The 141,153-nt window shown below is 46.1% G+C and overlaps 5 protein-coding genes and 1 long non-coding RNA gene across 20 annotated transcripts; 3 read left to right on the top strand and 3 right to left on the bottom strand.

Annotated features, from left to right (window-relative positions):
* Positions 1-8,312: 8,312 nt before the first annotated feature.
* EMP1 (epithelial membrane protein 1) lies at positions 8,313-23,023 on the bottom strand. The gene is made up of 5 exons (XM_062013889.1): positions 22,845-23,023; positions 11,797-11,914; positions 10,876-10,993; positions 10,628-10,768; positions 8,313-10,029 (listed from the first exon to the last, which is right to left on the bottom strand). Exons 2-5 carry the CDS (start codon positions 11,872-11,874, stop codon positions 9,866-9,868), a joined length of 501 nt encoding a protein of 166 aa, XP_061869873.1. The 5' UTR covers positions 11,875-11,914; positions 22,845-23,023; the 3' UTR covers positions 8,313-9,865.
* Positions 23,024-48,273: 25,250 nt separating this feature from the next.
* Positions 48,274-63,443, top strand: GSG1 (germ cell associated 1). 5 transcript variants are annotated; one of them, XM_062013926.1, is made up of 8 exons: positions 48,274-48,944; positions 49,669-49,836; positions 49,943-50,047; positions 55,221-55,541; positions 58,072-58,119; positions 60,761-60,934; positions 61,053-61,164; positions 62,240-63,443. In XM_062013926.1, the coding sequence occupies exons 4-8, from the start codon at positions 55,223-55,225 to the stop codon at positions 62,553-62,555; spliced, it is 969 nt and encodes a 322-aa protein (XP_061869910.1). In that variant the 5' UTR covers positions 48,274-48,944; positions 49,669-49,836; positions 49,943-50,047; positions 55,221-55,222; the 3' UTR covers positions 62,556-63,443. The 5 variants fall into 5 exon arrangements, with proteins under 5 accessions (XP_061869910.1, XP_061869920.1, XP_061869935.1 ...); XM_062013936.1 differs by having other exon boundaries at positions 49,739-49,836; positions 49,943-50,048; positions 55,223-55,541; XM_062013951.1 differs by having other exon boundaries at positions 49,747-49,836; positions 49,943-50,048; positions 55,223-55,541.
* FAM234B (family with sequence similarity 234 member B) lies at positions 63,383-87,647 on the bottom strand. Of its 3 annotated transcripts, none has more exons than XM_062013914.1 (13): positions 87,611-87,647; positions 80,997-81,389; positions 79,944-80,042; positions 77,765-77,953; positions 76,176-76,306; positions 75,351-75,498; positions 74,869-75,010; positions 74,067-74,210; positions 70,640-70,721; positions 70,260-70,415; positions 69,520-69,637; positions 68,179-68,405; positions 63,383-65,425 (listed from the first exon to the last, which is right to left on the bottom strand). In XM_062013914.1, exons 1-13 carry the CDS (start codon positions 87,645-87,647, stop codon positions 65,420-65,422), a joined length of 1,872 nt encoding a protein of 623 aa, XP_061869898.1. In that variant the 3' UTR covers positions 63,383-65,419. The 3 variants fall into 3 exon arrangements, with proteins under 3 accessions (XP_061869898.1, XP_061869892.1, XP_061869885.1); XM_062013908.1 differs by lacking the exon at positions 63,383-65,425 and adding an exon at positions 66,637-66,906 and having other exon boundaries at positions 69,520-69,634; XM_062013901.1 differs by lacking the exon at positions 63,383-65,425 and adding an exon at positions 66,637-66,906.
* Positions 87,648-93,499: 5,852 nt separating this feature from the next.
* LOC133627626 (uncharacterized) lies at positions 93,500-104,818 on the top strand. Its single transcript, XR_009820320.1, has 4 exons — positions 93,500-93,679; positions 98,458-98,595; positions 98,992-99,121; positions 100,776-104,818. It is a non-coding gene; the product is annotated as an uncharacterized LOC133627626 (long non-coding RNA).
* A 524-nt stretch (positions 104,819-105,342) lies between these two features.
* HEBP1 (heme binding protein 1) lies at positions 105,343-118,328 on the top strand. Of its 9 annotated transcripts, none has more exons than XM_062013970.1 (6): positions 105,343-105,476; positions 105,638-105,776; positions 107,289-107,469; positions 108,746-108,896; positions 117,043-117,130; positions 118,079-118,328. In XM_062013970.1, exons 1-6 carry the CDS (start codon positions 105,399-105,401, stop codon positions 118,123-118,125), a joined length of 684 nt encoding a protein of 227 aa, XP_061869954.1. In that variant the 5' UTR covers positions 105,343-105,398; the 3' UTR covers positions 118,126-118,328. The 9 variants fall into 9 exon arrangements, 8 of the variants coding, with proteins under 8 accessions (XP_061869954.1, XP_061869962.1, XP_061869970.1 ...); XM_062013978.1 differs by having other exon boundaries at positions 117,046-117,130; XR_009820318.1 differs by lacking the exon at positions 117,043-117,130 and adding an exon at positions 117,181-117,378 and having other exon boundaries at positions 105,344-105,476.
* A 15,520-nt stretch (positions 118,329-133,848) lies between these two features.
* On the bottom strand, positions 133,849-140,307 carry LOC104556473 (retinoic acid-induced protein 3). The gene is made up of 4 exons (XM_062014055.1): positions 140,181-140,307; positions 136,869-137,839; positions 135,812-135,864; positions 133,849-135,125 (listed from the first exon to the last, which is right to left on the bottom strand). Exons 2-4 carry the CDS (start codon positions 137,791-137,793, stop codon positions 135,033-135,035), a joined length of 1,071 nt encoding a protein of 356 aa, XP_061870039.1. The 5' UTR covers positions 137,794-137,839; positions 140,181-140,307; the 3' UTR covers positions 133,849-135,032.
* Positions 140,308-141,153: the final 846 nt, after the last annotated feature.

Here is a 141,153-nt window from a genome sequence, read left to right on the forward strand (position 1 = left end):
TTGGAAGCTTTCAGGGCTGGCGGGAACCAGGGATGCACGTGTGATAGAGTGGAAAATGTGATGCAAGATAATTGCTTACAGCTTTGAGGATTAAAGCAGAGATGTTTGCCCTTTGAGTACCTGTGGGGGCTCTGGAAGGTGGCAGCACTGGGAAGCAAGAGGAAGGCAGTCCCCATGGAAGCAGCCTGGTGCAGTGTGACACAGCATATGTTAAACAGCCCACCTCTGAAAGCCTATCCCTGGGGATCAAGTTGGTGCTTTTGGTTAAATAGTGACAAGTGATGTCTACACTGTGCCTGTTAATCTGGCCGTCTAGAAGGTGGGAATGAAGGCAGTGGCTTTGTTTTGCATATCAGGAACAGTCAAGTGTAAGCTTTTGGTAGACCTACAAGGAAGAGATAGCATAATTTCTCCCTCTCATACTAGAAATCTGCCTTCCCAGACCTGCTGAAGGTGATACTGCAACCACGCTCTCAACCTTTGCAAAGTAGGTAACGTGAAACTATGACAGTTGAGATGAATCCATGCATATGAAGAATACTGGTATAAACAGAGCAATTCCAGAGAGTAGAAGAGGTTAAAGGCAAGAACTCGGGTCCTGTGGCTTCCCATCCATTGCACCTTCTCATAGAGAGAGTACTCTGATGAAATAAGAGCTCCATTCTGCTTGGATTCCATTAATATCAGCGATGCTGAGGAAAAGAGTAAGGTTACAGCATAGGGATGTCCACCTGATGTCGCACATGCATGGCTGTGCAGCGTTTTCCACATGAATTGCATCTAGATCTGACTCCACTATGGCACAAAAGCTTTGCTGATATTTGGAGACATGTGCAACACAGCTAGAACGGCCAGAAAGTTAGGAATTAACTTTTCTAATCGTGGCTTCTCTGAGCAAGTTGTGCTTTTATCTATAGCATATGTGTTGGCCTAAGTTATTCTCCCAGGCAATAAAGGGCTCCTGCATGACTCCCAGCTTGCTACTCTGCCAAATTTCGCATCCATCTCCACAGTAGTAGAAGTCATCTAGGGAAAGATGAAAGGAAACAGTCGTGGTAGAAAGCATCTGCTTTTCAGTAATCTTTGCCTTAGAAGCAGGCAGTGCAAAAATCTGCTTTTTCCCTGTGAGTGGAAAAGGAAAATGGGACGAGAGACTCAGCATGGGAGAAGTTCAGTGCAGGTGCTTAGTACGTGTTAAAGACATAGTTATCTGAATGTGCCCAGTCATGACTCTGTTGGGACTACAGGTCAGCCTCTCACTCCCTGTGCTTCACTGGTTCTACCTCGAAGCGCACTGGATCTGGATGTGACCATGTTTGAGTCTTCATGACCAAAATCTACCTGAGGGTTTGTAAATCCTGACCCAAATACCCTTCTTTGCTGATCACATTGTGAAAGTATTACAGAAAAGTTCTCTCTGTCTCCTTTCACCACTCCTCAGGCATGAGTGAAGCGAGCAGCTGACCACCAGCTCTACCTGTGTGGGGAGCAGCATATCCCTTCCTTGCCCTCTAATCTCTCTGTGCAGGGAAGGGGCACAGTTGAAAGCTACATGGTAGCTTGATCAGTCCTGCCCCTAAGGTCTCTGTTGACCTGCTTGTTATGTCTACAGTCCTTGTTCCGAGTGCAGTGCATCACAGAAAGAGCCTGGCAGGTCCCCTCTGATTTCTCGCTCCTGCGGAGGCAGTGGGGGAGATGACAGCTGAGGGAGCTGTGTGTCAAAGGTCCAAATGGCTGGAGGGAAAGGGAGGCGTCCTCTCCAACACCTGAGAGGTTAGGCTGAGGGGACAGAAGGCAGCACTTGCCCAAAGTGCAACAGAAACTCTCAGAACTCTCTTAAGCCATGGCCTTTTCGTGGACCTCTCTCACCTCTCCCAGAGTTTTGACAACTGGATCAAACAAATGCTTTATAACTTGCAGAATCGTCTAAATTTCAATTGAAAATCTCACCTCCTCTGCTCAGCTTCTCTTATCTCCTGTTTCTTGTGCTCTGCCGCCCCATGATTCTCTCTTCCTTAGCAAAAGGTTATTGGAAATATTCTGGTAGGCACATAGCAAAATAAGCAATGACTTCTATGGTCTCTTTGTCTCCCTGTGGTGGCATTTCAAGGTCTCTACTTGGGTGTCTGTGTTCAGTTTTTCTGTCTTGGGTGTTTGAAATTTGATACTTAAAATGATGGACCTTGCTGGACCTCTGCAGCTTGGACAGATTTTGCTGGTAACTCATCAGTGTTCAAACTACATCCCTGAAAGCTGGTTTCTTATTACAAATTTAGCTCGTGGTCTGATGCAATCAGTCTTTAGAAACTTTAGGGCTCACTCTTTGTGAAACTGAGAAAGATCCTATTTTGTTTAGATCTATGGGAAGTGGAGTTAGGTGGAAAGAATCCCCCTTGAATCAGGAACTGTGGAGGTCCTAAAGGACTGTAGTCTTTCCATCTTCAGGCCACTCCAACAACTCCTGCATTCTCTGCTTCCAGCCAGTTTGCCCCAGCTTGGTGCTATATCTTTGCCTCAGTTTCTTCTGACAGTATACAGCAGAGAGGATGACATTAGCCGCAGGAGTGAGAGGCAAACACACTTTTCTCCTTGAGCCCAAAACAGCTCTCAGTGGCTGAAGGGAATTGAAACACAGTCATTTGTTGAGGCCTGATGGCTAGAATGTTTTTTGCTCACTCCCCTGTAGAGTTTCTTCTTCCATTTCCATTTGCCCTGTAGGTTTCTCATTGATGAAAAGCACTCCCACGATGTTACCTTTTATGAGGGACAAGATGCCCCTGACATGCTTCTTTTTTTCTTCCACATAATGTGACACAGGCCAGCATGGAGCCCAGCTGAGGGCTGCTGGATGAGGCTGAGGCATGCTCCCATTTCTGAATTATATTAATATAAAGTATCACTAACTCTGGCTGGCGATGCCCATGCCTCACACCATAGGATCATAAAATAGATTCAGCAGAGGCATTTTCTGAGCTTGCACTGACCTCTAGTGACAACACAGGGGACATGGATCCTTGGTGCTGGGTGGTTTACAATGTTCACCCTAGTTTTTGGCAGGGTTATGCACGTGAGCCTCTGGTACTGCCATGGGGAAGCAAGCCTACTGCCAGATCAGTGACCATCTGCTTGATAGATGACTGCAGTAGTCTCAAACTCCATACATCTCCACAATAAAACACTCATCCAATCCCAACCCACCAGTGCTGTGATGGTCTTCAGTTCTTCTGCAGTGTTTGTTCCTCCTGCCCATCCCATTCTCCCACCTACCTATAAATCTGATCCACTATTTCTTTCTGCTGCCCCATTCCTGAATGGCATCTAATCACTGGCAGTCCACCCTCCTGGCTCTCTGATTCTAGGATGATCCTGAGCCTCTCACCTCTGCCTCACCCTTCCCATACTCTGGTGCTCTTGCAGAGACTGCAGGCCCTTTCCAGAGCTGGGACACAAAGTGCAGGGGTTCTGGTTTCTCCACAAAACTGCTTGCAGTGTTGCATGGTTGATCATACTCTATGTGATGCACATGAAGTATCTCTTGCTTCAGAATGCCATTTAGAAACAGAACCCCTTAAAAAAAAAAACAAACCCACATTTGGGATATGCTGAGGCTATCTTTTTCCTCCCTGAGTTTTTAAACAAAAATGATGAGGGCTTTATGCCCAGTCCTGGGAGCTGTTAAATGTGCCCCTAAAATGCTAGTCAGCTTCAGCTTTTAGGGACATCAGTAAGCCTCATGAGGTGTCGGCAGCTCTCAGGGAATTCTGCATTGCCCCAGGAGCATGAGGGAGACCTGCCATGGCTGCAGTGTGAGGAGCATGCAGAAGCCTCTTTCCCAGTCCCCCACTCCCTGTCTCTGCATGCTGACACCTCTTCTCACAGGCCATGCCTACAGCACCAGCCTTTCCTAGCTCAACTAAGCTGCCTTGGTGTGTGCATGTGTGGTTTATGGGCTCTGATAACAACTTTGCACCTCATTCAGTTGATATTCCCCTATATCTCAGAGATACACATTCTCTACCCTCAGAAAGCCCTTGAAAGTGCTTTTACTCACTGAATTGCAGCTCAGCCCCCTCAGTGCCCTTTTATCATGAGAGCAAGTCCCCAAAAGCTCTACAGCGAATGTGTTAATGAAATGAACCTTTTATTCTGGGAGCTGCCTCCAGAAGCAGGAGTAATCTATGATGCCCCACAAAACTCAGGAAAAAAAGTCACTTCCCTCTGTGAATGCCAAAAGTGTCTACTTGCAAGTTTATCTGGAAGGTGGAGAGAGGCAGGAGCACCCCCAGCATCCCTTCCTTTAGCACCACTGACTTCGTTATGCTCTCCAATATGAGGGTGACCGTACCCAGAGGGCAGAGCTCCACATCACTGCCTCTTCTCCTAGACCTCACTGTAGAGAGATCCAGCTTTGTTGCCCAAATCCTAACACTGGGATTAGCTTAAGAGATCAGATGAAACACCTTGGCTTCTCATAAATCTCTGCTGAGGAGCATGCCTCTATAATTGTCTCTAGGCTTCTTCTGGCTGGAGGCAAATCACTCTATGGATTGGCCCCTCTGGTCCATGGCTACCCTGGTCGATGTGAGAAGCCTGAGAGACAGTGGAAGGGAGGAAGGCTGCCAGCTACAGTCTTCCACGCTAGGTTGAGCAGAAAGGCAATCAAGTTTCCTAAGAACTGTAACAGATGACAAGGTGTATATTTATACCAGATACCCACATACTTTGAGTGAATTGTGCAACATGAGATTTGTCATCCTGCATCAGATCACCGTGTATCTAATCTGATACCATGGCTCTGACAACGTCGGGAGAGCTGAGCTGCCTGCAGTGATGCACCTCGCCAACTGTGCATTGCGGGAACAGAGGGTCTGAGATTAAAATTCCTCCCCAGTTCCTCCAGCAATCAACTGGTACCCTGACTGCTCTTATTATCTGAGCAGGCAGAACTGCAAATATAAATAATCAAAAGATTGGGCAGCCTTCTAAAGGCAACTAATACAATGACAGTATACATTTCTGGGCTGGATATGCTCCCTGGGCTGGATATATTTTGAGTTGGATAATATTTCATGTTGATTTTGCCTTACTTTCCCCTGTTGAATGATTCTTTAACTAACTGCACCTGGATGTCAGCACTGGAGTTGCTCCAGTGCTGGAAGTAACCTATAATCTTTTATACCACCCCTACCGTCATACCTCCCATGATCTCCTCATTCCTTGCATGCTTGTTTGTTCGGGGTTTTTTTTGTGTTGATGTTGTTTTGGTTTTGCACTGTCATCTTTGCTGCGAGGGAATCAAGCATTTCTGGCATGTTGGGTGTGCTGGCAGGCAGCTACATTTTGTAATGGTGCTGCTGTCTTTGTCTTTGTGGTGCTGTCATCACCCCTTCATCGGCCCAGGAGTCAGTTACTTTGCTTGGACAGTCTTGGCTTCTGCCATTCACAGAGCAGAACTCTCCCCTGAGCTGTCCGCAGCAGCTTTTGCAACACTCCCGTGAACAAGTACGGATAATTTCAAAGCCGTTATTGTGAGCACTTATTCGATTGCTTCTTCGCAGACTGCATAGCTTGACTCTCTGGTCAGACCGTCTCTTGTTCCTGCCCTCTTGGCTGTCCATCGTTTTTAGTGCTTCCTGGAGAAGATTGACTGTAGTCATATACCCTGAACTAGCCAATTGTTTATCAATGAAAAATCACTTCCTTCTTGCATTGTTGACCTGAAGAAAAAAAGAATCCTTCCTTTGCTCTGCAGGGACATCTTAGTCATGGGAATTGTTTTGCTTCTCTGCTTCTCTCTTCCAAAGGCTCCTCTTCCTAGTGCAAGGACTCTGACATTGAGCAACTGAATCATTTGGGGTCCTGATCGTTGTGAGGCTTGATCCCTGAAATCCCTGTAGGATACCTGTAGACATTCCTGCAGGAGTGCCATGTCTTTGTGTCTCAGTCTGTGGCACTGGGTCAGTGTTGCTGCAGGCTATATTGAAGATGAGTTTTGAGCAAACATCCATAGAATCAAAGAATCACATAATCATTGCAGCTGGAAAAGATCTTTAAGATCATCAAGTCCAACCACTAACCTCACACTGCCAAGCCCACCACTAAACCATATCCCTCAGCACCTCATCTATGCATCTTTTACATATCTCCAGTGATGATGACTCCACCATCTCCCTGGGCAGCCTGTTCCAGTGTTTAACAACCCTCTTGATGAACAGGTTCTTCCTAATATCCTAAACTTCCCCTGGCACAATTTGAGGCTATTTTCTCTTGCCTTATCATTCATTACCGGAGAGAAGAGACCAAATCTTACCTTGCCACAATCTCCTTTCGGGTAGTTGTAGAGAGTCATCATGTCTCCCCTTAGCTTTCTCTTCTCCAGGATGAAAAACTCCAGTTCCCTCAGATGTTCCTTCTAGGATTTGTTCTCCAGACCCTTCACCATCTTCCTAGCCCATCACTGGACCTCAGTGTCTTGTAGTGAGGGGCCCAAAACTGAACACAGTATTCCAGGTGCGGCCTCACCAGAGCCAAGTACAGGGGGACAATCACTTCCTTGGCCCTGTTGACCACACTATTTCTGACAGAAACCAGGATGCCATTGGTCTTCTTGGGCACACTGCTGGCTCGTATTCATCACCTGTCAATCAGCACCCCCAGGTCATTTTCCTCCAGACAGCTCTTCAGCCACTCTGCCCCAAGCTTGTTACCTGGGGTTGCTGTGGCCCAAGTGCGGGACCTGGCACTTGGCCTTGTTAAACCTCATACAATTGGCCTCGACCTATTGATCCAGCCCATTGAACCATCATATGACACAACTAATATTGCCATTTGCTCCTATCTTTTTCTGCTTCCTTCTCTTTTCTAATTGATTCACCGTTGTTGGCGTCTGCTTTTCTGTTTTGTATGTTCTGTTCTGCTGGTGCATAATGTAAATCTTTGCCTGCCAGCTCCTAATGTAACACAGATCAGAAGATGGTGGTGGGACCTAGCAGATGTGAAGCAAAGACAGTCTGATTTGGAATGGGTTACACTTCAGGGATTAGATCAACTAGGTTTGACAGATGCCAGAGGACCCAGTGATTTTTTTCCAACTGTAGATTAGGGCAATGATCCTTTAACAGCCCAAGCGTTTTTTCAGGCAAATCCAGCTGCATTCTTATCCTTCATATCCTTTCTGAGCTGTCAATGGCAACAAGTTTATGGTGAAGCAAAGGTTGTTGAAGACTAATGTTCAAAAAATTGAGAACATTGCCTGTGACCCATCCTGGGCATCCCGACAAAGTTGGGATTGCTTTGTCATTCTGTTGTATCCTATTGTTAGGTGTGACCTGTGCTCTGCTAGGAAGAGGGCAGGGAAACCAGACCAGTGGGTGTACTCCTGCAAAGCTTTCTAGCTTGCATTCCCCAGTGTTCCCACCTCAGCCAATGGCTCATGTGTAACCTGCTAGTGGTAGCCTGCAGACAGAGAAACCTTGTCCCCAGTGTCTGACTGGTCTTTGGTTACCTTGCACTTACAGGAGTGCCAGAAGGATGAGGCACAGCAAGACTCCTGCAGCCTCCTGAGACCAAGTGTCCACCCACCGAACACTGTGAACCTTCTCACACTCTACTGTGTATGAGGTCCTTCTCTTGTGAATCTTCGTCTCACAAAGATTCATATTTCCGTTCTGTCCTGAGTTACCATGTGTCTTACCTCTCCCTAAGGTAGATTGATAAACTTCCTAACCAGTTGATCTCTGCTAGGCCTCACCTCACAGCTCACAGGATTGTGCCCCAAGTTTGCTGAGGTCTGCCCCCGTCCTGGGTTTTGGACTCCCCACTCAGGCTCTGGAGCTGATGAGCTGGGTTCAGCCAGACAACTCTAAGGAGGCAACAGATGCACCAACTCACGTGGCTCAGGCAAACACCCCAGTGATTTTGTTTTGGGGCTCACTTGTGCTGAGGATTGGTCTAAGACATGATAAATCCTGCAGCATCTTAGCCACCAGCCTCCACAGACATGAGATTCTACCACAGTGGGAAAGTACATTTCCAGCTCTCCCGAGTGTGAAGCAAAACCTGGCTTTGGAACTGAGTGTTACCATTGCTCACACTATCTGCCTGAACTTGCGGTGAGCCTAAAACAGGAGCTGTGAGAGTTGTTTTGCCTCCTCCTTCCCTTCAGAACAGGAAATCTCATATAATGTCAAGCAAGATAACATGATAGTTCTGCATCATCTTAACAGGGTGAGATCTGATTCAGTGAGAATAGCAAATGCTTCTGTTGACAAATATCTGAAACACTAATGAAAAAAAAAAACAGAGCAAAACTGTTTCTAATAAAGGGAATCAGATTTTATTTTTATACCCTCCAAGTTAAAAATATGCATTTCAAAATATTTACAATGACTATATATGAAATAACCTTTGTTAATGAAACAGCAACATACAGTACTAGAATATATCCACCAAATTGATAAAGTCTATGTAAGAGGAACACATAACAGAAAGAGAGAGAGAGAGGTAAATAGCATCCATGCACAATCTTCACATGCATTTTTTTTTTTATACCCTCTGCCTTTTAGTTGTGGATGGAGTCATGGGAAATTTTGAATCCTTATCCTTTACAAATGCTACTTGTGTCTGAGATTCTTTGAACTGACAGAAATTTGTGGGTTGCAGCAGTATCAATGGCTTATTTTCCCATGCCAGCCTTCCACATGGAGTCTTGTATTACAGAGTGGACCCAAAATGTCTCAGCAACCCTGGGAGGTAGGTATAGTTTTTGGAAAGAGTTAGGCAGATGGAAAAGCACCAGGTTAAGCAGCTGGCCTAAGGCTGTGCAGCAATGAGCTGAACTCACAAGCCTTGCCTCCTCTCTCCTAATCTGTCATTAGGAAATACATATCCTCTGCTAACCAGTATCATCTGCCTTTGAGATGAGCTGTGTAGCAAGGTGAGGATCTCAATTAATACCATGTATTGGGTGACAGTGTGGAAAAAACATGCTGTCTGACAGTTAAAGACTTGTCTCAGTAAATATCTGCGATGTCACAGCACTGTTACCATGTTCTGGAGCTGAACAGAAGACTTTAGTGTAGACACACACTCAGATGATTCCCTCCACGCATGTGCATCATTGAGCAACTGCACCCTCTGTAATTAGGAACCCCTATGTATCTTCGTCCCTATGGTTTCTCTCTCTCTCTCTCCATCATCCACATCTGGATATTTGCCCTTCCTACCTGTATCTGGTTCAACCATGGGAATGTCAAATAGTAAACAGAACAGCAAAGAGAAATTGCTGCCTTATTTCTGTAGATACTTTATTACAATTTTAATCTGATTTTTGTTGGATTTCTTCTCAATTTAGTGTCTCTTAGCTGTCACATATGTGCATATTATATATATATATATATATATAAAAATGTAACAAAAGGCCCATCCCATTTGTTTCAAAGGATTAAAAAAAAGGGTCAAAAGCCTCACTGCCCAACCCACAAGGCACATTGAAAGGTATGTGAGAAGGGCTCTAGGAAGGGAAAAAGATGTAACCTTTGATTTTGTGGTGCCCGTCAATCATCACTGCTGAGCTTGAAGCTTTATGAAGGTATGACATGACTTTGTAGAAAAGGAGAAGAGCTGTCTGGGTCACTTTCAGATTTCTGGTGCAAAAGGCCCAGGAGTGCTAGATCAGTTGGAGCTGTTTCTCCCTCTCTTTGATGAAGGAGTTTCTGAGGATTCTAGCTTCATCAGTGATTTTTCTGTGGTGGTGGCAGTGGTGATGATGATGGCTGTTTCTGTCTATTGGCCCAACAGTTCTCTCAGCAGAGCAATTCTTCCCTATTCCCAGTAGCCAACCCTCTCCCCTGGACTCCCATCAGCCTTATTTTTTCCTAAGAACAAGGTAGAGGATGCTGATGACAAAACTGAAGCAAAAGCAGATCCAAGCCAATATGAAGCAGTAGCCATGGTGAGAACTTGTGGTCCCGGGCAACCTGCCTGTGAATCGAGCTGTGTAAATGGAGACTCCAACCAGAATGCACAGCCCTGTGGGAGGAAGGGGGAAAAGAAATAGGGTTATAGAACACGCAGAAACCAGCATTGCTGCAGGACTTCTCAAGTGTCGTGATCCCCTGAGATTGTAATGCGTGTCTTGTCCCATATGAGAGAAAGAGAGGCTGCTGCCCATCAGGCTTATTTATGGAAGATTTCTCTTGCTGACGTGATGACATAAGACACTTGGGGCTTGTTCAGTGTGTGCCATGGGGAATAAACCTTTGCTAGGAGGAAATCAGTAATAAGATCTACAGACAATTTGGTGCTATGTGTTGAATCCCATGAGCAGTAGCTGTCTAACTGTTTATTCCCCTGCCCCTCAAAATACTTGAATCCTTTTTTTTGTTGTCTTTCAAAGCTATTTTGCAAAACCCACTGGGCTTTCCTAAAAAAATCTGGAAATGTTTTCCTTATATACAGGGAAAAAAAAACCTTTCCAATTCCTCCATGCTTTGTTTTATCCAAAAAATGGTTCGCTAGAAACATTTAGCTGTCTGACAACCTCCCCTGATGGCCGTGCATGGCAGACACTCGTGCTTGCTGTGGCAGTGGGACGTGTGCAGAGTCACTGCAAGGAGTGCATACTCACAGCAAACCAGCATGATGGCTCCAGTCATGTAGAAACGTTTGCCTTTCTCCAGGGTGAAGAGCTGGACAATGAACATGACAAGCCCAATGACGGAGAAGATGATTGAGAGGATCATAAAGGCTTGCACGGCTTTGAGGGAAGCTGTGAACACACAGGGAGTAGATTTGAGAAGGTCAGGACTCAGCCTCAGTATTGTGCATCGAGGTCCTGCAATTTACCACCACAATGAAAATGCAGATGTAACTCACCCTCATCACCACTGCTGACTGACAGCTGCTCGCAGGTCCTGTTGCAAAATAGCCAGAGCCCTGATGAGGCCTGTCCATAGTGGTAAGAACTATTCCATGAAGAACCCACCATCCAAACCTGAAACAGGATGAAATAGTTGTGTCAAGGGTGGGGGGCCCTTCTTGTTCTTCTGGCCAGTTGTCAGAGTAAACTATAAGGAGAGCCAGAGTAGCTCAAGTGCCATGAGACAGAGAGCTGAAAAGACCAGCCTGTGTCGGCAGGAGATGTACAGCCAAAGCAGATGAGAGAGGACACAGGAGGCATTTGGTCCTGGCAAAACACTAGGGAAGTCTGTTCCCATGACTGAGGGGACATCGCTCAGATCATCCTCCCCCTCTCCCCTTGTAAGATGGCATAAGGGCACGGTGGAGTGAGCAAGCTGCCAAGGCTGGTGTGAGAGTTCCTGAAATCCACCCCAATGGGTTTCCCAGGGCTAGGGGGTCCTGGCTTCCCCCCACTGCTTGGGCTTTTCATCAGGAGTGACACTGGGTGCCACTCAGCAGCAGGCTACTGACATCAAAGCAGACAGTGATAGGGGACTGCTCAGCTGTGCAACAGCCCAGCTGCCAGATGAGGTGAAAAATGCCACTCCAGAGCCGTCATCTGCTGATCTCCCTTGCACTATCTTGGGTGAAGAATATTGAGACGCTGATGGCTCTGGGATTTGAGAGTGGGGCCAGGAGGCGGAGGCTGCCCCTCCTGTACCATCTTGGCTCCCTTTCTGCTCCCTGGACACATCAATCACTGCTTCATATTTACTCATGGCCCTGAGTGGGTGTCCCTCACCTTTAGACCTGAGCAACCACCCACCTGTCCCCTGCAAGCTGGCTACTGCTGTGGAAGGCAACAGCCATGTCTCATCCAGGCTGTCCCCTACTTACGTTGGCAATGGTGGAGACAAAGAGCATGATGACGGTGGCAATGTGAACCACAAAGATACCAGCCAGTAGCACCAACATCTTGGGTCACTTCTAGGCGGGGTCAACAATGCAGAGAGCTCTGGAGGAGAACAAGAAGAGAGGGAGCAGGTGAAGGGAAGGGCTGAATCAAAGAACAGTATTGCTATAAGCTTTATTTACATGAAAGAAAACAGGTCATTCTTAAATCTATTCTGGAAGCATGTAGTCACAAAAAAAAAATCATTAAAACCTTTGTCAAAATCTGCAAGGGCGTTGCTTAAGAGGTTAAAGAAAGCCTGGAGGTAAAGGAACCAGTTTGGGAGGAGAGGTAGAGCAGGGGTAGCTAGCTTAGGGACATTTTAAAAATAGCCTGAGTATATACACAGGTTGCTTAAATTGGTGTGTGGTTATGTAAAGTAAAAATTACATACTCCAGGCCTACACTCCAGGAAGAGGAGTTTTTGCCCACGGGATTCACAGAGGTCAGGAAAGATCTTTTCTTCCTGTTCTTCCTTTCCCTCTCATGACACAGCCTCCTCCGGCTGGTCTGGGACATGAACAAGTGGTGTGGGGTGGAGGACTGTGTGTTCCTGGGTGCATCAGGTGTTGAGTAGCAATGAAGAGTGACCTGGGTGGCTACTCCTACTCAATGGCCCACTCCATTATGTGGAGAGGAGAACCACCAGAACAGAAACACTACTGAGTTGTTCTGGGTCTTAGGTTTGCAATGGAAACTGGCCGTTTCCCTTTTAAAATTTGAGGCATGCAGGTCACTTTTATTTCTGCAGTAAGATTCTCTTGTAATATAATTTCCTCTTTGGTTTGTTTTGGTTGTGGTTTTGGGTTTTTTTCTTCTGTACCCAGCAAGCTTTTACTTTTTGTAAGATTCCCTGTCAGTGAAGAGCATGTGATTGGAAAGGGAGGGGAATCAGCTTTAGATAGCTCTCATGACACTGTCAGGGCTGCTGACTTCTCCCCCTGGAAATGTGAAATACATGGAACAAATCTAAACTGTGAGAGTGAGTACAGGCAATTCACTAAGTACATTTCCCCTTCTTCCAGGCTTTTATTAGTAATCATGCAATATAGTCGCAGAAATCAGGCAGAAGAGTTTTCTGGGTTTTCTCTGTGGCCAGTGAAAGGCTACTTCCTAGAAAGTTTCACAGGGCTTTGTTGCTCTTTTTCTTGGTAGTGCTGGTACTGAAGAGCAGTATCAAGTATGTGATTAATGTTGGCTGTCAAGTTATTTTGATTCAAATGACTCAGGTAAGGTTTGGTGCTGTTACCGTCTGTACAGGGTGTGGTAACATTTTCGTGGAACAACACAATCATACTTCATGATTCTTTCATGCAAACTGTAGCGAAAGGCGTTGTAAAGTCCTATAAATGGAGGCATGGTTACCCAATGACCCCATCCTCTCCACTCCTCTCTTTCCTCTCATTGTGGCCATGTGTAGGAGTATATTTCTATAAAGTGCTGCAATTATTCCTCTCACTGCTTTGGATACAGTTTCCCAAACCACAGATGGTAGACAGTCTTCTCCACCCGTGGCTCTTTGTCCAGCTCAGCATTAGCTGATGACCAGGAGGAACTCTTTGAGTTCAAGGTCTCTAAGAACCAGTTCTATTAGGTCACTCCTCTCTAATCGCCTCAGCAGGAACTTGTCTGCTGTAAAGTTTTCTTCATGTGGGACAGCTCTTTGGAGGTGTTCAGCCCTGGCTTGCTGAACATGGGTCAGGCTTGCTTGTCTGCTTTGGGGTGTCCTAGCATACTCCTCATGCTCCAGGACTTGATTTGCCTGGATAGCCTGATCACTGTGCTCTCTCTCGGCACAGTACCTCCCTTAGTGATGATTTTGGAGAAAGCACAGCCTTCTTAGGAGTTCCTCTCTGACTGTGGTGACAGTCATCCAGCATTGCTAAAATCCAGGTTCTCAATACTAAATGCAGGCTACCACATGAACACACTTGGCCTGAGCCTTAAACCTCTACTGTTCATTGACTGCAAAAGAAACAAGAGTTTCACAATGCTGAATGGAAACTGCTATGGATATTGACACTGTGCCTTGAGCTGAGAAACTATTGTTGTATTGCCATTTGCCAACTCAAACCGTGACAAGTGTTGCTGCTACCGTAGTGGATTGGTGTGCATACTCCAAAATGTGGCAAATTTGTCTGCTCTGAAAGTTGTCTTTACTGAACAGTGACTAAGCGTTCTTCTTTCCTGGGTGGATATATTTTTCCATAGCCTCTTTAAAAACTAATTAAGCTTTTTTTTTTGGTAGATTATTTTGAGGCTCTTCAACACAGCTCTGTACTTGAAAGACTAAAAACCTTCTTTAATGACACCCTAAAGGACTAGAACAGTCCTTTCAAATGCATCTTCTATTTGCATTTAAAAATGAAAATGGGAGAAATGTCACTTTTTCATGTTAAAACAACCCAAAAAAACCAAAAAAACCCCTATCTCCACACCCAGAATTTTGACTAATATATTAAACAACAAAAGAAAATCCTTTATTCCCTCTACTTTTTTGCCCTGTTCTCACATTTCTTGGGAGCATTGTTAGTTCAGGTGCTTTCAGTGCACCCACTTCCAGAGAACGTCAGCACCTCTCCCCCTGAATACACACACTATCAAATGCAAACTCCCCTGGGGATATGTGCTCACAGCTTCGTTTTGATTCTTTGTGAGTTAAAGCACGAGCCTCCCTCTCTATTCACTCGCTTTCCCGTTCTCTCTTCTCTGCCTGCCTTTTACATAAAACACCAGAGAACAATCCCAAAGGAACAGTGGATAAAGGAATGGCATTAAAATAGTCCTCTGTCTCTGATGGTGGGACACGGGACTTTTCCTCCGTGAGATGGAGATGCTGGCAAAGCAGCAGTGGCTGACAGGATACTCTTTCCATTTGTTAAGCGTGAGGCATCTTCCTCTGCTACAGGGTGGGGTCACATTGCTGGAGAAATACGACACAATTGCATGCAAAGGCCTTTTCTTCCATTTCCCTACCTAAACTGCAGCTGCATTTGGAGCTTCTCAGGCTCTATGAGTCAGTCTTAGCCTTCCTAGATCTGCCAGTTTTTTCCACTGACTCACCCCAAAGCTCACAAAACCACAATTATTTAACTCTGCGGAGTGTTCAGGACACTCTTGACAGTTTTAGGACTGCTTCTCAAGAGACAGTCAAGCAATCAGGTTGCTAATCCTGCATTGAGCCTCCTGGCGTGTCTTCCAGGGGAGAGACCCCAGCTAAGCCAAGAAAAACAGACCTGAGACGTGAGAGTAGAATGACTACTGAAGTAGGACAGGCTTGTGAGGAAGAACTAAAGGTCATGCACCTGCTGAACAGCCTGCATGAGTCAAGAGGAGACCTTGCACTGATGACAGCGAACTGTTTCCTTTTCCTAGGGTGATAGATGAGGAGAAATAACAAGCCACACCAACCGTAACCAAGAATAACAAACACCATTGCAGTCTTCAGAACAAAATGAAGCCTACAGATAAGCATGACAGACTGCTTCTCTGACCATGCAGGACTACACATGCTGGGTAACAACACATAGCTCTGCTGCACCCTGGCTCAAGTGCAAACCGGCAAGCACTAACCGTTAAATACAACACTTCCTCATCCAAGCAAAATGTAGACACTCATATCACCCCTCTGTCCACTGAAGTGTTTTGGATCCTTCTATCTGGAGGGCAATCTGGAGAAGTGGGCCGTTGGTTTGCTGCTTAGGAAAGCATCAAGGTGGAATGCAAAGTGCCACTTGGAGATATGACAAAGGCCAACAGCATCATTCCTCAAATACAAGGAGTGAGTTACTCAAGAAGGTAAGCCAGATTAGGCAGTGGTCCTTTGCTTCTGGCAGAAAGTGGCACTGTAGTGAAAGGAGGAGCAGGGAGCGTACAGGATGTTTCTGCAGGAGGGATTGGGTTGTTTGAGGTGAAAAATAAGAGTACTCTCAACTAAATCTGAAATATTTCAGATCTTAAGCGTTCACAAGGGATGTAGCTCATCTGACTTTCATTCTCCTCTCTGAACTGAGGTTCCTGCTTGGGACTGCCTCTCCCAGGGTGAGTTGGTGAAGTGTACTGTGAGACATGCTGGCTAAGGAGAGAAAGCCAATAGCCTATAGTGGCCTTTAGTGTCTGAGGGGCAGCAGACATACAAATTGTACCACCTGTGAGCACTGTGGTCACTGTGGTGGCCTCTGACTCCTCCAAAACTCAGTCATTCGGCTAAAGTCCCTTGAGTATATTCAGTTTCTCAACAAGAGAAAGATGACATTTTGTGAAAAATTTGGCCAGAATGTTAACAAAAATCTCCATAGACTGAAAGCAACTGAAATGAAAGAAATTGTGCCTTCTCAACCATCACCAGAGAATATAAGAATGTAGTAGTAAGTCAGACCAGTGGCCTGTCTAACCCAATAGGCTGTCTCTGGTGGTAGTAGGAGGTCCAATATTTAAAGAAAGCATGAGAACCTGGCTACTGTCCGAGGTGGCACAGAGACACTCTAGGAACACTGGTGATTTGAATCAGTGCCAAGGCCATTTGGAAAGGAAGGAGAAAACTGGAGAGGATGGGAAAGAAAAAGAATCAAACCCAACCCTTATTTTATATTGTTTGAGACAGCCACAGACTGCCACCTCTGTCACTGTTGCATTCTTCAGTGCAAAGCCAACCTATAAATAGCACCGCTGCCATGATGCTACCAATAAGAGAAAGGTCAGGGTGGGATAAATCCTTCTTTGTATATCTGCCTTTTGTCTGATCAGAGGCCCTGACTGCATCTCAGCCCTGCTACAGCTGAACACCTTGCCATATGAGCACAAGTCCTCATCATGCCCAGGGTCATTTGGCAGATGCAAAAATGTGACGATATCTGTGATATTATGGTGGCATGGTGACTTTGGACCCATCATACTGTTAGTAGAAAACTCATGACAACTTTAAATAACCACAGGGAAGGATCTTTTTTGCTTTCTCCCTTTTGCTCTGTTTCTTGCTTCAGTTGCAGCTGAATCCAGAGTCCTTTCTGGCTCTAGACTTTCACAAACCACTGTATGACAGCCCTGCTGTTGACAACCTGGTTTTGACAGACTGACCTAACTCAATTTACAAGTCAGATGCCTTTTATAGACATGTGGATGAGTAGGCTGGTGCCTCTGGAAAGAGATTCCACCTGTGTGGGAAAAGGGGTGGGCAGGAGGTGTGTGTGGGCACATGGAGACCTTTGCAGCCTCTGGTTTATGGCAGTGAGAAGATTTTGTGCATGCATGGGTGGTGGCTCTGGTGAAGACATAGCGTACAATTGTAAAAGCAGCAGATGAATATCAGCCAAAAATAAAGTGTAGTGCAGCCTGAAGAGCTACAACTGAAAATGGAAGATTTTTGTCTGGTTCTTGGGAAGTGTTTCCTGCTGGTATGGTCTCCAGGGGATTGTGGAAATTGCCTTCTCAGGGGAGTGAGAAAGCCCCAAAATGTGAATCACTTCTTGTGGGACCAGACAAAGTTGTCAAGAATCCACCCTTGGTAACGAACCTCCACTCACTGAGAGATGCAAGGGGGAGTCACAAAAGATGACACACAAGGGTTTTCCAGTTCTCATGCTTGTGATTCATAGGATAGTGGGGAAATATCAGAGCTCCTAGGGCAGACAGTGAGAAATTGGCATTTTCTACAGAAGAAACCACCCTCGAGCGCTCAGCCATGTGACAACGCCAACTGAAACTCCAAAGCTTACTTGGTAGTAAGAAGGGGAAGAGACATCTGCCTGGGGCCTGGCAGGCAGCCAGCAGCCACTGCTGGAGGAAAACCCTGTCACTCCTCACACGAGACATGCCAGTGAAGGGCTGGGACTCATGGGCAGCTAGTAAAAGGGAGGGGTGGGGAAGGAGACCTCAGCTAATGGAAGCCCAGAAGTGTTCCTCTGCACCTTTGGAGATGCTATAGGGAGCATCCTCACCCCTTAGCATGTTGGATGGTCGCTGAGTGGGTTAATTAGACACAGGAGTTGCTGGGACTTGCAGGGGTTCACACAAGATGCTGAGCTATGCAAGAAACGATTGTGGGAGGACTGATGGTCTGGGCAATGAGGTGGTGTGCATCAGGTTGTGCATCTGCAGCTCTGCCTGTCTCTCTCTACAAATGGGAGTGTACATCTGTGGCTTCCCTGTGAGCAGAGCCGAACCACGTGTGTGTCTGCCTGTCTGCGTGCTCACCCATGGCTTCCTTATGGGCGCGTGCATCTACCTGCGCCACTTCAACACTGACAGGACCCACGTGGGAGAAACCACCTGACAGCTATGACAGGAAAGTTCAGATTACAGCCTGGAGTAGGCAAAAGAGCACAGATCATTTCTGGTGGGTCTTCCTGCTTTTGCTCCTTGCAATAAGCATTTAGATGGAAGTTCTGTGGGGCCCACATCAAGTGTGCTTCTGGCTGTGGTTTTTAAACTGAAACTGCAATTCTCTGTTTTACTCAGATAGTTTTGTAAAGGTCTTCCTATTTTATTATTTTTTTTTCCAAGGAAGGGGGATGATTCTGAAAAAGAAGTTGCTCCTTGTCAGATAGTTTCCCTCCCTCTCAAGATCACAAAACCTCTGAACATGGCAGTACACCCTGTGAGGTTGATGCAATTTTGGCACCTAAAAAGTCTGAGCTTTTGGGTCAGTCTGTCTCCAGAGTGTCCTTGTTCCTGCAAGCCAGCTTGGAAAAGATTGTGCAGGATTACATTACAAAATTATGTGACAGCTCCTTCTTTGAACTCACACTGCATGACTGGAGACAGAGTAAGTATAAGGCAGAAACAAGAAGATGCTGTGCAGCTTGGAGCTGGTCAGTGCAGGGTGGGGTAAAGGTGATTGTGAGCTAAAATATCCTAACTGGCCTCAAGAGGTCTTCTTACACCTGTGATTAGTACAGGCTGGCAGATATTACAAGGATCATTCTAGCTCATGTTACACGTGGAAAAGGCTTTCCATGAGACATCAAGAACTCTCCGTTATCAGCAGTGGTCCACGTTCCCAGAGCTGGCTTTCAGCAACCCCTTGACCAGCCTGCTCCCAGCTATAAGCATTTTGCAGCTCTCCTCTCTTGCTCCCATGGCCCTCACTGCCCTTTCCAGAGGCTTGTTGGGGTCTGGAGGAGAGATGTTTCTCCAGAATGAGAAGAATGTGAATGCTGGACCCAGTCGTGGCAGCTGCTTTCACAACTCCTCTCCTTGAGCAGACTGCCCTGTGAGTGCAAAAGGACTGCACAGGTCCTCACCCAGGATTTCCATTAATACCAACCTATTGCCAAGCAGCCCTAGATGGCCCCACAAGAGATAAGCCTTTGGCATGAGTCACTGCTCACCTACTGTCAGACACTCCAGTGCTCATAGTTCACGACATTTCTCTGCACAGTTAGGGATGGCCTAGCCCAGGAGCTCTGCCTGGGGTCTCATTGTGGCTGCCTCCCTGTGCCCATGGTAAGTACTAGTTTTCACAGGGGAAAGGTAGTAGATCTTAATTACAAGCTTGGCAGACTGGTCACTCCCTTGGGAAACGTGGGTGCTGAGTTGTCCTAACCTGTCCCTGCCTACCATGACAAGGCATGGGCTACGTTTTGCTCATCCATGTATTCTCTACCCTGCTGCAAACAGTTCGGGAAGAGCAGAAGGGTATACGGAGCTGCAAATTTGGCCAGGGTTTCCTTTGTTCATTGTCCAACTGTTCTAACTAAGGAGGTACTTTCCAAAACTCTCTCAGTGGGGTTTGAAGAAGTCTTGCTCCAGATGGCAGCGCCCAGATGTGCTGCTTTGCTTGCTTTTGCAGCGAGCAGTTTAAGAAAGGAGGCATTCTAGATTTCCCTCTGGGCAATTTATATGGGGTCCTGCTACTAGACCCCATGTCATGCTGGGTGTGGACTAGCTCTGACAGAGGATCTGTATATTCACAGTTGAGCTGGTGCTTTGGCATGTTTATTCAGGGACAGTATTACAGCACTGTGGCTACCAGTTAGTTACCAGCCCTAGCAGGGGCTGACCAAAAAGCAAGGTCATGGAGAAGAGCTTCTTTTTCTGTGCATGCTGCTTTACCTCATCAGAAAAGACCCATGGAGTACTAAGCATCCATCTTCAGATGGGAAATTAGGAAATCCTCTTCCTTGCTCTCCCTTTTGGAGGTGCAAAAGCGCACCTCTGAGTCTCTGAATTCTCCCTGTCTTAAAGGAAAGCTAAAGACATCTCAGCTTTTCATCCCTTTTCATTACTTTTGTTTGCAGGAGAACAGGAGGAAGGAGAAAAAAATAGGAGTGGCACACCCTGCAGCTTGCCCTGTGCTGTGTTGGGTGACAGTGCTGTCACCTCCCTGTCGAAGGGTACAGGGGTTTTGAGGAGCCCATTGAGATCAAAGGCATCTAGTAGCGCTATTTCTTGCATTGTGGGGTTCTTGAGTATCTGAGGGCAAATCCCAGTCTGGCATCCCGCTTTGCCATTGAGTGTAGCACCCCATGAAGAGAGCACCCATCCAGCAGCCAAAGGGAACTGGGGAAACATACTGCGAAAGGGGTGTTGTGGCTGCCCTATGGGGTTGATGGGGCCTGTGAAACCCTGTGGGAGTGGGCAGGGTTAGGGAAGCCGGCTATACCCCATTACCCCTCCTGCTTCTGCTCTGAGGCCACTCAAATAGGCACAGACTGATTGCCATGTGCCAGCCGTGCAGCTGGGAGGAGGATGAATAGAGAGAATGATCTGTGCTTGCAGCAAATCTCTGCCATCTCATTATAAACAAGGCCCTGAGGTGGTTCTTTCACCAGAATAAATAAAAAAACCCCTCTGGCTACTATCAGTAGATCTCCCAGAAACATTTCAAAGCATAACCTCTGGTCCACCCCAGGCCACCAAACAGGAATTCCTGCATGCATTTGCTCACACACTGCAAAATTCAGAGACCACCAGCTAGCAGGGCCGGTTTTCCAAGCCCTGGGCTCTCCATCCTCAGCAGGGTACTGGGGAACACTATCAACCCTGCAGCTGTCAGGCACCCACTCCAAAGCTGGGTGTTTCTCCACAGGATCCCAAGTCCCTCCTCTATGAATGCATACTTGGGCGCGGCCCGACTCCATCTCTCTCAGATGTCTTCCAGGGGAAGGCACGTGCCCAGTGGAGATGCCCAGCTCTCCCACGAGGGTAGCCTGGATGAGTGGCTGTGTGCCACGTGTTTGAGTGGTTAGTCACGGCTGGGGGGAGCTTCCGCGGGAGCCTGCTGGGAGGAACTCCTTAGGTGGGTGTGCAGAGCCTCGCAGGAAGCAGCTGCATTTCAGGCACTGCAGTCTCAGTAAGATACCTCTATTTTGATCATTTTCCTATGTTGATTCCCAATGAGGCAAATAAGGTGCCTTTAAGCTCACACTCTCCGCAGCACACACAGTCCCCAGGTCTGGAAGCTGTGTGAGGTGAGCTGAGGTGGGTGGAGGCATTTGACTGACTTAGACCCCAGTTATCATAGGAACAATAGCTAAGAGGCTCCAAGTTTTCACACTCTTCGTGTGCCCAGCTCTCTTTTGTGTGTTTGCTTAGAAAAGAATCCCACTCCATCCAGAAATATCAAGTGGGCAGTTCCTGGGCAAGTTGCTCTAAGAGGTGCCTTGAAGAATTCTGACCTTTTGAGTGAAAGTTGCTCTGTGGCCAGAGCTTTTTTTTTTTTTTTTCAAAACTGATTTTGTTGTTAATTGTGGTAAACAACAGCTTCTGAAAGCTCTTTCTACCAGGACCGATTGTTGGCTGCCCTGGAAACACTCACTGCTTCAGTCAGCTTCCCTACCCCTCAAACACATCTATTTCTCAGGCAGGAGGCACCCATGCATGACCAAATCACAAGCAATAAGGCCAGAGAGGACCTTGAAACTCACAAAACTCATCCTTAAGGTGAGCACAGCTTCTTGGCCATCCTCATAGATTTATTGTCTACAGCACCAACCTGAGCCCCAGTCATTCCCAGCCAGACTGGGCTAATTCCTGTTTCGGTCTCTTTCAGACCTGCGAAACTGTGCAGGGGCGGGCTGGGTTCCTGCAACAGGAACCAAAGCCTGGTGCCAACAAACTGGCTTTGCTGCACTCCCTTTCTCAAACTGCAAAAATAGTTCAGATTTGACCACAAGATGCAAACCATAGCAGACAGATGAAGTGAGAGAACTAGTGAGGAAGAAGAGTGAAGGAGGGGGTGGAAAAAAGCAAGTGAAAATGGAAAATTGCCAGTCTTGACAATCCTATACTTCTCATCAGCAGCGCCCCCCTTCCCCCCCCCCCCCCCCCCCCCACCCCAGCACACCACACCACACCCTACTGTGCAGCCTGTGGGGTTCTTAGCAATTCCACCCTCTCCCTCACCTCATCTCTCAGTGATCCTTGCTGCAGGGTCTGTGCTGCCAAGGCAGGCAGAGCAAGCATTTCTAGCCATTGCACAGCTCTGCTTAAGAACTAGGGTTTGGCTTCAGCCTCAGGAGACAGGACCCCCACACAAAAAGAGAGGTCCTCTCCATTGTACCCCGAAGTCTGCACTTTCGGAGCCTCTCAGGCTTCATTTCGAATGACCATTGTAGTTTTAAGTTAAAGCTTGGCAGACCACCAACGGAGGGGTGAGAGATAAGCAGAAAAATGTGAGGCAGAAATGCTGAACCAGCAGCCCTAATTTCAAGCAGGCATTTTTCCACATTTGTAAACAATGGTACTCCAAAGGCGCGGGAAAACGACAGCTCCTGCACCGGGGCTGGCCCAGCCTGGGCACTCTGTGCCTGCACATGCCCTGGAGGCAAAAATAACATTGCTGCAGCCAGCACTCTGAGCTTGCAACTGGGGCACCTCGCAGCGTTGCTTTGCCCCATAACGCAGCTGGATTTCAAAGCAAAAGCTGAAAGGTTAAGGTGCTCACGTGCCAAGAAGAAGAGAAGTGGCGGAGCAGAGGGGAAAAGCAGGCTGGAGCTGCTGGGTGAGGGGAGCAGCCGTCAGCTGAAGGAGGATTTTTGAGAGTGGGTCTTACCGCGTGTGCTGGGGCTGGTGCTGGCACCTGTGAGAGCTGGAGCGTGCGGGGCTGAGGTGCTGGTGTCCCGGAGCGTGAAGCTGTAGTGAAGGGGAGTGACCTGGGGATGGTTTAAGTTTCCTCTGCTGGTGTGGGAGGGTGGTGTCTTTCCACTCTGTTTTAAAGGAGTTACTATGAATCAGTCTGCCTTTAAAGAGAGGGAGAAGGAGAAGAAAAAAAAAATTAATGAGCTACGCCCTGCTTTGTTGGCTGGGAGTCAAGAGTCACTGGGAGGAAACCAGCGATTCAAAGAAATCTGTGCAGGGCTGCCTCTGACTCAGTGTGCAGCACAGAGACCGCAGCCTGGAAAAACGACTGACGCTGATCCAGCTGAGTAATACAGGCCCACAACAGCATCTGTTTATAAAACTGAACTTATGGTTGTCATACTAAAAACAAACAAACAAAAAAAAGGATAGTTACAAATGTGGCAACGGGACTTCCACAATACAATCGGCCAAACAAACAAACAAAGAGGCCGTTGGCAGGGGGCACGATGAGGCGGGATGAGTTACCATGTCCCCTCCCGTACTGCTCAGAGAGAAGTCGTCGAGGTTGGCAGTGTGAAGCAATCTAGATGGACCTGCTTCTCCAGGGGGATTGGACTAGATGATCTCTAAAGGTCCATTCCAACCCCTACCATTCTATGATTCTATGAAATCAGACCTGTGAGGTTGGCATAGGCAAGCCTTTTTGGAATACACCAAGGAGTAAGAGATGCTAAAAATGCAGCCTGGCCTGGTGATGACTTTGGAGCAAGTGAGCAGATGGTGGTGGTTTGCTTCCACAGAGAGAAAGCAGTCGAGGAAGATGGAATGAGGATTTTGTGATTCACAGTTTTCTGAGGTCAACATTTCTTGCCATCTTAAAGACCTCTAAAAATAGATCCTTTGCATTTGCAGAGAATTGACCAGTGCAGTTTTCTCATGGATATTACAGAGAAGATTGAATGGGGATATGCCTGAGGTGTCGGTGAAAGCGGAAGAAGTTTGTCAGAAAGTATGTGGATTAAAACGTGGTCCATATTATGATAGAGCTGGTGATCTGCCACTGCAAGGAAGCCTGCCCTTGCAGAGGCCCAGAAAGAGATAAGCAGAGACTAGTAAAACACCTGGCAAAGGCCGTTCCCATTTTATTGAAGAGAACACTGGATTGCTTTTTGAAAGACAATGTTGGTGCTCTTTGAAGTCTACACAGATTAAAAGACTTTGCTATTTTTTAAATTATTCCCTCTCTCTGCTGTTACTGATGTGTCTCATCTAATTTTAGACTATACCAACCTGCTTAAAAACAGAGCTATGGCTAAAACAGCTGCAAATATGACACATGTGGTGGGCAAAGGTATCCTGCACAGACGATTCCATGGGAATTTTGCCACCGATGGAAAATAAAGACAGATTTTTGTTCCGCAAGAGCAGAATAAGACTAACTGTGTTTAATACCCATGGGTTTATGGGTTGCGCTTCTTGGTGAATGCAATATCACAGAATCATAGAATGGCAGGGTTTGGAAGGGACCTTTACAGGTCATCCAGTCCAACTGTGCTCAAGCACTTTCCCCTAGATCAAGTCACACGGGAACTCATCCAGACGGTTCTTAAAAATTTCCAGAGCAGGAGACTCCACACCCTCCCTGGACAGCCTGTGCCAGGGCTCCCTCACCTGAGCAGTGAAATAATTTTTTCCTTGTAATACAATCATAGAATGGTAGGGGTTGGAAGGGACCTTTAGAGATCGTCTAGTTCAACCCCCCTGCTAAAGCAGGTTCACCTAGATCAGGTCACACAGGAACACGTCCAGGTGGGTTTTGAAGACCTCCAGAGCAGGAGACTCCACACCCTGCATGGGCAGCCTGTGCCAGGGCTCCCTCACCTGAACAGTAAAATAGTTTTTTCTGTGTTTAAATGGAACTTTTTGTGTTCCAGCTTCTTTCCATTACCCCTTGTCCTGTCAGTAGATACAGCAGAAAAAAAGTGATGCCCCAACCTCCTGTCATCAGAGAAAGGAAAATGTATTTTCTTACCATGCAGAAGGATCTGGCACTTGCATTGAGCTGCTTTATCCATTTGCCCTTCCCTGTTACCCCGGAAGAGTTTAATGGAGTGAGGGATGCTCAGCTCCACCAGGCAAATTCCTGGAGTGCATCGTTCTAAAGCGGACTCTGTGGACCAGAGGTCATCAGTGGTGGAGCATCCGCTGCATCAGACCTGTTCACAAGTGGCTGCCAGAAGGCAGCTGCCTGCGCCCTCACGGAACTGCTGTTCTGAGACCCAGCAGCCAAAGCACCTGCATCTACAACACACAAGAGGTAACAGCAGGAGAGTCCCCTAAGAAGTTGGATATGAAGTGACCTGTGACTGTCAAAGCATTGTTTGTCCAGAGAGAGCAAACTTGTTTCATACCAATCGCTGTCTAGCCTGGGAGGTCACGTCAGGCAGTGGCCAACATTAGATGCTTTGCAGGGAGGCAGCAGTGTTCTGCAGCGTCAGCGGCAGCTTGCCCACAGGAGTGTGGCTTCCTGGTTCCCCATCTGGAAATATTGATGCCCAGCCAACAGCATAAAGAAAAGTAGCCAGACAGGCCATGTAAGCCGTGACTGTGGCCCTGGAAGAGCATTGGTACCCTGCCAGCAACTGGTTTCATCCCTGTTGCTATACCTGTCAGGCCAGGTATGAGAATGGGTAACAGCAGGTGTCAAGTGAACAAAGGCACAGATAGCTGCTCCCGTTTGGGAATAATGCTGCAGGTGAGCAAGCTGATGGTTTAAGCAAGTGAGAGTACTCCCCTAATGTCAAGGTATGATGAGGTCAGGGGAGAGCTCAGCTTCCGCTGAGCAGATGGGTAGCTCTTTGGGATATTTGCACCTTGTGTTTGGATAGGGAGACAGGGTAGAAGTGAGACAACTTCCCACAAATACATAAAGGTAGGAGAACATTTGAGTTGAGAAGAATTGTCATGTTTTGTGCTACTGTTGTCTGTGTATGAACTTACTAGCTCAATAAACCTTTCTATATCAGTGACAGAGAACCAACTGTATCCACCCATCTAGAGGAGAGGCTGGTCTTCCTGTGTGCCTCCGGCAACTTCCCCCTTTAGGGTGTGTGGTTTTCACAGGATGGGTTGCCATAGAAAACCCATGACATGAAAAGTCTCATCATGGGATCAAAAATCTAAAGCATGCTGCCAGTTTGACATGTTAAGGTCGAATTGCCCAAGATCCCCCTTGCCATAATCCATCTTGTCCCTTGCCGTAAGCATTGCTCATTTCACAGGGTTTTCTGAATGCCTACACCAACTAAGAGGAGGTAGTCAGGTCACAGCCATGAAAACTCAAACTATAGGAATCTGGATTGGCATTTCCACAGGCAATGAAGGGCTGAAGCTTTCCCAAGCGTGCCATGCCTTTGCTGAAGCAAACAAACAGCTTGCAGCTGCTGGATGTCTGTTTGTTTTGCCATGCCCTATACATTTGCAGACATCACTACTGTGTGTGAACAGTAGCCCTTGGTATAACAAGATGAACACTCAAAGTGACAAAAGACAAACATTAAGCTTTCACCAGCCCAGATCAAAGGAGGAATGGACAATAAGGAGTGGGAGATGGGATGTGGACTTAGGGAGAGGCATGGTCATGCTCAGCTGGAAACATCCAAAACAGTTTGTTTGCAGAGACGGGGATGAGCCATGATCTCTGTGCATTTTCTTCAGATGTCAGAATCTGTGATTGGAAGAGGTCTGTAGCGAGTTCCCGTGCTTTCTGGGATACTTTAAAGTACAAATTCAACAGGAATTCTACGTATGCTATTTGGATCTGCTTTTCTGGATAACTATCTGTAAACACACATCACATATTAAGGCCCACTCCCCAGTATAAACAACATGTCTTTCCACCTGAGGTACTTAAAACCTTTCCTCCCTCTTACATGTGCTATTTACTCAGTGCGACTGAGTGCTGGCTGGTTGCAGGACAAGTAGAAGTGATAAGCTCCACGGTGTTTGCAACTTCTCCACTTGTCATGACATGGAGAAGGCAGGGTTGAGCCTGAAATAGCGTGTGGTTTAGAAAAATAGAAACCAACGAGTTTCGTACTGCTCTGTGGTGGTATAACTGATGTGTTTGTGTGTGTATCCTGGGGTTATCCACGTGACACGGTAATTTGCAGAGACGTACGATACATCTCAGAGCCATGTGATAAACTGCATTTGTCATTCATAACCCTGCAGGGCTTCGTCCTCTGGAGAGGAAAGGGTGGTGGCTCCCTTATTTATAGCTTCACTCAGTTTTGAGGAAGTAGATATTGGAAGTCACACCTTTGTGCTTTTGGCTATTTCGCTGATGTGTTTTGTTATGTTCCTGTCCCCCCAAAGACTGCTGGACTTTCAGTAAGTTGACTTTACAAGCTCACTCGTACAAGAAAGGAGTGGATTGCAATAAATACTGATAACTCTTCCTGTACCTAGTCTGGTTTAGGGAGTTTTGTTTGTGTTTGAGTTTGAGGTTTGATTTGTTTTTTTTTTTTTTTGTGGTGGGGATGATCCCTGGCCCAAGTACTTTCGTAAACTGCATGAAGAACAAAACCTACAGAAACCTCTATATTTGATTTTTCAAAAATCACTGACACTGCCAGACTGGTTGATCTTTTGAAAGTGTCTGATAGGTATAGAGTTGAAAGTGCCCTGGGTTTGTAGTATTTGTGTAGCAAGGGTTTGTCACAAAGCTTTAGCAGGCAAGAGCTGCAATAGTTCCCCTCAAGTCTTGAGCATTAGGAGTGGGATCTGCATCAGAACACATTCCCCATATCCCACCTACCATACCTGAGAAGCCCCAAATCACTCCTTGTTCCTTAATAGGAATAGAAAATGAATATGCATATGAGACAAGAAGATCATTCCCACCATAATTTGCACAGTTATTAGAATTTAGTTTTGTTCTACCATGTGAAAAGGACTGTACACTTTGTTTTTATGTTGGAAAAGGAGATGAGGATGGATTCATGATTCCCTTGGGCAGTGAGTGAACTGGTATCTCACACTGTCTTAGAGTACTGGCATTCACACTGTGATCTCTGCAGCAGATTTGGAGATTCTGACAGACTGAGTAAACAGCAATCGATTCATAACTGGTTGAGGGGTTTGGACTAGTTCTTAGGGGATCAACTAGCCCAGAAGTGCCATACCTTCCTAAATGCTCCTGAGTGGGTAGAATGTGATGCGCAGGCTGAGATTCTGAACACCTGGAGGAGGCAGCGTGAGCTGACTGGGGCTGGGAGATCTGAGCTGAACATAAGTTTCGTCCATGCTCTGGTGAAAAAAAAGAGATGTGGCGAGACAAGAGTCATCTGAAATGAGGCAATGTCCCCCTGCTATTTCAAGAGTGATGGAACTGCACTCCCTGTCTCATTTTCCTTTACTTTGTCCTCTACTCTAATCTCTTCCTTTTTTTTTCCCATTAAAAACCAGCCCAGGTGAAGAAATTCACTTGTAATGTGCAAATGGTACCCCTGCCCTGGGAGAACCATCTGACCTGTCACTTTCCCCAAGAACCTCTCCCATCCCACATCAAAGAGGTAGTGGCTAGTGGTATGCTCCACCTGCACATGAAGGCCTTTCTCATCTATTCTGGCAACCAATAAGATTTTCGTTATTGTTTTTTCCTGCTCCTGGCACGTTTCTACCTCTGCCTTCTGTGGCTGCTGTGTTGTGCAGTACACGCTACTGATCGCTTTGACAACAGGTTTCACCATGTTAGTGAAGAAAAAGAAACCCTGCTAACACCAAGAAATGGCATGACTTGACAGTTCCTTATTATTCTCCTTTCATTCAGTGCTGACAAAGGGAATTATCTGTGTGACAGTTCTGCATCCTGTACTGCGACAGTATCATTAGCTGTAGAAATAGACCTTGGCTAAGAGGCCAAGGAAGGGCATCTGCAATTTGTGCTGCGGTTGAGGTTTGATAATGGGACACCTTTCTGTTTACCTGCTTCTCCCATGGGCTGTTGACACATGCTGGCACCACTCAAGATTTGCTGGACTTTCTGCTTAGAGCAGAGGTTGGTGTCCCAAGGAAGGTACAAAATCTCTCTTTGCAGCCAGAGATAAGATTTCGAGGGTGTATGTTTCTCACTCTTTGCAATATCTTTGGTCTTAATGTCGGACTTACTTAAGTAACTCATTTAAGTAACATTGTAGTGTTACAGGCTCTATGCAGGAAGGGAGAATGCTGTCCTAGGAAGATAAATGACAGAGACTGCCAGGGACATGACACACAAACAAACCACACAGGCAGATCACTTAACTAAACTGAAAGAAAAGCCCAGGAAAGGCAGTTGAGAGGAAGGGTTGGTGGGAGGGGAAAAGCACCAAACCCACTGCACAGTGATGAGGGAAGAGAAGAAAAACAGGGAAAAGTAGCTAAGATGGAAAGACAGTCTGGGTATTGACAGGGGCAGGGCAAGGCAGGGTAGAGAGGGCTGAACACCACGGGTGACACAGCCAGTAAGGAGAATGCCTCCGAGCTCCAAGTCCTTGAGCAAAGTGCAGAGGGCTGGCAGGAGGCTGGGAAGCCCTCTCCTTCCCCTTGCTGTTGTGTGGCAGAAGGGAGGGGACAATCTCTAGGTTTGCTTTTTCATTCCCTGACAAAGAAGGAAACAATTCCTGTGTCTGCAAAGGCATGTTTCCCTTCTGAAAGAGGAAGCATCTACACACGCCTTGCTATGAGCCAGCTCCTGATTTATTTGCAGCAGCTCAGAACAGGAACAACTCACTTCAACTTTGTGGCAGTCTTTCTGATTTTGAATCAGGGATTGAAGCAGTGCCACCTGTGACAAGAAACTAGTGGTAAAGAGAATTTGTGAGGGGGAAAGCCTCTCACTTCAGCACACAGACTGAGCATTGAACTAAGTTCTCTCTCTGTTACCTGCTCCCCTGCTTCTTGCCAGCTGCCCATTTTTCTTTTGAGAGGGAACAAAATAATTGCTTTGCTTCCCCCCGTACATGCACGCTCCCTTTCTGTGCCTTATACACTCACAAGCACAAACATTTTCATGACTCCGATCCTTCTCCTTTTGTAATGTACAGTCACCGCTCTCGTGGCTCCCTTGCGCTTGAGGCAGGATATGGGCAGGAAATAATAACATAAGATTCAAACTGGAAAAATGCAAACCTATTATCTGGGGAAAAATAAACCCAGAGTTAGCTGTTCAGAGGGCGGGAGCCTTTGGAACTTGCAAGAGAAATAAAGCTGGAAGTAACTTAACAGGGACAGCAGAGAGAGCTGGAGAAGAGCTTGCAACGTGATATAGCGCATAGCAGGGGAGAAGGCAGCCAATGTCCTTTGGAGTTCTTCACATACTGGTCTCCTTCTCGCATCCACAAGTCTCAGAATCACATGCCACCCCCAGAGAGGCCCTGTTGGTGGTCACAACAGTGAAAGTTGAAGTTTCTCATTGAGAAAGAATTTACCTCAAGTTCTATGGCAAAGTATCACTCTAATGTAGTCCCAGCAGCGCTGTGGGACTGAGGAATTGCTTGGATGGCCTGTGATACTTTCATACTAGTCAAAGTCAGAGGCATCATGTCTCTGTGCAGCTTCATACTGGGAGCATGGGGGGACATGAGCTAGATAAAGAGGAGGAGAAACGAAGCATTCACCCCACTGCCTGGCTCTCAGGATGTTTAAATACTATACAGAATCCAGAGCCTGGGCTTTTTGACTTGGGTGTGCTGATAAAGGGTGGTGCTTTGTGAATGTGGAACAAAAATCAGCAAAACATCTCAACAGCACAAAATGCTTGAATATTACAGGTACATCTGGACACTGCCATCCCAGGGAGATATGTGATCAACCAGACAAAAACACGAGAATGAATGAATTGAAGCAAAGGACACATCAGACTGGTAAAAGAGTACTCCCAGGTTAAGAGTAAGGACTCTTGGAGGTGAAGAAATACTTAGGAGGTTGTAGTTATTTCAGGGAATTTTTGAGCTTGGACTGAAGCTTAAGGGTAACCCCAAAGCTGTAGGCGCTGCCTTGCTGAGAATAAATGTTACGACTCCTGTGACATGCAGGAGGATGGGTCCACTGCTTAACACTAGTCCAAATCAGACTTGAGGTTGAAACAACAAAATGAGACACAGGCTGAATAACCTGCAACAGTAGCTTTGTAGTGGCCAGGTTCAGTAAGAATGATGAGTTTACTAGGTTAAGTTGAAATACAGAGAAAGTACTCTTCAGCTTCATCGTTTCTGGAAGAGCAGGGCAAAAGCCTTCTGAGTGCAGGGTCTGATCTCCATAGTGCTGATGTGTGTGTCGGGGTGAGCAACGTGCAGGCAGGGTAACAGGCCACTCTCACATCCTATTTCTATTATTGTGGCTAATGAGGCAGTGAGCCACATGGTAGGAACTCCTAGGTGGTACTTGAATTACATCTCTAAAAGCTGGTTATGCTCCTTAAGATGGTAATGTTTCTATAGATGATGGGGAAAGAGGCCCTTCTGCCTCATGGGCCACTTGCAGAGCAGCTATTCCCACTGGACATTACGAGCAGCTCCATCTGGCTGGTTGCCAGACGTAAGAAAAGGGGTCAGGATGGAGGGAATGTACTGATTTCTTTTGAATGAGTATGAGAATGAGAATCACCTCTCTCTGGTGAGGCCTCATCTGGAGTACTTTGTCCAGTTCTGGGCTTCTCAGCTCAAGAGGGACAGAGAACTTCTGGAGAGAGTCCAGCACAGGGCCACCAAGATAATCAGGGGACTGGAACATCTTTCATACGAGGAAAGGCTGTGGGAACTGGGGCTGTTTAGTCTAGAGAAGAGAAGACTGAGGGAGGATCTCATTAATATTTACAAATATCTAAATGGTGGGTGTCAGGAGGTTGGGGCATAATTTTTTTCTATGATATCTAGCAACAGGACAAGGGGCAATGGGATGAAGCTGGAACACAAGAAGTTCCATTTAAATATAAGAAAAACTTATTTTACTGTTCAGATGAGGGAGCCCTGGCACAGGCTGCCCAGGGAGGGTGTGGAGTCTCCTTCCTTGGAGGTCTTCAAGACCTGCCTGGATACGTTCCTATGCAACCTGATCTAGGTTGACCTGCTTCTGCAGAGGGGTTGAACTAGATGATCTCCAAAGGTCCCTTCCAACCCTACCATTCTATGATTCTATGAATGCTCCAAGTTTCATGGCAAAGATGGGCTCTGTGTGAGTCAGAAGGAGAGACTTAGCTGTGCAGACCAGCTGGGATCAGGCAATGAATGCTTGTGGGCTGCACTGCTGATTAGGGAAGTTCCTTGTGCTGCCTTCCATCTGCTTGTTCCAGTCCAGTACTGTCACCTTCATGGCTCAATGTAGAGGTGATACCCATGGTGTGGGCCAAACAGTGAGCATGATGAAACTCTGAAAATGAACAGAGACCTCTGCATGTCACAGCTACCAAAATAAGTGACTGCAGAGTGAAAACTCAGTGGAAACAGCAATGAAAAATGGAAGTCGTAGAGTTTTTGGAAGCCATTTCTCAGAGAGGTTTTACTGCTGTCTCTGCTGCCCCTTTTTGGGGGAGCACGTTATGTGGGTGCATTGGAGACATGAATTCCCAGCCTTTCTTTTTCTGGAAACTGATCCTACCCAACACTCACTCAAGCAGCAACTGCTGGTGTGTCACCCTCCATGCCAGTTGGCAGCTGAGTGTCCCAGCAGCAGCTGGTGCTGCTCACCAGTGTGGGTCATCAGGTATGCACTGCATCCCTTCCCAAATGCCTAGAGAGGGTCACTGAGCTCAGAGGCACTGAGTCACAGGAGACCTGTGGGCTTTCCTCTCCCAGGAGAGCAGTCTCTGAGGGCAGGCTGCTGCTCAGCTTGTGCTTTTCTGAGCACCATGTGCTCTTTGTAAAGCTGAGTTCTTAACACAAGAAAGGCCAGCTTGTCACTGTAATTTAAAAATCTTTTGCCATCTAGGGAAATGTCAGCAGGCAGAAACAAGTAACGGGAGGGTTTGATCCAGACACAAAGAAGCTGTTGTTTTCTGCCTGTCCTGGCTGTCAGTGGTGTTGGGTTGCTCAATGCTGCTCAGGAAAGCAGCTCTGGAATTTCTCTGTCTTCCATGAAGGCTAAGGACATGTGAAGTGAAATGCCTCTGCCTAAATAAACACCTGCCAGTCATAGGAAGAGCTGGGATGCTGAAATGCAAGAGGGTAAGGTCTGGCACCAGGCCCAAACTGGGAGATGAGGAGAATCCTCTGGCAAAGCTGACATTTTTGATGACTTGGTTTCCACCTGCAGGTGTAATCGATACCCAGGTGGTGAAATGACTAAACTTGCGCCCTGTTGCTACTGCTGGGTTTCAGCTGCACCAAGCAGTGGGGAGGAATAGAGGAGAGGGAATGGGTGTGGGAGAAATTCCTGTCTTGAGAACCACAGAAGCATTTTCATGCCTGGGATACTTTCCTGTTTGCTTTCCCCCAAGGTGGCCCCTCTCACTTTGGAGACAGTGTGGCACCTGAAACCATGGGCCATGTGACTATTAGGTTATTTACAGCTGCAAGGTCAGGAGCAGAAGACATGTTTGCAAGTCAGAATGACAGTTGGGAGAGTCTGGGGGGGTCGGGATGTGGAGGAGCTGAGGTGTATCAGAAGAGGATATCAGGGTACTATCCTGGCCCAGAGAGTCTGTGGTTTGGTGGAATGGAGAGTGTGCTGTGCCCGCACTTGGCCCACTGATCCATTTTCTGACCCATCCCATTCTCAAGGAGAATCCTTTTGTGTGCAAGCTTGTTCACAGATGGTAGAAGTTTGCTTAAGGCATCCTTGCCTGCCATCACTAGTCCTATAGAGAATGAGAAGGGACATATCAGTGGGATGCTGTAGATCTGCACCCTGTCCTCCACTGATGTGAAAAGCCCTGAGCTTTCTTATGCAGTCCTCACATCCAGCAAGCATCTCATTAATGTTTACAAATATGTAAAGGGCGGGTGTCAGGAGGATGGAGCCAGGCTCTTCTCAGTGATGTCCAATGATAGGACAAGGGACAATGGGTATAAGCCAGAACATAAGAGGTTACAAAGAAATACAAGAAAAAAATTCTTCACTGTGGGGGTGACAGAGCACTGTGGGGGTGACAGAGCACTGGCAGGGGCTGCTCAGGTGGGTTGTGGAGTCTCCTTCTCTGGAGACATTCAAAACCCACCTGGATGAGTCCCTGTGTGACCTATGCTAGGAGATCCTGCTCTGGCAGGGCGTTTGGACTAGATGATCTTTCAAGATCTCTTCCAGCCTTTGAGATTTTGTGATTCTGTGAAGCATCTGTGTCCAGTTTCTTCCATTCCTGGATTTACTAAAGTCCAGACCATGAGAGCAATTAGTTCTAGTATTCACAGAGAGTGTCCTCACATACCTGCTGTCTGAGAGTACTGCGTCTGTAAAAGCCTAGTGCCAGGCAGTTCTGTGCACTGGCCTGCTCTCAAAGGTGAGTCCTAGCTGTGGAGAACTCTACCAAATGGGATCACAAGTAAGAAAACAAGTGCCAGCCTTAGCACTTCAAATGGTCAGTCTCGACAAAGAGCTCATCAGAAGGGCTTCACAGGGCTCCATGGGAGCACTAGTGCTATTCAACACACTTCTTGTGATCTGGAGAGGAATGTGAATAACAAGTTAACCATTTACTTGTGGCCCACAATTTTCCAGAGACACAACATAAAGCTTTCTACAAATGGTTGCAGAAAATCTCCTGGCACTGAGTGGCTGGGCAGTCTCCAGCAGATGAAATTCAGTGGCAACAAATGCAAGGGAATTCCATGAGGAAGAAAACATCCTGGCTGTACAGATAGACTGAATGGCTCTAAGTCATCTGCTGCCAACAGGGAAAGAGATCTTGGATTCATTGCAGACAGCTTGCTGAAAACACTCTCTCAAGGCTCTGTAGAGGACAAAAAGCCAAACAGAAATGTTAGGAATGAGTACAGAAGAAACAAAGAACATGATTATGCCTCTGTGTACTTCATGGTCCGATGAAAGTTTGAAAGTTATGAGTGCTTCTGGTTACTCCTTTGAAGAGCATAGAGAAACAACAGTAAGAATAGAGAGGACGTCAACAGCAATCAGAAGTACGAGATAGTTCCTGGACAAGCACAGATTGCTGATCTTGGACAAGAAGTGGCTAAAAGGGAATCAAAAATGGTATGGAGAAAGTCAACGGAGAACAAACATTCATGGAGTCACATATCACAAAAATTAATGGCACCTGATAAAATGGTTAGGTAACAGGTTTAAAAAAAAAAAAAGTTATTAACTTTCCCACATAGGCATCAAGGAATAATGGAACTCATTGCCATGGACAGTTGGTGGGAGGCAATGCATGAATGGGTTGAGCATGAATAGGGTGAAGTTTATGTTCCCTCTGTTTCTTATACTTCTTTTCGTAATACCTGGTGGTTGCTAGAGAAAAGATACTGGTTCTTCAGTCTGGGCTAAGATTTTTAGTAAAACTTTCTTTAAAATATCTTTCTTTTTGCTTTTACCTCAGTCATTTCCCAAATTATTACCTAACAGCTGGTGAGATATTACAGGAGAATTGGAAAGTGAGTCAGTGAGCTTGAGAAGGCTGCAAACTTCCAGATGGAGAGCTGACATCTCATGTATATTCCCAGTGTTTTTTGCATGGGTGTGCTAGGCCATGCCATGAACCAGAAACAGGGACCTTTGAGTGAAAATGAGCAAAGGTCACGTTTTTAAAAAGAGAAATGCATTATTTTCCCTATTAGCTTTGCCAGGCCAGTAGATGTCCTTAAACATTTAGGAGATAGAAGACAGACATAGCCTTCCTTTGCTGGACAAGCTCAGGCTGTCTGATCCAATTAGTTAGACCTGTGCAAGAAGGAAATCAGCAATGAAATTTGTATTCTGCATATTTGAAAGTGAGAGTAGAACATTTGCAGAAATAACTGAAAGTAAAATTTGTCCCCAGGAACACTGATCTTTCCAGCTTGCACGGATTCATTGCTTGGGGCTGAAATTCAATTGAGGATAATAATTTTTGGTCAATAAGCTGGAAGGAGATATAAACTGTCCACAGATAATCTTTGCAGGAGAAAAGATAGCTAGCTACAAGTGAGGTGCTGATAAGAGAAACATGTTGGTTATAGTTTAGCACAGTTGCAAGCAAGTGGATCCTGTCCTAGTTCTGGGAGGGGGAGAAAAGACTTTCTGTAGACAACACTGCATTTTGGATTATTTGGCCCTTTCCATGTTAAATGCCTTGACTGCTGATGTCCGCCGTATCGTTTAGTGACCAATACAGCTTTTCAAATGATACATGTCCTGAAACATTTCAGCTGTGGTTCTGCTGTTTTTTTCTTGTTCTGCTCTGCCCAGTTTCTGACTCCACCTTCTCTGCCTGTCCATCCTCCTCGGGAGACAATGTTTTTCCATTTAATTTTATGAGACAAAGGCAAGGCATTCATATCCCCTCCCCCAGGCCTGGAGAAGAAAAGCCCACATCTGGAGGCCATTCACAGCTGGAAGATCTCTTCTGACATTCCTTGCTTTGAAATCCAACCCATGTAACCTTCTGTCTAAATACTCTGTGCAGACATGGCAGAAGGGGGCTTTGTGAGGGGAGTCCGTGAAGAAGCCTGTGATCCATACATCCTTTTGCAAGTGCCAGACTTCAAGATTACAGACTTTCTTCCCCACAAGGCAATTGTTATTTGTGTTTAGGTCTTCCTAGTTTTGAGGTTTCCAAATACCCACTTTGAAAGCGATTCTTAAAGAGGACTTGATATTCTTCTGAGGTGTTAAACAACAGTTACACGAAGCTGTCTGAAGTGTTGTGTGGGTTCCAACACTCACAACTGATTTTGTCTGGATGGCCCAGCTGGTGGTCTGTGGGCTGCATTTTGTTGTAGAGCAGTTCACCCAGGCTCCCAGTGACTTTTCCATCACCAAAGAATAAAACTTTGTTTCTTCCTTCTTCCTTGCCCACTTAAATTGCTGTAATTTGACCCCTGCTTGCCAGGAAGTTGGATAATTTGTAATTCCATTTTAAATACCTTGGAACAGAGACTTACTTGTTATATCTGCATTTGCTTAGCCTGTTTATGCTTTTGTCTATGACTGCATTACTGAGTGCTTTACAATGCTAGCAACCACACTTGTCGTAAATGCCCCTGTCATGACTAATAGGACAAAGATCATCGAGGGGCTGGTCTGGTATTTAAGGCCTGGCACAGAAGAAGCAGGTGTGCCTTTTTCCTAAAAAAGAAAGAGCAAGTAAGGAGAGTGTCCTGTTTGTTTCCCAATGGAAATGCCTCCTTTTATGTCCTGATAAGGGCCAGTGGCTCTCTGTGCGCTGTAACACATCTCTTTCCTGAGAGCTCACCAGGCTGGCTGCGCAATAGCTTTGACATTTCACGCTGTGATGGGCCTCTGGGACTTGACTGGGTCTTTGACTCCTGGTATCACACTCAGGTACTATCCCACTCTTATTGTGTGCCTGCTTGTCTGGAAACATCCACCTTGATGTTCCTTCACATACTGCAAATCTGAGCAGACCAGACTAGAGAGAAGAGATATCTGTATGTACATACTTGCACTCAAGAGGTGTAGGGATGTATTGTAAAAGAACTGGATCAGCTTTATAGTTCTCAAGCCCTGAGAGATGGAAGTTTAGAAGTTAACCATTGCAGGATCTGATTTGTGTTGTCCCAAACTACTACAGACACTACTCAGCCTGTGTGTCTTAGCTGAGCAGATAGTAATAAACCACAGAGCAAGAGTGACTTAAACCATGATGCCTTTTATAGGGACTTGTCTGACAATTTGACTTTCCAGGCTATCCCTTATAATGTAGTGTAATATAATGGTCTACATGTATCTGGGCTATATTCAGCCTACACATTACCTAAGTTTGACTCATATTTTATGACTATTTTCCTGAGAAGACTGCTGAGGGAACAAGGGCTTGATAGCTCTGGGGAATAAGAGGCTTTTTTTTTTCTTCTTTTATCAAGATAGAATTGTTCTGTGTGTGATACAATCACCAGAACATCAGGAATAGACATATATTTTGGAGAGTATGGATGCTTCTGCCTGGAGCTAAAGTGTTCCTTAGGCTTCACATATCCAAAGGAATGCTTTTGTAGTGGTGGGATTACATTTGCACTGGAATAAAGGCAAGCACCACATTCAATACTCATACTGACACCTTATTCTAACAGTTTGAGGACCCAAGCCAAACCATACTGCATTATTACTAATAATTGTTACTGTTATCTGCTCTATGGCAATGCTGAGAAGTCAGGGCCTCAATGTGCCAGTGCTGGTCAGAAATACAATGAGCTACTACTGTCCTTAGAGGTAAATGTGGTGCTGAAATGCACTAGTCATCACTAGTGTGCTCATCACAGAGACATGGGTCTCTGCTTCAGAGTGCAAGATTTGGCCTGAAAAGAAGCCATTTTCTTTTCATATGCTCTTCAGTTTGGATACTTTGGGGAATATTTCTCAACACGTGATGCTGACCTTCCCATCTCGATTGCTCTGCTGCTGGTGGCCACATGGCTGTAATCACAAGGAGTGAGACCTGTCTCTGTGGGCAGCCAGCCCTGTCACCTGGGATTGTAGGCCTTTCACCTGCTGTGGGCAGCTGGAGGTGGTCACAGCTTCTGCTCCCACAGGCTGCTCTGGAATTCTGGTTTCTTATCAATTTCTTGCTCCCAGTATGGCAAGTGATGTGCTCTCTTTTGACAGGGATGTGAACCAGGGCAGGGCAGGGCTGGGCTGGGACAGGCCGTTCTGAAAAGCTGGGCTCACACTCACAGTGATGAAACTTTGACTTGGAAGGATAGAGGCAAGTAGAATACACTGCTTGAGGGAGAAGATCCGAAAGAAAATAGCCCGAGTAATGGAAAGAGTTTGATAAAAAGGGAATCTTCACCTGAAGATCAGGAAATCTTTGCTAGCAACTGACTTTTGTTGATGTGTGAAATAGCTTCCCAAGAGAAACCCAGTAATGTAAGCCTAGCCTGTTAGTTCTGGTCTCCAAAAACTGGACTGGACACAGGAGAACACAATGAAAGCTGGGAAATTAACTTGCTTTGCCTGGGACAAAGACTATGGGTGTGAACCTTGGCCATGAAAACCAACATGAATTTTGCCAATGACCTCAGGGAACACTGGTTCCTTCTAGACAGTAATCCAGTGCTGATTTTCCATCTCTCTTCTACACTCAAAGTTGGCTTTATTTCAGTGCAGTGGTGGTGACAGAATCACGAGGATATCCAAAACCATGCCTTTCCATGCAATTCTGCTGGTTGTTTCCTTCAGGCAGCTGTTAAGGAATAGCGCAATGAGTCTCCAAGATGCACAGAGCATTAACAGGAGACAGTTATACTTCTGACGAGCAGGGATGAGAGGAGGCACATCCATACTATGCCTGAAGCCTGTAAAGCTCTGTGTATCTGATAGTCAAAACTCATCCCAGCCTCTGAACTCGCACAGGCAGGGAAAAGTGAAAGAATAGATGCCTTTCTACCAGGCTTCATCTTACTTCACTTGTGCCCTCTGCTTCTCTGGGACTCCTCTGCCCAGTAGCCAGCTGAGGCAGGTGACACTGTTTTGCATCTTGTGCTGATGAATGGTCACAGTCGACATCTCTGTCTCTCACCAGATGTATCCCAGAGGAACCATCCTTCTAGCGTTCTTCACAGTCCTTCCACATGTTCCTCAGTTATGCTAAGGTGTGTTAGTGCTGGGGTGCACAGGGCAGCATGAGGAGGGTGGAGGCAAATAACTGTGGTTTTAAAAGTAAATAATTTAAGCAACAATAACCTCTCCACCCAGGTAATCACAGTGAACAAACATTCTGCCTGTCAAAGGTGCTTCTGGAGATAAGGGTTAGCACAATAAGTCTCCTGCTTTCTTAGCTTTATCTGGTGCCCAGCATTTAATGCCACCTCATCTCTGCTGAAGGCAAAGTCTTGTCCCTCTAAGCATCAGTGCCTCAATAGAGGTTACCAGGAATTTTTCAAGGGGAAGTCTTTGCGCTGACAATAAGTTCCAAATGTGGCAGGTACGGTGTTTTCCAAGGGAGCTGGATTTAACTCCTGAAACATTGCCTTTGACTCAGAGAGCACAGTGTTTGTCTGGAGGAAGAGAGAAAAATGACAAAGCTCATTCTGGTGGTTGGGAAATTCAGTTTCATAGTTCCAATCTGCACTTGTGCTTGCAAAGCAGGCAGAAGCTTTTATTTTCCTTTTTCCCCCCCTTTTCTTAATTACCCATGCAAATTCTACTTGCTGAAGAAAAACCCCCAAACAACCCTTTTTCCTCTGCTACCTTGTCAAGGGGAGCTCGATAAAAGAGGTCCTGGAGATTGCTGCTGAAGGTTTGACCTTGTGACCTTCCTGCCATATAATGCCAGGCTATTACCACGTTGTGATGGTTGCCTAGGGAGGTGGTGACAACTGTGGTGAGGCATGGTGACAGCTGTGTCACACAAGAGGGCTGGTGAGGCCGAAACCTTGCAATATTTGTTTTTCGGCAGTTCAGTGCTTGCATCAGGGTGTCCCCAAGTCATGAATGTGGGCATAGCGATGGGGTGACACTGTCTACGTGCTCACCTAACTTCTGTCACCGAGTGCCCTGCACTGACTCCCTGGTTTGGTGTTACCAACATCCCTGTGAACAGGAATGACCCAGCCTTGCTGTGCTCACAGAGATGGGAGGTAGAGTGGCTGAGCAGCAGTTCTTGTACAGCTGTGCTTGGAACTGTGCTCAAGAGCAATGTCTTACACAATACAAAAACACCTTTTCATTTGTTGTACAGATATTTCTTTGTTACGATGTAATGATCTAATACAGATATTTTTCTGTTGCGTCGTAATGATCAAGACTGTGTTCAACAGCTGTCCAAACATGAGCCAGCAGCAGTGTGCTGAGGTGGCCACGAAGGCCAATGGTATCCTGGCTTGTGTCAGGGCTGGTGTGGTTGGCAGGACCAAGGAAGGGATTATGCCCTTGTAATTGGTGCTGGTGAGGCCGCACTTCAAATACTGTGTTCAGTTCTGGGCCCCTCACAAGAAAGCCGCTGAGGTTCTGCAGTGTGTCCAAAGAAGGGTAATGAAGCTGGTGAAGGGTCTGGAGCATAAGTCTGATGAGAAGCAGCTGAGGTAACTGAAGTTATTTAGTCCAGAGAAAAGGAGGCAGAGAGGAGGAAGACCTCCTTGCGCTCTACAACTACCCAAAAGGAGGTTGTGGCAAGGTGGGGGTCAATCTCTTGTCCCAAGGAACAAGTGATTTGATGAGAGGAAATGGCCTCAAGTTGCACAAGGGAAGATTTAGACTGGAGATTAGGAAGAACTTTTTCACTGAGAGGGTTGTTAAGCACTGACACAGGCTGCCCATGGAGGTGGTGGAGTCCCCATCCCTGGAGATATTTGAAAGCCACATAGATGAGGTGCTGAGGGACATGATTTAGTGGTGGACTTGGCAGTGTGAGGTTAGTGGGTGGACTCTATTAACTTAATGGTCTCTTCCAAACAAAATGATTCTATAATTCTATCTAAGAGTCCATGGGCTGTGACACAGAAACATCCCTATGGATTGCAGGGTTAGAGGCAAAGATAACCAACGCTGCCTCTGTTGTGTGGCTTCAGAGCTTATTGATGGTTAGACTTCAGAAAGCACATGGCAGGGAGGGGGGGATCTTTTTATCAGCAGATGCTTCTTGTTGGCTTCCTATGGAGGTAAACTTTGAGCCTGGTGGTACTGAACTCATTTATCAGGAAAACTTAATTACTAGCATATCTGCATGTCACACAAATAATACTGAGAAGGGCAACAACAACAATAGTAACAAGGTCAGCTCAAATGGGACAGGCAGAGATGAATCTCTTGAGCACATTTCAACAACGAAATGCCACAGCTGCCTTCTCGTAGCAAAGCATGTATGTGGGATGTGCTGGGGAGATTGGAGACAGTATCCTGGAACACAGTGCCTTTATAGAGGATATGGGCATCACAGTAAAAAACCTTTAGTTTAAAAACCTCAACCGTTTAGCAAAGGCATCACTCCTAAATACGAGGGGAATACCAAGTGGGACATTTGCATTTTTTCAGTCCCACTAACCTCTGAGTCCATGCAGAGCAGCAGAAGTGTAACTTGGCACTCTTTAAACTCTTGGTCCCCCGAGAGTTCATGTCAGAGACCAGACTAGCGTATTGTCCACACCCGTAAGGTTCCCGACCCTGACAATGAGGTACACAAGTGAGGACAGGAGGACTTAGGACTTACGCTTTTTTGCTGCTGTGCTCATAAGAGGAAGGGAAGCTGGGAAGGATCTGGAGTAGAGGCATGGCTGGTGAGATCATAGCAGAGTACTGTCTTTGATTTCCCTGTTTGTATTTCTCAAAGGATGCTGAAAACTGGAAAGGACTCAAAGTGTAGTTTATATAAGAGAAAGCTAAGAATTTACTTAATCACAATCTACAAATACTTCACTTGGGAGAGAGATTTCTAATAGTAAACAACACTGGCAGAAAAGGTCTTGTCGAAATCTAGGTTACACCTACGCTAGTAAATAAAGCGATACAAGGCCAGCTCCCTGAGCATGACGGAACGTGGCACAGCATCCCTCTGAATAACATTTTTCTCCCTCAAAGAAGGTAGCCTTGCCCAAATAACCTGTTAGGAGCCCTGACCTGTGGTGTCAGACTCAGCCCTGCTGTTGTGAGGAGGGCACTAGCTGCCACAAGCCAAAACTTGCCACAAAGCATGCTAATAGGTTAACAACACAGAAAACTGCAACGTCAGGGCTTGAGTGCGTGGCCTGAACTGCTTAGCTCATTAATACAGAGGTCACCTCGGTGACTGACCATTGAAGGCTATCTAGAAATGGGGTATGTACTGCAAACTGTGGGGCTGGTTAGCCAGTGGGATGGTCAGTTCCTTGTCATTTGAAGTCTTTCAGTCCAGCTTGGATGTCATCCTAAAAAGACTGAGATGTAAGAGAAATCATGGCTTCGATGTAGGCAGCAGAGAGCTCAAAAGTGAGTACTGTGCGCTGGGTCAGAGCATGTGTCTGCACTGTCCTGCAGATGCACTTGTATCCCTGAAGGGTGTGCTCACTACAGGGAAAGCCTCTATGACAATCTCCTAATGATCGGGAAGAGACTCATTCACCATCATCACTGCTAGGAGCCCTAAGCACTTGATTAAATCTCTCTGCCTCCAGGACAGAAGATAGAAGTGACACTCCCTGCACTCTCTGCTTCTCTCTTGTGTGGGAAGTCTCAGCAACTACACATAACCTAGTAGCAGAGAGAGTCTGTGGGGGCTCAGAAAGGGAGAGAGAAGCTTTTTAGGGGTGGACATAGGCATTCCAAGCCATGGCTGTTTTCCAACCAGTGATAGAATAAGCTGTCTGAGATCCTGCAGGCATCAAGTCACTTCCCTGGATGTATATTTTGGGTACGTGCTAGTGAGCCAGGTGTCTGAGTCAGGGCCCCAGTGAAAGCCTGGGAGAGAGGAGATGGAGAAGGAATAGGAAAGGAACCTTCCCATTAGGAAGTATAGCAAAGAAGGACAGATTGGAGGTATGGCTCTTCTGACATCCCCGCCTCTGCTCACCAGGATCCATCCCCAAGACTGCAATTGGTGCTGTTTTTGACATCTTGTGCCTTACCATATTTGATCTGCAACCCACAGGTTTTTTTCTTTAGCAACAACAAAAAGCTTTAGTAGCTTTTCTGTCCTAAAGGACCTCAAAGAATCTTGAGGAGCGTATTTGAGCTTTTAAAAGAACAGCCTTCATATCTTTAGTGCAGAGGTTAAGTCAGCTGTAAAAATGGCTGTGAAGGATTGTGGGGAAGTTCAATCACTCTGGATTTTAATTTTTATTGAATAAATATTAAAGGCATTTTAATCTATGAAGAGTGAGGAACAGCAAATTTGCACCAGCGAAGCTGTGAAGCAAGCATTTAAGGTCTGTAACAGATTATGAGTCGAAAAAAAATCACCAGTAAATTCCAGAATGGTTTTGTTGAGGATCTTGGCAATATTGCACTTCAAACGTCACCGTCATCCCAAATCCAGAGCATGATGATTTCAGAGGGAGGAGTTACCATGGACTGCTGTATTAGCCCAAACCGGGAGGTGTTCCGAGGCTGGAATGGTAAAACATGTGGTGCAGTAGGACAAATGGACTTTCCTAGGGTGGACTGAGGATTGCTCAATGCAGATTGGACTTCAGATGCCCATTAGCAGAGCCCTAGGACATACTTAGGATTGCAACAGGGACAGAGTTAGCAGGAGCAGTAAAGGGCTGTAGCACAGGGCAGTGACCTGCATTGTCTCATGAAAGGGAGGTGGCTGACCTGTGACTGCATCCAGTCATGAACTGAAATGCTGAGGATTTTGAAAGTCAGAGTTGTGGTGCATTGGCAAAGCTGCATGTGAGGCTTCAGGACTGATGGGAGTAATTAACGATGTTTGTTGTGTTCAGCACTGGATTAATGAAGGAGTGAAAGACCAGCTCTGCGATCTCTGTTTTAATCTGATCCTTTGAAAGCTGATTTCAAACCAAAGCAAAACAGAAGACTCCTGCTTTGAAAAGAAGGGGGTTGGGAGAGAAGCTCCTAATCAAATGTTTTGCTAACTCAAAAATCCTTTGTTGAAAACAAACAGGGGAGAGTCATGCAGAGAGCTACAGCTGAGTCTTCCCACTCCTTGGCCAGTGCCACAGACTTACCATGAATGACCACAGCATGCTAAAATAGGGTTATAACTCTCTCAAAGCCACTCTCTTTACTACTGACATAACCTCTTATCTTTGTCCACCCTGTAGCTCAGGGGAGCAGCCCCTCAGAGCTGTGTTCCCTCCTGTTCTCTCCAGCCGGTCTTTCTAGTTTCACAGCCTCTGTGAGGCTGTAGGCACACCCACCTCTTTCTCTCTCCAGATCCATCTTCTGCCTCACTCAGAGATTCTGTAACTTCTGTGAAGGAAATTCAAGCAATGCAAACTACAGCCAATTTCTAAATAAATAAATAAATAAATATTTTAAATCATTGACATTAAAGATGGGAAAATCTTGCTACCTCATCTAGTCCATCTTTTCACATTCCAGCCCAACCCAGTTCCTGCAAGATTCTTGGCTACGGTACCTTCTCAAGTGCATTCTCCACTGGTTGTGTATGATTTAAGCAATAGACGTCCTTTACTTCTCATGAGAGACTTTCACAGACAACTACTTTTTGCTATTTGGAAGAGGATTCTGAAGTTTCCTTTCCATTCTGACTGACCTAATTTCTCTAAACTCTGCCCTTGGTAATAAGTTAGCCAAATGTTCTCCTTCCTTCATGCTTACTCTATTCAGGTGACGCTAAGTAATTCTTGTTCAGTCAAGCTGTTTAGCCACAGCTGTTTAGCTGTTTCTTAGCTGAAAGCTCAACAATTATAACCTTTAGCTACCTGGGAAAGACTAATGTTGAGATTACTGTGTTAATGAGTGCACAGAACATAGAAGACATTGCTAGTAGTGTTGCCTCTTTATTATAATAGTCACTTGACACATCTCATCACAAGATTTGGCTTTGGTTCCTTTTGCCTTTGCCAGACTTGGAGCCAACACCTTCTAGCTCACGTCTGCTTCAACTGTTTTATTGGGTTCTTTTTAGGTTTGTTTTTAATTTCAGTCAAAACCACTTAGCTGTTTTTGAGAACAAGGCTGACAAGGGAATATTCTGTTTTATCCACATGTAAAAAAAAAAAAAGTCTTGATGGCTTTTTCTTTTTATAAAACCCACCCTCTGAGTAGTGTCTTGACTTAAAAATAAATCACATATTTTTTTCTGTCAGAAACATGCCTTTTGCCATCTATGACAAAATATCCCCTGAATTTGGCAAAATAACGAGCCTTTGAATAATTGCAGGTTGAGCCTGATCAGGAAAAAACAAAACCAAAACAAACAAACAAACAAAAAAAAAAAGAGGAGGGGGAGGCAAGAAGGACAGTGTGGATTTTTGGTCATTTTTTTGTTTAACTCTGGGTCTGATGGAAATGATAGAACATTATTCTGTGATTAAGGCTCAGGTTACGATACATTTGCACAGAAGGCTCTGGATGTGGCTCCAGGGGTCATCTCTCTGTGGCCTTCCCTGGCCCAGGATAGTATCACTGCTCCTGGACTCCTTCCAGTGCCACCTTGGGGAAGCAACATCCCCACTCCATGTGTAGGACCAGAGTTGGCCAGGAGAGTGGAAACTTGGCTGAGAGGAAACAGGGAGGTACAGAGAGAGGAGGAGAAGAGAAACAAAAAGCAACCACGAAAAAAACCCCAGCACAAGGGAGGCTGACGCCCAAGTTCTCTGTCAGCAGTCTCCAAAATATTTCTCTTCTCTGTTTCCACTGAGTCCCTCCCTTGCCCCAGGACATGTGGGGCAGCCTGGGCACCCCGCAGTTCCCTGGCTGTGGCATATATGTGCTGTATCCAGTCTGCACCCGCAGCACCAACGCTGCCATCCAGGCCAACCAGCAGCAGGGATGGGGTGCAAAACTTGTGTCACAGCTGCCCTGTCACCTCTCTGGTACATGGGCAGCCCTGTCACAGATTCAATCATATAATCATTCTTGGTTGGAAAAGCCCTTTAAGGTCATCGAGTTCAACCGTTAAGGTCACACTACCAAGCCTACCATGCTGAGCATTAAGGGTGCAGAGGCACGGGACACATGAGCACCAGGGATGGCACTTGACAGTAGGACTGTCTGTGAAGCCATGGCTCCAAAATACAACAAAGGAATTGGAAAAGGATCCAAGATCCTCATTAAATCTGGGACAAAAGAAGTTGTGCTCAATCCTTGATAGTTGCGAGGACATCCAGAAAGGTAAAAGGTGCAATTATAATATCTGACATCACTCTTTTCATGTCACACTGTGACATAACCCCTCTGCTCAGCACTGCAAAGAAAGATAGTTTTATTCCATTTAGACCTTGGCTCCTCTGACCTGTGCTGGCTGCTGTCTCTGCTCTGTCACGGAAGCCAGCCTGAGAAACTCACTTGTGCATTCTGGCCACCCTGGTTGCTGTACCTCTTGCCATGGTGCCTCTTTATTCATGAATCTTTCCCCTCCCAGTTTATTCTCTGCCCCCTCCTCCCTTTTTTTTTTTTCTTGCCAAAGCAAGGAGTTTTTAATAGCTAAAGAACGAAAACACCTCCCACGCCTCACCTCAAAAAAGCTAACTCTCTGTCTTACTCACTCTTTTTGATTTCCAAACCTCTCCTGCTAGCATAGAGTCTTCCTTTGAAGCGCTGGTTCCTCAAATACTAGCGCGTGAGTATAGCTTTAGTAAACCGTGTAGTTCCAATGGCCTCAAGGAGACAATCCACGTGAGTAAATAATTCAGATGTGGGATGGAGACCACGGCATTTAGAAGAGATGGAAAAAATTTTCTATTGCGTTGGAATCTGATTTGGTTGGGATCAAGGAATTACGAGGGAATCATACTGACTTCAAGCCAGGATGGAATAGTATCTGCCATGCAGAATATTTTAACAGTAGTCTTGAAGGTCTTCAGGGTGCCTAGATCATATTGATACAAGGGGATTGACTAGAAAATCTTCGACAGCTTCCACTAGCTCTGCTCATTCTCATCCACCACAGTGAAATGGAGGAAAAGATGCATTGAAGCAAAGAATAATTGCTTTGACTTACTCATTTCCATACACGAAAACAAAGTGCAGCATGGTTGAACTGCACTGCTTCGGGGGTGTTTGTTTGTTTTTTGCTTTAAAACTGATACTAAACGTTTCTTTGACACCAAGATCACTTGTATATGTGACGTACCCTTTGCATAGATTAATTTTAGAACCTCAAGTTTTGTCATTATCAAAACAATGTCTCTTTCCCACCAGCTTTGTGCTGATTCCAATATCAACAAGGATCAGCTCTGCCATGGATTTGTGTCTGTGGGAATGACTAGAAAGACCCAACTTTATAGTGTAGAGAGACAAGAACTCTTTTTGAAGACTCAGTCCAGCCATGGCGATGTGGAGTTCAGCACAGTTTACTCTGCTTTTGGACCGAGGTTTGTACCCTGCAGTGCCGGGGCATTGCAGGAGCTGTACCCATAGTGCTGGAGCAAAATTGCTAGCAACACCCAATTAAAACAAGCACTGAATGTTTACTCCCTGTCACTGCTGCTGCTTTGACTGCAGTGTAAACGCACCACTAATGACTTGGCCGGTGGGAGGGGAAAATTACGTGTCAGAGCCAAGTACAGAACCAGGAATTTGGGCCGTCAGCCAGCTTGTTAGATCACACTGTGTGCCTCTAATGAAATGCATTGATTTGCAACTCTTACAATAACATTTTGTAGGAAATCTTTTTGCTGGCTATTTGTTTGTGTGTTGGAGCAGCCTGATGAGGGTGGAAAACTAAAGCAGACTTACAAACCAAGAGCAAAATATTAAGAATGAGATTGATTAACTACTGGAAAAACTTTTCTAAGGATGTCATGGGTTTTTCATTATACTGTGTTGCCCTGTCGATATGAGTTACTTGTGCAAAGTATATGCTACAGGTCCAGCAGGAGTTCTGTGTATCGTTAGAAACGATTGTCCAATTGATGAGACTTTGTTGTAATGATCCCTCTTGACGATAAAAAAACTCAAAAGCCTGTGACAGCCATTGAGTCTGGTTGTTTGTGATTCGATAGAGCAACAGACTGCGATCCCCTAAGTGGTAGATTTGAAACTGACAACGATTTTCATAAAGGGGACTACCAAATTGCAGAGACACATTCCACAGAAGTGTACGCGCTGCCAATCCGGCAGCCAATATAAAGTGCCACGATGAATTAGCAAGCTCAGAAAGAATTAACCCATCAATAAAATGACAGACAGACTTGGTACATTTCAAAGCAGCTGGTCAGATCTCATGGAATTTCTTGGCTGCTACATGTTCAGTTAGAGAGAATGAAATAGTGGGGAAGAGCCCATGATTACCTTGTAGTGTTTCACTGGATGCCTAAGAAGAGCAGATGGGGACAGTGATCAAGTGGATAAGGTAAGTGTTTATTTCCTGGGGGGGTCCAATGAACCCTCTCCTGGACTATCTCCTCTTTGATATCCTTATAGATCTCTACAAAAAGTTGTCTTTTCTTGTCTTCTTATAGTTTATGATTGGCTACATTTCATAAATAACGGGGTTTTTTTCTGTGTACTTAAGTGAATGTATCCTAGAGCTGCCAGAGTTTAATACTCTGTGTAAAGAGACCCCTCCTTCAAATAGCCTTACGTTGCCTGTCTAGAAATTGAGGCATCTAGAATCTCTAGTGAGTCCTCAAAGTCTGTGTTGCTGCATTTGATCTTTTTCCCTTTCACGTCTACTTTCTAAGTGATTTTTGAATGGTTGATAACCATAAAGATTAGGAAAAAAAACCACAGCCAAGTAAGTCTTGTTTGCAGAAAAGAAAAAAAAAGGAAAAAAAAAAATGGGGAGAAAGAGTAGTTAGGTCCAAACTGATGGAAAGCTTCTTTGTTCATCTTTAAGATGTGTCTAGTTATTGCAGTTAAATCTTTATTTCTGTTCTGCCACAGACTTGGCATCTACCTATGTAATGCTCATGTTTAAAAACAGAATTCACCTTTAAATGTGCTTAGACTAGAAAAAAATATGCCTGGTGAGGTCATTTGCAGAGCAAGAGTTAATGCATCATGCAAACAGCTAAATAAAGGTTACAATCTGAGTGGAATTATTCAGAGCTCAGGGAGAAATCTGGCATTTGCAGTCTGTCACTGGGTTTGAAAAGTCTGGCTCTCTGTGTCACTGCAACCCGGTGACATCCTGCTTTCTGTGAGGCACCAAGGGAGGGGACTGCAGCGCTGGACCTCCTGTAAAAACAGCAAAAACAGGAGTGGCGGGAAGTGTCACGTGTGAGGAATGTGTGGAATGAGGGGTGAGTATGAGCCCATCTTTGTCCGAGTTTCTAAAAGCAACTTTATGAGTGTAAATGGCAGCAAACAGCCGCTCTTCCTCCTCTCTTTTTTTTCCCCTCTCTTCAGGACAACTGAAAAGCCAATGTCAGGACACCATATGATCCCTGATATCCCTGGGGAGGATTACTTCGTGGAGGGCTGTGAAGAGCTGTGTGCCCCTTGAGACCTGCCAGTTAAGTATTGCAATTTTGGGGCCCTATCTGATAAGGGCTCTTCATCCCTCTTTTCCACCTACATCCTTGAGAGCTGAGGGCATCACTTTGGGGCAGGACACACCCAAAGTATGTATAGGATACAACTAGGGTAAAAATTGCATCACTTGTATATGCCTGGGCTTTTTTAAATTTGGAATTCTCCATGGAGATGTTGTGCTGAGATTGTGTTCTGCATTTTGTTTCCTTGTTTTGTTTCTTAAAGCTGAGCACTTGACTGATTGTGCAGGAAATCAAATGCAATGGGCATTCACTTCAATGGGAGAACTTTAAATGAGTCACCAGGGACTGCCTGCTGCTGAGTTCAAAGAGAAGGAGACATCCAAAACCTCTAACCAAGCCAAGTTATGGTGGGAAATATCAGATACAAAGAGGAGAGAACTGGAAGGCACAGTAGGGTGAAAGACAGATACAGCTTGGTTTTCCTGTCCATAATTGGTCAGATTAAAGCAAGGCTGGAATGGAGATTTTAAAAAACAACAGAAAAAAAACCCTCATAAAATTTTTCAAAGGGAAGTTTGTTGGACATCAGGAAACATGCTCTAGTGTTTATGTTCTGTGAGCTGTGTGCAATAATCTGGGGATGGAAACGCGTTCAGAAAGTTATGATACCTGACAAAATATTGGAAAACATATTAGAAAGAATAGTCTTGTGCAGCACACAAGGTGGAGAAAATACCCTGCTAAGATTCTGTATTCATTCCTCTTTTCCAATCATTCCAATGATTTCAGAGGTCTCCTCAGGCTCACGTAACTCAGAGAGAAGGACCCGATCCCCATATCACAGATAAGATAAAATGAGAAGGGGGGGGGGGGGTGGAAGGAAGATAGAGGGGGGAAAAAAGAAATAAAGGAAAGAAATAGAAGGCTAAACTTGAGTGTTGCATCCCTCTCAGCACACACGTGAGGAGCAGGCTGCCAAAAAAAAAAGACTAGAGAAAGATTGCCACCTTCTGGAGGGATAAATACCTGCCATCATTCAGAAAACAGTCTGACCTACCCATTTTTTTGAAACCATAATGTATTTGTGATAAATTTATCTTTCAATCTGAATTTTTATTCATATAAATCTATTTTGTTCTCATGTCATAAGTATATGTTGCCACGATTGCAGCTTTGGAAAACTGACATAGCATCCCGGATTTTGATGGGGCTCTCATCAAGCTTACAGTTAGGAAAGTGTTAACATTAAGGATTATCAGTACAGGGATGGATTTTATCTATTCTTGAGCCTGGAAATCAGGCTTTTCTTTCTTTCTTTCTTTCTTTTCTTTTTCACTGAGTGTTTAGAAGCCAAATTTAAGGCGTCCAGATGCGAATTGACTGAAAAATAAGAAAAAAATAAAAACGAGCCCTCCTTTTAAACAGCATCAGCTGTTATTCTACCTACTTCAGTAAATTAAGTACATCTGTGTCAAACAGAACCTTCTTATCAATAAAAAAACCTGGCAGGCAGTCCATGGAGCATGGAAATGTTTAGCATTGCTTTCAGTTAGTCCGCCTTATAAATGATTATCTATATTAGAGGAGTTTATGCAGTGACTGAGATTAAAATAGCTGCAGCTCTGCTCAGGGCACAGAGGGTCAGGAGCGCAGCACACATCAGGGTCTGTGAATCCATGGACTCCGTCTGCTGTGCGCGCTGTGTGGGTACCTGGAGCTCTTCATGTGCCTCCTGCCTAACCCCTTGGCTCTGGGCTTGGAAGCAGAGGATGAGAGAAGATGGACCTACTGGTGTCCTCTGTCCTGGCAGAGCAGTGGGGTAGGCAAGCAGGCAATCTGCCTGGCTGCTCCCCCAGGGTGGTGGGAGCCTCACCCACTCAGCACAGGGCAAAGCCTTTGTGGGGAAGAGGGAGTGGGTACCCTTGGGATGCTCCTCTGCCTCATGATTTGATTCAATGCGGCACTGCTCCGTGCCCTCTAGTGACAGATCATTGTTGTAAGAGGAGATTCCATTCTTACTTTTCACTCTTCTGATACCAAACGAGGTGTATCAACACCCTCAGGTACTGTGGGAGCCTTCACACTTTCAGGACAGGAGCTCAGAGGGGAATTGGGGTGTGAATTTTTCTGTCTTTCCTTACTAGCTTCCCAAAGTCATCTGACGTGAAGCTGGGATTCCTAGTGAACTTTGCACCTTGGTAAAAGCTGCCACTATGAGAGACATTATGAGTCTTACCACGCTCCCATCCTTTGAGTGTTGAACTCCTCACCATTTCACATACCTCTCTCAGTAGTGATGCTGTAGTGCCAGTATGACATTCCACAGCATGTCTGATAAGGGACTTCTTTGGTCATTAAAATCTCTAGTGCCCGTGGAGAGAGTTGGACTGATGCATCTCTTCAGGGTCCAAAATGCTTAGTCCTGGGAGCAGATGCAGTCACACAAACTTTCCCCATTTTTTTACTTCTTCCCTTTCTGTGACTGGCAAGCCTGGCCAGCAAGACATTCCAGGGCTGGAGGGGGCTTGTGAGGGACCTTCACCATTCTGCTGAGACAGGGCATGGGGCCAAGGGTGACCTGATGCCAAGGGTACTGGTATTTTCTAAGCTAAGGTCACTCGTTCCCTGAAACATTGGCCAAAGAGCCACCAGCTCATTCCATACAAGCTCCTAAACAGCCACTGCATGGAGATGGCTCAGATCTTTCTGTGTTTTAGGCAAACTTTCTCCTCAGTCAATACAGGTCACCCTTCTGCACTTAATCCCAGTCCACAGCACCAATCATTCCCCATATAATCTCCCAGAACAGCTGTGCCGTGATTGCATTGTGGATTACAAAATGACCATTTTCCACAAAACAGCTGCTGTCTGGAGGGATAACATTTAATAATCACTGGGAGGGGGCTGTGAGGGAGGTGGAGATGAGACAAAGGAGGAAGGGGTTTTGAAGCAATGGGTTTTCTTGGAGAATCTAGAGATGAGCAAAGCAGCAGACAAAGCCGGAGTCCCGTTTCTGTATTGCTCCTCCAGATTAACAGGACTTTGAGGACTTGCTGGCAAGGTAAATTTAACTCTCCTTCCTTTTGGGGCTATCTAGATAATATGGTCAGTTAATGTCAGTAAGTGCTTGTCTTCTACGGAGGGAAACTTTTCTGACAATGTTCTCAAGAAGGAGTAGTTCTGGTTTACTTCTCATTCACTATGTCCTCTGCATCCTCAATCTAGTTCTTCCTTCCTGACTTGTTTTCTGATACTCTTTTGCCCTTTTCCTTATTACTTGTTCTAAAGTTATATGATCTTTCAACTACTCTCACAAAACAACCGGAGAGAATATTTTCCCCACTATTAAATTAGAAAAAAAATAGTTTCTGTCAATATTATGAGTAGAAAGATTTCTTTAATAAAAGCATGATCAAACCAAAAACTGATCATATAAATTCTTATAATCAAGCGTTGATGAAAAACTGAAAAAACTTTGTGTGCTGAAGGTTTCTATTTCCAGATGAAAAATCAAGTTTTTGAGGAAACCAATTTTATCTATAATTTCCTTTTTAGTCAAAAGTCAAATTTTCCACTGAAAAGACTTTCAGTGAGGAATTTGCTACCAACCTTAGCCAGAAACCTTCCCATAATTAACTATTGCTAGTAGGTATCTGCTCTGTGGAAGTGGAGACGTCCAACATGGTCATGAAGTCATCAGTTATGGTATCACTAAGATGTTAGTCTCCAGGGCACAGCATCTCCAGTGCTGAAAGAACAATGTGCTGGGAAAGAGACAAAAGAAGACAGAGAATAAAACAATACAGGGATTTTTCAGGAGCTGGATATTTTCTTGTTTTTGATGAGGTCGTTCTGGACTAGGCACTTTCTCAGTGTGATGAGATGCTGATGAAGTCCTGCTTCCAAAGCGGAGCTTCTGTACCATCTTTACTGACCACATTTCCGAGCTTGCTCGTTAGCAGAACAAATGCTTCTAAATGCTTCACTTTTAGCTGTGGCGCAGTCACAAACAATGCAAAGCTCGGTCTTGTATTGTTAATTTATAGTAGTGTCCAGCTTACACCGATCCTTTCTCACACCATCGAGGCTGCGCAAGTCAGCTGAAGTTATGCGGAGGGCCGGCAGCAGGCAATGTCTGTACAAACTGAGTCTGTTCACGGGCAAATAGATTTTGAGAGTCATAAATAGGAAGGGGTGGGAGTATCTGGATGAAGTTGTGCCAAGCATAGGGAGTGCCATGTGGGATGAGGCATGCGTTGATTACATGAGAGTTGATGTGTGGGTAGATGACATCTAATCAATCCATGGAGTGATAAGTTGGGGCGCTCAGAAGTCAGTGCAGGGTTTTACAGGAACCATATAATCTTAAGCTTTCCTTCCAGTGAGAAAGGCCACAGGACCCTGATACAGAAACTTCTTTCTGAATTACTTTTTCTTATGAGATGAAACCAGAAAGAGCATTTTTGGCAGTGTCCTCTCTCTCTCAAAAAAAAATCCCCTCGGCACTTTTTTGTGAGAGTAGAGACTGTCGTCCCACCACCCTACCAGCTTTCTGATATATGCCAGAGCAGTGCTTGCTCTGGTGGGAGGTGCTGCTCTTGGGCTTGAACTTGAGCTGCCATATCTGAATAGCTGAATGTCCCTCCTGAGCAGGTCACTGCTTTGATGTGTGACCCTCAGTGACCCGGGAACATTTTCCTGTCTTCCCCCACTGTGAAATTGATACAGTCCCTAACTCCTTAGGTACAGTAAGGAACTGCCTGAAAAAGTGTTTTCGGACACTTGGCAGCAAGAATTCTCATCTAGTTGAGCAGAGCATTCATTATGCCCCATGTAAAGGCAACACCTGGTATTTGGGGAAGCTGACTAACAGTTTACCCCTACCGTCTCTGAGAAGGGGTGTGCCTAATGTCCTTGTCATTTTGCTCACATGCTCACACACCCCGATGCACTCAGCCCTGCTATGTCCACTGGAACACCCTCTCTTCCTCAGTACAGATATTCAGTGTGCTTTGAAATGATTGAAGCTGACCTATTGCTCCACCACCTTGGCTTTAAGGAAACGATGTTGTGAGGATGACAGAGTGCTCACATCTGCTCCCCAGAGTTGCATGCTGGGAAGAGTTGATGTTTGTAAGGCCAGGTGAGACCAGTGGCCAGTGTGACAGTCCCTCCTGTTTGTGTGTTGTAGATGGAGCTGCTGAAGGGATTGCCATGGCGCCGTGCATTCCTGGCTGTCATCCTGAACCTCCTGGCTCTCAGCCTCTCCACCACTGCCTTGCTCAGCAGTTACTGGTGCACCGGGACCCAGAAAGTGCCCAAGCCTTTTTGTGGGAAGAGCAAGGCCACCAAGTGCATCGGTGTCCCTATGCCAGCTGACGCAGGTGCTGGCAATGTCTCGTCCCAGGATGTGGTGCACTACAGCTGGGAGACCGGAGATGACCGCTTTGCCTTCAGATACTTCCACACGGGAATGTGGCTTTCCTGTGAAGAGAGCATGGAAGGGCCAGGTAGTGTCTTTCCCAGGCAGCCACAACTTCTTGCCTTGTATTTACTTCACACAAGTTTGGAAAGGAAAGGCAGGAGACTGACAGCCCTTGGCACAAAAGCCTTCCTCATTGGAGCCCTGGACACTGCCCTGTTCCTCATGAGCCCTGTACACTGCTGTGGTCATTATATTTCTGTCCTTCATTGGGATTTTTGCAAGGGAGGGCAAGGGGGAATGGTTGTCTCTGGTGTGCCCTTCAGTCTGGAGTGGGGGCTGTGAAGCCCAAGTGGTGATGGTGGTGGTTGTGGCTTCATTCATCCTGATGTGAATTTGAGTTCACATTCTTTACCCATTCTTTACCCATTTCCCACATCTCCATTCCTGCATACAGCTTACTTCATGCTCTCTGGCACACATTTGTGCATCTCCCCTCAGAAATCTAAGCAGAGTGATTTTATGCAGTGTTGTCAACTTTTAGTTATCACTGTCTGGACTGCAATGGTTGATGTTCTCTTTAAATCACCAGACTGATAGTTTTTTGTGAGTTGAATAAGGGCTGAGCTTTTCTTTTTAAAAATAAAAAACAGAGAAAGAGAAGTCCTAGATGAATAGAAAATCTGGAGGGAGCAAATTGACCTAAGGATTAGACTTGCAGTATTGGTCGTTTTTTTCAGTTGCTTTTGTGATATTGTGGCAGGTTTCATTTGTGATTTTTGTCCATGTGAGACTAACACTGTAAATCCTGGGGTGTCAGGGGTTGGTCATGCAGCCTATACTAGAGCCCTTTCGTGCTTCCCTTCACCCTTGACATGCTCCTTCCCAGCCCTGCTGAAGTCCTTCTACTGGAACCTGTGCCAGGCCAGCACAGGTGGATGCTCTGCAGTGCACAGATGCTCTTTGTGGCCTGGCACACACGTCACTGATCAGAACTGACCCAGAAGGTGGCCAGCAGGGAGATTCATATCTAAAGATAAAGTGATGAAAGCCGCTTTCATCAGGCCCATTCCCCTGAACCCACCAGCCTCCTTTAAGCTCTTCCCAAGCACAAATATCTCACCTTCCTGAACTAAGCCACCATTCCCGTATAGCGTTTCTCATTCTCTTATCTGTTCCTGTCAGAGTTTGGAAATCAAGAACTGGTGGATAAAAGCAGACAGAAGGGGAATGGGAGCAGGAGGGAATGTCCTTGAAACTCTCACATCCTAACGAGAAGGCTGCTTTCTTGTGAGCATTTCCAGACATGCTGCAGAAGGAGATGTGTTTATTTGGGACTGGTTTGGGTTGGGGTGTGTTTCCATGGTGTTTGTGGAAATGAGACTACATCCCCTGACAGCTTTCTGTGAAAGACTTGTCTGGCCACCGGGCAGTCCTGGAATAACCCGGATGCCTGAAGGAATGCAGAGAGCCTGTTACATCTGGATTGCAGCAGAGCACAGGGTAGAGCACACAGTCAGTCTCAGTCTCCTGCTTCCTGTAAATTGAGTACAACCCACCCACTGCTATGGGTCTTTGAAGCAAGTGCACAGACGACAAACAACAACAACAAAAAAGAGAGCTACTGTGGGCGAAAGGAATTTGAGTTGAGCTGAAGAAAGGATTTCATTATTCAGGCTAATCTCAGGATCAGTTTAAGTTGAGCCATTACTTGAATAACCTCATTAAAGTTCTAGGCGAAGCAGCAAACCACAAGTTAATGAGGACTGCAGATGGTAGTGTCCTGAGAGCTGAGGATGACAGAAGTAATACAGGAGATTGGGAGAGATTAGAACTGGGGATTGAAATTAAGAAAATGAGATTCTTACATGAAAAGCAGCACGCTGATCCTTCTGGGAGAAAACACAGAGGCAAGTAAAGGAGAGGACCCCCAAATGCAGTAATGCAGTAAGCAGTAAGACAGACATAACAATGATTGAACTTCAGCTGAGACAATAGTTTGCATCTGGGCAACAAAAAAGCCAGAGCAAATATGAACACCATTTGTGCAAATAGCATGCCTAAAATGTGCAGACAGGAGACCATATTTCAGTGTGATTCTCTGCCACAGAAGACAGACTCACACCTCTGTCATGCAGCGTTTCACTTGGGAAGATTTTAATTTTTTGCTTTCTTCTTTGGGAAGGAGTGCTAGAGCTGCTCTGCTGAGACTGGAGTGAGTGGGAATTCACATCCTCAGCAGAAGTAGTGGGTCTGCAGTCTAAGATATACACTTAATACGCCTAACCAACAGTAATCTTATGAATGAGCAGCAACAGATTTTTATATTCACCAGAGGTTCATTTTAAGATTTACAACTTGCTGAAGGTTGTTTTTATTTTCCTGAAAAGGCCACTTCTAGTTTTCCAAGCCGACATTGCCTTCCCCCACCTTGCCCCACTGAACATCTGGAAAGACAGTCAGAAAGAGAGCAGAGGTGAGAAGATCTGACGAGCAGACAGGGATGACTGGAGCTATGTGGTGAAAAGAGAGAGAGAGGAAGAGACTTTCTTTTCTGTATTTTCTCTTCTGTATCCTGCATTGTTTTGCAAACTAATATCTTTGGTTTTATGTTTCAGAAGAGAAATGCCGTAGCTTTATTGAGCTTTCACCACCAGCAGAGAGAGGTAAGAGCAAATCCCCGTACCTCCCTGTAGCTGCACAGTGCACCTCCTTAGGGTGGGGGACGTGCAACATTTTGCCTGTGTGAGGGTAGCAAGGTGGGTCCCCAGGCGTGAAATGTCGGCTTCATGGTTGCTAAAAGAGCAAATATTTCCTCCCAGATATTTGCCTAAATTGTTTCTCTCTGTGTGTTCAGTGCTGGAAACATCAGATCCCCCTCCCATATGAAGTGAGATTTGTCTCATCGAATAAATTGCCCAGTCTGAGCTTGCCACCTTGTGTAGTCAGTGGGAAGGGGATGTATGCCACCTGAGGGCAGTGTCTATCTCATGCGTAACGTGTTTACTCAGTTTTGGGGTCCAATGTGACAACTCTGAAGGCTGAATCACCTCTTACTTCATTGTAAGTGATCAGGATATCTGAAAGTTATGCTTTCTGGGCAAAGTCCTTGCCTCACCAAACACATAACTTCATTTGGGTTGGAAGCTCACCATCCCCTGTTATCCTAAGGATAACTTCAGTATACCTGGTTGTATACATACACATGCAATGCATATTTTAATTACTGAAAGCTTTTCAGTTGGTGTGGGTGCAAGTTTCAGAGGGTGCTCATATGTGAAGGGAAAGGCCTGGGGTACAGAGCCTACGTCAGCATTCCAGCCATGAGACCAAGGGCTGGAACGAACACTGAGCAACTGAAGCAACCATCAGGGAGATGAGTACTTTCAGGGAGCTTATAATCTTTTTTTGCCTTGTTTCTTCCATTTAAAAAACACTGGCAAAGACTGATGACCTGCTTCTATGAAGCAAGACACAGTCCCATGTGAGGGGCCTCGGGCGAGTGGCATGCAGTAGCATTGCTGTGTGCACAATAACCTGGATTACTCTTGGCACAACAGTAGGGTAGAAAAACCTCTCCTTATTCTTTTGGGAAACAATATTCACACAATTCAAATACTGCTGGTGTTACAAAATCATTTTTAAGTCATATAGACATCCATTTTGTCATAAAATGAATGACAACTGCATTTACTGAATTCCTCTTTTGTGGTAAATGCAAATGTTCAGGGCTAACAAGATGATCAGGGGCTGGAACATCTCTCTTATGAGGAAAGGCTGCAGGACTTGAGGCTGTTTAGCCTTAAGACTGAGGGGTGACATCATCAACACTTATGAATACCTAACAAGTGGGTGCTGAGAGGATGCTATGAGTTTTATTTCTGCAGTGCCCACTGACAGGACAAGGGGTAATGGGCATAAGTTGTAACAGAGGATGTTTCACTTAAACACAAGGAAGAACTTCTCTGCTGTTCAGGTGAGGGAGCCCTGGCACAGGTTGCTCAGGGAGGGTTTGGAGTCTCCTGCTCTGGAGGTTTGCACACAGGAAAGGGAGAAAGGTCTTAAAAGGACCTCGACCTCCACCACAGCTCCCTTGTGTAGCTGTGCCAGCTGTGTGGAAGGTGGTATGATTGCTGACTGCAGGCTGGGCTCAGTGTGTGCAGAGCAGCACATTAGATAGGCAGCACTGCAGCGACAGGTGACACAGCAAGCATGGTGAGCCTGGACTCACAAGGAAAGTGATGCAGAAACCTCTGTGCATCTGTGGTGCCTGCAGCCTCCAGGTCACCTTTGGGAATCTGACCCCAAACACAACAGTCTCCCTGATGGTGCTGTAGCAAGCAAGCCAGCTCATACAATCCTACTAGAGATCTGGGTGACCCTATGGCACTAATGACTTTGAGGAGTCAAGTCAGTGCCACATTAATGAGGGTTTTCTTCACGCTCCTTTTCCCGAGTTGTTGCCTCCTCTAAAGTAGTGTTCACAGTGCTGCTGCAGTTGTCAGATTAATATTTCTTGCCCAGTGAATCCTGCACTTTTCCCCAGCACAGCATTACAGAGTGCCTGTTCTCATTCTCCTCCAAATCCTACTGCACAGTGAGCTCACCTGTGGACTGTGGTATCACTTAAGTCCTACTGAATCCCAGCATGAAAGTACCTGCACTCTGTTCAAGCAGCAGAATGAGTGGTGAATATTATTACCCTAGCTGGATATCCACCCCAAGGAAAGTAGTTTCATTTTAATTAGGGTTTCAATGAGACACGCAAGCTTGTAAGGGGCTCCCTGAATTCCAAAAACCCGGCTCCAGATGAAGCCATGGATGTAGTTCTTTACTTAATCAGTTGAGTCCCAGGTTAAATGCCATTTTCTTCCATTGTGATTTCAAACCTACTCTGAAGGTCACTACACTAATGGGCAAGAACCACAGAATCTTAAGGGTTGGAAGGGACCTTGAAAGATCACATCCAGCTCAGATGTGTTTGTGGCCAACCTGTGACCATTAAGTGTTGTGCTAATACTCAACAGCCTTCCCTCTGTCTTTTCCTCTTGGTTTCCTTCTTGCTGTTTATGAATAACGTTGCCTTGGTTTCAGACAGCGTTTTAGTTCCTCTTGGCTTTTGCCAAACCATCTTCTGTGACAGCCTCTGTCCCCTTCAGCATCCTTTAAGCCCTTGCTCACAGGCTGTGGTGATTGCTTTTGGGTGTCGTTTTTCTTCTTTCCCTTCTTTCCAAAGGACATTCTTTCAGGGTTGGGTTGGGTTGGGTGAGTACTCTCCCTTGAAGCAGCCATCCTATATTGATGCAGGAAGTCTCTGGTTCCTGGCAGGAATCCTGTGGCTGTCACTGGGATCAGAGATGCTATATATCAGCTTACTGCTCATCAGCTTCATCCTCCTGATGGTGGAAGTGCTGCATACTGGCAATCCTGTCTGTGGGTTGAAGCTCAATGCCTTTGCTGCTGTCTCCTCGGTGCTCTCAGGTAAGTGTGTCACTGCAAGTTTGGAATCACAGAAGCAGGGGAGCCTCCTCTCCCACACAGGGGTGAAGAATGCTGCTCTGGCTCCTGTTGCAGCTTCTTTGCTTTCTTTTGTGTCCAGGTCTCCTTGGGATGGTGGCGCACATGATGTACACTCAAGTCTTCCAGGCAACAGTTAATCTGGGGCCAGAGGACTGGAGACCGCACTCTTGGGACTATGGCTGGGCATTCTAGTACGTGAGCTCTGAAGCCATCTTCTCCTCCTCAGCCTTTTGGGCTTACAGCCATGCTTCACCCTGCCAAAACCCACCTCCTCCTTCTGTGTTTCCAAAGACAAGTGTACCACTGTTCTCCTGCTCCCATTTTTGCCTCATCCCTTGCCTTAAATAGTTGCTGAGTTACTTAAATGAGTATCTACCAAGGACTGGGAAAACAATGGTGTCAAACCGAAACAAGTGCCTTCAACCGTGCTGACTGGTAGGGTTTGTCCCTATGCTGGTTTGCCCTGTTTGGTCCCAGCTCTTCCCTGTATGCAGAGGGCAGTGCCATACTCCCGATGATGCTCTCAAACATGCCTCGTTTTTCTGCAGTTGAAATCAGTTGCATGCTGGTTTGGCATCTTCAGTAACCAGTGTCCACAGGCCTCCTTCCTGCAGCACTAAGCCTAGACACATGGTTAAAGACGTCCACACTGTAGTCAGGAAGAGCAGCTGCAAAAAGCAAGTGGCTCAGGGTTCCTTTTGCAAAAGGCTAAAGAAGCCACTCGCAGCTGACACGCCAAAACTGATCAGGAAAATGGGTGGGTGGGCCTTGCAAGTGCCCATGAAAAGTGTGGGCCCCATTTGCAATGCTGTACTCAACGATGACCATGCTGATTCTTAACCCTTAAACGCTCCAGGGCGATGTACCATTTGTATCAAACATCAGCATAGCCATCTGGCTGTGATCAGCTAGACTCATGTTCAGGAAGACACTGGGCAGCCCTGCAGTACAGTACTTGCTCCCAAGCTGTGTTGTCCTGCTCTCATCACATAAGAGACTTTCCTGCTGCCTCTCTTTATTTTCCCTGTATCCCTTCCTGCCCTCTAACTGAGATGACCAGTATTTACCTTACCAACCCAAGACGGATTTTATGGTGGGATAACCCATAAGAACTAGTGTTATGAGCCTTAGTCTTTCTAGTTCATGACCATGCACAGCAGCTTCTGCCTGACAGATCAGTGTGGCACAGCACATGCAGTTAGTTGAATAATTCCTAACTCTCCTTGGCTTCCTACAGCATATGCTGTTCTTGTGTCTCTCCTGCAGCATGGCCTGGGCCTCCTTCACCTGCTGCATGTCCTCTGCTGTCACCACTCTCAACACGTACACCAAGACAGTGCTGGAATTCAAAAGGAACCACATCAAGGGCTATGATGGATGCTTCAAGGATCAGCCTCAGCATCACCAGTGCTTCATACAGCAGCAAATAAGCAGCTACTACGAGCCCCAAGGCAAGCCCCTCCGTTCAGTCTCTGAGGGAGTCAACTTCTACTCTGAGCTGCAGCAGAAAGTGCTACAGCAGGAACCAGAGCTGGAGCTGGATGAGGTTCTGGGACAGATGATCGGGGAGGATCGCTGTTAGGGATGAGTGCACAGGGGCACAGCAGTGGCGTTTGGGAGACGCAAGAGCTTGGAACCAAACACTAGCACCACTGTTAGCAAGTTCTTGGAGAGCTCTTGCTTCCTCTGTGGTTTGAGGAGCGAGAAGGTGGGCAGTGATGCAGAGCAACTGCAGTGCAACAGTAGCAGGGTGGGTCCTCCCTGATCACCATTTGATGGGTGTCCTCAGCTGGGAAGGGTGAAACAGGAGGGATGTGGTTTTGATGCCAGCTGTCTCCAAGCTCTTTGAGAGCTGAAGCAGACATCCTAATCCCAACAGTATTTGACCTGGAAACAGATAGACAGTGCCAACCAGATGGCAAATTGCAGTGCTGGCCCTCCTTGGGTGGTGTCACATTGACCTTCCAACAACCCCCTTGGTTCAGTGCTATGGTGAAGGGCATCGGTGCTCATATTGATTGGCTGTAATCCTCCCTGAACACCCTACCTGTTCTTCATTTGCAGGCCAAACCTCCTCCCTGCCCTCAGATTAAAAATACTGCTACAGTAGGAATGGGGTGGTTGCTTTCAGCCACCTTGTCCTCTTTCCTATCTGTAATGACTCCCACATGCTCCCTTCTTGCTTTCTTCTTCCAACATCTCCCATTCTGGGGTACCTTCCTGTCTGTCTGCCTCTACTGTGCTTCTCCACAGCCTTTAAGAATCCTTGGCCAGGCTTTTGCTGTTTTATTTTGTTTCTCTCGATCTGTCTCACTTTCCCCATTGTAAAAATATCACAGATAACCCCCAAATCAAGTAAAACTCCTGTCTCTCAAAGATGAAACACTGTTTCACACGGACATATGATGCTGTACACAGTATTTATTTGCTCCACTGCAGTTCACAGTTCAAATACATTTTCCCAACAATATACAGACAGACTCTTTATTCACAGTGGGGATGTGTGTGTGTGCAGGCAGGGGGAATTCACATTATGGAGGAGCTAATGTCACTGCACTTGAATAGTGGTTCTTTCAGCAAGAACCTCAGGATAACAACTACGTCAGGTAACAGCCATTTCACCTTTCCCAGCAAGGTGGTGGCTATACAGGAGGGAAGGGGCACTCCTGTTCAATTCTCGTATCTTACTGGTCCTCACACTTTTAGACCCTATTATGCAGCTGTATTAACTGTATCAACACTAACCCCTGTCTGGAGGAAAATGCCAGGCCTAGAGACGCTGCTACAGTTGTGCTAAACTGTATATATACAAAGCTATTTACACAAAAATACTATTAAACATATACAAACTGTTCACAGGCTCTGACATTAGGAGAGCGGGGCCCAAGGACCAGCCTTAGGGCTTGCAGCTAATTCTGGAGGGCCATCCTGGAAGCTTTATATGGAGCTGCAGGGACAGAGAAGAGAGCAGGTCATACAGCAGGGAGAGGTGTCAAGGACCCAGGAGAGCAAACCCATGGGAAATGTGCCCATCTGGAGGAAGGGTCAAAGTCCTGCCATCACCTCAGCACTCCCAGGGAAGTGCAGGGAGGCTGGAAAGGGGCACGTGTCAGCAGGAGGACAGAAGAGTCCTTTGCAATTCCCATCGTGGCCCAACTCTGACTACTGTCAAAGGTCAGACCTAGAAAGGCATACGAGGAAAACAGCTCCTGATTTGTTGCCCTGTGCTGTGGGGAGCTGCTGGGGCACCAAAGTGGTTGCTTTCTATACCAGAAAATTCATGTAGATGCTCTATAACATGGGAGACTTATGGCACACTCACAGGCACAGTTCAAAGCACTAAACACCGTGTGAGCAAATGCGCCTGTTCCCCCTGGAATTGCACACAGGGCTGGGCTGGCAAGAGAATGGTATTGGCCAGCCCAGAACAGGAGTAAAACACACAGAAAAGCTTTCCAGTTCTGCCTCTGTCTGAGCCTCTAAATCCTGAAGCAGTGTTGCAAGAATCAGCTTTGCTGTGACAGGATCTATCTTTACAGTGCCACTGGAGATCTGCTGGGAATCTATCCCAAAAGGGCTGTGATGCATTTGCAAAGGGGGAGTCAGCCCACTGAACTGCAGTGTGATGTTACAGTGACACTCTGGATGCATAAAAAACATAAGTGATGGACAGAAACAAGATGTGAACCTTTTGCTGCTACATCACCCACACAAATCGGTCCTGAACTTGGGACTGGGGAAAGAAATACACAAGTGCAAGGGCTGGCAAATAGTGTAGGGACCATCTTTCTTTAGATCAGGTAATTCAGCCACAGAGCTAGTCTGTCTGTGAGTTTAAGGACAGAATGCAGAAGGAAATTGAGAGCACAGGAAAGGTTGTAGACAAGACTAGCCTTGCAGGAGCCAGACAGAGGCTTCTCTCAAAAAATATAAACACTAAAGCAGATGGTGTCCTTTGGCTACACCATTTACCTTGAGTCATCACGGCCCACTCAAGGCCTAGAGCTTGTTTGACTGCCTGGGAATACTGTTTGGACATAAAAAGGTGTGTCCTAAATCTCATTCATAAGTTAAACATACAAAAAATATACATATATTGTATAAATTCATACATACATACACACACACATATATATATATATAAACCCCGGTTTTATATATATATATATTTATATAAATTCTAAATTCACATTTCTGTGTTACCTGGAAGGAAGCATGCAAGAACAGCACATGGAGGGGAGATGCTGAACATGGTTCTTCTGGTACAGGTCAGGTCTGCCTGGGACAAACCTGCCTCCAGCAGCATTCCCCAGAGAGCTGAAGAAAGGGTAAGTGCTTTCAGCCCCTGTTCCCTCTACAGAGCAGTCTTCCTGAAGATTCTCGGAGCAGCTTCCTGTATTCCCCATACAGGCCACAGGTCCAACCAAAATCTGAGGAACCACCGGCTTAGAGCTGGAGAAGGAAAGGCGAATAAAAACTAAAGCCAAAACCTGTTAACATCCAGTCTGATAGAGAAAAATGGTAATTCACAGGCCAGCAACTGAACCTGGGCATCACTATGTGGAGGACCCTTGTTTGCCCATGTTAAAACAAGTGGCAGCTCCCCAGATATCTGCTGGAAGACCCACACAGCTAGCCACTTAGAGTCCAGGAGGTTCCTTCAGTGCATCAAAGAGAACTTCTTGAGGCAAATGGTGGATGTGCCAACTAGGAGAGGAGCACTACTGGATCTTGTACTCACAAACAAGCAGGGTCTGGTTGAAGCAGTGAATGTTCAGGGCAGCCTTGGCTGCAGTGACCACCAGATGGTGGAGTTCAAGACCTTGTGCAGTCAGAACAGGATACCAAGCAGGACCACAACCCTGGACTTTAGCAGGGCCAACTTTGTCCTTTCCAAGCAATTGCTAGGGGACATCTTGTGGGACAGGGTGTTAGAGGATAAAGGAGCCCCAGATGGTCAGTCTCTATTCAAAGATCACTTTTTCCAGGCTCAGGATCACACCAGTGGGTGTGAAATCAAGAAAGGGAGCCAGGGGACCTACATGGTTAAACAGGGAACTGCTGGGCAAACTCAAGTGGAAGATGAGAGTCTATAGATCGTGGAAGGAAGGGATGGCCACTTGAAATAAATATAAGACTGTCCTCAGAAGATGTAGGGAGGCAAATAGGAAAGCTAAAGCCTCGCTGGAGTTGTGCCTTGCAAGGGAGGTCAAGGAAAACAAGAAGGGCTTCTTCAAATACATTGTGGATATAACTAACACTAGAGGCAATGTAGGCCCACTGTTGAATGAGGCAGGTGCCCTGATGACAGAGGATACAGAGAAGGCAGAGTTACTGAATGCCTTCTTTGCCTCTGTCTATACTGCTGGAGACTGTCCTCAGGAGCCCCAGGCTTCAGAGGAAGTCAGTTTAAAGGAGGAGTTTTGTTTGGCTGATGAGGGCTGGGTTAAGTACAGTTGAGCAATCTGGATGCACATAAAGTTCATAGGCCATGATGGGATGCACCTGCGGGTGCTGAGAGAGCTGGTGGAAGGCATTGTTAAACCACTCTCCACCATCTTCAGTAAGTTATGGAGAACAGGAGAGGTGCCTGAGGACTGGAGGAAAGCAAATGCCACTCCAGTTATCAAAAAGAGTAAAAAGGAGGAGACAGGCAACTACAGACCAGTCAGCCTCACCTCCATCCCTGCAAAGGTGATGGAACAACTTGTCCTCATTAGGAGCAGTCAACATGGCTTTACCAAGGGGAAGTAATGTTTTACCAGCCTGATAGCCTTTATGAAGACAAAACCAGGTGGATGGATGGTGGTAGTGCAGTGGATGTGGTTTATCTTGATTTCAGCAAAGCATTTGGCACCGTTTCACACAGCATCCTCACAGCAAAACTGAGAAAAGCGTGGGCTGGATGATCAGGTAGTGAGGTGGATTATTAACTGTAAAGAAGGCAGAGAATGGTGATCAATGGGGCAGGATCTAGTTGGAGGCCTGTGTCTAGCAGAGTCCCTCAGGGGTCAGTGCTGGGACCAGTACTGTTCATTAATGATTTTGATGAGGGAACAGAGGGCACTGTCAGCAAGTTTGCTGATGATACTAAACTGAGGGGAATGGCTAACACTCCAGAAGGCTGTGCTGCCATTCAATGAGACCTGCACAGGCTGGAGGGTTGGGTGGGGAGAAATAATGAAATTCAACAAGGACAGTGTAGAGTCTTGCATCTGGGAAAGAATAACCCCATGTACCAGTACAGGCTGGGGAATGAACTGTTAGAGAGTAGTGTAGGGGAAAGGAACCTGAGGGTCTTGGTGGACAGCAGGATGCCCATGAGCCAGCAATGTGCCCTCGTGCCCTAGAAGGCCAATGGCATCCTGGGGTGTATTAGAAGGGCTGTGGGCAGTAGGTTGAGATAGTTTCTCCTTCCCCTCTACTCTGCCTTTACAAGACAGCATCTGGAATATTGTGTCCAGTTCTGGGCCTCTCAGTTCAAGAGGGCAGGGAGCTGCTGGAGAGAGTTCAGTGCAGGGCCACCAAGATTAATAAGGGAGTGGGGCATCTCCCTTATGATGAAAGGCTGAGGGAGCTGGGGCTCTTCATCTTGGAGAAGAGGCAACTGAGGTGTGATCTCATTAATGTTTACAAATATGTAAAGAGCAGGTGTCAGGAGGATGGAGCCAGGCCCTCCTCAGTGATGTCCAATGACAGGACAAAGGGCACTGGGTACAAGCTGCAGCATAAGGTGTTCCAAAGAAACATAAGGAAAAACTTCTTCACAGCAAGGGTGGCAGAGCACTGGAACAGGCTGCCCAGATGGGTTGTGGAGTCTCCTTCAAAACCTGGATGAGTTCCTGTGTGACCTACTCTATCTAGGATGTCCTGCTCTGGCAAGGGGGTTGGACTAGATGATCTTTCAAGGTCCCTTCCAACCCTTAAGATTCTGTGATTCTGTGATCTCTGTCTTACCTCTCTGTTCCCTCTATGAGTTTCTCAGTCCCTTATGATCGTCATCCCTGGTCCTTTCTAAGATTCCACTCCTCATCCAGCTGCCAAAGTACAGCTGGGCCTCACAATTTGCCCAGCTTATGCTCAAAGGGGCAGCCAGTCATCTTGCAAACAGTTTCTTTGCATCTCAAAGAGCACCTAACTGTGGCTGCAGGAAAGGGATGTTTTCAAAGGTCTGGATTTCATTAGGGATTCCTGCACAATCTCACCTTCTGAGGAAAGTCAACAAACTTGAGCCGGGCAAGAAATCGCCTCACTTCTCCACGGCTGATTTTGGGAGTGGTGGTGTCCTTCAGCCACACCATTCGGCCTTGACTCATCATGGCCCACTTCAGGCCCAGCTTGCTGACTGAGAGAAATCCTGGCTGCTTCTCAGAGGTTGCAGTTGTTGTCACAGTGATGTGAAATGCATCCTTCTGGACATCGTTAATTCCAACTGATCCATCAGGAAAGAGCAAGAAAATAAGGGTGGTCAGCAAACAATTACTGAGGGTATATTCAGTCTGACTTTACAACTGCATGTACCTTAGATCATCAGGGAAAACTATTTTAAGGTTTTTTGTGTTTTGGGTTTTTTTCCATGGAAACAAACTGAAATGTAGATCAGAAATCAAAGGGTTTGGTTCCAGGGTCTTGTTTCTGAGCTTGACATAGGAGATGCACATACTGCAATAACGCAGTTCCCTTTCAGAGAGCTTTCCTTCCCACACCTGTTGCAGCTACTGGTTTACCTCTGTAGAAGGGGAACTGGTAAAGCACAGGCAAGTCAGTTCACTCCAGTCACTGCAGAATGATCCGTAAAGAACTCAGAAATCCCAGTTTCTAATAAACCCCTTTAAAAATGATACTCTATTTGTTCTTGACTGAGCTACACTTTTGATACAAATCCAATCAGATGTATCAACATGTAGCAGCTTTTCTATGCTTCCTGGCCTACTGGACCCAGTGCTGGACGAACTGATCTTTTAATCCACACCCTGCCATACACGATGGGCTGGCTGTTGGTTGAATTGCTTTAGAAAAAACAAAGGAATGCAACAGGGACTGTACACTGTTGTATAGATGTTAATTCCAGATCCGTTTGTCTCTGAAAACACACATTTAAATATTTTTGATTCCTCCTTTCAAAAGGAAAGAGGAAGAAGCAGCCCAGCTGCTATCCCAGAGATCAGAAGATGGCCAGCAAAGGCAGAAGTGTATCTGAGGTGACAAAAGTTTCATAGTGATTCTTCATGTATCACCTTAAATCATAAATACGTCCACAGAAAGCAAGAGAACTTCTCCGATGTAAAGTATTCATGAAATCAAACTTGGACTTTTCCCTGCCTAAACATGTGCAAGAAACTTGGCGGGTCTTTTATTTGCAAAGTCAGGGTTGGGCAAGATCTCCCTTCAGGAGGAAGATGACTCTTATTTCCCATTGCTGGCCTATATGTGATGGACCTTGGATACCACCTTTAAGGGTACAACTATATCCCATTGTTTCTCATAGCTACCTCTCCCTCCTTATTTGCCTTAGCCTAGGCAGTTTCTCCTCCATTTGTACTCACCTGCTGAAGCAATGACTTTGTCTGTTGCATTGGTGAGGTCCAAAAGGACTGTAGGAAAAACAGGATGGAGGAGATAGAGGTGGTGCAGCGCTGGGCGCTCAGGTCTGGGACCAGGCTGCTGTTGGAATGAAGGACAGACAAAAATGTCACAGCTGGCTAGGTAAGTGCAGTCTAGCTTTACCAACAAAATAAAGAAATTCTTTGACATTTGCACTGTCTTTACATGGATCAGAGAAATCAAAAACTCAATGATTTTACAGAGCTGAAATCCTGCAAAGTTGGGAGTTTTTTTCTAAAACAGAATTTGCCCACAACTTCTGTTTGGTAAGCTTGAGATCTGGTTCTGTCAAAGCCAGCCTGATGGGTAAAGCTACAGTCTGGAAGTTTGAGTCTCCATGTTGACTATGTGCCTGCATGCAGAGAAGAAACACTCTGGGGCTGGGAAAATGTCTGCACTAAAAACATCTCAGTGGTGCAGGAAAAATAAAAATTGAATTAACGCAGAGAGTTCTGGTTTTGCGGACTTGAACTTTGTGTCAATAAAGCTTTCTGGTGAAGAATTTGCACACAAACACTCCTGTGTTCAGGCTTAGAGAAGTCAGAGTGTTAAAGCAAGAGGCGATGCCCCTGACAGCTTTCTTACATGGCAGGTTTAACGTTCAGTTACATTAGGAATAAAAGACAGAGATTGCACGTCCCTCCCAGAGGAACCCCAAAGAGAAGAAAGGACGCTTGCTCACCGAAGTTTGTAACATAGGCTGTGCTTCATCAGCCCAGAAGAGAAAAACAGACTTCTTGTCCAAAGTCATGACTGACAGTGCATCGAGTTGTTGCTTCTGCCACGGGAGTTTCTGGTTCCAAAGAGGGAGCCCGGATTTGCCATCTATCACCACCACCTCAAGGTAGGGGAGAGACCTTGCATTAAAAAGTGTCCTCGTGTGGACGGACAGAGACCCCACACAGTGGCAGGGTCTGTGCTGTGCCCTTTCATGCCCCTGACCACACAGTGACTAGTGTCAGGCACAGAAATGGGCAGAGCGAGGAGCAGGGAGTGACTGTCCTTTTCTACCCAACCTCTCTCCTGTGTTGTCACTGCCCTCCTTCCCTTCACTCGTTTTACCTTTTTGTTCCCATCGCCGGTCTGTGCTTGCAGCATGAAGTCCAGAGTTTGGTCAGCACCAAAGTAACCAGGCACAGGCTGACTGCGAATTTGGAGAAAGAAACACTCAGTCCCACGGCAGAAAACCAGAGATTTCAGGTGGAGGCTGAACAGTTGCTTTCATCCTCCACGTTGCCTCCTAAAGAGGCAGGATTTGCCATGCTAAATAAAACCTTTCATCCACTCAGAACTATTCTGACCATCAGAAACCATTTGTTAGTGGATCAGACAAGTGAAAAAACGATCAAACCGCCCATGGTGTTTGGCAGACATTCTTCAGAGTTGTCTGTGTTGGGAACATCCCTTCCTGGGCTGTGTAGACATCTCTTTGTCACACTGTGACATGACTGTACTATTCTCTCCTTCGCATGAGAACTTGTTAAGGTTTTGCTATGGTCATAAAAAACTACCCAGCCCTTTCAAAATGCATCAGCAGATTTGACCTCCTCCTGAAAGTGTATTTCCCAGGCTGCCTTAGCTGTGTGAAATGGCTCTTAATGTACTCATCATTAATGTCAGCCCATGATTCTTTGTTTTCTTACTGCTGACAGTTTTATAAGCCTCTTTATAACCTTCAGCAGCTTAAATGAAGTCTCCTCTCATCCTCTCCCTTTTGGGTGGCATAACATTGTTACTTCAATATCTCTCATTACAACTGTTTTCTAACCATCCTGCTTGCCTTTAGGTTTCTGAGCCTTACCTCTGTCTTCCTTAAATTCACTACAGATAGATACAAGGTTATAAATAAGCACAAATGATTCCTCAAAATTCACAGAATCGGAGTTTTATGGCAAGGTAGAATCTTCCTCTTGTTTACAACAGACTGATGTATTTCACCCAATTAACCAAGTATCAGTAGGCTGACTTTGACTACATCTACCAGCCATGAGGCTTGCTAAGGAAATACAAAGATGAGATGAATTCATCACTTCTGCTGACACTCAGTTCTAATGATTAATGTCACCCAAAGAAATGTGCCTGCATTTTCATCTTCTTGAACGTGAATAGCCTTCACTCCAAGGCACTTGCTCTTGCTATGGTAAGATTAAAATGCCTGTTAGCTCTTATTACTTACATGTGCCTATGAACTCACCTCTCAGGCTTCTCTTTGATCATATAAACCCACTGACTGAAACCTTCCATGCTAAAGCATTTTGCCAGCCCTTTTCTCCAATTCTTTCCAGCTTCCCCTCTAAAAACGTGCACACCTGAAAGGCTCCTGAATGGCAATGCACAGCAAAGCCGTGGCAAAAGGTGTCATTCACTTTACAGACACCTTTGGCAACCAAAACCAATGTTTTCAAGGCAGTATCATGGGACACTTCCATAGCCTAAAAGTCCTCCAGTAGCAATATGAAGTAGTAGGTAGTTCTATCCTATGGGTACAAACTTAAAGCTTAAACTCTCCTAAGGTGCCTCTTGTCATGTCCCTTATGTCAGAGGCAGATCCCACAAACTGAATGCAAACATGTATTTCAGATGCTACCAATCAACTGAAAAATTCCCTGAGTACTTTCTCAAATGAACCAGAAGGCTAGTAATTATTCCTCCTCAACAGTAATCCCCAGAGCAACCTGCTATTAATCCTCTCTCATCTGAAACATCCATTTACAAGACAATTTTCAATTGCTTACTCAATTTCATGGTCTCTGAACTTTGCCGTTGTTTTATGACTACTGATTCTCCTTTATGGTTTTCCAGGGATCTTGTTAAAAGCTATCTGGAAAATGCAGCACATCTGCAGCAGCCAGGTTGTTTTTCTTGGAGACTTCCCAAAGGGATGGACTCAGCCAGTGCTTGGGGCAGGTTTGCCCTGGAAAAGGGGGAATTCTCAGCTGGCTCTGTAGGCTTTGCCTGATGGGGAACCAGGTTTCAGTCTGTTTCACTCTGTGGTGACATCCCTGAGCTGAATTTGTTGTCAAGCCTCTCTTGTTTAAGCAGAACTTCTCTAAGTCCTAAAAAAAATTATCCTTTTAAATAAATACTTGTCCATAATATATTGAGCCCATCAGCTTTCATCTCTCTTAACTCTGAGAAAACAGGCAGTCCAGAACTTTAGTGCAGTGGCCAAAAACATGAATTGCTTTTGTTATATTCAAATGTCTTTCTGGCAGCTCCTGTAAACATGTTGTCCTCTGTCCCTTGGGAGGTCACAGAACTAGAAAAAAAATCTGGAGTGCAGCAACCAGGAATATTAGTTGTGCAGAGACATTATAAAGTCACCACACAGCCCTAGGCAACTTGCTCTAGCTGAGCCTGCTTGAACAGGTAGGTTGGACTAGGCGATCTCCAGAGCAGCCTTCCAACCTTAACCACACTGTGAATCTGTGAACAGGTAAAGCAGTTTTCAGCCCTTCTTGATTTGAACCCACAGAAATTTTTCAATTGATAGAGTGTCCATTTAGAAATTCCTTGTTTATAACTGATTTTACAGTATCTATGAACTGGCTTTCTTTACTCAGTACATACTCTTTAAACCAAACCCCAGACACATCCAGAAGTCTGCAGACTGGGACAAAACCACTTCTAGTCCATGTCCTTTCCCCATTACACAACCAACTAGCCATAAGCTGTTCCTAAAGCCATTGATTAGGTCACATACCAGCCCTCAAGAATGTGACATTATCTGAACATCAAACGTAGCTGAACACCAATCATTTTTGCTTAATCAAGTTCCAGCATCTTCTTGCCACAGATGCTTTTGACAGCCAGGTAACACAGAGCTGAGAGCTGCTTTCTTTTCTCTAGATAGCCGAGCAGCAATTTGTTTCCCACATAACTTCCCTAAACTGTGCTCAACTGCCCTTTGCAAATATTTAATAATGGGCAAGCTGAAATTGCTGGCTATTATCAGTCCACAAGATCTGGGACATTACTTAATTTCCAAGTGTGAAATCAGAGGACAAGCAGTATTCTTTTAAGGTTTAAATTTAGCGTAGGTGGTGTTCTGACTGCCATCAGAGTGCTCATTTTCAACTTTCAAGGAACATTAAGGTCTGTAGGTCACATTCAGACACCTTACTCAAATACTAATGCAACTGCTGCTCTCCACTGAGCTGGGAAGTGGCAGCCCTGGACTAATGGGCTGAATCACACACCACCAGTCCCCTGAATTCCCATGACATCATGCTGGGTGTCTAAATCAGGCCCCTTATTTGTGATCACTCACAAGCTCACAGCTCAGCTTTCCAGCCTTCTGTTCTTTGCTCCCCCTGCCCTCCTCACTTGGCTCAGTGATGGATTTGCACACCTCCAGTACTCAGATTTCTCTGCATATCTAGTGGATTCTTCTCAATTGCCTTCTAAGGAGCACACAAAGTGCTCATAAGTGAAAGGCAGGGAAGGGTGCAGGTAGAAATAGGACAAACAAGACCACTCAGTATGTAACCTGCTGATGTTGCGCAGCTCCAGGGTCCAGCGGGGCTCCAGGTCCTGTCCCTGCAGTAGGATCAAACCCTCTTTGGTCGTGATGAGAAGGTTGCTGCAGTTTGTGTCAGGTGTCTTCATTGTCTGCAGGAAGTCAACACCACCACTGGAATACATGGAAAGCAGAGAGGAGATTCCAAGGCTTTTATCTACACGTCTCAGCACTAGTTGCCTGTCCACATGGCAATTCATCCTAGCTAAGATTTGAGCTATTCTTCAAAAAGCCCATCTTTTCCCCAATGGTGGAGCTTAGCTTCCTTTGAGGGTTCCTCAGTTAACCAGGCCAAATTCAGGTAAGGGGTCTTCTGAATATCTAGAGTTACCACAAAACACATGGAGTTTGTGGGTCCACATTTGTTCCCTCCTGTTACTCCTATCCAGGCCAACATTGACCACAGTTTGACAGTAAAGAGCTGAGAAATCCAGGCCCACAATGCTGTCCCTACGTTGAGCTTCCCAAAGGGACTCTGTTAGCTGCAAACAGGGTTTGGTGCGTTTTTTTACTTCTAGGTATGTACAGGGGGTGGAAGAAAGGAACAAGGAGCAGCAGAAGCAAAGGACTACCTTTTAGCACACTCTGTATTTATTTTGCTAGGACAATGACACGGCAGAGAGGAAACAATGAGTTCCCCAGCCTACTGTTATCAACTGGACAACGAAAAGGACAGTGTTGAAGCTGAAGGGACCACGTCTCGGAGCACCATGAGGTGCTCCTTCCTCCCCTTCCTCTTCCAGCAGAAGCAAGATGGCAAGTCCATCCCTACCTGTAAATGTCAATGAGCTCTGACAGGTTGACAGATCTGCGCTTTTCCCACTCGGGCTCCTCCTGCTGCAGCATTGCAGGAGAGCTGTCCCGGTTTCTGGCTTGGGTAAAGATATCCCTCAGGGCAACTGCTTGAACATTACCTGCCAGGAAGAGTAAACGATGAAGAGTCCTGCCTGCAAAAGTTAACTCCCTTGTAGCACAGAGGGTCCTTGGGACCACTGCAGTTGTGGCAGAAGGCAAAGAAATGCCCAGGACTGGAACTTCCCTGGCACTATATGCCTTTGGGAAACTCCAAGGTATCCCACACAAGCAGGTATTGGCACTTTTCCACACCACACCAGTGAGACTTGTTCTCATGCCCTCCAAGCTTTTACAGCACAGGGCATGGCAGAAATATCCAAGGGATGCTCTGGGCCACTGTAGGTAAAATGAATGTTTTCTCAGTAAGGTGAAGTGCTGGAGAGGCAAAGTTCACCTTACCAAAGCCAAACAGGATATAGATGGCTCCCCGGCTGGTGATGTGGACTTGGGGGCCAATCACTTTCCCTTCTCCGTTGGTGCTGTACTTGACAGGCCCACCCAAAGCAGTCCCAGTCTTTCCTGATACCAAGATGAAAACCACATCAGGCTGCAAAGAGAGAGGTGTAGAGATTTTTAGCAGTGCTTTCATGTGCTTATGCTCTCTAGAACCTCCCCCAGTCCCCACAGCATGAAGCTCCATTGCTTTTTCAACCCACAGCAAAGTCTGGCTAGTGCTCTCTTCCTCTTTGCTCAGTCTGGCTTCCTGGGCACCTTACATTAATGCTTTTCTTTTGACTGCAAATGTATCAAAGATGAGACTTCAAAAACCTGAACTCCTCTAACAACATTAATGCTAGAACTGTGGGGAGGGAACAAGCATAGAGGAAATCTGCATCTGAATTAATCACACAAGTACTTCCTCCCTTTGGGTAAGCTGTACGCTCCTTTCTCCAGAGATCTATCCCACCGTGGCTCCCTGCACTGCTGCTAAACACTCCCTTCAAACTGTGCCTCCGCTGAAAAGAGATAGATTAATCCTCAAGTCTCAGCCAGGGGTAAATCATTACCCTTCTGTTCATTCCCAGCTGACAGGAAATGCATGTAGTGTCATTATTGCTTGATCCCACCACATTGACCTATTGAAAGAAAAAGGGTGCTTTTCAGGGAAATCTGAGGGAATAAAAATTAGGGGCAGCTCCTGTCTCAGCCTTTCCACATCAGGCTCCCAGTTCTTCCTCTAGACAGTCATGTTCCTTTCAAACACTGAGCAGGTATATGCTGTACCTGTGTCTCCTGGAGAGCCAGAACAACAATGTCCCTGATCCCATCTCCGTCTATATCTGGAAGAGTTGCGGCTGGTGCAGCCAGGATCCCACTTGAAAGGTGGATGGAGTTCAGCGTCCAAATGGTCTTGCCTGTGGGAAGAAGAGGATGAGAGAGGCCTGTAGCTCTCAGGGAACCAGCAGGCATCCCCAGAGGGTTCCACAAAACCTTCTGAAAGGAGGGAGCAAGAGAAGTTGTTTCTCCCATTCTCTCAGAAAAGGAAAGACAAGCCTACAAACTTGGGCCAGCTGCAGCATTTCTTCAGATTGTCTTTGAGTTATGCCTCAAGTCTTGCTGTACTTCCTTCTTAGTGGTTCTCTAGAAAGACCTGAGCTCCCACAAAAATCCTGAAATAGCAGAGAATATTCGAGGTTCACACTTGGGAAGAGAACCTAAATGACAGTGCTGTTCTGCAGGACAGTAGTTGTTTTCCTCAGCCAGTAGTGAAGCGTGTAGGTAGATGCTAGGAAAGGGAACAGATGGACGATTCTGATATTCAAAGTGCAAATCTGTGCCTCAGCTAAATTCCCAGCAGCAAATAGCCACTCCAGCATGGCATGCTCACTCCACCTCAGGGTGAAACCATGTTAGCAGACATGATGTCAAATGGTTCGGCAGTCCAGCACTGACCCAGCTGGAAACTCAGTAAAATCTGATCTGCAAATTGGCAAGATGAAATTCAATGCTTTTACTTTTCCAGGCTTGTCTTGCCAACACTTCTGCTTTTTCATTCAGCGTCTAAAAATGCTTTTATGCAGCTGTATATGAAAGGGTTTGCCTCTGCATGATAAAGGAAACCAAAGGCCAGATCTGGAAATGTTTGCATACTTTAACAACACTGCTACTGCAGGTAAAGGAGACAGCCTGTGGTCCCAACCATGCAAACTCTGTACATGTAACCTTATCCCTAAAAGCACTTGAAAGGTAAATGCTGCTGCTCACTGATTGGATTTGTAATTTAAACTTGAGCTTTCTTGTATGTCTCCATTCTCTGTTCTGATTCCAAAACCATCCCTGTATCTACCTGTGAATATCTCTGCCAGTGAATTAATGTGGTAGAACAAACAGCAATCAGAGAATGAAGGTGCACATGATTAAGTGATTAAAGATGCAATATTCATTCACATCTAATAAATCATTCTACTGGTCTAATTTCTCTGGAAGGTTTCTTAGCTGCATGTCCATATATAACTTCTCCAAGAACAGCGTTCAGCTTTTCAGTGCTGTTAGGTAGCTGCTGAGTTGTAATAACAGCTCAACACCAATGACAAGAGACCTTACATATCCTTTGGGCCATGGGGATGCTACAGGGTAAAGACTAACACTTTCAAATGTTCTGAGATGGTAGGATGAAGATGCTGCCACAGAGGAGCAATGGTCTGGATTCTCTTATCCTGCATAAACAGAAACTCATCAGTGTTTTGACTCCTTCCTGTGTGTCACTAGATGACAGCTACCATGAAGTGCCATCACTGAATCACTCATGCTTATTAGTCCTTTAAAGAAAACAAAAAACAGCGTATTTTTTTTACAATGGTAGTTGACTGTACCTGTGGAGGCACTGAGCAGGCTGAGGAATTTTGATGTTCCTGTAACAAGGCAAACGGGCTCTGCAGCTGCCCCCAGTGACAGCACTTTGCACTGCACACTCTGAGTCTCCTCCGGAAGCTGGATGGACCACAAGGTGCTGCCATTCATCCCAGAAAGGGCCATGGCAGTTACAGAGGGCTTAGAGACACCTGGAAAAGGCAGTGAAGAGAGACTGAAATCCCCTGGCATCAGAGGCTATGTCCATGCTGCTTTTGGTCTTTGTACTTGTACTCTAGCTCCTAATGCTGAGTGGCTCAAGCCAGCCACATTCATGCTACCTGAAAGCAAAGGTCACAACCCACTCCATGGCTGAGTCCCTCTGCCTGCAGACCCTACCAGTGATCTACAGACAAGTCAGGCTGTCAGCCAGCAACGCAGACAATCATGAAAGTTGAACCTGAGCTCACAGTAAGAAACATGATCAGCTGGGCATAGAGAAACCAACCAAGATCCTGGGGAAAACCTGGTCAGTTGTGCTGACTTCCTGCTGTGATATGTACTGCTGTCAAACCAGACTTATCCTTCTGATCCCCTCTCCGTTAGTACAACGGAAAGCACCAACAGCAAACCTTAAGTGACTCCCCAGACAGATGCCACCTCAAGGGAATGTCCTAGGTTGTTTGTAACTCTGGAGCAGCAGGTGACTGGCAATCTGACAGCTTTTGCCTTTGTCTTCCAAATGAGTTTTATTATTGTGAAAAACAGACTGAACCAACCAATTGGTGTAACTGAGGAAGATCTTCCTAATTCACCCATTAGCACAAAATAATTGTAGAACAAAAAGTGCTCTATGTTGTTTCAATTGACTATTGACTCTGTTTCCAAATGTGAGCAACTTTTAGCTCAGCCTGCCCTCAGACATAATTGTACTTACTGTAATCTCCACCCAGTATGCTCACACCACAAATGAACTCCCATACATTTCCCAGCCCTTAAGATTCTGGATTCTGTGATTTCAAAGTAACAACAACTCCTGAAATCCAGTGCAACTGGATGCCAACAGACACTGCAGACCCTGTAAAACAGTGGCCAGTATCAGCAGGCTGCTACTGCTATGTTACCTGAGGGGCTAATAAGGTATAGTGGTTTTGCCTGGGCCAGGTTTTGGTAGAGGAGGTGGGGGCTATGGGAGTGGCTTCTTTAAGCAAAGAGCCACCAGAATTTTCCCCTGTAGCTGACAGGGCTAATGCCAGTCAATTCTAAGACAGACCAGCTGATGACCAAGGCCTGGCCAATTAGTGATTGAGGTAACACTTCTGTGATTAACATACTTAAGAAAGGGAAGAAGTTGATGCACTGTTGCTAAAAGGCTGGAGAAGTTCATGAGGGACTGTGGCAAAGTCCATCTGCAATGAACTGACCGCAACCTCCATCCCCTGTGCTGCTGTGGGGGCAGGAGGAAGAGTCCTAGGAAGAAGAAGGGGTGTGGGGGAGGTGTTTTAAGATTTGGTTTTATTTCTCATTTTCTCTGCTCTGATATGAATGTACTTTAGTAAATCAAAACATTTCTCCCCAAGTGGAGTCTGTTTTGCCCGTGACACTAATTGCTGAGCGATCTCCCTGTCCTTATCTCGACTCATGAACCTCTTGTTATATTTCTCTCTCCCCTGTCCAGTTTAGGAGGGGGAGTGACAGAACGACTTGGTGGGCATCTGTCCCCTGGCCAGGGCTAAACCACCACACAGGGAAAGCAAAAGCAGCCAGGAAGAGGAAGCAGAGAGATACCTGCTGAATAGCCAGGCACAGTGACTGCCTCACCATCAGCCAGCCTATCATCTGTGATTAGCAATGATTTGGAGCCTGGAAAATATATGGAGTGACCTGAAGAAAAAGGCAGCAAGGCAAGGGTGTATCCTGCAACACCAACCTACAGCTGCTCTAAAAAAATCCATAGTGCTCCCTGTTGGCAAGCAACTGGCTAGTTCAGATGAACCCAAGTGCTCCAATAGTCATCTGTGCCATCACTGCTGCTATCACTAGCTACCCTTGGACCACAGATCAGGAAAGTGTTGAGACTCTACCACAGAATCTCACTTGTGCTCCTTGTCAAGCCACTTCCCTCCTCTGTGCTTCTCGCCCTGTGCCTGTAAAACGGAATTAGTTAGACAAGTAGGAATGGAAAGGAGCTGCAGTGCTTACCTATGACACTAGCATTCATCAAGGCAGTGAAGACAATGAGGATGTCAGGGAGTCCATCTCCGTTCACATCACACAGCTCCAGTGGGGATAACACACCACCTACAACCATCACAGAGGATCACCACGCTGTTGTCAAAAAAGCCACCCAGCCCATTTTCCACACTGGAAGAGAAGGGCTGGCCCAGAAAAGAGACTCATGGACAGCCAAGCCTCACAGACTCAGGTGCAAGGGAACCACCAATGCCAGGCAGCCCACAGCACGGCAAGGTCTGTCACTGCATGGAAAGGCAGAGATGTTAGAATCTATGTCAGAGAAAGGAAAGGACATAATGGAGGAGCTAAAAGAAACAAGAGTTCTGCTTCCCATTCACCTTCTGGGTGATGTGGGAGCCACATATCTTAAGAAAGGTTTAGATTTGGAAGCCAGAGGCAGAAAGCAAAGAGGGAGAGACATATCTAGACCTGGCAGAAATTATTTCACAAACCACTGTTAATTTACTGCAGAAGTCGGAATTCTTTACAAATGTTTCCAGCAGCCCATATAGGATACCAAAAGACCTCAGATGCTAATTTATAGATTCAAGTAGGACAAGGAAACAAAAGAAATAAGATTAGTTAAGCCAGTTAGAAGACACAAAGACTTCTATCCCTCTCCTCCTGAACACATCCACATTTTTCAGCACGGAGGTGCTGGTGAAACTCAGGATGTAGAGAGGGAGGCACTGTGTTTGAAAGTGGGCTGGGCCATCTCAATCTGGAACAGAGCGCACCATCCGGACAAAAACGCAGGATGGGAGGAAGAGTCTAAATGTCTGTTGGTGCTGACCAAAACAAGACTGTGTGGCACTGCTACCTAGTGATGCCAGGTTTCACAGGCCTCAGCTTGAAGAGTGAGCAGGACACAGCTGCCTGTCTGTTACCTCGGAGCATCTGCAGTGGTGAGGAAGGGCCTCTGCTCCAACCTCGCTCTCCCAGATAGGTCTCTCCCGCCGATGCCCAGCCTGGGAGCTGCCACCTCCCCCACGCCAGATGCTGTTCCTGGGGCTTTCTCACCTGCTCCCTGACCTAGGTTGCGGTTCCAGGTGTTATGCAAGTCTCTAGGGGGACAAGGAATTAGAAAAGCGCACACCAACACAAGAATCATCGAGATCACCACAGTGAGCAAAAAGATGGCCGTGCGCAGGTATGGCATGAGGGAGGGAGCAGCCTTCTGCTCCAAACTCCCAGCTGTCTCTGCAGGATAACCCTCAGGTGCGCTCTCTGACGTGTGCTGCTTTGTCATCCCAACCTCCACGTCAGAGTCAGGGTCCTGCACCTCCTCGGGGGGACTCTTCCCGTTCTTGACCCCTCCGTTCTTCTGGATATTGAGTACCAGATCATCTTCACTTTCATCGCTGTCAGCCTGAGTGAGGGGATCGTATTCCCCAAGGTCTGGGCTCTTCTTTCCTGAGGAAAGAGGTGGAGAGAGACAATGAAGCATGATCATGGGGTCTCAGTGGAGAAAAGGCTGCAGCAGGGAGTGATACAGAAGGGACAACAGTGCAGTCAGCATTTTGCATGGATCCAAGTAAGAGATGTGAGAGAAGAGGCAGGATCTGTCCCTGTTTCAGAGGGAGAAGCTGCAGGAGAAAAGATGCCAACAGGTTATTTCCCAAAGATAAAGGTGAATATATATAAAATATATATATACATATATATACACACATGTATGTATGTGTATATATATGGAATTCACATTTGACTCCAATACTTTCCTGTTTGGAAATGGGACATGCTGACATGAACTCATGCTTAACACTCTGAGTACCATTAACTACAGCACTATCTTGACTTTAGACTGAACTCTTTAGCACTTGCCAGCCCCTAATCCTGACACAGCCCCCCTTCACTTACAGTGTGTGTTCTCTGAAGGGGTTTAACCCTGTAACTCACTTTTCTCCTCCTCCTTCTGCCTGGTCCAAGCACACTGCTGCCTTCTAGTGTGCCACATCTGCTGTCTTGCTTTGAGGGACAGAAGGGATGGAGCACTGCACAGAGTTTCTCTGTAGTGCTGGTAAATATCAACTTCCTGAAGACCACAGAATCCTAACGGTTGGAAAAGACCTTTAAGATCATCGAGTCCAACCACTCCCCTCACACTGCCAAGCCCACCACTAAACCACGTCCCTCAGCACCTCAGCTACACGGCTTTGCCATTATCTCCAGGGATGGGGACTCCACCACCTCCCCGAGCAGCCTGTTCCAATACTTACCAATCCTCTCAGTGCAAAACTTTTTTCCTAATAATCCAATATAAACTTCCCCTGGCACAACCTGAGGCCATTTCCTCTTGTCCTATCATTCATTACTGAAGAGATGAGAGCAAAGTGATTTTGCCTCTTTTGGGCCAGTAACATGCTGGTGTCTGTCCCTTTTAAAACACCACCTTCCCTGCATGGCTCAGCACTGCGAGAGGGAGCCTTCCAGCCCTTGCAGTATGAAGCCAGAATGCTCCTGTTCTGCTCCTGCTCCCATCAGAGCAAACAGCCTGTGCTTGGCCTTGCTGAGACAAGGCAACTTAAGCACTGATGTCTTCAGGTGGTGGTATGAGAAAGTAGCTTAGCTTTCCGTGTCTGTCCCTCAGATGCCTGACACATGGACAGCTTCTTCCCCAAGCTCTCAAGAGCCACAGGGAGTGTGAAGAGGGCAGGTGCAGAGCCTGGTTGTGCATCTTGGCATAAGGCCAGGGCCATCTGTTTATGGGGGCAGCCAAGATCACACAAACTCGCTGCCCTGAGCTACGAGTGGCAGGTCACGTCTCAGAGAGCTGCCCAGTGCTACCAGGCTGGGCATGGAGCCATGGCCTCAGCTTCAATGATTGCAGGGTCTCAGTCTCCCTCCTTCCCCCTCTCTCTCTCTCTCTCTCTCTTTTTCCAAAGTAGGACTTTGCTATCCCAGATATCTGCCTCATTTCCCTTTGCCTAAACCTGACCAGAGACAGAAGCTAACTTGTGCCCAAAGACACTTGAAGTGATACATGCAAAGCATGAATAATAAGCAGAAACAGGCAAGCTGTAACCATTTTCAGACACTAAGACAATAGGACAGCTTTACGGAGTGGAAATTTAAGGGCTTTCACGATTATTCTTCCTGCATATGACAATATGCCTGACTTCTGTTTTTCTTGTCAAAGGCAGACTTACAGTTACAGTCATACCATCATATCTAATTGTGCAACAAACCTATTTTACATCATCTAGAACCTATTTTACAGCACATGCATCTCATTCCTTTCTCGTTTCTCCCCCTACAAAAAGACCTTCACTTCCCTTATTCATACCACTCACGAATGGCATTCAGTGCTGATTTTAGGATGTAAGAAAAACCAAAAATCCCCCTAAAGGCCAAATGCCCCATGCTAAGTGGAGCAGCCAGGACAATTGACCCACACTGAACTGAGTGAAATAAAGATATCCAATGAGATCACATCTAAATCTGACCCTTCCTTTTTGAACTAAGGGGTTCTACAAAAAACTCACATTGAAACAATCTGGTGTACATACACACTCCAAAAAGCTGTTCTACGTGGAGGTAGAGCAGCCAGCTAAAAGACACTACATTCCTATGGGACAGTACAGTGTATCCCTGTGAGACTCTGCACTGCTTCATATAGACCTGTCCTAAACATGTGTTCAAAATGTGGGCATTTCAGGAAGTCTTGATAACTCTGGCTCCATCCTGTGAGGAGCATACAAGGACACTGACCTCGGTGGTACACAGCTCTGTGCCCAGAGACTGCAGGGACAGCACAATGTGAATTTCCCAGCTGTCTATACAGTAGGTAGTGCTGACAAGTTGCTAAAAGAGCACTCAGCGAAAACAAGAAACCCCAGGGAGGACTTCCTGGCAGGGTATTTGCAGCTTCTCACTACAAATCCAGATGTGCCAGTTCAAGCCAGGTCAGAGTGGTATGAAAACCAAATGCTGCTGGCCCAAGAGCAAATGGTATTTAGCCTGGGAAGTCAAAGTCAGATAGTTATGTCAACCAGACTGCTGCTAGTTCTGGAAACTGGTGTGTGCTGAGTAACACATCAGTGTACTTACACTGGATATACTGTGATTTGTTTAATTATTTTAATTCCAGATGGTCAACCCAGAAGACGGAAATCTGCTGTTCATCTCTAGGGCAACTAAAAGCATTGACAAGAACGAGCTTTATCCGTAAGAATTTTGTTCCGGAGACAGAAAGGACCTTGAAACTATGGCTGACCCACTCCTTGGACTGGCAGGGACTGAAGTGTTGGCAACATCAACAGCAGTGTCAACCAGGGATGACCTGTGACAGCAACACTTTTCCTGCTGAGAAACGCTGATCAGAGACTAGAAAATACCTACTACACAGTAATGCCTTACAGCTTTTGGTGATCTACACGGGAAATGATATATTGAGTTATAGGAAAGCTATAAAGCAGAAAGTCGCTCAGTCTTTATTTCATGTCTAAGCCTGACCAGGAATCAGAAACTGGCATTTCTTCTCCCTGTCTTTCTTCAAAAGGTTAGTTGGCCCTCTCAGAAGACACAGCCTTACTGAGTAGTAAGATCAAACATAAAATGTCCAGCTGATTGTGTGTTTTTTTAAGGAAAAAGGAAGGAAGACATTGCTCTTTAACAATGGCTGTTGCTTACCTAGCACATGGGAAACCCAATTGCATATCTAACCTCAGAGGAATTAAAGGCTCATCTGTTTGGAGAGAGCCCTAACAACTATCTGTAGGTGTTTTGGGAGTGCCTCTGGAGGGCTAGTGAGGACATGCATGGCCCAGCCTCCCGAGGCTGTTCAGAGAATGCTTAACTCATGATTCACCTGCCTGGAGAGACAACAGAAGCAATATGACTCTTCATCTGAGTTTTAGATTTCTTCTTGTGGCAAGGAGGGATTCCACACCTGGCTTCCACTCATCAGTCACAAATGATTTTTCAACAGGAAGGCATAAATAGAGAGAAACAGCAGTAAAGAATGTGTGAAAAAAGAAAGCAGTCTCACACCATTTAGAGAATTATGACTTATTGATAAGTGCTCCAGAAGTCAAATTCTTTCCTTTCTGGTCAACAACAAGGCTCAGCAATTTCTCCATCAAGAGAAAGCTAAAAATGCCTCTGTTGCAAGTGATCAGCTGTCAGAAAATCCAATACTCCCATTCAGTTTTCTGCTTTCCATCATGGAAGTAGAAATGCTGAGACTCACGTCAGCCTCTGGGTCAAACTCTCACCCTGTCTCCTGACACAATGTTGCAGTGTAATGTTCGTGATAGTCCCTGTGCTGAAGAAAACTGACTCCAGACTTATCTTGAGCAGTTACGGGGTTTTGTGTATGTAAGAAATCTGTATAACTCACATTTTATTTGCATAGCATCTCTAAGTGTATGTAATCCTTGCAGCCACTTTACAGGGACTGAGCTCTTACCAGTTTTCCTGCTCCTCTGTGTTCTCTCCTACAGATACAGCACACAAACTGCTTCTGTTCTCACCTGCTCTAAACTACTCTGTTTTTTCCACAGCACTAGTGATAAAACAGAGATTCACTTTTCCTGTGGCTACAATCAATCCAAAGACCATGTTGCTCATCGTCTGTGGCTAAGTAACTGGTCATGTTGCCCGAGATTTCTTTTACAGCCATCAAATACAAATACCAAATACATGAGTGAAATCTTCAAAGGGAGAAGAGAGTGAAAATGCCCCAAATTGACTGACTTTCCAGGCAGCTGGACTCTAAACTGCACTTTATGACCCTGAAAATCCCTTGTACATTTACCGAGTAGTACTTTTTGCACAGGTAGCTCTTGCAACTATTGCAGTAGAAGAATGTGAACTGTCAAAGAAGAAAAGATGAACCATGTGATTTGGAAAGGAGGCCACTGAGAGGTGATCTGTGTTGGAATCAGGTCCCATTCATAATGAAACAGTCATTTCTAGTGCTGATGGCTTGAAAGATATTAACTGTAAATCTCTTTTTTTTCTGTTTTTTACTTACTGGAAAGGCTTTCCTTTGCACTTTCTTTGGAGTGAAAAGAGCAGACACTGGACTTTGGATGAGTAAAATTTTCAGTGCGTTATTCCACTGATGACATACTGGTTCTAGCATCCTTTGTATTTGCTTTGTGTTCTGGTTTGTTTTGTTTTTTCCCCAGCTGGCAGTTGGCAGGCACCAGTCACTGGGTACTGCTGAAATCTCTCTAAGCCCATGGGGAGAGAAGTTGCCACATATTGGCATATCAACTTGGTGAGATGCACCAGGAAAAAAACAGCTACAGCAATGAGCTTTCTGCTTTCTCATTGTTGTTGAAAGATGCATTTTTTTCACGAGTTAAGCACACAAACAAGGTGCAATACATAATTTAACCTATGGATTAATGCAAGAGCTGTTTTCTAACTGTAGTTAAAAGGCCTGTGCTCTTTTCCAAATCAGTGTCTCCCAACACCAGGTATCAAATAGACTGTGCTGGTTACAGAGGCCCTGGAAGAGATCTGTACTATTTCTTGTACAGTTCCCCAGTGGTCACACTTTAATACACACATTTTTACACACTAGTGTACCAGCTTTCCTGAACAAGCTTCATGTAAGACGTATTCCTTCTCATTTAGACAAACGTAGATAGGTAACCAGAAAAAAAATGATTTACAAACAAAACTTTTCATGAGCCCTAACGGGCACTAGATAAACTAAAAGACTCCTGGTGTGGTTTACTAAAAGCTGTTGGGAAGGACCCTGAACACATTAGTGTGATCTGATTAATGTGATGGAAAAGGATAGTAGGACCTGCCCACTGAGCACAGCTTTACAGACTAAGGTACTTCAGGACCACAGCGGTGCCTTGGATAAGTCCTCCCCTAGTATCAAACAGCTGGGCCCTGTCTCTGCCCCATAGCTGTCCCGAGGGGCGACGAGGCACTTTGCCATTGGGCTAATGCATTGGTAGAGTCTCCAGCGCATCCAACTAGCACCCTCTCAAGATCTGGTTTTGCAAGGTATTTTCATTCCCTTTTAATCTCCTCCCTGAAAAGAATGGTTGTTGACTGCTGCTCACCACCTTATCTTGGAAAGATCTAGTTCCCCGACACAATAGTCCCTTATGCTTGAATATTCCTTCATCTCGCTGAAGACCTCTGCCTGGAAAGTATGCAGGAGGTGGCGAGCAGGCTTTAAACGTTTATCTGAGTAACTGCAGTGGTACTGACAGAACTCCCGGCCTGACTTTTGGGGGTGAAGCCCGGCGGGAGTGGATCAGAGAGGGGCTGCCTTAAGCCCCGTGCTCACGCCTGCACGGCCTGGGGGATCCGGCGGCTTCTCGGCGCAGGGCCGCGGCCAAGCCCAGGCCCCCCGCCGCTACCGCTACACACGACGCGCCGGCAGCCCCGGCCAGTCCCCCGCAGCCCTCCTTCCGCCGCGGGACGCGGGCAGAGGCCGCCGGTCCCCCAGCACGGCCCGAGCCCCGGGGGCGGCCGAGCCCGGTCCCGAGCCCCACATCGCCACATCACCATGGCAACGCGCCCCACGGCCCTCGGGCAGCGGCACCCGCCCCACCGCCCGCAGGCAGCGGTAGACCCGGAGGCGGCGGCCCCGGGCCGGCGCGACGAGGCCCAGTACTCGCTTGGTCGCCGCATCCCTCCCGCGGGCGCAGACCCCTTACCCGGCAGCTTCAGCGCCCGTGACAGCACCGTAGCCATGCTGGAGCAGCGCACTGCGCACGCGCGCCACCCCGCGCCCCTCCGCGCCTTCCCGCGGCCCGCTGGGAACTGTAGTTCTGCGGAGAGGGAGCCCACCCCTCGCACCCCCTTTCCCTCCACCCCGTTCGCAGCATGGCGGAGACCGCCTCTCTCTGGGGAGAGCGGGGGCAGCGGGGGCCTCAGGGTTCTCGGGCTCGGATGGTGCCTTCGCCTGGGGGAGCCGCTGTCCCTCACAGGCTGGGACTGGTTCCGTTGCCCACCGTTCCTTCGCTGCTGTTTAATTGAGACAGAGACCCTTAGGGTGGTGGAGGCCTGCGGCTGCGAGGCACGACCTCGGGCAACCCAGATTTGTGCAGCCCTCACTCTGTGTTGGGTGCAGGCTCATGCAGAAGTATTTTCCTTGTCTTCAATGGTTTGCACTGAAAGGGCCAGTCCTTTCAGTTGTGCTTGGTATAAATACATACTTGCATTCCTGAGAAGTTTTTGGTTGGGTGAAGTTTGTTGATTTTGGTTTATTCTGCAACATAGATATAATTTTACTTTTTTTGCTTAATTACAGTACAAAGAACTGCTAGGGTGTTTTCCAAAGCTGCCCTCAATCTTCACCATAGCTGCCTGAGGTAGGGACACAAGTGAACTCTCAGTTTCCCATGGTGGGGAAGTTAAGCAAAGCAGGTTTTGTGGCTTCCCCAAAGCCACAAGGCTCCAGCTTCCCCATTCTGAGGCCCATGCACGGGCCATCAGACACCACCACCTCTCTTGAGTCATGATTTGTGTGAGAACTCTCAAGACCCGACTCCCTTTGTCACAGAAGAAGAGAGTATTGGCAATCAAAAGATTCCGATTGGCTAAAGAACACAGCATGTTTCCTCAGCATCTGCTGCTGCTGTCTTCCCATTTCACGCACTGTTCCCGTGAATAATGGACTTACCCTTTCCTGTCCACGTCTGCCCTGAAACTCTTTAAATAATAACAAGAAGGAAGGAGCAGAAGAGACATCAAGTGGTATAGCTGATGAAAAGGATTTCTTTTTGGTCAGATGTGAATGTGAAAGGGATTAGTTCTGATCCAAAAACCTTTTGGTACCAGAGGTATTTTTTTCCATCAATGTCATCACGCATCAGATCGGGACTTTCCTGAGAACACAGCATTTGCGGAGGCAGTCTCTGGTGGCAAACTCTGCAGAAGCCATTAGAGTCATTCTTTTTCTTTCCCTTCCAAGTCTTTCTGAATGCAGAGTCCTTCTGTTCCGTATGCCATTTCCCTTCCTCCGCTTTTTGATTCAGGAGCAGTGACGATCCTGTATCTATGTAAATATTTACAGGAGAGATCCTGGATCCCTTTCAAGTCTCCGTTAGCAGAGTCTGTGATACACAGGGTCGTGAGCTGTCCAGCAGAACGTCTCTTTCTAAGAAAATGCTTCTGGCACCAATTAGAGCTGGGTGTAAAGGTACGGCAGAAAGCAGCCAGAAGTCGGAACTGGAAAATCTGGTGTCCTCATTTGTGAGCTTCCAGCATCTGGTGCACATACATACACCATAAAAGCTTGTAGTTTACAATGCTTGTATGTTTGCAGTGTGGCATAGCCCACTCTTAATTTAATGCATCCCCACAAATATGTCTTGTTCCCCAAGCCCTTAGATCTCTGTGAGGCTAATGGATAGCAAAGACAAGGGATTTGTGGTGAAAACTGATGCTTTTGAGGAACATGTATATGACTAAGCAAAGTCTTCAAAGAGTGTAATGATTTGCAAAGCATGAGAAATGAAGTTTTCCTTCTTTACACTGGGAGTGTAAGCTGATTTGCATATAAATTGGACCTGTGAAGTGTACTAATATCAATCAAAAAGCCATGAAAATAGAACTGAAGTTGCAAATAAATCATTCGTTTATGTGAATGTTGCTGTTCATTTTATTTATTTATTTTTCCAAAGCAGTTTTAAAAAGCCAGATGCTGAAAAAAAATGACATGCTTGGGGTTAAGCTTGGAAATCTGAGAGCTTTGGGTTGAAATGGTGGTTGTTTAGGAAAGCATGACAAGTCAAAAAGCATGAAAATAGGCAGCCACCAGCCCCTTCATCAGTGACAAGCCTGTGCCAAGCCCACTCTGCCCACACTGGCACCGGCTGTCCTGTGTGGGGTAAAGACTCTGCCTGGGGCAAATTTGCTGTGCACCACTGGATGCCTGCTTTCTGACCTGACCCATGCCCTTTGAACTGCCAGTGTGTCGGAGTAGCTGTATGGGTACATGATATTCACCTGCCCTACACAAACTATAGTGATATCCAAGGTCCACCTAATAGGACCACCTTCTGCACCAAGGCTGGTGCAGAAGACACTCTGCTCTACTCAAAACTGGTGGGACACACCATAAAGAAAGCTTTCCAACGTCACCTCTTTCAGTAATTTCTCATTGACACTCCATCCAAAAGGAGAGGGGTGATGTTGTCAAATAGCAGCAGGAACACAATAAGTAGGGACAGATGCCTTGTCCAGAAATCCCAGACAATGCACTCTAGCCATGAACCCATGTCGCAGCTGTCTTTTTGTTTTCTCTTACTACATTTCTTTCTGGAACAGGCCATGCATAATGCTCCTCCTCCCTTGCAATCAATCTGCTCAGTTCTCTTTCCCTTTAGCCATTGGACCAGCCTACCCCAAATGTCCCACAAGTGAAAAGCACTGCCCTTTTTTATGGTGATTCCCCCCTGTAGAGTTGCCAATCACTTAGGAAAGGATGTGGCTAATGCAAACAAATGGAGAAGAGGCTTGGATTGGGCTGTAGTGGGGCAGGACTAACTGGTGAGGCCCCACATCCCTCTGCCTTACTTCTTGCCACTTTTCTGACAGATATTGCAGCCTTTTCCGGTCTGCCTGCAGGAGAGACTCTGGTTGTCCCTTGATACTGAAAGGACCCAAAATAAACACTGCTATTCAAAGTCCTCAAGCTAGAGCAGGTCACTCAGGCAGAGGTGCACAACGGAATGATTGCACATGCAGTTCTGACAGTTCTGTCAGGAGGACAATCCCCTCCTGGTGAGCTGCTGGGACAGGAGCTCTTCTCAGTTGTCCCAGGTGTCTGGATAAAGAAAGGAAGAAATAACCCACATCTTTGCACTCCTGTTAATGTTTAAGTAATGCTTTTACCTGTTGTTCTCATCCCACTCTTCTCCCTTGCATGGCTACATGGACAGGTCCAGGAGCATACATCCTCTTTCCTCCTGTGCCTGACTGAGTCTCTCCATGACAAAGGACTCACCCAGGAGTGGATATGCAATAAATAGGAAATGCTTGTTCGAACAACAAAATAAAATGCAATCAAGCAGTGAAGGCTAACAGGGAAACAAACAAACCAACCAACCAATAAATGCAATGAAACCTGGAAAAGTGACAATAACATTTCTGACAGGTACAAAACTCCAAGTTCTTACAGAAGGCACACTTTGGGCAATTGTAAGTAGTGCAGATAATCGTAAAGTTGCTAATGAACCCAGGCAGTAAAACCAATGCCAGGGGGCCAGACCCCTGATGGACCAACCTCTAGAGACTCTTCCAGTCTCTGTGTTGTTCTGCCAATGCTGGGAGTCCCATGGCTTTGAGCTTGGAGGGAAGTGCCCAGTGGTACAAGAACTGGAGAAGCAAGAAAGGGAGAGGAGAAGGTAAATACTAAGAAGATATTTTATGCACAAGGGGAGGCAGTGCCTGCTGCAAAATCCTACAAGCTGTCTAGTACCAAGCATACATCTAGATGCACCCCTGGGAGTTATCCTCTTTAGAAAATAGCAATCTTCACACAGGAGAGCTGATCCATCACCCTGAAGTTGCTTATAACACAGTCACGGAGATGTGGCAACAACAATGAAAAGGGAGATTCTTATTATTTGCTTATATTAAAGTTTCTGATCTCTGCTTAGTGTGGGACAGAGATGGCATGTGGACACAGGGTGTCCCTGTGTGAATGCAGCTGTGGTGGTGATGGTGGACTGGGCAGTGCTCCTTTCGTATTACTGGGAATGTGTATGGTTGCAGGCAGAAGACGGGGAAGCGCTACAGCTCCGTCCTCTCCTCCCTCTCCCACTAATCCCAGATGACTCACAGGGAATGGGGAATTTTTGTGACACCTGTTCCTGTTTGCTGAGAGGTAGCGTGCAATGAGCATGGGACCAGGACACTTGACACACAATGTGATTCTTTGCCAGCACAGGCTGGATTTGGACTGGGGCTTTGGGAGTGCATTGCAACACCTGTGTGGGTTTCCTCATCATGTTCTCTCAGCTGGTGTCTGTGTGCCATGCTGTGGACAGCTTCTTGCTTGGAGCTCCATCCAGCATCCCCATCCCGTGCTGACCATCAGCAGTTTGTTTCCTCTTCACAGGGAGTTGCAACAGCAGCATAACAGGGATGTGTTTGCTGCTTGCCGAAGGGCAAACAGCTGGAGACAGATGACTAGGTTATTTGCTTGTTGCCTGGACATTTTGTTTGCTTGTTTGAGCCCTGAAAAAATAGCTTTCCAGTTCCTCCAGAGGCTGGTCTGTGTTAAGCCTGTGTATTGTGGGCTGCTTTTGAAAACTGGTGTTTTATAACTTTGCAAATGAGTGTCCTGCTGCTTCAGTGGGAAGGCTCCATAAACAAGGCAGTCTTCTCAGAAATTTCCCTGCCACAGAGCCAGCAGGACTAGGGGAGCAGGAGCAGCCAAAACCACATGCTTCTGATGTCAGAGAAGCCAATACCCCTGAGTGTGGTCCCAGTTGAACTTCTCTCTTGAGTGGATTTAAGTGGCTGACTAAATGATAATGATGGCTGATGTTTATGGACTGTGCCTAGAAGGATGCCTCTCAGCTTTCTTCCCGATCAGCTCCTCACCTGGGGTAAACCAGCATTATTCCGTTGCAATCGTAATACTGTATTTGTTACTGCTCTGTCTGTAACACTTGCATATATCCTCTGTCTCCTTGTCCTGGGTGTTTGCTTTTGCTCTGAGTGGCTGGACAGTCCTTTGCCCAGTCCTTTGCCCAGAAAAAAAGCATCTTTTTTTCTCACTACTTGAGTGCAGACGTTTTGGCTGCAGAAAATGTAGTTAAATAAGAATAGGCTGGTCAGGAAACAGGGAGGGTGTTGTTGCCAGCTGATACTGGAGAAGTAATATCAGGAAGAATGCAGATTTGGCCAAAGCACTCACAAGCAGTGCCATGGGTCTAGACATGAGCCTGGGTGTGCAGCAATTGTGCAGCTTCAGGCTGCGGCGGCTGCACATCCTCTCAAATCACAGCAAAGTGTCGACCTGACACAGACATGGGACAAGTCAAGGGTCTACCTCCTGCTTCATATGCATCATAACTTTAACACCTCACATTTCTTTAGAAATCTCTTAATCAAGTACTGACCAGACCTGAGCCTGTTTGATTTGGCAGGCACAGATCTGGGGGAGGGGGGCAGAGGAGAAAAGAAAACAAGAACACTGCAGCCGATTCATCCCTCCTTGTTTATTCCACCAGAAATAGATTTGGCAGAATTCATCAGCAATGAACTAATCAGCAGGGAATTAATTGGCATGTTTGTTAAAAGGCAGGAACAACGCGGTGAACAAATTCACGGCTGGATGGCCAGAGGGTTCAAGCAGCCAGATAGAAGCACTGCATAGTGGAAACTGTGACTAGTAAGAGAAGTCATACAGCTGTGCCGAAGAGCCAGCAGTTGAGAGCTGCCCAAAAGAACCAGGGGCAAAGCTATACGGGTGTCCTTGCAGATGGAGCTGCTTTTGAGAGGGGCTCCATCACCCAGGCTTTCTTTGTCATAAGGCTCCCATGTGTGGGGGGGAGATGGCTAGCGTGCAGGAGTGGGAGGGAGGGGTAGGAGAGGTACAGCTGGAGGAGGCTCCACGGAAAGACTGTGGAAACGTGGAAAGCGGGGAAATGAAGAGGGACACGTCACTCATTGCGAGCTGAAATGCAGAGGGGGTGGTGAGGAGAAGACGAGCAGGGAGGCAGAGATTTGGAAGCCTCATCACTGAAGGACTGGCCTCAAGAGCACAGGTAATGCTTGTATGCAATTCTCTGCCTTCTTTCACAAGAATGTTTTGTTTCTTCCTTTGGAGGAAACACATCCATGCACATCAGAAAGAGCTTCTTGGGTCGAGGGACTCTAAAGGCACCTGTGGGAAGAGCAAGGAGAGGAGGGAACATGTGCACACTGGCATGGACTTGGAGGTTGGAGGACTGCTACCTACCTTTCCAGAGAACAGGAGTATGCAGAATGAAAGAAGGAGGGAGAAAGGAAGAGTGGGCAAATCCTTAGAGACAGACAGGCAAGCAGGCAGGCAGACATGGAGAGTGCAAGGTCTGTGGGAGCCCATCCAAGGAGAGAGTTCTTAAGAAGGAGCACCAAGCCCTAAATGAGACAGACAGAGATAAGATGTATCCTGTAAAAGCAGGTATACCTGGAGAAGAGGCAAAAGGTGTATCTTACTTCCTCAAAACGAATAGCATTTTACTAATGCAGTAGATATGGGCTTTGCATGGTGCTTTTGTTTCTTCTTTAGCATCAACGTGATTGCCTGCTGCCAATAGCCCTAGCTGCCAGTCATAGCCCTTTGTTTAGCAGGATGGTCAGGCTATTGGAGGGATTCAGATGCTTTCACACAACATCCGAGTAGAAAATGAACAGTTACTCTAAAGTATGTGCTGAAGCATTATTTAACTCAAATACATTGCCAGGCTTAAAAAAGTCAAGACACTGTTATTCCTACATCACCAGAAGCTCTGTGTGTGTATACCAACATATAAGCATTATACACACACATATATGAACTGAGTAATGACACATTACAATGGGTTTTTAGCAAGGACTTTTGAAACAGGTGATTTTGTAGCTGTACCACAGTGTCTGGGTTAATACTGTAGGATCCAGTTTTTTATATTCTGGCATTTTTCTTGATCTTTCCACTATTACATAATACTACAAGCATATGCTAATGTTTACATTACCATGATTTTTTTTTTTTGGCTTGGAGAGCTAACAAATGCCATCCGCTTTGCAAGTAGAGCTTGCAAATTCTTTGATTGTTCTGGACTCACAGTCTTGGCAGCTGTCTCCTCTAAAACCTCTGAGCCTTTTCAGAATCCCAGCCTGGCAGCTCTGGCAGAACTGGCATTAACTGAGAAACTGTGTGCAACTACTGTATGGTTTTTTTTTTTTTGTTATGTGAAGCTGTTTGGTTTACAGCATCTAAACCTTCTTTGACCTTGTACATAAATCAGAACATTTTAGTTGGGCATGTTGTAAGTAATAGAACCTTAAAATATTCTTAAAATATTGCATATGGAAACAGAGAAATTCTAAAATTCTGCAAAAATTACAATTATTATCTATTGAGATCCTTTAAAAAAACTGGGAATCTTAAGCTTACTTTGATGTTTGAATATCCATTACCACTGAAGCGACAGCTACATTTTATGCATTTATGATTTAGCTGAGATCAAACTCTCTGATTCATTTAAAAGTATATTTTATTTTGCTGCAAGTAACTCAAAATGCAGTATCACTCTTCAGATTTAGTTTGAAAGTAGCTCAAAAGGAACTGGGGAAAATTATGAGAGGAGATTGGGTCTCAAATGCAAACTACAAAGCTAATTCACTTTCAGTTCAATATTGCGGTAAAAATTTCCCTCATTTTAGGTATCACTACAGCGATTGCTAACTCTGATCAACAAGTTCCTCCTCTCAAAGCAAGCATATTGGGCTGGTCACGCATGGCACCATGAGAATATATGTGTTTAGAGTAGTTAAAAGTGCAGGGAAATGTTTCAAGCCCTCTTGATATACAAGGGGCAGGCAAGCTCTGAATCATAATGCAACAACTCACGTGTCTGCCATAGGAAGAGTGTGCTCTTCCTCAGGCTTCAGGAGAGGGAGGGCTCTCACAAATGAGGCTGGTTTTGGCACTGGGAGAGCACAGACTAGGCAATTACCCCAAATCCTAGCAGGTAGCGCAATCCAAGAGCAGGAGTGAACTTCAGCTGTCACACTTGATCTCAGTATTTGAGACTGGGGCAGCTGCCAGTGAAATCTCAGCACCCTGTTGTCATTCTCCACGGTGTGTCAGGAGGGACGAGCACTGGAGATAGAGTACTCTGGAGCAATAAGAAACAGAAAGGATCAATAGGAAAGGGACAGAGATAGCAATTCAAATCCTGGCAGGGTATTTGGGGCAGGGATTCAGGCTTGGATGGCAAAACTGCCAATCTCAGCACAGCTGTGTTTGGTCTATTGGGCTAGCAGAGCTCTTTTATCATGTCAGAGTGAGGAGTTAAGAGGTTAAAAGAAGAAAAAAACTATTGTGTAATAATGAGATGAATGTTTGTCTTCATTGCTTGCAGATGAAGGGACTGTGGGTGAATCACTGAGCCTAACCTGCTCCAAGGGCAGAATATGATGTAATTTCCTGACAGAGAGTGTGACATATTATTGTAATTAATAGTAACAATAACAAAGCTACTATGTTGTTATTGTTATTCTCTGGATTTAGGAAAGAGCTGTCATCCAAGGATGTTAGTTTTCCCAACTTGTCAATCAGTGTTCTACCCTGACAGTATTTTTCAATGCAACACTGCAAAGGATCAAAAGACATATTTGCAACACGCTTGGGATCTGGTTCTTATTGAAGCTGATCCAGCAGACTTTTTCTGCTAGAAATCTTGTTAGTGGATATCCATTTGCCTTCTACAATTCCACCTAACAGACAGAAGATTGCACAATTTCTGTGAAAATGTCTGAAACACAGAAATCTATTTTAAAGATGATTATAACCTGATGTTTACTAAGATAATAAGTTACAGTAGGCCCTCAGGAATGTAAGGAGCAAATCTACAAAGAAACTGAGGGGCCCTGCAAATAGAGCATGTGGGTCTTCTGACTCATTTGGACACCTGATGTTTTAAAAAGTTCAAGATCAACTAGGGTGATTTTAAGTATCAGATGTAGGTGGAATTTATCTCCACCCTTCTTTTAAGAAATACAGAAAAACCAAAGTAACCCAGCCCTGAGGTATTGAAACACATGGAAAGGGTAAGGAATGGATAATCAGGACATTTTAAAGTGAACTGGGAAGCCACACTGCCTCCTTAATGTTGGCAGCATTTTCAAATCATTTGCAATTAGAGATGTTGGTGTCTGCTCAGTCCTTTCTCATCAGGGAAGATTAAAAAGGGATGTGCAGTGCATAGTTGTTGAAAGAAAGACGAGAAAAAAAAAAGTCTAAAGGCTGAAGTATTTATCTGAAAAAGCAGAGAAGTAGAGGAGCTGTGGTGTCAATGCAAATAGCAGGTCCATGAAGACCTGTTTTTTATGTGCCTTGGTGATATACCTTCTTAGAGATCTTAATTTTGTCAGCTCTTAGTTGGAGGGAAGAGAGGTGTATGTATGTGTGAGATAGGAAGAAGGTAATTTATTTTTTCCCTTTAAATTAATACTGCAATTAGAAGAAGAATACTGAGTACAAAATACATCCTGACAGGTGGAAAGCAATATTTTTAAAGTAGCGTGACATTTTGCATCAGTATGGTTATATTCATGCTGGTATTTTAAATAGATGGAAAAATAAATGCAGTTGCAATTAAAATACACTAGTGGTGGAATGTAAGAAAAGCATAAAGTAAAAGGATTTATTTGTGTACCGCTTTATCTGCTATAGGCTCCTGGTAGGTTTTGAGACGGCTGATTACTTCCCAGATGGTTAGGAGCTGAGGGTTATATGATATTCAAAAAGCAATTTAATGTCCTCATTTTTTCCAGTGAGGTCTAAGACTTTTGATGCATGTACCTGAACAGAAGAATAACTTGGATTTTCTGAGTATGCCTACTTCTCACATGAGTCCTTCCATCACTGTGACTACAGATGACTGAAATCATCACTAAAACCCATGAACTTGGCAACTCATTTTTGTTTGCTGTGTGCAATATGTGCGTAATTGATATTTCCAGCCAGTTTCTATCACAACAGCTGCTTGTGACATATGAAAAAAAAATCAGATTCAACACTGAAGGACTATTTAATTAAGACAAGAAACCAAATCAATATGAGTAAGACGAAGAGGGACTGGACCATCTTTTTACATTTAGAGATGGTTACTTGTCCAGGAAGGCCTGAAGGTTAGGGTGGACTTCCATTGGCTTGGGAATGACAGTAAACTCAAAAGAAGACAAAGAGCTCACGTCAGTTCATATACTTGTCTTGCCTACTGTGCAGATTTGCTCAGGAGGAACTGACCCCTAACACTAGGGCAAAGTGGAGACAGTACATGGGAGGTAGGGTTGCTTTTGAGGCTCCAGCATCTCAGTTATTGCCACTGGTTAGTGGATCAGATCAAACCCCCCCCTTTTTTTTGTTTTTTTATTCTGGCCTCTATTAAATCCTTGATAAATTGTTTCACTGCTTTGTCCCTTACTTTCCTTATTTGCAAAGTGGAGATGCAGCTATTTCCATAGTGCCTCCTCCTAACTTTGATTGAACATTTATAGCTATAAGGTGTCATCCCAACATAGGTACATAGGAAGCAATGTTACTTTCCTAGCTGCAGCTAGTTGATGAAGCATCTTTGTACCATTCAGTGACTTGAAAAAAAAAGTAAAGAGGTTTGTAGTTGTGAAAAAGAAAAGTCCCTGTGCTTCTGTAAAAGCTAGGCTGAGCAACTTGAACAATATTTTAAATAAATACATCATCAGAGATAAATTTGGTGTTGGAGTGACAGGAGATGAAGAAATGGAGGAGAGAGAGAAATGAAGAAGTTAGTGAGATTTTTTTTTGTCTCCACAGAGCAGGGGAAAGTCAACATCCTATGAACTGCCATCACGATGAGTCTTCCTCTTTTCCTCTTCTTCATCCTCTTGCCCTGTAGTAAATCCCAGAAAGACTTTCCGGACCAGTATCAGAAATGGAACTACAGAGAAGGCGGTAAGAGGTGGTAGTGGTGGGTCAGCCTGGGAAGCACTCAGTAACCCAGAGCTGAAGATTCGCTTATTTTGTCCTTGGAGTGAGACATACAGTGCTCATTCACGAATACTCTTTTTTGATTCTTGGGTAGCTGCTGATTTCTGGAGAGGACATTGGTTTTAGAAAGAATCAGCTGGGCATTCAGTGACAGCAGAAAACTTGGCCACTTTGAGAAAGAGAATTAACTTGAGGGACACTTTGAGGGAGTGTTATCTTCTTTTTAGTTTAGACCCTCCATATGTTTAATATTTAGCATTTCACTGTGACTCAGTTGAAGCGATGGAGAGTGGAATCAAACTCAGATCACTGGCTCATGTTTTCTTTTTCTTGTCTTCCATGGACATCCTACTAACTTAGCTGACAAGGTGAACATAGAAGGCATTAACAGCATTACTCAAACACTTGAGAAATGGGGAAATGACATCTTCTGGCAAATGAAGCACACCCTGCTGAACAACCCAAATGATCTACTGCCGGAGTTCTCCAGGTAATTTCCTTCCTCTAGAGATGTGATTCAGTCCTCTTCTGGGTGTCTTTCTTTAAGTGTGATTCAGCTTCTTTAAGATGAACTTTCAGATTGCTCAGCTGTGGGGAGATGAATCCCACTGTCTTGATATCTGTTCTGCTAGCAGCTCTGATTAGTAAATGGAATATTCTGGTGTCTATAAACATTCTCAATTGCCAGGAATGTATTACAAGAATTATCCTAAAGAAAATGTAGGCTGTCCTTGGCACCTCGTTCCTGTGAGAATAGGCTGAAAAAATGAATTGTGCTACAAATCCACACAAGGACTTGGCCACAGGGCAGGGAGAAGAAGCTGTTTTGGCCTCCAATGTTTTTTATTTCAGTTTCTAACATCCAGATCTGAGAAAGCTATTTACTAGTCCATGTCATCATATTTGCTCCTTTGCCTTGCAGGAAATATTAACGATTGAACACGCTCACAAAATTTACTAACGTCTCATATTTCCAGAAACAGATTTGCAAAGGCAATGGGAGTGAGAGAGAAGGGAATACTGGGCATTACTAGAAACCTAATATAACTTAAGTCACAGTTGTTTGTATAGCAAGTGGCCCTCCTCCATAACTCAGCTTTCTCTTTTTATCCACAACTGCTACACATTGAATCAGTTGAAAAGGAATGGCTTGAAGAACAAAATGGCACACAATATCTGCACAAATTAGGGTTTCAGGAGGATATGGTTGATAGATGATACGTTGGCCTTTGGTATCAGGTGGATTTCTCCCTGGTTGCACAGTGGTTGTTTGTTATTAGTGCAGAATTCACCACAGAATTTCATGCTGCCACTGTCAAAATCCATTGGTGCCTAAGATTATCAGGGCTGATATTGTCATGTATTTGGAAAGCTCTAACTTTAGTTCATGAAGACGAAATGAGACTGTTTAGCCATATTTCCTGCATAGGGCTTTAAATTAAGGGTTTGATGGCAAGGGCACAGGGTGGTATATAAGAAATGTTGAGGACTGATGGTAACCAATGGAGGATGCTAGCCCAGCCTCCATGTCTGCTCCTGGTTAACAGTGAGGCTAATTAATAATGATTAATATCAAGCGAGAGTAGAATGAGAATCAGGGATTTGTAACACCCAAAGGAAGACTGAGAGAAAGCCTTTCAAGGGATGAGACAGTTATCCTGAAGCATACTGGTGCATCAGTGAAGCCCTCACCTTGCCAAATCCTGATGTGAAACCTGGCTCTTCTCTGCCTCAGCTCAGGGAGTAACCCAGGGGCTGTGCAGTCAGAGCTGCACTATGGCATGCAGTAGCCTGCCCTTCACTGGGGAAGCCTCATAGGTGATCTCACTCGTTGGTGCTCGCTTCTTTACCCCTGCTGGTTTTCAGCTCCTCAATTAAAGCAGGAGTGCTGTGAAGTGCTTCTGGGAGCTCATAAGCCAGCTATCATTCATCACTGAGCCAGTTATGCTTTTGTGATGATGGAAGGACCATGCTGCCCATGCTAGTCTTGAATCTTGTGGTTTCCTGGACTCAGATGGCAGCATCTTGGATGAAATCTCACCAACCAAGGGCCTTTACCCATGAAGAAACACAAAGCCACAGTAAATTGTTCTGTGCACTCAGAAACATGCCACACACTGACTTTTTCCCCTGTATCTCTGTAGCCTCCGCCCCGTCTCTGCAGCTGTGGACAATCTTGTGAGGGAAGTGCAGTCGATAAGGAAAAGACTAGAAGAACTGAATGAACGACTCAATGTCATCAACAAAACTGTCCTTCCCATGAGACTGAATGCTCTGCAGAGTCAGAGACGTGCAAATACTCAGCTGCGGCGACTTCCAGTGCATAGGAGAAGGTTGTACACGCGCAGGACACCTCAGAGGATTTAAATCTCTACCAGGAAAAAAGCGAAATATGTTTGGTTTTTTTTATCTGCTTGTGCCTTTCTCAAAGGGATGCTGCTAGAGAGAATCATAGAATGGTAGGGTTGGAAGGGACCTTTAGAGATCATCTAGTCCAATCCCTCTGCAGAAGCAGGTTCACCTAGATCAGGTCGCATAGGAACATGTCCAGGCGGGTCTTGAAGACCTCCAAGGAAGGAGACTCCACAACCCCTCTGGGCAGCCTGTGCCACTGCTCCGTCACCCTCACAGTGAAATAGTGTTTTCTTATGTTTAAGTGGAACTTTTTGTGTTCCAGCTTCATCCCATTACCCCTTGTCCTGTTGCTAGCTACTACAGAAAAAAGTTCTGCCCCAGCCTCCTGACACCCACCATTTAGATATTTGTAAATGTTAATAAGATCTCCCCTCAGTCTCCTCTTCTCTAGACTAAACAACCCTGTTTCCTGCACTCTTTCCTTGTATGAAAGATGTTCCAGTCCCCTGATCATCTTGGTGGCCCTCCACTGGACTCTCTCCAGAAGTTCTCTGTCTCTCTTGAGCTGAGGAGCCCAGAACTGGACACAGTACTCCACATGAGGCTTCAGCAAGGCAGAGCAGAGGGGGAGCAGAACCTCCCTTGACCTGCTGGCCACACTCTTCTTGATGCATTCCAGGATGCCATTGGCCTTCTTGGCCACGAGGGCACATTGCTGGCTCATGTTTAACTTATTATCAATCAGGACTCCCAGGTCTCTCTCTGCAGAGCTGCTCTTCAGCAGTTCGACCCCCAGCCTGTACTGGTGCATGGGATTGTTCCTTCCCAGATGCAGGACACTGAACTTGTCCTTGTTGAACCTCATGAGCACATACAAGTCAGCCTTACTAAGGAGACCAGAACTGCATTTTGTTGCGGCCTTTCAAACCTAGGTAAGTAGGTGAAATCTGACCCTGTTCTTCAATGATGGCTGTTTTGTGTCCCAAGCAAAATGAGCTGACAGGCTCAGTCTACTTGACTGTGATACCTTTAGGCTATACAGTCATTCTTTTCCTTAACAGAGGAAGATCGTTCTATAAAGATGAGATGAATTTCTCTCTCTGCCCTACTTTTGCAGCACTCCATCTGAAACAGCTGGGGAATTTGGTCTTTAAAAGTGCCGAATGCCTGATGAATGTGGAAAGGTAGATTAGTGCTTTGCACTTCCAGCTGGGCAGGGATAAGGAGAGGAAGCTATATTTTAAAACACAGCCTCAACCTATTCTCTGTCAGTGCAAATAACGTCCTCTTCATATGTTCTGAGGGTGGGCAGGGTTGGATAACCTTGGTCTGTGCATCATATTTCAAGACTAAAGATATGTCAGTTTCTGGGAACCAAATTTGTAAATCCACCTTCTGCAAAAAGCTTTTTTTTTTTTAGCTACCTGAGTCAGGACACTCAGAATCTTGTTATTTCACAGATTTCTTCAGAATTTCCAGCACTCTGAAAGACATTGCATTGACTTCTGCCAAGACCCTTAGAAACCAGGGGATGTTTTTTAAAAACTTGATACTTAGTGGCATAGATAGGTGTCTAGAAGGAGTTTCCAAAATCCCTTAAGGGACAGCTTAGTCCCCAAAATCACAGATAATAATTCAATCAGTGTCTAATTCACAGAGTACCTTCTCTACATGCAAGCACTGACCTCCAGACATTTCTCAACATCCTTTAGCACTATTAAGAACTGTAGAAAAAGAAACACCGTGCACCCTAAGGACTTTGTGCCTCAAGCCTTCAGTTTGTCTTTGCCTGTAGCTTTCTGACAATAAAACTGGTGATAAAAACCAGTGCAGAAATCAAATTATGTACCAAACAGAGGATAGAGTGGGTTTACCCTTCAGGTCTCTAAAGGTAAATCCAATGTAGAGATCCCCATCCAGCATTGCAGCCACCTGCTTACCTGAAATCTATTGAAATAGAGGCAGGAGAGTCAAGCAAGAAAATAAACTATTTTGTAAAAGGTCTGGACGAAGCAATTAATGAGAATAAAAATAAAGAACAGATTACATCTAAATGGTTGTGAGCAAGGCTGGCACAACAGTCGTTTTGCAAGCACTCTCCAGTCAGCAGATACAGTGAGGATGCAGACTACCTGTTTAAGGCCTGATCCTCAAGGCCCGAGTTTACAGAAAGAAGTTCAGTGACACTACAATAACCTCCAGAAGGAAAGGGGGAAAAAACTAGTCTCACACAAAATCTTTCAGAATGAACTAAAAGAAGTAACACAGTCAGCATTTTGGCTGTGAACAGGGAGTGGGGAGTGTATGAGGAGTGCATAAGACAAGCTGACAAATATTTCCTCTATATAAATTCTCTGAGTTTTCAGAAAATAATAAAACTCTGCCTTGTAAAGTCTCTCCTTGGCTTTTGCTTGGGAATTTGAAATGCTAAGCTAGAAAAGGGAAAAATCAAGCCTGTGAAAGGCTTATAAAAAGATACAGTTGTGCCTTTGGTGAAGTTGGCATAATTGCTCAGGAAATGCAGAGTATTTTGATCAGAGAATATATTTACCTATTTACAAGGAGTAACAGGAAATGGCCCCTCCTCCTTGTTATTCTGTATTCAGAGCTACTAGGCTGTGGTCTAGCATTGCCTGCATGCTTGCACAGACTGGTGGTCCCTATGGGGGATGCTTTACACACTTTGCATGGAGCTGTAGGGACTGCTGGTCACTTTGGCCTATACAACATTTGGAGGAATACAACATAAATGTCAGCTTTCATGCTCATATTTTATGCATTGGCATTTTATCTGGAAACCTTAAGTTAAATAAAACAATTGAAGACTACTCGAACCAGAAAGATGAGACTTCCCTCAGTTCCTTGGTCACTGATGGCTGGTGACGGGAGGACAGACAAGATCACTGTGTGCTTGTACTGTTTACCTAGATGTCCACCACTAGCTTTGTCAGAGATAGAGGGCCTGGGCAAGATGGACCTCTGGTCTGACCCAGTCCATGTATTCCTACACTGATATGTGTTGGCAGTACACAATTGATAAAACTGAAAAGAGAATTTTAGGGGAAGGAGACAGGGATGGAAAAGCTGGTTTGAAAATTTGAAAAGAAGTTTGAAACTCCTCAGCTCAGCAGATAAACTCACTGTTTTAAGAGAGAACAAATTAGCTGCAGCAGGCAATCTATATTACTATTTTGCAGTTCATTGCATAATGGTGAATAAATAAGTAACATAATGGTTAATAAATGACTAGACCTTTGGCCTTGTTACAACTGATAGCGGCCCCTGTCATTCACTCTGTGAAACTCCATATCAGGCTCCAGCCCAGCTCCCTGACCTGAACATGGTCTCTTTGATCCTATGATCACGGCCAGCTGCTTTAACTTCTTTGCCTTTGCATGACCCTCTCCCTCTAGATGGAAATGACTTAATGTCACATTTCTCATTATTTTCTTTCTCACTCTTTAGGAGGATAGTAGAAGTTATGCATCAGCCTCCCTCTGTGCCATCTATTTGAGGAGGCAGGAGTCCAGCTGAGCGTGCACCTGGAAGTGCCTGTGTCTCATCTGCTTTGGAAGGCTGGTCTGGTCCACCAGCTCTGATTCAGAAGCGTATTTGATTCCTGCCTCCACTATGCTCTTAAACAGTCCCATGCAAGGCACTTTAGCTGACACTTGTCTTTTGACATGGCTTATGCAACTAAAATCCCCATGGGATCATGAAGGATCTAAGTTCGCCGTGCACATAAATACATCCAGCTGTATAAGCCATCTAAGCCCCCTATTGTGTTCATTTATGTGTACTTCTGGGAAGGGACTCGTCTGGAGTTTTAAAAGGAGCTAGCTGTCCAGCTGGGCTGCAAACACATGCAGAGGTCAGTGACAGGAGAGCAAATACCATGAGTGGCTTCTAAGGTCTACTCCTTACCTAAAGCTTACAACATCCAGAGACACAAAGCACTGCCTTAAATTCACTCTCTTGGTAGACAACAACTATGAACGCCCTTAGTTCCGTTTATTAACAACAACAACAAAAGAAGTTATGATTTCGCAGCCTGAGGAGAGCCGAGCTCCACCACGTTACGTATGACACGCTTTTGTCAGCACTAACTCTGTCTCGGGCTTTACCTCCAATTTCCTCCCTCCCCCAGATGAACACCCCTCTCTCCCGCACTTCAGTACTCTTCACGCTTCTCTGCGTCACTTTACACCCGCGGCCGCCCCTTCCCATAGACCAGCCCCTCCTCTCTCTCACTCGCGGCGGCCGGCGCGCCCCCCGAGCCCCGCCGCGGCACAGGCGGAGCTCGAGCGCCCCCTGGGGACGGTGCGCAGCGCTGCAGGCGGCGGGGCGCCTCCTGGGCCCTCCCACCTCGCCCGAGCCGAGCAGAGCCGAGCCGAGCCAAGTCTAGCGGCACCATGCTGGGCATGATCAAGAACTCCCTGCTGAGCACGGTGGAGGCCTGGCCCTACCGGGTGCTGAGCAAGGCGGAGAAGGTGGGTGTTGTGGCGGGCGGCCGTGGCTGTGTGCCCCCGCGGCGTTTCTCCGGGCAGCAGGAGTTGCAGCGAGGGGGAGCGCGGGTGTTCCGGGCAGGGCTTTGCTCCCAGCGCGGCCGGGCAGCTGCCAGCCACTCCTCCACATCTCCTTCCTTCCCCAGGAGGAGCTCGGCTACGAGGAGCGGGAGTGCGAGGGTGGGCGGTTTGCGGCAGTGGAGGTGACGGGGAAGCCGTTTGACGAAGCCTCGAAGGAAGGAGCGGTAAAGCTCCTGAAGTACGTCGGAGGAAGCAACGACAAGGGTGAGAAATACTCCCAGCCCCGCGGGGCTCGGCAGGTTTGTGGTTGAAGGCTGCTTAGTGAGAGATAAATGCATGGAGGCAATGGCATTCATGGGCCTGCCTGGCTTGCAGTTCCCAGCACGTAGGGCTAGTGATGGGGATGGCCACCTCGCTGGTAAGAATAAACTTGCCACTGGTTAAAGTGTGCCCAGCCAACTCGTGCTATGAGTCTATTCCTAACCCATCTCTGTTTCAGGGTAAAGTCTCAAAAATGGTGTTTTTAAGCAGGAGTGAGTTGCCTTTCAGCTGGGATAAAGTGAGGACAGACACATGTGTATCTATCACAGCTCCCTGGGTGAGCAGTTGCTCATGATATCCAGGATATCTGGGGCACTTCAGCTCTGTGATCTGCTCTTGTAGGCTGTGAAATAACTTTTATGACCTTGATACTTTACCATATACTCTGGCTATTTGTACTCACGAAAGGGTAATGAACAATGAGCTGGCTTTTTAATGGTACTTCATAGTGATACGTACAATGGTACATCATACAATGATTCTTCCAGGTGATTGCTTCCAATTCCCAATTTACTAAAGCATGCACATCAATAATCATCCATAGCAGGAGGATAAGGCCACAGAATAGTTTTAAGACATGTACATTTGCTCACATACCTCTCTCAGGCATCTGGTAGAGGGACCTGTGTAGTCTGTATGAGAGTAGAAACTGGATGTGGAGGGAAATAGCTTTTTGCGCAGCATGTTTTGGAAAGGTGATGATTTTTGTTTCTGTAGGAGAAAGAAATATTATGTGTGCCACAAAGACAGGTATGACACCAAAGCAAAATAAATGACAAAGATGACTTGGTTTCAGCTGGTTCTGTGGCTGCCTGATCCTGAGGTTTGGACGTTCTCAACTGCTGGAAGAAGAAGAAGGAAGAAAAATGTTTTTCAATGGCATGTAATGAGCAGAAAAATGCCATGCTCTTCCTGGACAGTGTGGACAGTCCTGGAGAAACCCATAACAGCTCTCTGAGTTTTGGGTCACTGGAACTTGCAGAATGTTTGGAAGCATCTGGAAGGGTTTAGTAGAAAACTCCCATCACCTGGTGTTGGCTGTGGCCTTACTGCTAAGTGCAGATGATAACATGTAGATTTACATGTGCCTCTGATCTGCCCTGGAAATATAGACCCTGTTGTGTTAGAGTCTGTTTTTATAGAACAACAGTGTCTTCGTGGCTTGAGCTATATGGTTGAAAGCCACAAAACCATATCGTTAATAAAATCCATCCAGAGGTCACTTTGGGCCCTTATTCTCCCAGGGTTCTTGTGTGGAGTGAAAAGTCTGGCCCAAGCAGAAGCCTAATGTGGCTATTCTGCATACCCCAGAGGACTTAACTCTTGACTAATTATACAAGGAGATCAGTGTGAGGAGTTTTCCTCAACCAGAATTAGCTTTTGTGAATCTCCTGTCAAGTCTGTGAGTTCCCAAGAATCTAGACTTCTTTAGTAATGTCAGTGTGTCTCTTTCAGGGGTTGGAATGGGCATGACTGCTCCTGTCTCAATCACTGCTTTTCCTGCTGAAGATGGCTCCTTACAGCAGAACGTGAAGGTCTCTCTGCGGATCCCGAGCCAGTTTCAAGCCGACCCTCCTTGCCCTAGTGATGAAAGCATTAAGATTGAAGAGAGACAGGGGATGACTGTTTATTCCACGTAAGGAATGAATCCTGGGATTTCCCATCCCAAGTACTGAGGTCTCTATTGTGCTCTGAAGAGCAATGTTGGTTTTACCAGGTGACTTGCTGGGTGAAGGCAGTGCACGTGGTAGAAAGAGATAGATATGTCTTCCTAGACTGAAGACAGGTGTTTTATGTCATTTCTTAGCATTGGTCATGCTGCAATTTAGAATATGGATGGGTTGGGGGTTTTTCGCTGGAAAAACAAGTGTAGCTCTGAAGGACTCTTTTATTTCACCTGGGGAAGTGAAGAGCAGGGTAGGTTGAATATAATGGTACTGAGTCATTTCTAACCTCTGAAAACTGTAGTTTTTCTAGGACCAAGATGGTTCTTAGTCATCAGGAATGTCCTTTGGTGTGATTCATATCAAACTACAGGTGTCATTTAGGTGGACTCATGCCAGTGTCCGTCATGGAAACAAGCAGCCATGGCATCGCCTCAGGTCACTTTTGAGTGTCTTTGGCTGACTGACAACCTGGACTCCAACTAGTATCACAGTAGCAATAAAGTCTTCACCTCATGTTTAACCCCATGGATGTTTCTGTGCCTCTCTGCTTGACATATTTCAGCTGACCCTAAGCTGTCTCTGTCTTCTCTTGCCTGCTGATGACTGCTGCCTGGCCTTTGCTGTGGGCCACTTCTGCAAGAACAGGCTGTTCTGTCTCAAACCTGGCCCTCAGGCAGGGTGGTGATGTGCAGGCAGATGTACAAACAGCTCTTGTCAGTGGGTTATCAACATAAACCAGACCAGTTCCTGCCCTGTACTTCTAAATAGCGTTGTGGGCCATAATTGCTGACATCTCTGTTCCTACTTCCACTTTTCCTTTGGCTAGCCAGAGTTTGGCTTCTCTTTATGGTCTGGCTTCCAGTAGATGGTTGTTCACACCACAATAAACATGGTTGTTGACAGCATTGGTGTAAGGACTGCGGGCTGAGCAGACTTGGAGATAATCTTATGTTCTAGGAAGCTGTTCCCCTGATATGGCATTGATTCAAAGGGCAGGGTCATGCTGCTGACTGATACACATGGGTCTGTTTGAGATCTGCCAGTGGATGACTACATCCTGGCTGTATAACCCTTCAGACTTAATCTGTCAAAGCATGCTGATTCACAGAGAACAAGCACGTGTTGGCAGAACTTGGACCCAAATGGGTTGCTGGATATATTGCAGCTATATATTGTTCTCCGTCCCTTCCTCTCTGTGCTTTGCCAGGACTTCTCAGCATCTCTGCGTGTGTGGTTTCTTTGCAGGCAATTTGGTGGCTACGCCAAAGAGGTGGATTATGTGAACTACGCTGCCAAGCTGAAGTCTGCTCTGGGGAGTGAAGCTGCATACTGCAAGGATTTCTACTTCTGCAATGGTTACGACCCCCCTATGAAGCCTTACGGGCGACGCAACGAGGTCTGGTTTGTGAAGGAGTGAGCATCTGGCTCCCTGTTGTGCTGGCTTGCGCTGATAACCTCCTCACACTATGTTCCTGTGCTCTTTGAAATAATTTGGTAAATAGTAACTAATAATTTGGCAGAGACAGAAAACCATCATTGCATTCCTCCACACTTATGCCTTGGACTTTTACGGACCATCCATTTCAGAAGGACACTGCAGAATCCTGACAATCCAGCCCCTTTTTTCTGGACCTATGTGGTCCTCAACCACACAGACTCTTGTGATCTTGCCGTGGCTTGCTTTTATCTCTCTTGTGCTCCCAAAGTTCAATGCTGTAACAGCCAAAAGTACTTGATTAGCAAGACTGGTGCCTGACAGGAGTCACGTCCAAGCCCTGAGAGTATTAGTCTCACCTGAGACAGGCGAGGCAACAGGATGAAAGTCCGTACAGGGACATTTTTATCTTCTTGAGCATGCTGCAGCTGCAAAATGCTGCTTTTATCTGGGCAGTTCCAAAAACAGGGTAAAGAGACATGAGTGTTGCTGCCAACACAGCACAGTGAAAATACACATCCTTTACACTGACTCCTAGTGAGCAGGAGAGCAAAGCTTCTGTCATCTGACTAAAAAAATGTCAGTTAGAGGAAGATCCAGGTTTCTGGATCCTCCTGTTTGAGATGAGGCATTTTAGGGTATGTCATATCCCGACCTCAGGTAGCAGCTGGATGTTGTGATAAGGACACCCCAGGATCATTTCTTCACCTTGTTGCTTGTGTGTAATGTTTCTTTCAAACTAGCCTGTGCAAGGGCCAAAGCTCAAAAGTCTAGTGGTAATCTAATTGAATTAGGAAAAATAGAGGCTGTGAAAAGCACTTTTGAGCTGAGGGTATATTTGCAGTATAGTGACCATCTAGTGGAACTACTGTGGGTGCAAGTCTTTGGAATATGATGTTAGTTTCTCAAGGGCTACTGAGAGCAGAGGCCTTCTTTAAAGGAGGATAGAAACCTGGCTGTTGTTGAAAACAGGGATTTACATCAAATGAGTAGCCTTTTGGAAACTTCAAATACAATAGTGAGGGTGAGTCTCATTTTAGGAAGACTGTCAATGTTTAACTGTTAGGCATGAAACCAGCATTTTAGCTGTCAGCTCTGCCAGGGAGGCAGCAGGATAACATGCTTGCACACTATGCTGCTGTGGATGCCTCTATGATTTGTTACCTCCACTGAAAGAAGTGTGTTCCCCTGATGCCAAAGTACCCCAAAGTTCAGGTGCTTTCCAAAAGCCATTTTCCCCCTGGAGCTGAAAGAGAGATTTGTCAGATAGCATGACAGGTTCTGGCTGGTCACGCTGTTTGACGTGAGCCTGCTTTCTGAGAACAAATCTCAGCACTAAAAGGAGAAAACCTGAGGTTCTGACGTGCCTTTTCTGTCTTGCTGAGCCATATAAGAGCTTTGCTGTGGACTTCATGAGAGAGTTTCAGTCACCTGTGTGCAAAAGCAGCTAATCAGAATCAGTAAAAAGAGCAGATAGCATGTAGTTAAAACCAAACCCAAACCAGGGGAAAAGCTACTGACTGCAGTTAGTGATTGCAGTGCGGGGGAGGAGACTCAAAAGGGAAATCACAAGAGTTAGGCAAAGCAAAGGTCCCTCTAAGGCTGTCCCTCAGTCCAAAGGGACCTCTTCGAGTCCCAGATTATTTTTACCTGTGTGGGTGAGGAATGGAGGAGCACAGTGCTGTTCTGTGCATTCCTTTGTTCATTATGGGACTTGTATGTAGACTGTGCACATGGTCCTTTCTGGCTAGCGGTGGTGGATGTCCTGCTACGATCAAAATCCAGAAATTGCTCAAAATTTCTCCCATGAAATCTCAGATGATAAGAAAACCAATAATCAACCTGGTATGAACAGATCTACACATCTGAGCAGCATTTTTTTTCATAACATGCCTGTGCTCTGAACAGAGAGTGGGAGCTTCTGAGCCAACAGTGAAAGTAATCACAGCAGCTCTGCATCTGCCCTTTTGGGTGCAGTAAGCAGATACAGTTTCATAAATAGTGTTAACTGATACCAAAATCTTATGCAAGCCAAATTGCCTTTTCTGTACCTGCAAAGATGCTTGTGTTCCATCTGCATTTTCTAGAGTTCTAAAATAATGTGGTGTGCAGTTTCTGTGCTGACCATTGACTGGAGTTCAGTGAGCTCAGGTGTTTGTTGATTTGAAAGACTTTAGGTTACCAGTTAATCTTTTGCAACATCTATAAATAATCATAATGCTTTTTCCAATAAATTGCTTTTTTTAGATATCCTGTGTGTCCCTGAATTATCTGATTGTGTGAGATGGGAGCTGATGGACTAACCTCTTTCTTTGTTGTCTCCAGCCTCTGAGAGGCTTTGACTAATGTATTTCTATTGGTGTAGAAACTACCAGGCTTGCTCACCTGAAGAAGATGATGTATGCACTTGTGTGTTCCTATGGCTGGGATTCACCAACAGTGTTCAGGCAAATATTCATGACTGAATGTCAACACCATCTACTATCTGGAAATGTTAGACCATATTGTCACACTGGGGTTCATCTAGCTCAGTGTTCTACTGACAGTGATGCACAGTAGTGGAAACCTGAGACAGATGACAGGATCAGTGCAACTGTAGACTGATATTTCCCTGTCTGTAGTACAGTGTCGCTCAGGGATTTTTGTTGTTGTGCTTGGTAGGCCCAGATAGACTTTTTTCCCATGCATTTTCCAGTTGCTTTTTAAACTCAAGTTAAACTTACTATCCAAAGTATCCTTTTGCCTTACAGCAAGGAGATCTTTGCATGTGGAAGGGCAGAAATACTTTTTGACTGAGGATTTCCAGCAAGTTGCCTTTCTGTTCTGTAGGCAGCTGGGCCAGCCAGCTTTTTGATACACCTCTGTCACTGCAAGTGCATGTTGCTTTGGATAGCCAGATTTGCCGTTGACATTAGAGGATTTCCAGCAACCTCTTTGTGGTGGGGCCAGGAGTCAGAGATCCATTCTGGATTTTGACCTGAGTCCAGTGTGGTCACAGTGGCTTGGTTACATGCAGTTGAGCCCTGAACTGTTGATTAAAAAACACAAAACCACTTTCTCTTCTGCCCTCTCCACAGAGGCCAATTGTATGAGGTTTAACAAGGCCAAAGGGTAGATTCTGCCTTTGGGGTACAACAACCCCATGCAATGCTACAGAGTGGCTGCAAAGCTGCCCTGTGGAAAAGGACCTGGGGATGTTGGTTGACAGCCAAATATGATCCAGCAGTGTGCTCGGGTGGCCAGGAAGGTCAATGGCATCCTGGCTTGGATCAGAAATAGTGTGGCCAGCAGGATGAAGGAAGTGATCATCCCCCTGTACTCAGCACTAGTGAGGCCCCACCTTGAATACTATGTTCAGTTCTGGGCCTCTCACTACAAGAAGGGCACTGAGTTGCTGGAGCATGTCCAGAGATGGACAATGAAGCTGGTGAAGGGTCTGGAGAACAAATCTGATGAGGAGTAGCTGAGGGAGCTGGGGTTGTTTAGTCTGGAGGAGACTGATCAGAGACATGATCACTCCCTGTAGATCATAGAATCATAGAATGGTGTGGGTTGGAAGGGACCTTTAGAGATCATCTAGTCTAACTCCCCTGCAGAAGCAGGTCAACCTAGAGCAGATTGCATAGGAATGTGTCCAGGTGGGTCTTGAAGACCTCCAAGGAAGGAGACTCCACACCCTCCCTGGGCAGCCTGTGCCAGGGCTCCCTCACCTGAACAGTGAAATAGTTTTTTCTTATGTTTAAGTGGAACTTTTTGTGCTCCAGTTTCATCCCATTACCCCTTGTCCTGTTGCTAGCTACCATAGAAAAAAGTTCTGCCCAAACTTCCCGGCACCCACCATTTAGATAGTTATAAATGTTAATAAGATCGCCCCTCTGAAGGAGATTGTAGTGCATTGGGGGTTAATCTGTTCTCCCCAGTAATAACGTACAAAACATGAGGAAATGGCCTCAAGTTGCACCAGGGGAGGTTTAGATTTGGAGTCACCATCCCTGGAGGTATTTAAAAGATGCACAGATGAGGTGCTGAGGGATATGGTTTAGCGATGGGCTTGGCACTGTGAAGTTAGTGGTTGGACTCGATATTAAAGGTTGTTTACAACTGGAATAATTCTGATCCTATGATTTGTTCTCCAAGGGATAATAGTGCAACAGATTGCCCAAGGACTTCATTGCTTCTCTTCTAGGCCTGTGCAATGCCCTTTTCTGTCTCAAGGACATGCTGAAAGAGGAACATTTCGGTACTTTTCAGATATTTGGCCAGACATCATGCCATTAACTGTTGCAGGTAGATTTAAGAAGACAATGCAGGGGTAACTGGAAGGTGGACATTTCTTCTTACTCAGGCACCTTGGCGCTGTCAGCATCTGCTGAGCTATGTTGTTGGAATGCAGTGGATACGTGCAGTAGAGGCTGGATTGCTGCCTGTGGCTCTCTCTCATCACTCTACTTTGTGCTGAAATGGAGCTTCTCCATGGCTGCTGGTGTTGGTTGCTGGGCTGGATAGGCTCAGAGGGGTAAAGGCCTTGGGAATTACCCCTCCCTTCCAGAGACAGGAGTGCTCTTGCTGTTTATCAGCATCAGAGCAGCTGCCTCCCAGTGCTATGCGAAGTGTTGTGGTGGTGGTAGGGTCAGCCACAAGAAAGGCCACATTTAAACTGAGCCAACTTCAAAAGCACAGTCCTGATGGGAATCATACACACCTGTGTAGATTTAGCTGTGCTGGATAGACCAGCTTCCTAAGCTACTCCACTTGATAGGAACATAATCTGGAAGAGTTTTCCTGCTGGCCTCAATTCTGGCCAGCCACATAAACCCCCACATTTTTATATACATGTATGTGTGAGGTCTGGTTTTGTCTTGGATAGAGTTGATTTTCTTCACAGTAGCTGGTATGGGCTATGTTGGATTCATGCTGAAAACAGTGTTGATAACTCGGGCATGTTTTAGTTACTGCTGAGCATTGCCTACACAGCATCAAGGCCTTTTCTGCTTCTCACTGCACTCTGCTAGAAAGTGGGCTAGATGTGCACAGAGTTGGGATAGCTGAGCCCACCTGACCAAAGGGATATCCCACACCATATGGCACCATGCTCAGCTTATAAAGCTGGGGAAAAAGAAGCAGGTAGGGGGGACATTTGTAGTGATGGCATTTGTCTTCCCAAGTGACTATTATGTGTGACGGAGCCTGGCTTTGCCAGGGATGACTGAACAACTGCCTGCTGTTGCAAGTAGTGGATGAATTCTTTGCTTTGCTTTGCTCTTGCACACAGCTTTTGCTTTATTTATTATACTCTCTTTATCTCAATGCTTGAGTTTTCTCAATTTTACCTTTCCAATTCTCTTCCCCCATCCCACTGTGGGGAAGTGAGCGAGTGGCTCTGGGTTTCTTAGTTGCTAGCTGGGGTTAGCCACAACAGGTTGGGTTTTTTGTGCCCAATATGGGGCTTGAAGGGTTCAAGATAATGACAGATTTGATTGCAGTGTGCTAGATCGAATTTATGACTGTTATTACTCCTTAACCATTGTCAAGCTTCTGTACTTGCCATGGGGCTTGCTTGCCTTACTGTAAATTAAATCCTTATGCTCCTAAGTGACTGCTTTTTGCCTACACTGCTTGCTGTACTGCCATCCTGCCTATCATCTTACTCTGCTGTGCCTGGGATCATTCTGATAACAGCCGTGGCCATGAGCTTGATGGCAGATGGCCAAGGCATCGTGACTGTTTCTGTGCTGCTGTACTGGACAGTTTGCAACTCCAATGAGAGCTCAAGTCCAATGAATTGTGCCCTGTGGATGAGTCCACGTGGGAGCAGGACACCCTGAAGCGTCTGCAGCTTTGAGTAAATCCACATCAGATCAGGTACCTCTCAAAGCATCTGTGGCTATGGATAAGTCCACGCACCAACAGATAAACCCTGATGCGTCACTGGCTGTGCATGAGGTTGTGCTGGAGCACTTCAAAGAGTACAGGCATGAGTAGGGCCATGTTAGAGCAGACTTACTTCTGAAAGAGCTGTGGCTATTGGTAAGGCTTTGCTGGAATAGGTACACCTCTAAGTAACTGTGACTGTGGATAATTTATGCTGCAGCAGGTACATCCCCAAAGAGACTGTGGCTCATAGATAAGCCTCTGGGGGCCTGTACACCCCTAAGGGACTGCAGCCTGTGGATAAGCTGAAGCCAGAGCAAGGGCAAGGGAAGGAGTTCATTGCAGTGTTAGACCCTATGATGTGGTCTAAAGGGACCAGGGGTAGAGATTATAATGGAAATACCTTTAAATTATTGTAACCCATTATTTGAGTTGCATTTAAGAGGAATTACTATAGCAGTGGAGGACAAGTCTGATAAGAAGCAGTGCAACAGTGACTTGACCTGAGCTTTCTTTGGTGCCAAATAACTCCATGCAACATACCATCTCTCCTGTCCTGAGTGACCACTATAACAGAGGGACCCATAAGTTACGGACTAAATAAACTTGGTGGATATTTTGTGGACATTTCTGGATATTTTCTGGGCATTTCATGGACATTTTACAGGAGTGGTCCGTAGACTGAGGCAATGATATCTGTGTATTGTATCAATGGATGGGATGCAGGATGGCAGTTAATGAGAATGTGCTGGTCAGCATGGTAACTGAGCAAGGTATAAATGGTATGGGATAAGAGGTGGAGAATGTGCTGATTTTGGCTGAGATAGAGTTGATTTTCTTCATAGTAGCTGGTATAGGGCTGTGTTTTTGATTTGTGCTGAAAATGGTGCTGATAACACAGGGATGTTTTTGTTACTGTTGAACAGTGCTTGCACAGAGTTGAGGCCTTTTCTGCTTCCACCCTACCCCACCAATGATTCGGCTGAGGGGGATCAAGGAGTTTGGAGGGAATACTGATGGGACAGCTGAGCCCAACTGACCAAAGGCATATCCTACATCATATGGCATCACGCTCAGCATGATGGGGAAGAAGAAGTTGAGGGAAGAAGAAATAAAGGAGGATATATGCAGACTTATGGTGTTTATCTTCCCAAGTGACTATTACATGTGATGGAGCCCTGCTTTCCTGGAGATGGCTGAACACCTGCCTACCTATGGCAAATAATGAATCAATTCGCTGTTTTCCTTGGCTTGCATGCATAGCTTTTACTTATTACACTGTCTTTATCTCAACCCATGACTTTTCTCACTTTTACCCTTACATATGGTATTTAGTTGCTAGCTGGGACAAAATCACTACAGTGTGTATGTGTGTATCTGTGTAAATATGTCTCTAAGTGTGCATGTATAAATAGATGTATAGGCATATATGTAGGTATTTTATGTGGCTTCAGACCCTCTGCTTTCATCTGGCTTCTGCTGGCTTCTGCTGTCACTGAATAACTTGCTAATGTGAGCACAGCCACAGGGTGAACATTTGCAGAGGGAGGTTTTAAGTATGCCAGAATGAGAGCTTTGTTAGCTTCTGAAAGAAATACTTTCTTTTGTAGACAAATGTCTAAATATATCTAACACTGCATTAAGAAGACGACAGCCTTTATAAAAGAGCTAATTGGTTAAGTTATCCGTATAAATACGGCCAAACTTATAACACTCTAGTCACTTTGAGGGGATGGGTGATTTATGGTGAACGTGAAAGTAACATCATTATTTCCCCATTTTCATCAATCACCATGGCAAAGGGTGTGTGAGCAGCTATTGTGCTTGTGGTTGCAAATGTTCAGCTTTGCAAGGCTGCCCAAAGGCGCTGGGACAAGAAAATAAGATGGTGGCTCCTATCTTACATCATCCCTCCTGCTGTAATTACAATAATACCTCTTTTACAATAGCACTCTGAGCAGCGATGCTCTTTCTTCTCTTGACAGCGTTTCAACCACACTGAACTAAAACAGAAATGCATCTCTTTTAACGGGACCATAAGTAGCTTTGGATGTATAACGCCTCTATAAAACTGCTTGGCAACATGATTTATTGGAGAAGGATCAGTGGTAAAAGTGACTTCTCTGACAGTAATGGATGAAACACTTCCAGTGTAGCTACTCTGTCTCTGCTTGGTGCCTATGCCAACAGCAGGCTGGTTTTGTCAGCTCATTCATAATCTCTGCTTTGCTCTCAGCAGAATCTGTTGCACAAGACAGGTTTCAGCCGTGGTGGATGCTTTTTTTCTGGTCCTCCGTGGGAGCTGCTGCAGAAGATGGGTCAGTGTAAGTTCTGTTTGGTTCCTAAAGTGCTGTCTGTTTAATTCCACATCCAGATCGTGTGCCTAGGTGAGAGCTGGCTGTGTGCTGCTTCCATACCCCTCACTGCTGCTCAGCCCCCAGTTTCCATGTGGAGAAACTTGAGTGAATGAGGTGGAAGAAGATGCACTGTTCAGCAGCCCAAGGTCCTGGGGCAGCCTCAAATGTTATCGTCTATGTAGTCCCAGTGAGAAGACTGGGTTGAGGAGTTGTAGGTACATATTTTCCAAAAGTACAAATGGAAGTGAAAGATCCCAGAAATCACATCCTGAAAGATACCACTGGGACTGAGCTGTTTCAGTGTTTTTGAGGATCTGAGTTCTCATGCATATAGATCAACTCACTGCCATGTATCAAGCACAGGACCAGGCCAATGCCTCCTTTTTTCACGTGCCCTGCAGCCTGATCTGCAGAGTGGACTCTTGTGAGTCATGGCCCTTCTCCCACTCTGGGATCGCATGAGCTGATGCAACTGAACACCATGAGCTGTGAGCCTCTCCCCAACCCTGCTTGAAGCAACAGAGGTGCTCTGGAGTGATGAGGTCATGGAGAGGCAGCTGGTGTGGGAAAGCGGTTCCTGGCCTGCATCGCGGCTCAGTTGACAGCATGGCATTGGGTGTGCAGGGAGACACTGGCCGTGTGCTCTGGCACTGGGGCTCTTTGTGCTGGGACAACAGAGCGCAAGCTTGTGCTGGGTGGGCAGCTGCACCACCCACCCTGCACATGCCTGGGCTTAGAGACTAACTGGGTTTGGCTCTATGTGAGCTGTGTGTTGGGGAAGTGTCTTCTTAAGCACATATTTCTGTTATCCCAAGAGAAAGCAGAGAAGTGTTGCCATGACAACTGTTCTCCCTTGAGTGTGTTTTTCCACAGTTTTCCAATCTCATTCATTTTTTTTTTTTTTACATTCCCTAGTGTTTAATTTAAGGCCTTTCCTAATTGGAGTTCAAAGAAGCAATTGAAGTGTCTTCTGCTGTTAGACAAAAAAGTCAGCCACCTCCCCGCACAAATGATGAAGTACAAGATCAATACAATTGAATGTTGCTGTGAGTAACAGAGGAGAGGATCTGAAATTTGAAATGCGTTGTACTCAGACAAATGAAACAAATGGAACCTTTTACCCAAAGCAAAGCATCGAAATAAAGGGTAGTATATAGCGTGACAATTTTGGCCACACTTTCTTGCTGGCAGATCTTTCTAGCTGTTAAATCACTGATTGCAGAGTTTCTCAATCTCCTTTATGACTCAGCTTTGCAAAGGAACATCTTTCCAAATCAACATGTGCTGACTCGCTGAAATCTCTTTGATGAGCTACAGCATAATTTAGCCAGAGCATTCTGAAGTGTAGTGCAGTGGTGTTTATTTGGGGTAAATCATGTAAATCCATGTAAATCCATGCCTCTCACTCCCCAATGCCTTGCTTCCATCTGTACACTGATTTCCATACGTGGGAAACTCAAGCTGGAGGGGGAGGAAAAGTCATGTGGAGATGTAGAAGGGAGAAGGTTGATGCCCTGGTTGTGCTGTCAAAGGGAAGGGTGGTGAGAGGGTGGTTCAGTTGGGTGCCCCATAACTGAGGCACTGACCCTTTGCCTTGGCAGATGGTGGAAGGGGAGACTGTCAAGCCTCTTCCAATAGGGCTTATGCTGTGATGGCTGCACCACAGTTAAACACAGAAGAGGAAATCAGAGATGCTTCCCAGATCCTCCAGCCCTACCTTGAGCCAGCCCATGTCTCCTCCCTACAGCAGGGCCCAGGGAACAAAGATTTCCCTGGAAATCCCCAGCATGACTCTTCTCCCACTGTGTTGCCATCTGCTTTGCACAAGACTTTGGTACACGCCTTTGTGGAGAGTAATGCTCTTCCTCTGAGGACATCCTTGGAGCTGTTTCCCAGGAGGGGTGAAATCCTAAGGCACAAGAGCAACTGAGACTGCTCTGAGCAGCCCTTCTTGCCCCAGGGAATGGTAAAACAGAAACACCAATTTTATGAGATCCTGCATCTTTGAGACCTGACTTGAAACCCCCTCCAGTTGGGAAACCTGCTCAGTCAATTCCAAAACAATGAAAGCAGTCCTGCAGGTTTTGGAGTCCTTGCTTGATCTGAGTGGGAAATCAGGGTCTGGAGCAAATAGAGCTGAAAATAAAAGGTTTTGGTCACGCTGAATGCCCAGGGGTGGTTTTGTTCCTCCTAGATGTATTTATTGGTCTCAGTGTGTGTTGACCCACTTGTAGCTTCACGCCTCACCTCTCCCATCTCACTGGGCATGGTAGTGCCTCTGCTTGCCTTCGGGGCAGGCAGTGCCTTGTTCCCCACTCTGCTCCTCAGATGCACGCTTCAGGCACGGTCAGTATCAGCTTTTTGATGACTGCACAGGAGGTCTCTCTGGATCCAGGAATCTTCTTCCCTTCCAGGAGGGTTGTTTGGATGGAGACGGCTCTCTGTGGAGCAGCTTTAGTTACAGGTGGCAAAAGTTCATTTATTTTACGTTGCTATGATGTGATTTCTGAACAAGAGAGAAAAATGAAGGGTTTTCTTCTCCAGCATATGATTTAGGGTTTGTCTTTAAAAATTTGTTTATTTTGAATGGGAGCCCAGAATGCATAGAATGTAGCAAAAATTGCATAGGTACAGACAGAGTTTTTTGCTTCAGCTTTCAAGTTATCCCCTCTCCTCCTGCTGAGACAGTAGCACTTGAAACATCTCTGGATGTTCCCCCTTTCCTTGGAAAGAAACACACAAAAATAACAACCCTGAAGAAACACTAGTGGCAGCTGCTTTCAGGCAACTCTACTGAAAGCAACGAGATATGACCAGGCACACTGGGGAGATGAGGAATCTGTTCTGCAAACTGCCACCCAGACAGAGAGCTTCCTGATCCCTGCAGCCCCCTGTCCAGGGAGACACAGTAAGGGGACAAATGGGAGCTCCCCAGACAGTCCTGATGAGGAGATAAACACAATTGTTTTCCAAAATGTTTGATCCCATAATCCAAAGATCCATTTATCTTACATAGCCATTCAACAGCCCACTGTTATGACAAACCCTTCTGGAACAAATCCAGCTCCAGAATTATGACAAGCTAAAAGTGATGTCTATTCCCATGGCTATAGACAGAGAGCTGCTACTCAGCAACAAATGTACCACCAAGTGCCACAAAAATAGCCCCTTCGGAATTATTCGGTGTTTGGGACTTGTCATTTCATAGGATCCATTTTGGCACAAAATATGCATAATATCTACTCACAGCTTTATAAATAGCATTTATAAAATTATGTGTATAATTTTATCTTAAATTGATTCTGAGCAAGCAGACAAAACAATCAACAAAAACTTAGCACACAAGTTTTGTTCTGGGGAGAAATCTTGGTTGCTGGTAACATCTTAGGTAACTGTAAGACTTTAGCTTTAGAAATGCAGTTGTCAAAAGAGACCTTTCTTCCCTCTCCCTGCCACTTCCTTTCTTTCTTTAAGACAGATTTAGAGAAAAATAAGTTGAAATTACTGCCATCATGGCAAATGGGATGACTGTAAGCCAAAGAGGCAGTCTGGGCCAAAGTTGTCACCCCACACATATTAATTCCAAGGCTTTAGCTATTCTGTAGGTGAGAGGTTTCCAAATGCAGGGCTTTATATCACTTGAGGTCCCAGCTTCTGCAATTAGAGCCACAAATGTGATGGGAATTCAGTTGCTGAAATGGTCCTCCAAGACAGAACTGGAGTCAATAGATGAGACATAACCCAAATTGGCTCTTAAACGAGCATCTGGGGACTGTGCTCCTTGGCTTCCTCTACTGTTATTCTGTTTCCTCTCATCTCACTTGCCCTTGTGACACTACTGAGAGGACAAAGCTTTCATACTGGTGAGCGAGGAAGATGAGGTCTCATTGGAGGCTCCTCAGCATCTTTACTTTTCCAGCTATTGGCTCAACTGAAAGGGAGCAGATACAAGCATGAAGGCTTTACTATTGCCATACCCCATGCTTTTCCTGTCTGCCCTCTCCCCTCTGGAGCCTGGCTGCAGCCTGAAGGTCCTTCTTGTCTCTAAAGTACTCAGTCCCGCAGTGTCCAAAGCCCTGGGGAAGAGTAGGAGCTAGGGATGGGAAAGGCATTATCCAGGGAAAAAATATTGCAACGTTGGAGTGATCATGTAAGAGAACTCAATGTGAGGCTTTACAGGACAGGGTGATGCTTTTGTTTGAGAGCAGCACTGATTTCATTCACACACACTCACATTTCTGTACTCACAAGCAGCTGGATGCCAGTATCCCAGTGGTAGCTGATTCCAGGTCGGAAGACCACTGCAAGCACTGATAGTCCTGTTTGAGGACCACCTTCCAGAGAACAGACCTGCGGCCCATCAGGAAGTACCAAGTGGAGAAGTGTATGTGTGTGCTGGGGGATGCTGCTCCCACACAACATCATGCCTTGGAGATGTGGTTGTGTTTGTGGAGTCTCAAGATACAGTTCATGAGCAGAAGTTTGTTGTCCTGTCCTGACCAGGGAGGATGAGGCAGTTTAAAAGCAGATTTAGGGACTGAGAGAGGAGAATAAAATGGACTCCCTCGAATGGTGCAACAGTACAAGATGGTAACTTCACCAAAATTCTGACATCATTCAAGTTGTCAGCATTTTAAAAGCCCTTTTTAATGAAATGTAACATTTCTCTTTGAAAAAAAGTCTTAGAACAGTACATTTAAAAAAAAAAAAAGTTTTCCCATTTTTTTCATATGATTTCACAAAAGTCAATAAATATTTTCTGGGGAAGATTACATCCCTCTTACTATTTTACTGGAATTATCTAATGGTTTCCAGGACAACTTTCTAATAGCACTAAGGGTTCACCTTTCTACTTCTTAAGAGGTCAGGGAGGTCTTGGTCAGAGAAATCAAGGGAGAGACAAAAATGTCAGAACTGTGCTTTGATGTTTTCCCACCTCTTGCTAAAGCAAGAAATATTGCCTGTTAATGTGATAAAAAGGAGTGAGGCTAGCAGGGGATTTATGCCCTCCTGGAGACGTGGTGTGCTAGCTCGCCTCCAAGTTCTCTCATGCTATTTCCATGGCAACTCCATATAATGATAACTCCCACTGATTTTCTTCTTTTATCTGTTATTTTGGTCCCAGATAGCGATGGAACTGAGGCATACTTTTTCTCTTTTTTTCACACCGTTTGATACCCATCAACAACCAAAGTAAATAATGTCCTCATTCTTTGGACCTTTAGGAAGTGCAGTTAGTTCACAGCGCTCTCAGGAATTTGTCTGCGGAGCTGGGCAGAGCCAAGATGGGAAAATCGGTGCTACAGCTGCTCAGAGGAAGCTGCAAGGGATGAACGCTCACTGTCAGCACAAGGTGACAGGACTGCAGCCTATTCCTGCCTTTCTCCTCTCCTCAGCCAGGGTACCAGCTGGAGGCTAAGTAGGAGGACACACTGTAATGGTAGGATGGTTGGTTTGGGTGCAGAGAGCTGCATCTCAGCTGTACTGACCACGGGACAAGAGATTTCTCTGCCTGACTGGGAGATACTCCCATCCCCCCTACTGTCTATTCATGGTTGCAGGTCTGTTCCAGCTCACAAGACAAGGATCAGGAGCTTCTCCAAGACAGAACTGCAGCCAGCTAAACCCTTGACCAAGTGCCTCTAACTCATGACTTCCTTCCTGTTACGAAATCTCTGCAGCAAGCTGCGGCTGTTACATCGCAGAAGAGACAGGCGTGCAGTTTGTTTTGGGAAACTTGTGCTTGCTTCATCTAAATAATAGAACAGGGCAAATTGTCAGGACCAGGGTGGAGAGTCCAATGAGAGCCTGGAGTCCAGCTGCCAATATTGGTTGCACACAGCTTCTGTGAGCGGGCTGCTATTCAGTCAGTGCCAGGGAGGACAGGACAGTCTGAATGTGAAGGCCTGTCCTAAGCATCTCCTTACTTCATAGGCTGAGAGCATTCATGTGTTTTGTCTCTCCTCATTTCTTTCTACAGAGATTCCCATTTAAGCAAATGATCAATGCCAGCTGAAAGGGCATCCTCCTTAGGAAGGGGCCTTATACCCCTGACATACTTGACAGTAGTGCCCCTTCTGAGTAAGACTGCTGCTCAGAAAAGCTATCTTAACTCTATTTAGTCCTCTCTGACATATATATAAACCAGCTATTGGTGAGAGTTTTGCTGAGGCTCAGGCTGCTTCAACAGATGGTGAGGCTAATTAAGCAAAAAGTTATTCAGTTTTCTACATGCAGAGAGGTTTGCATGGATAGATGTATGTCAAGGATCAGTACATCTCTGCTGTGAGAGTGATCACGGCAACTGCATGGAGCAGTGAGAAAGTTGGCACTGTACCCACAGAAACCATGTCTGAAGTCACCTGGAGTTATGCTGCCCACTGCCCTGAAGGGGAGAGCCAAGAGTGGACACACAGTCTCCCTGCCCATCTCCCCATCAATATCCTGGATCAGCTTTACAAAGAGATCAGGAGAGTTTCAGATCTGAAACCTTTTGCTTCTTAGCTTAACCTCGTTGACACCCAACGACAAGAGTTAATCCTAAGAAAAATGGAAAAAGAGACAGAAAATCTCTGCAGTGACTAGCCTCTCTCCAAGGTTAGACAGTGTTCTTACCAGTTGGGACTGGTGTCGATCATTGCCTGGGTAACGAAGAGCCACTGGCTCAGCTGTGGGCACAGCCTGTTTGTGCCTGAGATGATACGGATTTGCAGGAGGTGGTGTGGCTCAGCCTCCGGCTCCCCTGCGGTCACTTCCGAGTCAAGCCAGGAGACTGCAATTATCCAGATGTTATCTTCATTACAGAGAGAGGAAAGAAGGCACAGAAGTTCGAGTCTTTGCCTGAAAACAGCCTAGGTTTGAATCTCTTTTCTGAGTGACACAGAGCAACTCAGCTGGGTGTGTTGGTGAACAGTCACCGAGGCATGGTGGAAATCTGCTCTTGACCTTGTGCCCTGAATGCAGGGAACAGCATTTCCCCATCAGGCTGGCATGACAGAAGGATAAGCACGTGAAAGGTCTCCTATAGAACTCTTAGAAATGCAATAGATACATTGAAAAAAATGAGCCAGCAGTGTGCCCAGGTGGCCAAGAAGGCCAGTGGTATCTTGGCTTGTATCAGAAACAGTGTGGCCAGTAGGACCAGGGAAGCAATTGTACTCCTGTACTTGGCATTGGTGAGGCCACACCTCAAATACTGTGTTCAGCTTTGGACCACTTGCTACCAGAGGGACACTGAGGTGCTGGAGTGTGTCCAGAGATGGGCAACAAAGCTGGTGAAGGGTCTGGAGAATGAGTCCTGTGAGAAGTGGCTGAGGGAACTGGGGTTGTTTCACCTGGAGAAGAGGAAGCTGAGGGGAGACATGATCAGTCCCTACAACCACCTGAAAAAAAAGAGTGCCAGGAGAGGTTTCAACTGGATGTTAAGAAGAACTGTTTCACTGATAGGGTTATTAGACATTGGAACAGGCTGCCAAGTTAAGGGCCTTAAAAGTCTTTTCTAACCAAATGATTCTATGATAACAAAACAGGAGAATTACTAATACCAGATCTGAGGTCACTGGAACAAATTCAAATACAGCACCTTGTCTGTATGTATTATGATGATACCATCAATACCAAACAATTCCTCATCCCCCAGGGCAGAACTAGGCTTGAGGCAGTGGAGTTAATAACAGCAGCAAATGTGAGGAAGGCCACAAAGATATGTTTCCAAACTTCTTGTACAAAATGTTTCCAAAGTTCATGTTTTTAAATTTCTTAGGATATTGCTAAGACACATATACTCATAAAAATGTTTCTTTCCAGCCTTAGACATACAGATGCCTCTAAAGTGAGAACTAAAGTGAGAACAAAAGCCAAAGAAACTTTTGCCATTGATTTTACCAGCAAGAATTTAAGGGATTTTGTCCCAGATTCTCACTTCAAATGTATCATCATGCTTCTAATAATTTCAATGTGAGCATTCTATGCACAGTTGGAAGCAGAGCATGCCCTAAAAGCTGATTACATTTGAAGAGTGCACTGTGAAAGAGAAATCAGGCGAGACACTATCACAGGCTTCATCTCTTTGGGTTCCTGTAAAGGAGCATGCAGCTTCTTTCAGCGTTTCCTCATTCATTCAGTATAGACAAAGTTTATTCCACTCTTAGAGATCACCACCAGATAATAAAGACAAATTATATTCAAAAGAAGGCAAGATGCATAATGAAACTCGCAGAGAGAGGACATTGCCCTCCTCTCACCCTGTCTTGTCTCCGGGGCTTGGAAAGAACCAGTGGCAGCTAGAGCCAGGGCAGGACACCTGGGTCAATCTGGCTTTCGGACTCCTCCCGTGGGATGAAAAATGTGATAGCCACCAAGCACTGATCTGGTGTGAGCTCACTCGAACACTTTTAATAGGTTAACAATGCTTCGTGGTCCGTCTTCATGCGCTGTGTTACTCGGCAGGAGTGGGAGCCTGTGTGAATGCTGGTGCCGCAGTGCCCCCTCCTGCTCACAGAAGATTCCTATGGCACGGTAAACAGCTGGTTCCAGATTTTGGATCCTCGCAGGACATAAGTTTTAGTTTGTCTTTCAGAGAATACACTGAAGCTCAGTGAGTGTCAGAGCTGGTCTCCTCTTAGAATGTGAGCAGGGCAGCAGGGAGGGTGGCACTAGCACTGTGGTGCTCCAAAAGCTGCAGAGGCAGCTCCCAGATAGTTGGAAGCAGTGTCAGAACTGCCCCACAGTCCATCCAGCAGCCACAACAGCACACACTGTGGAGAACTGAAAGTACCCTGGCCCACCAGACTCCTGTCTCACGGCTCAACAACATGCCACACTGCCATAACCTCAAAGATATGTCTGTTGTGTTGGAAAAACCTTACATTTTCATCTTGTCTGCAGACCACCCAGTATAACCAGGTAGATGAATCTTGTAAATTTTCTGTCTGTTCCCCTTCAAATCAGTGCTCACATCCTTTCATTAGTGACTACATCTGCTTGTGAGGTGACTTGCACTCAAGAGCTGGGCATTTAATCCTGGCCCTGCCAAGGTCTCATCTCACAAAAAAGGTTGGCATTTCAAACACAAAAGTCTGGATGTAACATGGGGAACCACAACATAGCCTCGATACACAGTGATGATGGTGGTGATGGGTAAGGAGGAGAAGAGACACAGATAATGTTACCTACCTGCAGCTCCTTGTGATGTTATCCACCTGTGTAATGAAATTGTCCTGCCTATGTTGTTGACAAATATCATCAACTCTGACACCTGGAATCTCCTGTCCTACTGACTGGCACAGTCTCACCTAGTCAGGCCCAGGAGCTTGGTAGCCTCCATCTGGGAAGTTGGACATGATGGGGGTTGGACATGATGGGGAGCAGAGCTGATGAGCCATAATCTACCTGGACAGACAGGCAGAAGCATGCCTGCTTGCTCATTTGCTGCACTGCCCCAGTGACTATCCAGCTCCTGCAGCCTCATGAAGCACCAAGAATGTGTGACCCATGTTCTGGGGACTGACTGGCTCTCATTGCCCACAGACACATCACCAGAGCTGGGCATGAGGGTCTCCTAGGCAGCCGTTTCTCTCCAGCAGCTGAAACGCAGCCAGTCAGGAAGAGGTTAGTTGAAATCAAACCAAACTGTGCCTAAAATAAACCGAGTTCAGTGACAAGCTTTTTTTGTATTGCTGCATAAAGCAAGCTGAACGTCACAGTGGAAAAGATTCCTTTCTAGCCCGGAAAGTTTTAGTTGGTTTGGGGTGTTTTATTTGTTTGGGGTTTTGGTTTTTGTTTTGCTTTAATTGGAACATGCTGAGTCAAACCATTTCAAGGGAGCAAAAATGCAAATTTTATCAAAGTCCAATGAAAGGCCACAAAATAACTTGTTTGGGTTTTGTTTAAAATGGTTTAATATTAACGTTCCGACGAATATCGGGGCTTTCTCTTCGAAATGTCTGGTTTGGAGAAGCCCAGAGCAACTTCTCAGTTCCGGACGGGGGAACTGAAACCCGGTCCCCACCTCCCTCCCTCCCCTCCGCGCAGTCCCCGCGCCTCCGCGGGGCAAGGGCGCCCCCTAGCGGCCGCCGCCGGAACCAGCGCCAGGAGGAGCCGCCCGGGGAGGGGGCTTCAGTCCTCCCAGAAAGCCTCACCGGGCTTTTCCTTCGCATCGACTTTCCTGGCGTGGCCTCCGCTGCCTTTGCGGAACCAGAAACCTCAAGACAGCCTCCTCCCTGTTTTGGGTTCTTAGGGTTTTTTTGAGGGGCTTACATTCACTCCTGCCTGAGTTAGCCTGGTGAGACGTGGTCCACCGGGATGGAGACCACCATGAGTAGCAGGGGGATGCTGAAAGCATTCTGAGCCCTGTGTGCCTCATTGCTCTCTTGGCACGAGTCTCAGGTGGCTGGGTTAGTGGCTGAGTGTCACAGCCAGCTCTTTTCAGGCAAGCTGTTCAGGTGAGGGAGCCCTGGCCCAGGCTGCCCACAGAGGGTGTGGAGTCTTCTGCTCTGGAGGTTTCCAAACCCACCTGGACTAATTCCTATGTGACATGATCGAGGAACTTGCGTTAGCATGAGGTTGGACTGGATGATCTCTAAAGGTCCCTTGCAACCTTCACCATTCTGTGATTCAGTGAAATGAGCAGTGAGAGAGGGTGCTTTGGAACTGCTAAAACCAGAGTGCCTGCAGGAACAGTCTGTGTCTTGACTTGGATTATAGAGGGGTCCTGGAAGGACTTAAATGATGCTGAGCAACTCCGAAGTGCCTGGTTTCTGAGATTTAAACCTGTTTGTTCAGTCTGGCAAAATCAGTAAAGAGATGATTTGCATCATCAAATCATGATTTGCTGCTTCGCTGAGCAAGGAGCAGCACCAGAGCCAAGGAGGTTACCTAGGTCCTTTTCTCCCCATGACTATAGATCTTAACCAAAATTTTCAGCACTTCTTCACACTTCTGCTCCAGGATTTGAGCCTCATTGCAGACCACTGTTGGAGGGAAACAGTAAACAGCTCGTATGTTAGAGACACACCACTATTTCAGCTCTTGACTAATTAATTAGAGGACAGATGCCCATTTTGTAAGCCACATCCTTTGGTTTCTCCTGAAATGCACCTGTTACTGGTTTCATGGGAGAAACTCCGCAGTGAGGCAGAACCCTGGCTGACTGCAGGTGGATTCAAATAAGAACAGCCTGGCCAAGAGTAGGGGCAGCTCTTGCTCCACACCTGGCACTTCAGAAAGCCTTTTGCAGAAAATGGCCCTCATATCTAACAGGGTGCTTCACTCGTCACCATAGCAAAGGCAAAGCAAACAGCAGTTTCCCTAGAAACTGTGGGTGGTAAGGTATGTTGACCTTAAGGGAGGGAGAGGATCCCACATATGATGGTCCTGGGTGCAGAAGGGTGTGTGCCGCAGGCAGGGAGAGGGGACAGGACAAGTCCCAGGCACATGGGGACTGTGGCTGGCCGGAGTGGGGCAGGGACTCCCAGAAGACACTCCAACAGCCACTGTCCTCCATCATTCAATGCAGCAGCAAAGATTGCCTTGGGGCAGTAGGGGCTGAGTTTCTGTGGTTGAGTGGCCCAGTAAGGGCACAAATTTATTGAGCACAGCTGGTCAGCAACAGCTCACCAGCCCCAGTCTGGGCAGATGTAGATCAGCTGGTACCCAAGGACTGGGCCTGCTGCCATTAAAGAATACCTCCAGTTTCCATTCAGAGGCCCCAGAAAGCAGTCAAATGCCATCAGAGACCCTTGGAGTTCCTCCCCTGTGGCTCCTTGCTGGGAGAGGCAGTTGCCACTGCAGCCTTCAGATCAGAAGTGACCTTGGGTGCTGTTTCTGGCTTCTGCCAAAAAACGTCTGCCTTAGAGACAGAACTTCAGGACTGTTCAGTCCCTTCTATTTGCAACCACACAAGGTCCTCCAGGGCAAAGGGAGTAACGTGGTGGGGAAAATGAACCTGAAGAAGGCATTAGCTAGTGATATACACGTGGCAGCGTACACCAACCACATGCTAGCCTGCGTGAGTAAGGGTGAAGTCAGCAAGGTGAGGGAAATGGTTATTCCTCTTTGTTTAGAACTTGTGAGGCCACGTATAGAGTACTATGTCCATTTGGGGTCTCTCACTGTAACAGAGCTTGATCAAGTGGAACAAGTATGGCAGGGGGGCCACTGAGACTGTTGAAGGCTGTTTGGAGTATGTCACCAGGAGAAGAGACTGAGAGACCTGTCCAATAGTGAGAAGAAAGGCCAAAGGGGATCCAATTGCTCTTGTCTATTAAGTAAAGGGATGCTATAGAGGAATCAGGACTGAACTTTTCTTAGAGGTGTACAGTGAAAGGACAAGGGGTGGCAGACAAGGGGCAACAGGGGAAATTCTGATTTGACACAAGTTCTAAAAAAAAATCCCAATGAGAGTGATCAGACAGCAGACAGGGTCTCTGAGAAACTATGGGATCTTCACCTTTGTAAATGTTCAAAGCTCACCTGGGCAAGGACCTGACAACCTGGTCTAGGACAGAGGTGAGCCCTGTTCAGGACAGAACCTAGACTAGAGCTCTCCAGAGGTCACATCTGACCAAAACCTTTGTGTAACTCTGTAATTTCACTAAACCTACTAAAATGCAGGAAAGTGCTAGAAACATGGAGAAACCCTGTAGTTTCTCAGAGCCACCAGCTCCCTGCACATGTGGGAGTGCAGGTTTTCAAGGGAGCTTGAGGCAGAATTAAGCAACAGGCATCCCACTTGTTACCCACATGTGACCTACATGCTGGCAGCTTTTAGATCTCATGTTTGTCTTTAGGACACTGCAAAGCCAGTCCCTCCCTGGGGAGGAGAACAGTGTAAGCTAAGCAACCTGCCTGGCTGCATGGAAATATAGGGGAGGTTGATACTCTGATGCTGCCACTTGCTCCCCTGGGTGTTTGTCTCCTGTTAGTCCTGCTCTTGGGCTTTAGTACAGCTCCCTGGGGCAGCTGCAGGAGACTCTGCTCCCAGCTGTTCACTTTGCCTGTGTCAGGGCCAGGAAAAGGTGTTTTATAGAATCATAAAACAATAGGGTTTGGAAGGGACCTTTAAAGATCATCTAGTCCAACCTCCTGGTAAAGCAGGACCACTTAGATCAGGACATACACTTTGGCTACCTCTGTCTCTGATCTGCTGTGGTGAGATGCACTGAAACATACAACACAAGGTTTGCATGGGAGAAGGTGACTGCTGTCATTGGGGACTAGACACACTATCCGTATCGTCAGCCCTGCTCTGGGGACGGTCACCTTAGGCAAGGGAGCACTGTGTACACTTGGGTCAGTAGTTGCCACATCCAAGACATGTCCCCATGATTCTGCTTGTTGGGGAGCAAGTCTGACTAAAATGACACCCAAGCCCAACGAGCGTACAGACAGAGAGTGGGTACGTGAGGCTGTGCCAGGCTCCCCACTAGCCTCAGTTACTCAGGCACAGCACTTTCTTCAGAAAAGGCTGGTGGATGCAAGGGGTGCCCCATGCTTACAAGGAGCTTACAATGCAATGTGGATTCCCCATCCCATGCAGCTGCTTCCAGACACCTAATGAGACCAGCATTTGCTTTCTTGGTCCATGGTCGGCCTGGCAGTCATGGGAGCTGGGCATGCTCCCCAACACCTCTGGGCATGCTCCCCATGCCTCCAGAGCCTGAAGGAGGACAGTGGGCAGCACACTCCTCCCTGTCAACAGCCAGTTCCCAGCATCTCCTGCCCCAGCTGAGAGAGGGAGACTCATTTACCATCCCTGTGCCACCGAAAGGGCTACAGGGCTTATGGGGAGTGAGTGAGTCTCTCTTGAAGAAACATCTGATTGAGGAGGCCACAGGCACCGGCCCCTAAAAGGGGAGCTTTTTTGGAAAACTAGGGAGCATTTGGGAAGTGAACCTAGCAAGGTCCTTCCCATGCCCTGGCACTGCTGTCCTGGGTCTGTGTTCCAAGGGTTTACCACACCCTCTGTTCCCATGGCTGGTGAGGCACGTGGAACCCTGCAGCTCTGGCAAGCCCATGGGATGGTGACCCTGACAATCCTGAGTCTGAGCTGTGCCTCTGTACTTCTCTGCCCTTTTCCCATGACATCGCTGACCTGAAGTTCAGCTGAGTTTATCTCACCTCCCCATAATCCTGTCTGCTTTCATAATCCAGGTGTGCCCTGTGCCAACCTTTCTCCAGTGTGTACACTTCTGTCTTTCTGGTCTCCTTGAACAGTGAGAGAAGGCATTAGGAACCAGAGGGCCCTGAAGGCAGCAGACCTGCATTGTCCCCTACAAAGGATGCCCTTAGCAGGAGACAAAGTAGGGTTGAGTCTTGCTGTGTTTGCTGGCCTTCCAGTGGACAGATTTTATTTAAAAAAAACCCCACAAAACAACCCAGCACAAGATGTTGCCATGTCTTGGATGTGGCAACCATTGACCCAAGTGTACACGGTGTTCTCTTGCCAAAGGTGACCATCCCCAGAGCAGGGTTGACAGTACAGATGGTGTGTCCAGTCCCAGCACAACAATCAGGCAATCTTCCTGCCACTTTCACTCACTTATTCCTTTCAGATCTAGCCTGTTTGGCACCATCAGTTTAGGATTTCTTGGGGGGGGGGGGTGTGTGTGTGTGTGTGTCTGTGTGTCTGTGTGTCTGTGTGTCTGTGTGTCTGTCTGTCTGTGTGTCTGTGTGTGTCTGTGTCTGTGTGTGTGTCTGTGTGTGTCTCTGTGTGTGTGTCTGTGTGTGTGTGTCTGTGTGTGTGTGTGTGTCTGTGTGTGTACTGCTGCTTTCCCAATAGCCTTTCCTGAGGTGTGAGAAACCTGCAAAGTGGCCCCACTCCTTCCCCAGGAGAGCCAGGTTCCACAGAAACTTGTATTTGATTTGGCATTTAAATCAGCCCTCACCCAAAGCTGCCTTAATACTGAACAAATGCAAAATAACTCTAGGGAGATTAGTAGGTTTCAAACAAAATACTTTAAAAGGTGCCGTAAATCCAGGGAAGGAGATTTTTACTCTCTGCTGAGCAGCATGAACAGTCACAAACAAGTAATCAAGAAAATCGCCTTGCCTTGAACCAATGAGAGTGTGCATCTAGTGTCCCTAGTCCCTCCTAGCTCTGCTGCCTCTGGGCCCAAGGTGCATTTGGGAGGCACTTTCTGATCTGTGGCAGTCAGTGAAGGAGTTGATAAGTGCCTGGGGTGTGGAAAATGCACATGGTAAGAGCACGTTTTACTCTTATTTCTTCTCTTAGCCTGTCATTTCACTCCACCAGTCTCCACTGAAGCTGACTCAGTGGACACAGTTTTGACTCCCCTGGGGATGTACCCTAGCTACATGTAAGCCATCAGTGGCACCACACCAGCTTGAAAACCTAATTTTTTTAAAGTTTGTTGTTATTTCAAGCACATCTCTCCTGTTTTCACCCTGCAAGTCAATAACTTTCATCGAGACTCTACATATCTTTCTCAATCTGCTCCTCGATTAGGATCCTTAAATTTTCTCTTCCATCCTCTGTTACATGTGTGTAGGTGAGGGGGAGAGAAGAAGAGTAAGGCAAGCATTGTTTTCACCTCAAATTTAATATAAAAAGCCAAGATTTCCTGTGATGCATTTCAAACCAATGCCTAGGAGGACTCTTTATCATACCAAAGTGTTCAGAAAGACTCCAATAAGCAGAGTTGGGGGAAGGCCCAACCTGGCACATTCTAGACAGCACTGTGACTGAGGAAGGGGTTTTGCTTGGAGGGAGCATATAGGTATGTGGTGGTACAACATTCCAGGTAAAAACTCATGGGAGAGAAAGCCTCTAAAATGGGACATTACAGCCTCATACCATCAGGAGGTTGAAAACCAAAATACCGTAATCATCATAGGGTGACACTGTTTTCTGTGGTGTCCAGTGTCATGACAAGGGGTAATGGACATAAGCTGGAGCACAAAAAAGTTCCACTTAAGCACAAGGAAAAGCTCCTTTGCTGTTCAGGTGAGGGAGCCCTGGCCCAGGCTGCCCAGGGAGGGTGTGGAGTCTCCTGCTCTGGAGGTTTCCAAACCTGCCTGGACACGTTCCTGTGTGACCTGATCGAGGTGAACCTGCTTTAGCAGGGGGCTGGACTGGATGATCTCTAGAGGTCCCTTCCAACCCCTACCATTCTGTGATTCTGTGATTCTATCATTATCAACATCATAATTTAACTTTGATATTGTTTTACTTCCAAATAAAAGATATTACCTGTGTTCAGAACATCAGAAAGGTGTATTTCTACAAGCTGAATTAAACATCTACAAGCTCCTTTCCTATTCTTGATTATGCAAGTAGTCAGCAAGACACAAGCAAGTAAATACTGGAATATAGACACAGCAGACACAGACACATGCAGTGATGAAATGAGAACATCCTTTCTCCTGCAGTTTCTTGCTGTTTCTCAGGCTTATATTTCTTCATTTCTTCAGCACTTCTAACACTGAATTGGCTTGCTTTAACTGAGAGAAGTACCATCGAGAAGCTACTAGCCCCCTTTGGCATCCTCAAGAGGCTGATCTCTCACCCCCAGTGATAGCTTTGAATAAGCCAGCATCTTTTTGCCATTTTTCCCCAGCTGCAATCTGCTGGGCAGCCCACTGCAACCCATGGAGAGCTGTTGCTGTCACCCCCACCAGCCATTAGAGGAATCACATTCCAAAGTAAAAACACTTGTCTCTTGTAGTCAGGCTGTTTGGGTTTTTATTAATTAAATAATCCACATACAAAGTACTAAATAAATATACAGCTGTGTCAGACACCAGTGCCCCATACACACCCACTTGGAGATATATATTTATATATGAAATATCACGGAAAGCTATTTGCCAAATGCAAAGCAGGCTACAGAATGATTCAACTCTGCAGACTCATTGCTGATCACCAGGGTGCAGTCCACACGGCACACACACACACACACACTCATGCACGCACAACACACATGCTCGTGGTCCCTGGCTCTCGAGTTAATGCCACACACATACTCAGGAGGAGGCAGAGCTCTCAGGTGTGTGGGATTAAATCCCACTGGGGTATTGCAAGCAGCTGCATGGAAGGAGGCTTTGCCTGCAGGGATCCACAGGCTGGGGTGGCATGGGTGTGAAGGGAGGATTTTGGGGGTTGGGCAGGCATGCTGGGGAGCTTAACTGGGGCGTGTGGTCAGGTGTCGGAGCTAGGAGGGAGGCTGATGCTACAGCACAATTCAGAAAACGTGTCAGGGTAAACGTGTGTAGATGTTTTTATGTCTTTAAATTTTCCTTCCCCCTCTCCACCATGGTCTCCAGGTGATGAGGAAAGGGTTGCAAGTATATGTGAAGAACAAAAAGGGAATAGTTCCTCCACTATCTCCCAGGCAGGGCTGGGAGTGGGCACAAAAGCAATGGTGGATAGATAAAGGTGTCCTTGATAGTACCTGAAATGTGTTCATAGGTGGAAAGGAGTGAGGATGTATAGGGCTGACACTCCTGTTCCTGCCTCTTCTCCCATCAGACATGGGGCACAGGTGGCCCATGGGCTGATCAAAGCAAGTTCTGGCTGGGGCAGAGCCAGTTGCAGGCCCAGCTGATGCTCTTCCTGTTGCTCTAGCCCTACAGCGTTCCTGCTGAAATTAGTCCAGGACAAGCACTTCCCAGCATGCTCCTCTGTCAGAAGAGATGAGCTCCATCCCACAAAGAAACAGAGTGATCAGGGACAGGATGGTCAGAGCAGTGTCTGAAAGCTGTGTTTGAGGAATGACAAGTGTGCTTGTGCAAAAGAGGATCCCTCTGGGTTGACTCTGTCTCTCCTGCAGGATTGACTCATTCGTCACCATGTGGCCCATTCCCCACACCTCTGCTGATGGGCACTCAGTCTCTGCTCACTGTGGAGCTGCTACATGGGACTTTTCCCACCAGTGTAGTCATGGTATGGGCTTGTCCGAGCCTTGGGCCGAGGGATGGAGAAATCATTTGGGGGTTCGATGGTCTGAAAAGGAAACACAAAAATCTTTTACCTTTCAAAACTGGAGAGAAGTAATAGAATCCAATAGAATAACAAAAAAGAAACACCAAAAGAGCAGAGGGAAAAACAGAGCTGAAGGTTTCTCGAGAGTGTGATCAATGCAAGAGGATCCTGGGAATAAAAAACACAGTAACTGAGGCATGTCACCAGAATGTGGTGATGTGATGTAAGCTACCAGACCTGGCTAGGTTGTGGTCTGAAGGAGAACTGGTGAATGGACATGGGGATGTGAATGGACATGGGGACACTGCCCACTCTGGATCTGCACTGCAACTTCCAGTGACTGCTGGTGGGAATACGTTCAGGGCACAGGCTGGGGAAAGGAAGATAAACACCTGAAGGAAGGGCACAGTCTACAGCAGGAACTGTGCTCAAGGAGAGGATTTGCTATGTGATGTTAAAACCAGAAGTAGTGAAAACCTCAACCTCAGACTTTGCCTTGGGCCCCTCTTGCCTTTCCATGTGCCAGCTCCCTCCCTCCTACTACAGGCACCTCTATGAGCAGCTGTCATGGCATTGTCCAGCTCCATGCAGAGCACATGCCTGCCTCCACAGAGCCTGCTCTACGTCCCTCTGGTTTTGCCTTCTCCTTCAGCGCCTGAACAATAGCCTGTGTGTGGTGAAATGGGTAAAGAGTAGCCTGGACTTACCTTCATCTGAAAGTTAGAAGAGTATGGAGAGTAGCTGAGGTCTCCTGTCTCTCCTGAGTCACAACACAAGAGGGAAGGAAAGTTAGTGAGTTAGCATTACGTGATAGTTTAGAAATACCACATCAAGGGAGGCTCAAAGGGCCTGTGAGTTAGCAGTTAGCAGCTGCTTTTAGACTGATCAAACCATGCAATATGCAGGCAAGAATAGGTTAAAATCTATAGGTGGGTGACTTATTAAATATTTCCTTGTGAAAGCAGGAATGCATGGTATTGTAAATAACAGGACACAGGTGGCCTTGGAGTTTAGACACATCCTGTTGCCTCACTATTACTGTCACCATCACCAGCCAAATCCCTCCCACTTGCATACACAAGACCCCCTTTGCAGTATTCCTTGGGAGAGCACAGCGAGTGCTATTCTTATGCTACATCTCAGCTCTTCTTTTACAAACCTGGAGGTCTGACTCCAGAGGACAAATGTGATTTCAGTAGTAGATCCATAGGGAATGCAGTCACATCTCCTACCCATGGATTTGGGAAACCTCAGTTGATGAAACATTTTGCTTTGTCCAAGTAAGCAGGAGACTCATACAGAAAAGTAAGACCTCCGTGCCTCCTTTTTTTGGATGATAGGTTCATTTTCAAACAGATAAAGGGAACCAGATCAGAACTGGAATAAATAATCTCCAAGGTATAACCTGGAGAGGCCTGAGGAGCTCGAGCATCGCTGAGACAAATAAAAAAACTCCTTATTTTTTTACATGGACTTCCCAGACATAACAGAATCTCAAGGAGCTCTGTTTCAGCCCTGACTCAGTAAGTCTCCTATTCAGTCACTTCTCCTACACATCTTTGGCTTTTGCATTGGTCCTTACTCTTTTCCTTCTTGTCTAGAGATTCATTTTCACATGCATTTCTGAAGTTTCATCAGTCTGAAACTTTTCCCTACATTTAAATTATCTGTCTTTTCCTGTATCCCTTCTACCACTTTTAGTTTACTGAGTGGTGCACGTGTGCTTTGGGCTGGGGGACTGTGGAGTCATTGACTCCATCATACCTTGCACGATTTCATCTTGTCTGTAGGCACGGTTTTCCACTCCATCTGTCTGCTTTAAGAACCTGGGTTGGCAGAAGTCGTTTTCTGGAGGGTAGTCGCCCAGCTTCAGAGGGGCAGTGAGGAAACAAATTTCAGGGATGATAAACATTATGAGGAAGATCCATCCATTGGACACCAGAGCAATGGCCACAACTGGATCATCCCAGTTTTGATGTTCTAAAACTGTGTTGCCTTTTGTGAGCATAGTGATCCACACTACCCAAATGGCAATGGAGAACAGGACAGTGACAAAGATGTGTGCCCCATGCCTCTTCCAGCTCTTGTATGACCCACAGAACGTGAACATGGAAACCAAGAAGGTCAGAGCCATCAAGAAGAGCACGTAGATCAAAAGCATGACAAAGTCCTTGTTGGTTTCCTCCCGAGACATACCCAGAAATGTGTCTCTCTGGTGTACTAGCATGGTGACTAAGTACTCAATGTTGATTACAACTTGCACCAAGGCAAAGGAAATAATGAGGAGCAACAACACCAGCCAGGAGAAGGGCTTTCTTCCCCTCACCAATCTGTTGAGGTTGAAGGCATGGGTGAGGAGGCATGAGAAGCAGAGAGCAAAGATGACTCCAAATAGGAAGAAGCGAGTGGGGCGAATCCTGTCATTGAGATTAATGATGAAGGCAAAAGTGAGACCAAAAAGGCCGAGCGTGCCTAAGAGAAAGAAGAAATAGACAGCGACCATGTGCCGCTTGCTGTTGTCTTGGACTTTGCAGATGAGAAAGAAGAGCACGCAGATGAAGGAAATGGTGATGAGGACACCAGCTGCAGCCAGCGACTCCAGGACAATCCCCCAAGCTGCCTCTATGTCACAGAGCAGATAATAGTCAGCCCCAATGCTGCCGCAGCCTCGGGGAGTTGACGTTGTCATCCTCTTGCCTTCTTGAACAACCTCCCCTTAAAATGTTTCCTCAAAGCTGTGGAAAAAGAAAAGACACAGGCTGTCATTTAACCACCCATAGTGAAGGAGAGGTAGGACAGCCCTCCATCCTCATCTCACTGGGCAGGGACATTACAGCAGTAAGGATATGGGGCTGTCAGAGCAGAGCCATCCCCTTGTTTGCTATCAGCCCTCTACCAAGGGCAAGCCAAGCCCCTTAGCAGGAGACAATTCACCTTGCATGTCCTCTGCGCCGTGCCTGAGGTTGTGCAACATCATAGGAGCATAAAGAGAGGGAGAAGGTGAGGCCCTTTGGCAGGCATTAGCTTGGTGCCCTGCAGCACAGAGACTGAGCTGCCTCGACACTTTTGTGATACAAGAGCAGCTGTTAGTCACAATACAGTTTACTCTCTTTTGACAAGTTTAAACATCATCAGCACCTCATAGCAGTGGGGCTCAGAGATGAGCAATGCAGAACAGGAAATTCATTATGCTGTTTCTTTTCCCTCTTTCACTTTCTCTGAAGTACTCTTGGCTTTGATTTATGGGTATGAACAAAAGGGAACTTTAGTTGCCTTTTACCCTACAGATAACTAACCTGTATACCTCCAGCCTAGCTCTTCTCACTCCAAATTAAATAGCAAACATAGGCTACCAACCACAAGCCCTAAACTTATATTTCTCCTTCTTCATGGCAGTGCAGCAATAAGAACTGTCTCAAAGAGCTCGGTCCCCTCCTCAAGACATCACCTTTCACTGGCTGGAGGTCTGACATGTCAGAGCATGAGCAGCAATCACTGAGCTGCTGCTTGAAGAGTCCACAAGTCGAAGACTGACAAGGCCTCTAAAGCACCTGGTGCATTCCTACTGTCTCATCGTGAGGAGGTAAGTGCTGTCTGAGTAAGACTGGTTTAAGCCCGTCTCGACAGGGGATAAGAGGGTTGTTTAGGTGATCCCTGCTCATCATTGAGGGGAACTAAGCTGCCTACTTCCTGGTAGCCTGAAGCACATGCAGAAACCACTGCATAGGGACATTTTGCATTTCATGGCCCATTATGCAGGCAATGAGTGAGTTTAGATCCCAGGGGCCAGGCACTGCTTTCTAGGTACCAAATTGCTAAGACAAAATTTAGCCTCTAGTTCTCACTAGGCCACTTGCCTTGATTTTACACCACCAGAACAAAACACTGCAGTCATGAGGTTGGTTCTAAAGCCCTTCCAACAGATTTTTGGGAGTATAAGTTAGTTTTCAATAAATGGCAGTTGGCCAAATCAAGGCATTGAACAAACAGGGTAAAATACCACTGACTCACTCTCAGCCCCACATATGCCTCAAGGTGACCTGCTTATAAAAGGTGGAACATTTTTCCAGCTTGTAACCTCCCTGTACGGCTACAGTAAAATGCAAATTATTCAAATAGGCAGGAACTCTGGACTCTTGTGGAGAGCATGGAATTAGTAAATAACACACGCAGGAGTTTTCACAAATCATTGTTCACAAAATTGTAGGGATTTGTCTAAGATGAGACTTACTAGACATTTGAGAGCAATAAGTGAATGCATCTTTATGAAAATCTGGAGAGCAAAAGTTACAATTTTATCCATAGACCTTTGGTGTTGATCAGATTAGCTTGTCTATTCACAGCTCTGGCAGATATAGACCAGATATAGCCCACTGTCAGAGCAGAGAGCGAGCCCAGAGCTAGCACTAAACTCCGCTGCAGCACACAGTGTATTCATAGATTTAGGTCTTGACTGATGCTTACTGCAAGTGGTACTTGCCAAAGTTGGCTGCCACAGATTTTGGAATAAATAGGATGGAAAGAACCTCTCTGCCTTGGAGAACTGGGCCACTTGCACTGATTTTGACTTCCTTTTATTTTTTTCCAGGGTAGATGTCCTATGAGGCACGAAGAAATTAGTATTGCCTGGATGAGTATTGCCTGTCCTAGAAGCTGACTCTGCTCATCACACACCTACAAAAGTGTCTGGGATATCCTAGGGGCTCTGCAGTCTGCAAGGGAGCCTGTGCTGTGGTATTCACAGATTGCCCCAAATCATGGTCCTCGCTTTAGTGCTGAGTCGTCTGAGGCCTGAGCGTCTTTCCTCACGGATACTTGTGCGTAAAATACACCCGTTCAGCCCCAAATTTCAAGTAATTTCCCAGGAAAGCCCGACATAGCCCTCCTCCAGCTCCAGCTGGCAATCCCACGTGGAGTCAAGGGTGGGAGGTGTTCTCTGTTGGCCATGGCACTCTGTGCTCCTGCTCTCCCACCCGCCAGGGCCATGGCCCTGCATGTCATCCCACCCCAGCCACAGAAGGCTGGTCCACCCTAGATCCTGTAGGATGTTGCCTTGACTTGCCTTTTGGTTCCTACCTGGAGAAAGCAAGAGCGAAGGTCCGGCTAGAAGAGGCAGTTCCCAGTGCGCCAGTCACCCAGCTGCCTTCCTTTCTGTGCCTCTGGAGCCCTGCGCTTGCCCTCCTTGGGAGCTTTAACGGCGGGAGGGCTCAGGAGGTGTGGCCGAGCACGCCTATTCCAGTTCCACCGCCTCTCCTCTGCTCTCCCACTGCACAGGGCTATGAAAGTTCGGTGCCCGTGCCAGAGAATGAAGTAAGGCCTCCTGACGTCAGCAGAGCACTCACTCACTCATTCACTCACTCATCCCTGCATCGGGTGGGGAAGGAGCCTGTACCAGCCCTGTCCCTGTTCAGACAAATGCTTGATAAGGTGCTGTCCTGTCTGACTCCTGGCACCTGTGGGTGGGGACCGTGAATAGCATCCCCTCCCTGCTCCAAGCCTTTTGTCTCTTTGCAGGCTTGTTTGCCAGATAACAGCTTGCAAAGTGGAAGACTGGGAGGTCTCACGGGGTGCCTGGAGGGATTAAATAGGGGATAAATTAATAAATTTACCCCCCGGAGGGAGTAAATAAGGACTGCAAGCCCGGCTTCAGTGAGTTTCCTGGTGTCTGAGCACAGAAACACATCTGCTGTACACATCCCTTCCACCTCTGCCAGTGAGAACTACAGGCTCTGCTCCTGATGAGGGCAGTTTGCATTTCCTGGTGTCTTGCTCAGCGCAGCCCTGCTCTCTGAAGGCACAGCTCTGTCTACTCGAGAGCATTGAGTCACTTTGTCCCAATTGCTGGTGTCAATGGTTAAGGAATGAAGGCCCTGACAAATTCCCCCTTGTTCTACATTGTGCCTCTGGCCTGACACGCCTACCCACGCAGTCCCATCCAGAGCCCTGGGTACCTCCATCGTGTTCATGACTCGGTCTGTTATTTTAAATATTACTCACTGGCAGTATTTTATTATTCTGAATAAGGAATTGACATCAGAGCGTATCCACA

Source organism: Colius striatus, chromosome 1 (genome assembly GCF_028858725.1).
Source record: "Colius striatus isolate bColStr4 chromosome 1, bColStr4.1.hap1, whole genome shotgun sequence".
Classification (NCBI taxonomy): domain Eukaryota; kingdom Metazoa; phylum Chordata; class Aves; order Coliiformes; family Coliidae; genus Colius; species Colius striatus.

Excerpts from the sequence above, each read along its gene's own strand:
- EMP1 (XM_062013889.1), bottom strand. The coding sequence starts at position 11,874 with ATGTTGGTGCTACTGGCTGGTATCTTTGTGGTTCACATTGCCACCGTC. Across the intron at positions 10,994-11,796 it reads TTGTCTCCACCATTGCCAAC|GTTTGGATGGTGGGTTCTTC; the intron begins GTAAGTAGGGGA and ends ATCCTGTTTCAG. Across the intron at positions 10,769-10,875 it reads AGTCAGCAGTGGTGATGAGG|CTTCCCTCAAAGCCGTGCAA; the intron begins GTGAGTTACATC and ends GTGTGTTCACAG.
- HEBP1 (XM_062013970.1), top strand. The coding sequence starts at position 105,399 with ATGCTGGGCATGATCAAGAACTCCCTGCTGAGCACGGTGGAGGCCTGG. Across the intron at positions 105,777-107,288 it reads CGGAGGAAGCAACGACAAGG|GGGTTGGAATGGGCATGACT; the intron begins GTGAGAAATACT and ends TGTCTCTTTCAG. Across the intron at positions 117,131-118,078 it reads GCTGCAGAAGATGGGTCAGT|TGTTTAATTTAAGGCCTTTC; the intron begins GTAAGTTCTGTT and ends TACATTCCCTAG.
- FAM234B (XM_062013901.1), bottom strand. The coding sequence starts at position 87,647 with ATGGCTACGGTGCTGTCACGGGCGCTGAAGCTGCCGG. Across the intron at positions 70,722-74,066 it reads GAGCTGCGCAACATCAGCAG|TCAGCCTGTGCCTGGTTACT; the intron begins GTTACATACTGA and ends CCAAATTCGCAG. Across the intron at positions 69,638-70,259 it reads AGCCTATGTTACAAACTTCG|CAGCCTGGTCCCAGACCTGA; the intron begins GTGAGCAAGCGT and ends TCATTCCAACAG.
- LOC104556473 (XM_062014055.1), bottom strand. The coding sequence starts at position 137,793 with ATGACAACGTCAACTCCCCGAGGCTGCGGCAGCATTGGGGCTGACTAT. Across the intron at positions 135,865-136,868 it reads ACAAGATGAAATCGTGCAAG|GAGAGACAGGAGACCTCAGC; the intron begins GTATGATGGAGT and ends GTTGTGACTCAG. Across the intron at positions 135,126-135,811 it reads CTTCTAACTTTCAGATGAAG|ACCATCGAACCCCCAAATGA; the intron begins GTAAGTCCAGGC and ends TTTCCTTTTCAG.
- GSG1 (XM_062013926.1), top strand. The coding sequence starts at position 55,223 with ATGGAGCTGCTGAAGGGATTGCCATGGCGCCGTGCATTCCTGGCTGTC. Across the intron at positions 55,542-58,071 it reads AGAGAGCATGGAAGGGCCAG|AAGAGAAATGCCGTAGCTTT; the intron begins GTAGTGTCTTTC and ends TTTATGTTTCAG. Across the intron at positions 61,165-62,239 it reads GACTATGGCTGGGCATTCTA|CATGGCCTGGGCCTCCTTCA; the intron begins GTACGTGAGCTC and ends TCTCTCCTGCAG.